At 45.7% G+C, this 131,545-nt stretch overlaps 2 protein-coding genes across 11 annotated transcripts; both read left to right on the top strand.

Annotated features, from left to right (window-relative positions):
* The first annotated feature begins 43,771 nt into the window (after positions 1-43,771).
* Positions 43,772-62,504, top strand: TIAL1 (TIA1 cytotoxic granule associated RNA binding protein like 1). 8 transcript variants are annotated; one of them, XM_027063238.2, is made up of 13 exons: positions 43,819-44,006; positions 46,746-46,807; positions 50,879-50,975; positions 55,999-56,097; positions 56,328-56,382; positions 56,536-56,623; positions 58,519-58,594; positions 59,763-59,871; positions 60,186-60,281; positions 60,382-60,466; positions 60,701-60,824; positions 61,167-61,306; positions 62,127-62,504. In XM_027063238.2, exons 3-13 carry the CDS (start codon positions 50,964-50,966, stop codon positions 62,251-62,253), a joined length of 1,011 nt encoding a protein of 336 aa, XP_026919039.1. In that variant the 5' UTR covers positions 43,819-44,006; positions 46,746-46,807; positions 50,879-50,963; the 3' UTR covers positions 62,254-62,504. The 8 variants fall into 8 exon arrangements, with proteins under 8 accessions (XP_026919036.1, XP_026919035.1, XP_026919039.1 ...); XM_027063236.2 differs by having other exon boundaries at positions 55,948-56,097; XM_027063235.2 differs by lacking the exon at positions 46,746-46,807 and having other exon boundaries at positions 43,772-44,006.
* Positions 62,505-83,728: 21,224 nt separating this feature from the next.
* RGS10 (regulator of G protein signaling 10) lies at positions 83,729-125,045 on the top strand. 3 transcript variants are annotated; one of them, XM_027063233.2, is made up of 5 exons: positions 83,729-83,896; positions 96,411-96,529; positions 97,783-97,869; positions 109,340-109,483; positions 124,575-125,045. In XM_027063233.2, the coding sequence occupies exons 1-5, from the start codon at positions 83,848-83,850 to the stop codon at positions 124,719-124,721; spliced, it is 546 nt and encodes a 181-aa protein (XP_026919034.1). In that variant the 5' UTR covers positions 83,729-83,847; the 3' UTR covers positions 124,722-125,045. The 3 variants fall into 3 exon arrangements, with proteins under 3 accessions (XP_026919034.1, XP_053063008.1, XP_014921367.1); XM_053207033.1 differs by lacking the exons at positions 83,729-83,896; positions 124,575-125,045 and adding exons at positions 89,552-89,943; positions 119,087-123,773; XM_015065881.3 differs by lacking the exon at positions 83,729-83,896 and adding an exon at positions 89,598-89,943.
* Positions 125,046-131,545: the final 6,500 nt, after the last annotated feature.

Raw genomic sequence — 131,545 nt, 5'->3', positions numbered from 1 at the left:
CTTTGAAATCCAAAACCCAGTTTTGTGAAAACTCCGAAGTGAGTAAGGCCCAGGGACTGACTCAAGTCACCAAACACATAAGAGATGAATGTGTAAACCCAAATGCCAGTGCATCAGTTTACCGTACGAAATATCACTATTGAAGGAGCTGGACCCTCAAGTTTACTGGTCAGTGTCTACTTTATCCTTATATTCGAAGCTTTCAGCACAGGGCTGGGCTCAGAGTTTAATAAATATTGATGTTTATTGAAGATTGAATCCAAAGTGAATTTAAAGTGAGTTTGTATTTCTTTTTCCTTGGCTCAATTTGCTTTCCATTACAGTGACAGTTTAAACACTGAGAGCATTATTTACTGGCTTTGTTGTTGTTGTTGTTGTTGTTGTTGTTGTTGTTAAGCAAGAAGCAGAGAGGAAGCAGTTTTCCTCTGGGATTAATTTAGTTGTTTCTTGTACAACTGATGGACTTGTACTCCATCAGGGGCTTCAAATGGGTTTGTCTAAAATGGAGCCATAGGTCTTGGTGAGCCGGCTCAAAGAAGCTCCCAAATCATTCCAAATAGCAAGGAGTTTGTCCATGGTGGCGGTTTTTTCCCCTAGATGTTAGGACATTAGTTCCCCAGTTTCTCTAGACTGAATCTTTGTGTTCCTCCAAAATTCATATGTTGAAACCTATTTCCCAATGTGATGCTATTTGGAGGTGGGCCTTTGGGAAATGATTAGGTCATGAAGGGGAAACTCTCATAGATGGGGTTAGTAGGTTAGTACACTTATAAAGGAGACCCCAGAGGCACACCTTGGTGGCTCAGTCAGTTATGCATCCAACTTTGGCTCAGGTTATGATATCACGGTTTGTGGGTTTGAGCCCCGCATCAGGGTCTGCACTGATGGTATGGAGCCTGCTTGGTATTTCTCTCTCTCTCTCTCTCTCTCTCTCTCTCTCTCTCTGCCCCTCCCCAACTCACGCTTTCTCCCTCTCTCTCTCTCTCTCAAAACAAATAAATAAACTTTAAAGAGAGAGAGAGAAAGACCCTAGAGAGCTCCCTGCTCCTCTGTCAGCACAAAAGGACCGAGTGAGAAGGTGGCTGTCTATGAACCAGGCACCAGCTCTGCTGACGCCTTGATCTTAGACTTCTCATCCTCCAGAACGGTGGGAAATAAATTTTCTGTTCGTTATAAGCCACCCAGTCTCTGGTATTCTGTTATAACAGCCTGAATGGACTAAGACACCAGGGCTTCTGTGGATTGCCCAGGTCAGAAGCTTAAGCAATGTTCCTCTTGCTCTCTTACCACCCGGTCATCACCAAACCTGTAGATTCCACCTCCTCAATATCCCTTGACTCTGTGCAATATTTCCTCAGTACCACCAGTATGGCCCAGGTCACCCTAATCTCTCATCTGGACCCAGGCGGTGGCCTCTCATTTTGTCCAGGCCCAATCCCTTGCCCACATGGCAGCCGGGGTGATCTTGTTCAAGCACGAATGGACCATGTGCTTCCTCTGATTAGCATGATCTCATGGCTCCCATTGCCATCTCTGTATCCACGTCCACATTCCTTGGCCTGGTGCACACAAACCTCTGGCCGAGCTGAACTGTACCAGGCACACGCTTCCCTCATCTGCACACGCTGCTTGCTCCACCTTCTTCCCCACCCCCAGCACCTGCAAGTCCCTTGCCTGGCTGACTCCTCTTCGTCTCCAGGTATCACCTTTGGCATCACTCTTCCTTCCCTCTCCCTGTCTGGGTCACGTGTCCCTTCCACATGCTCTTCTACGAGTCCTGTGCTGCCCTACCAAGCGCACTGTGCCGCAAATGCTTATTTGCTGGTCTGGTATGCCTGTGGATTGAGTTTCTGGAGGGCAGAAGCAGAATCCTAATAGCCACTGTGTCCCAGCCTCTGGTACAGTGCCTGGCAAATAACAGTTACAAAAACAACAGTAAATGTAATGGCTGCCACTTACTAAGTATTTACTGCAGGCCGGTCGTGGCGTTACGAGCTTTGTGTGGGTCATCTCATCTAACGTTTGTTGGGGAGGCTGCGGTCCCCTTTCAGGAATGAAGAACGTATTCCCCCAGATGCTGAGAATACTACAGGAAGACGGATCTCATTTGTCCTTTGGGGACTGGCTTAGCTGACGAAAACTGCATCCAGGGACTGATCTACTGAGGGGCTGTAGGTCCCTGCCCTTTTTGGTTCAACTCAGGGTAGGGCTAACAAGCTCTCCCATTTCCAGAGTGTTCTCTGGGTTTCTTGCCACTTTCCTTGGGACTGCATCAGAGCTCAGCTCTCTCTGCCCATTCCTGCTTCCCGCTCTCGCTTTTACAGGGGTTGCTCTTAAAAGGACTCCCTCAAGAAGCCCTGCTTGCTACCTTCTGTCTCAGTCTGCTTCAGAGGAACCAAACCTGGAACAGGCCTCTCCACAGCCCTACGGGAGGGTATTATTATGATTCTCCCCTTTGCAGATGAAGCAGTTAAGGTTTAGAGCTGCTTATGTAAGTTGCTCAGTGTCACAAAGCTCATGATTTGTAAAGGTGGGGTTTGAATTCAGGCAGTTGATTCTAGAGCCCAAGCTACTAACCAGGCACTCAGTAAATATAAGTGGATCATGGCTTAGACCTACCAGTCACCAAGGAAAACATTTAAAAAGCTACAGTTCAGAAATAAAGTTTTTCTCAGTGCTGAGAAAACAAGAACAGCAACCAGCCTGCTGTGGCAGAGCACAAGTCAGGCCCCTGGATGACCGGGCCGGGCCGGGCCGGGCCTGCCTGACTCACGGCACAGGTCACAGAGGGTAGACTCACGGCTGGCTATAAGGGTGAGTTCCAAATGCAAATGTCACCTAGAAGATTTCAGTGTCTGAACAATTTAATCCATTTCTAATGGAACACATGGGCCGGCATAAGAGAACAGCCAGTTCTCCCTGATCTGTGCAGTGCTGATCATCCCAGATCATTTTTGTTGGCTGTTGGGATGTTATCAGAAATCAACTCATGCAGCCAGGCACAGCTTCACCAGTCAACCCCTCCCAGTGTGACCCTTCTGCTGTGGGCAGCCTAGACGAGGAAAGCCAGGGACACCTGGATGGAAGCTGTGACCTCTCTCAAATGTCCTGATGGCCAAGTGCATCAGGGGAGAGAAGCCACAGGCAGTAGGTGTTAGAGCAGAGAGGGAATAGAAGACGCTATAAAGGCCTTGATGGCAAGCTCTAAAAATATACCTGGGCGGAGGGGGAGGGGAAAAAACGGATACAGTTGGCTCTAGAACAGCGTGGGTTTGAACTGCGTGGGTCTAGTTAGACACAGATTTTTTTCAGTAGACACAGTACAGGATTGTATATGTATTTTCTCTTCCTTACGATTTTCTTAACGTTTTCTTTTCTCTAGCTCACTGCATTGTAAGAATTATAGTATGGAATACATACGACATAAAAAATACGTGTTAATCGACTGTTTAGCTTATCAGTAAGGCTTCCGGTCAACAGTAGGCTATTCGTAGCTACGTTTTGGGGAAGTCAAAAGTTACACACAGTTACATACCGCGCGGGGGCACTACCCTGAACTCCCATGTTGTTCAAGGGCCAACTGTATGGCTTAGCCAGAGAATTTCAAATTTCAGCACTAACCTTGCATCTGTTTGTTATTAAAAGTTAAAGTCCACCTGCTCAAGTCCAGCTGCCCTGTGCCCTCTGACCTCCTGTGGTGAGTACGTTCTGTACCAGGGGTCTGGGCCTTTCATCATAAACTATGCTGTTCTGCTCTTTATCTTCATACTCTCCTGAAAGGATTGGAGAAGCCATGGAAATGGGGACTCGAGCATCAAAAGCTAAACTTTTTAAAAGATGTTATTTTGGGGGTGCCTGGGTGGCTCAGTCAGTTAATCATCTGACTCTTGATTTTGGCTCAGGTCACAATCCCAGGGTCGTGGGACCAAGCCCCACATCAGGCTCTGTGCTGACAATGTGGAACCTGCTTGAGATTCTTTCTCTCCCTCTCTTTCTCTGCCCCTCCCTCTCATGCACACACATTCTCTCTCTCAAAATAAATCAATAAACTTAACAAACAAAAAAAGACTTCATTTTTTAAAAAATAAGCCTGGGTGGCTCAGTCAGTTACATGTCCTATTTCAGCTCAGGTCATGAGCTCGCAGTTCATGAATTCGAGCCCCACATTGGGCTCTCTGCTGACAGCACAGAGCCTGCTTGAGATCCTCTATCCCCTTCTCTCTCTGCCCCTCTCTCACTTGTTCTCTCTCTTTCTCTCTTTCCTTCTCAAATAAATAAACTTTAAAAAATAAATAGATTAAAAATTTTTGAATTTATTTTATTTGCGAGAGAGAGAGAGAGAGAGAGAGAGAGAGAGAGAACATGGGTGGGGGAGGGGGCCAGAAGGAGAGAAAGAATCCCAAGCACGCTGCACGCAGAGTGGAGCCAGAGCTGGGGCTCAATCCCACGACTGTGAGATCATGACCTGAGCCCAAATCAAAAGTCGGACACTTAACTGATTGAGCCACCCAGGAGCCCCCAGATTTTATTTTATTTTATTTTATTTTATTTTATTTTATTTTATTTTATTATTTTATTTTATTTTATTGTTGTAATGTTTTTATTTATTTTTGAAGGAGAGAGGGAGACAGAGCATGAGCGGGAGAGGAGCAGAGAGAGAGGGAGTCACAGAATCCGAAGCAGGCTCCAGGCTCTAAGCTGTCAGCACAGAGCCCAATATGGGGCTTGAACCCACAAACTGTGAGCTCATGACCTGAGCCGAAGCCGGACGCTCAACCGACTGAGCCACCCAGGCGCCCCAGATTTTATTTTTTAGGTACTCTTTACACCCAATGTGGGGCCGAAACTTACAACGCCAAGATCAAGAGTCACGTGATCGGGGCGCTTGTGTGGCTCCGTCAGTTGAGCTTCCTTCTCTGGCTTCAGTTCAGGTCATGATCTCACAGTTTCATGAGTTTAAGCCCTGAGCTTGGGATTCTCTCTCTCTCTCCCTCTCTCTCTCTCTCCCTCTCTCTCTCTGCCCCTCCCCTACTTGCGCTGTCTCTGTCTCTCTCAAAATAAATAAATAAACTTAAAAAAAAAAAAAAAGACTCACATGCTCCACTGACTAAGCCAGCCAGGTACCCCGAAAGCTGAATTTTTAACATATCAGGTGCTGTGCTAAGCAGGTCAGGATCTGATCTTATTTATTTTGCCCAGCAAACCTAACAGCCATTAAACCCATTGCACAGATGAGAAGTAGGCTTAGAGATGTTGACTAACTGGCCCCCATTTACACAGCTGACCAGCAGGGAGAGCCAGGGTTTGAAACCAAGTCTGTCTGATCCCAAGGCCTGTGCATAACCGTAAGGTTAAGCCCTCCTTTACCATTTGCTTCTTCTCCATTCTTGGCGAGCCCAAGCTGAACGGCTGTACTAGGTTGGATAGTGTTCCCCCCAAAATTCATATCCACCAGGAACCTCAGAATGTGACCTTACAGTTTGTAGGTGGGCTCAAGATGACATCATACTGGATTAGGCAGGCCCTAATATGATGACCAGTATCCTTATAAGAGGAAAATTTGGACACAGAGACATATGGGGAGAAGGCCTGGTAAAGATGAAGTCAAGATTGGAGAGCTGTGTCTATGAACCGGGGACTTCCAGCAAACACCAGAAGATGGAAGAGGAAGGGTCCTCCCCTAGAGTCTTCCGGAGGGAGCATGGCCCTCCCCAAACCTCAATTTCCAACTTGTAGCCTCTGGAACATGGTGAGACAATACATTTCTGTTGTTTTAAGCCACCCACTTGGTGGTACTTTGTTTTTTATTTTTTTTTAATGTTTATTTATTTTTGAGAGAGAGAGAGAGAGAGAGTGTGTGAGTGGGGTAGGGGCAGAGAGAGAGGGAGACACAGAATCCGAACGAAGTAAGCCCCAGGCTCTGAGCTCGAACTCACAAACCGTGAGATCATGACCTGAGGTGAAGTCGGACGTTTAACCAACTGAGCCACCCAGGCGCCCCTGTGGTACTTTGTTAAGGCAGCCCTGGAAAACACATACGGCAGCCGTACCATCAGTCTTTGTCACCCAACTCAAAGGTAGCTTCCTCTGGAGAAGCACCCTTTGGAGCGTGACCAAAAAATTGTTTCATTTGCCCCTCATCAAGCACAGTGGTGCAGGGAGGAAGCCTTTCTCGATTGTTCGTCTCCCCACCAAGCAAAAATCAACCCTCTTCCTGTTTGAGGAACTACTATCTCCCCAGAAGGGTATTAAACTCTCAACTCATTGGAAGTGAACTTCTTATATATGGTTTTATTTTTATTTACTTATGTATTTATTTTAAAATTTTAATTTCAGTATAGTTAACATGCAGTGTTATATTTGTTTCAGGTATACAATGTAGTGATTCAATAATTGTATACATATCACTCAGTGTTCATATGATAAGTATACTCTTTTTTTTAAGTTTGTTTGTTTGTTTAGCACAAGCTGGGGAGGGGCAGAGAGAGGGAGAAAGAGAATTCCCAAGCAGTTTCCAGGCCATCAGCGCATAGCCCAATGTGGGGCTCGAACTCACAAACTGTGAGATCATGACCTGAGCTGAGCTCAAGAGTTAGACACTTAACCAACTGAGCCACCCAGGTGCCCCATGATAAGTGTGCTCTGAATGCCCTATACCTATTTCACCCATCCCTCCCACCACCTCACCGCTGGTAACCATCTGCTTGTTCTCTAGAGTTAAGAGTCTGTTTTTAGTTTGTCTCTTTTTTGCTTTTGTTTGTTTTGTTTCTTAAGTTCCACATAGGAGTGAATCATACGGTATTTGTCTTTCTCTGACTGACTTATCTCACTTAGCATAGTGTACTCTAGATCCATCCATGTTGTTGCAAATGGCAAGATTTCATTCTTTTTTATGGCTGAGTGGCTGAGTAATATTCCATTGTGTATATATACCCCATTTTCTTTATCTGTTCATCTATCGATGAACACTTGGTTTGCTGCTATAATTTGGCTACTGTAAATAATGCTGCAATAAACACAGGGGTGCGTATATCTTTTCAAATTTCTTTTCACATTCTTTGAGTAAATACCCAGTAGTAGACTTACTGGACCATATGATAGTCCTATTTAATTTTCTGAGGAACCTCCATACTGTTTTCCACAGTGGCTGTGCCAGTTTGCATTCCTATCAACAGTGCACGAGGATTCCTTTTTCTCCACATCCTCACCAACACTTGTTGTTCTTGTGTTTTTTATTTTAGCCATTCTGACAGGTGCGAGGTGATATCTCATTGTGGTTTGGGCTTGCATTTCCCTGATGATGGGTGATGTTGAGCATCTCTTCATGTGTCTGTTGGCCATCTGGATGTCTTTTTTGGAGAAAAATCTGTTCATGTCTTCTGCACATTTTAAAATTAGATTATTCATTTTTTTGGTGTTGAGTTGTATAAGTTCTTTATGTATTTTGGATACTAACCTTTACTCGGATATGTGATTTGCATATACCTTCTCCCCTTCCATAGGCTGTCTTAGTTTTGTTGATTGTTTCCTTGGCTGTGCAGAGGCTTATATGTTTTTATTTTTTAGTTTTTAATATTTATTTCTTTTTTGGGAGAGTGCAAGCAGGGCAGGGACAGAGAGAGGGGGCAGATGATCTGAAGCAGTCTCTGTGCTGACAGGCTGACAGCAGTGAGCCCGATGTGGGGTTTGAACCCATGAACCGTGAGATCATGACCTAAGTTGAAGTCAGATGCTCAACCGACTGAGCCACCCAGGCGCCCAGAGGCTTATGTGTGTTTTTAAATGATGTGTTTTCCTTCTACCAATCAAAACCCTCCAAATTTCAGGGTCAGGTTTCAGTCACGTCCCCCTGACAAAATATAAATGAATCAGTAGCTTATCAAGCCAAAAATCAATAAATAGTGATGGAAATGTAGGGAGGCAGGGGAAAATGTCTAGTTACCCATTTAGTCATTCACTCCAGTAAACATCTGAGGACCAATCTCTAGGAGTATAATAATGAATAAAATGTAGACTTGGCTCTTTTTGTGGACGTGAGAACCCTGTGAATATTAAATTATATTACAATGTGGTAAATGATGTCGCAGAGATAAAATATTCGTAGAGACCAAAAGACAGAGCAATTGACCCAGCCCAGTGAATCTGGCAAGGTTTCTGGGAGGAACAAACATTTATGTGATGGGGAAAAAAACAGTTTTTTAAATTGGTAACACACGTGCAAGATACAGAACACACAAGGCACCGAAGGATGCTGTACCAGTTTGCCAAGGCTGCTGTAGCAAAGTACTACAAACAGGGTGGTTTAGAACAATGGAAATTTGTTGTCTCACTGTTCTGGAAACTAGAAGTCCAAGACCGAGGTATCCGCGGAGCTTGTAGCTTCTCAGGAGGGGGAAACCTGTTCCATGCTTCTCTCCCGCTTCTCGTGGTTTGCTGAGAATCACTTCAATCTCTGCCTTCATCGTCACACGGTGTCCTCCCTGTGTGCCTGTCTTTGTGCAGATTTCCCCTTTGTATAAGGATACATGTCACATTGGATTAGAGACCCACCCTACTCCTGTACGACCTCATTTTAACTCATTTCATCAGCAGTGCCCCTATTTCCAAAGAAGGTCACATTTTGAGATACTGAGGATTCGGACTTCAACATATCAATTTTATGGGTCACAATTCAACCCATAGCAGGTACAGAGTCAAAAACAAACCTCCTTCCTTCCGATGCCTCCCAGGTTCCTGCCCTAGAAGCAGCCTGTGTTCCCAGGTTCCTGGACATTCTTCCAGGGTTCCTCCATTCATTTACCAACATACATGTGCATATATGCTCTCCCACTCACAAATGTTAGCACACCATGTGCACTGGCACCCTCCTTACTCAAAATTTTCCATGTCAGTCCATACAGACCTTCCTATTCCTTTAAGTGGCTGTATGGTAGTCAATTTATTTAACTGGTCCTCTATTCGTAGACTTTTAGATAGTTCCCGGTCTTCTGCTCTTACTAACAATGCCGCAATGCATATTCTTGGGCACACGTCATTTTGCATGAATGTACAAGTACATCTATCTATTAATACCTGGAAGCGGAAGTGCTTGGTCATCGGACCAGTGCATTTTAAAATTTGAGATGTTTTGCCAAATTGCTCTCCAAGGAGGTCAGAGAAGGTGAGCCTTGTATCAGCAGTGTCCACGGGGTCTGTCTCCCCACGATCTTACCAGACTGCATCATCTAATGTTCTGATCTTCACCAGTCTGATATATTCTCCTTGTACTTTTAATTTGCATTTCTATTATTGTGAGTGTAATTGAGCATCTTCTCATGTGTTTAAGAGACATTTGGAATTTCTTTTCTTTGAACAGTCTGTACCTATCTTTTGCCCATTTTTCTACTGGGACCGAGGAGGAATGAGAAAGATTTTTACACATGCAGAAGGAATTTTAAATGGGAACCAGATAATTGCAAGTATACACAGATGGGGGCTGGCATTAAAAAATGGCTTGAGGACCTACCCACTCCCCAGCTGCTTGAGATTTCTGGCCCAGGCCTCCCTCCTTCTTCCAGCGTAAGCAGCAGCCTGCTTGGGAACCAATGGGAAGCCTGAGAGCTGGTTTCTGGGTTTAGAATTGAACATTTGAGCTTGAACTATGAACTGGCTGGGAAAGCAGTAGCCTTCTTCTGAACCTGGTTGATCTCAGGGGGGCTGATCTAAGCTTTGGGGGAACAGGTAAGAGGTGGAACTTTTGCATAGGATTAGTAATAGGGTCGAGAGAAAGATGAAGCTTGAAACACGTACATATGTCATAAAAAGATGGTCAAGGATGCGGGTCAGAAATTTCTCCTAGGCCACAATAAGCTTTTGTGTTGTTCTTTTGTCTTTCTTTCACTTGCTGGGGCTCTGCTGAGTTCAAATCCAAATGAATAAACGTTTCTTTTTTTTTTTTTTAATGTTTATTTTTGAGAGAGAGAGAGAGAGAGAGAGAGAGAGACAGAGTGTGAGTGAGGGAGGGGAAGAGATAGAGGGAGACACAGAATCCGAAGCAGGCTCCAGGCTCCGAGCTGTCAGCACAGAGCCCGATGCAGCACAAGAACTTACGAACTACAAGATCATGATCTGAGCCGATGTCCGACACCTAACTGACTGAGCCACCCAGGCGCCCCTGAACAGACACTTCTATCTACATCTATTATTATCTTGGAAAGTGTGACTGAGTCTGTCTGAAGAGTCATTTTCAGAGCAGAGAACAGATCAGTGCTGTGCTTTGGGAGGACTGCTGCCCTGTGATTTGCACTCTGGGGATTAAGCAGACGTTGGTCACATATCCTCTGTTGTTCTCAGAAGATGCATGAGGTCTCATGTCAAGTCGCACTTGTTCAAGTGAGTCTCATTGTTCTATCTTCCACTCTTGGGGGATTTATTGAATGCTCCCTGACAATAATCTCTGAAGTAGGTCCTGGGAGGATTCAGACATACAAGAGCTAACCTGTGCCTTCCAAGATGGTAGACTCTAGTTAGGGAAATAACACTACTGTGATGGCTAGTTTCACGTGTCAACTTGGCCATGGTGCCCAGACATTTGGTCAAACATTATTCCAGATGTGTCTGTAAGGATGTTTTCTGGATGAGATTAAGGTTTAACCAGTGGACTTTGAGTAAAGCGGATTCCCCTCTACAATGTGGGTGGGCCTTATCCAATCAGCTGAGGGACTTAAGAAAACAAAGACTTATGTCTCTTGAGCAAGAAGGAGTTCTGCCAGCAGATTGCCTTTGGACTGGGACTGCAACTCTTTTCTGCATCCCCAGACTGCTCCCCTGCAGATTCTGGACTCGCACCTCCATAATCATATGATTATGGAATAAATCTCTCAACACACACATGCACACACACACACACACACACACTCACATACACACACTGTTGGTGCTATTTCTCAGGAGGACTGTGACTAATCCAATGACTAGTGAGTGGCATTAGCTTCAAGGTGGTGTGTGACTCAACACAGGTGGGGGGAGATGCTGAAAGGAGGGAGGAAGTGAGGGCCCCTGCAATCAGGGAGGCCTTGAACAAGAACTGAAGATTTATTTGAGCAGGATTCTAAAGCAAGGTCAAGTTTGAATAGGTAGAAAAAGGAGGAAGGGCCTGTGGGAGGGGAAATGTGTGGAAATAGACCCAAGCAGGGGACCAACCTCAGAGACACAGGTGCTCCTAGCACGGGGTGCCTTCTCCATGGGGCTGTCAAGGGTCACGCTCGTTAGTGGGAGTATGTGTCTAATGCCTGTCTCCCTCTCGGGCCATAAACTGGTGTCTCCCCATGCCCACCTAAATCCATTAACGCAAGCCAATGTTGAGTAAAGATTTGTGGAATGAATGAAATCACCTTGTACTCCTATTGAATTATAACCTAAGGCAGAATTAATTCCCTACCTTGTACTAAAAGGGGTCAAGAAATGGCAATGACTCTTGTAAGAATCACTTTGTTCCCAAGTGGGGAAATTATTTTGTTTATTTCCATTTCAAAATACATACTGATAGGGGCGCCTGGGTGGCTCAGTCCGTTGAGAGCCTGACTTCTGATTTCCACTCAGGTCATGATCTCACAGCTCATGAGATCGAGCCCCACGTCAGGCTCAGCACCGACAGCACAGAGCCTGCTTGGGATTCTCTCTCTCTCTGTCTCTCTCTGCCTCTCCCTCTTGCGTGTGTGCCCACTCTCTAACTAACTAAATAAATGAAAAAAGCACCAAAACAAAAACATACTCATACATAATTCAGACAACGCAGAAAAACAGAAAATAGAACATCTATAGTTCTGTTGCCCAGAGACAAGATGTGAAGGAAATAACATTAAGTCACTGTTCACTGTAAAATGTGACACCTTATTTTTATTGCCACCTTATCAGATCTTTCCTAGCTTTTGAACCAGAACTTTCGTATTAACTGACCATCTACTATTATGTGTTAGGGACTCAAGTACAAAGGTAAAGTAATCAGACACAGGTATCCCTGCCTTCTCAGAGTGTCTAGCTGATTAGAGAAAGTTCTCTAGCTTTTCCCCACTTTAGTGTTTCTTTGCCACCTCTTGGCTACTGACACAAGCTCTTTTGTTGTTGCTGTACTTGAATACATGTTTTTATTTCCCTTTCCAAGGCTGCGGTGAACAAATCTCTGAGAGCATTTCTCTGAAACCATTTCCATTTTCTAAAAAACAAGTTGTTAAGTTGGAAGGGCCTTTTATTTCCTTCCTTAGATCCCTCTGGAAGCTCGGCTTCCTTAGTTTAATGAAGTTTTCCTTTTTTTTTTGGTTGTTATTTGCATTTAAAGATTCCATCCTTCTACTGGGCAGTAACTATTCACTCTGACAGGCCAAACTGGTTTACTTTTTATCACTTTTCACTAACAAAAAGAAGCATTATTCTTGGTAAATAGAGAGAAATAATTACGATCATTCCCTTTATGTTTGATTTTTTCTTAATGTTAGTAATCTTTAAGTATGTGTATTTACATATCCTTGTTTAAACATGTTTTTAATTTAATTTAATTTTTTTAAACATTTCAAACAATTTTTTAATGTTTATTTTTGAGAGAGAGAGAATGAGAGAGAGAGAGAAAGCACGAGCAGGGGAAGGGCAGAGAGAGAGGGAGACACAGAATCCAAAGCAGGCTGCAGGCTCTGAGCTGGGGCTCCAACTCATGAACTGTGAGATCATGACCTGAGCCAAAGTCGGATGCTTAACTGACTGAGCCACCCAGGTGCCCCGAACAAGTTTAAAATTTTAAACTCATGTATAAATGAACATTGCACCCCATAAGCCTTAACCTGGCCTTTCTTTGCATTCTTTAGGGTAGTTCTAATAGGGCATAGGCTAGAGGTTAACCCACTTGACCTGGGCAAAACCTGTTCTGATTTGCCATAATCCCTCTGTGTCTCAGATTAATTTTATTCAGATCCTATGGATTGTCCATGAAGCTATGCCATACTGTTGATGGGCCCCAAGAAGGCAAGATGGACTCGTGAGCAGGTTGGGAAGACTGTGCCCTCTAGGACAGGGGTGGCCCCCTGGGAGTCTGTATGGTATTGCAGGCCCACAGCTCTTGGCTGGTAAAGGTGTCTTGGAAAGTTGGGAAAAGCATTTGCTAATTAATGGCAGCCTGTGGTGCAAACAGCAAGCGGGTCCTAAGACAACAGAAGCCAAGCTTTGCTTGTGCTGGGTTCAGTCACCGACCTAATAATGTGGGAGAGGAGGCCAGCAAGTAGGTTTTCTTCTTTGTTTTGTTTTTTTTTTTAATTTATTTTGAGAGAGACAGATGGAGAATGTGCACAAACAGGGGAGGGACAGAGAGAGAGAAGACAGAGGATCCAAAGTGGGCTCTTTGCTGACAGCAGAGAGCCTGACATGGGGCCCAAACTCATGAACCACAAGATCATGACCTGAGCTGAAGTCAGACGCTTAACCGACTGAGCCACCCAGATGCCCCCAGTTTTCTTGTTAATATAAAGGGCAGAACTAGATTTTGTGGTCAGAATTTTAAAAACTTACTGTTTTCTCCCCAATTACAAAAGCACTTTATATACTCTCTATAAAAGTCGGAAAACACAGAAGTCATAGAAGAAAACAAGAATCTCACGAACGGGTGGGAACTTTTAAGGAAACAGAATTGAGGTTGAAACGGGGAAGAACTTGCTAACAATTAGGAGCAAGCTCCCAGTCACCGGCAGTATTAACAGAGTGGGAGACTAGATGGCCAGCCTCTCAAAGGGCCGTCCTGCTCTGATTTGGGGACAGGACAGCCTGTCCTCAGCCTGCTGGGGTCTCACCGGCATGCCCCATCACCCCACCCTGCCCCCACAGAGCAAGGGAGGGCAGAGGGAAGCGGGACTCTGCAGAGTAGCATTTGCAGAAGAGGGTCAGGTCCTGAGGAAGGAACACCACATCCGTTTGTTCATTTGTTCGTTCATTCATTTGCAATTCTTTAAATATTTATTGAGTGGCTACTGCAGGCTGGGCCCAACATCAAGCTCTGGGGATGTTTTGTGGACAGCCCCAACTCCAGACCAGGTTCCTACATGGGCATTAAAAATATACAAGCAAGACTGTAATCACAGCAGTGAACACCAAGAAGGAACAGCCCTCCTGGTCCAGAAATTGGCTAAGGCGTCTCCGAGGAAGTCACATGCCAGCTGACCCTGGGTGGATGAGTAGGAGTTCTCTGAGCTGAAAGAGCGTGAGGAGGAGGCCTGTGTTGGGGAAACTTGAGGAAGTGAAACAAGACCAGTGTTTTGCGGCAACACGGTGAAGCAGGGCTCTGGCTGATGGAGGAGTCTGGGCCAGATCATGAAGGGCCAGGGAGGCCTGTCTAGGGCCGTGGGATCTTACTCCAAGAGCAACGGGAATTGTTTGCAAATTTTTTTTTTATTAAAAAAAATTTTTTTTAAAGTTTATCCATTTATTTTTGAGAGAGAGAGAGAGAGTGGGAGAGAGAGAGGTGAGGGTCAGAAAGAGAGGGAGAGACAGAGAGAGAGAGAGAGACAGGGAGAGAGAGAGAATCCCAAGCAGCCTCTGCACTGTCAGCATGGAGCGCGACTTGGGGCTTGAACTCTTGAACCGCAAAGTCATGCATGACCTGAGTCGAAATCAAGAGTCAGATGCTTAACCAACTGAACCACCCAGCTGCCCCCAGATTAAAAAAAAAAAAAAGTTTATTCATTTTTGAGAGGGGGTGGGGCATGACAGGGGAGGAGCAGAGAGAGAGAGAGAGAGAGAGAGAGGAGGACAGAGGATCTGAAAAGAGCCTAATGTGGGGCTTGAAGTCCTGAACTGTGAGATCATGACCTGAGCTGAAGGTGGACGCTCAATGGACTGAGCCACCCAGGTGCCCCACATTTGCAGAATTTTTTAAGGAAAGGAGTGAGGTCATCAGGTATGTGTTTTTAGGAAATCATTTGGTTGCCGCGTGGAGAATGCCTTGCAGAAAGGCAAGATTAGAGGCCAGGAGGCTAGTTGAGAGGCTAATAGACATTTAAGTGAGAGATGGTGTAGCTGGGACTAAAACAAGCATAATGGTAATGAAGATTAAATTTGATGGAATTTATAACTAAGCACCAGGCACCTGTGTGATTTCATTCAATTCCCACAAACACCTGTGGAGTAGATATTGTTATTACTATTTTATAGATAACACTAAGGCTCAAAGAGGTTAAGAAACTTGCCTGAGGTCACCCAGTTGGGGAGTGGAGAGCCAGGATTTGAACCTGCTCACTCTGGGTCCAGAGCCTGCGGCTGATTACCATCCATACTGGAGAAAAGCAGATAGATCGAGAGCGTCCTTAGGAGTACGAGGCAGCAGATCTCAGTGACTGATTGGAGGCGTTCTTCCATGACCGCAGCTGGGTGATCGGTGCCATTTATTATGGCTGGAACAGCTGAGTGCAAATGACAATTTGTTATAGGTGCAGCTTAATGGGAGACAAGTCGCAGATCAGCTGATTTGCGCTAAAATAATCCTAATAACAGCAAGCACGTGGAGCTTTCTGTGTGCCAAGTGCTCACAATCTTCTATAAGGATTAATTTGCTTAATCCTCACAAGAACCCTGAAAAGGAGCTGTTAGCGTCATCATCCCTGCTATGGTCTGCTGAATGTTTGTGTCCCCCTAAAATTCATAATATTGAAATCTTAACCCCCAGAGATGATGGTAATAGTAGATGGGGCCTTTGGGATGTGATCAATTCATGAATTGCCCAATAAGAGACTCCAGAGAGCTCCCTAGCCCTCTTCCACGACATGAGGACACGGCTGGAGGGTTCTGGTTGTGAACCAGAAAGAGGCCTTCTACCAGAATGAGACCGCGTGGGCACCTTGGTCTTGGATTTGCAGGCTCCAGAACTGTGAGAAGTAAAATTCTGTTCATTATAAGCAACCCCGTGTGGCTATCTTGTTACAGCAGCTTGAACAGACTAAGACAATCCTTACTTCACAAATGAGAAATAGAGGTGCAGAGAGCACAAGCAAAGTAGCCAAGGTCACACAGTAGAAAGTGTCAGAGCTGGGATACAAGCCCAGGCGGACTGGCTGCAGAGGGACAGGTTCTTAGTCATGAGCCATGCAGCTTCCGGGAATTTCAGCACCATAACAGTCCCCCGACCCAAGGCCAGGCTTCACCAAAGCAACACATTCCTCGGAGTGAAAGCCCAGGAGCTTGCTTTTGCCTCTTAAGTCACACTATGAACGTGGTCCGTGAGACATAAAATTGACCCTAGGCCATTTAAATGATAAAACCTGCAACTCGTGTGCCTGGAGTTTGCTCACTGGTATAGGAATCTTGAGTCCCCTGTAAGCTGCTTATTGGCAGGGCCTGAACTGCTAAAAGGGATTTCTTGTCCAGACATTATTTTCTCAATCGGTTAAGGAGGTTGTTTGTAGGAAGATGAGGAGTTATTTGATGAGGAGCCTACAGGGAGACTTTTCTAGGACTTCTGATGAAATCTTTTTGTTATGCAGATGTAGCCTTCTTGGTGCTGAATAAAGCCTTGCTTAATTGGGATGCCTGCAGAATTATATTCGGAGAGGTTGCTATTAAAGGGAACCAGTTAGGGGCGCCTGGGTGGCTCCATTGGTTAAGTGTCTGACTCTTGGTTTGGGTTCAGGTCATGATCCCATGGTGCGTGGGTTCGAGCCCTGCATCAGGTTTTGTGCTGACAGCATAGAACTTGCTTGGGATTCTCTCTCTGCCCTTCCCTTTCTCTCTCAAATAAACTTTTTTTCTTGTCATTTTGTTTTTGTTTTTTCTTTTCTTTTTTTTCTCTCAAATAAACTTTACAGGGAACCAGTCATCAGGGGGAGAAGTCATTAGTTCTTCATAAACATGGAGGTCTTTTTTAAATGGAGACTACAACCTTCCTCAAATCATACACAGCCCCTGGTGAACTAGAACTTCAAGGGGAGGATGCGTGCATGTTTCAACAAATCTTCAAAGGAAGCCTTGGACCTGGCTTTTCTTCTAAGGTTGCTGCCGGGTGGGCCCTGAGCCACCTGCAGTCCTCACTGTCTCGGTGTCATCCACCTTGCCTGCTTTTCTCCCACCCCACCCTGCCTTCCAATTTCACCCTAGAGTCCCACATTCCCTCCAAATCACCTCTGCGGTTCCTTCCTGCCAGAAATGCCATCCTCCCTTCTCTTCGACTGGATCCTCTCCATCTCATCCTTCAAGACCCTGGCAGGAGTCTTCTTAAGAAGTCTTCCCCAGCTGGGATGACTGGGTGGCTCAATCGATTAAGCGTCTGACCTTGGCTCAGGTCATGATATCACGGTTCATGAGTTCAAGCCCTGCATCAGGCTCTATGCTGACAGCTCAGAGCCTGGAGCCTGCTTCGGATTCTGTGTCTCCCTCTCTCTCTTCCCCTCCCCCACTTGCTCACACACTCACTCTCTCTCAAAAATAAATGAACATTAAAAAATTAAAAAAAAAAGTCTTCCCCACCTGCCCCAGGTACTTCTAGTACAGCCTTATCATAAACGAATTATAAATCTGGTTATGGGCATCTTCCTCTTTAAACAGAGAGGCCAGGGATCAACGCATTTGTCCTCGTTTTTCTTCCTTCTCCCCAGCTGTTGCCCCTCTGTCTGGCACCATGTCTGTGGGGCAATAGTCATGCTGGGCAGACTGGGCTTCCTCTGTCTCCAGCCCCCACCTCACTATGTCATTTTAGAGAGACTGTCCTGGCCACTGTGCTCAAGTGTCCATGTTTTGGGCCATGTGAACCCTGACCCCCTCACCAAAATGTCTGGGGTAGAAGCAGATCCCCAGACTTTAACCCATAGGCTCCATGTAACCTGTGATGACCTGGGTAAAAGATAAACTGAGCCATCAGGCTCTGCTTTTAGGAATGGAGAGCAGAAACATGGAAATAACTGACGGATGACAGGAGGGGTGTGACATGAAGGAGAGAGAACAAGAAGACAGGGATGTCTGCCACTAAAGTGCCACTAAAGTGCCCAGAACTGCCTTGGCTCCGGGGTACCCTCCAGATCCTGTTTCTAAGAAGCCCAACTGTGGCCACTATTCTGGACTCCTGAGCCCCAGATCCCCTTTTGGTAGCCAGCCTCCAAGATGACCCCCCTGGTCAGCACCTCCTGGTACTTCCCATATACAGTCCCCTCCCACATTGCATGAGGCTGACTTGTGAGACCAATAGGATACTGCAGAAGAGAGGGTGTGTGACTCCCAAGATAGAACGTAAAAGACATTGTAGGGGCACCTGGGGATGGCTCAGTCGGTTGAGCATCAGACTCTTGATTTCGGCTCGGGTCATGATCTCGCGGTTTGTGAATTCAAGCCCTGCACTGGGCTCTGTGCTGACAGCGTAAAGCCTACTTGGGATTCTCCTGTCTCCATCTCTCTCTTCCTGTCCCTCTCCCTTTCTCCCTCTCCCTCTCTCTCTCTCTCAAAAATAAATAAACATTAAAAAAACGACATTGTACATTCTGCCTTATTCTCTTGAATCACTCCCTCTGGAGGAAACCACTTGCCATGTTTGAAGACATTGTTTGAAGACAAGTAGCCTTGTAGAGAGGCCCATATGGGGAGCAGCTGAGGCCTCCCGTCAACACCTCGCACCGACTTGTGAGTCACCTGGGAAGTGGCTCCATCCGCCCCAGCCAAGCCTTCCAATGACTGCATGAAACCCTGAGCCAACACCATCCAGCTAAATTGTTCCCAAATTTTTAATCCACAGAAACCATGTGAAATAATAAATGTTTGCTGTTGGTTTGAGCCATTAAATTTGGGGGTAATAAGTTATGCAACAAAAAGCCAACTAATAAACCTTTTTGTTTCTTTACAATAAAAATCCCTTGTGTTGGCTTGTGTGTAAACGCTGGCTATTTACTCACTGCTGCCTTGTGTGGTTGGTGGGTTCCCATCCACATACGAGGGGCAATTTCTGCCCTGAGATGAACATCTGCTCCATGGGAAGTATAGAAGACTCTCTCTCTCTCTCCCCTCTCTCTCTGTCTGCCTCTCTCCTTCTCCTTCTCTCCCTCTCTGTATTATATATCCCAATAACACATTATCAATGTTTGGTGCGTTACAGTTTTCAAAGAGCTTTTCATACACATCTCATTTGATCCTCTTAGCAATTGACATGGATAGGTAATTCTACATCTCAGATACACTTACAGCTCCACATTGACTTCATATTGGGAACTTTCACATTAATCCATGGAGAAAGCATTTTTTGCAATTCTCTCAAGTATGTAGAAGATCAGGAGGTTTGCTTATTCAACAAATGTTTACTGACTTCCTACTGTGTGTGAGGAATAGGAGTTGGAAGACATAGAAAAGAAGCAGAAATTAATTTGCCTTCAGAGAATTTATAATCTAGTAGGAGCATTAAAACGTGTCCATAAATAACTAAAATATGCAGAAACTTGTAAAGCCCTAACAGCTGGAACTGAGTACTGGCTTTGTCCTGAGTGTTGCACTAACCTTTACATGGATAATCTTTCCCTACTAGGATGTGACATCCCTGAGGGCAGGGCTTTGTCCTCAACTCCCACAGTTAGAACTTGGCACACACTAAATATTTATTTAGTGAATCTCACTGAATCCTCACAATCTTATTAAAAAAAAAAAAAAAAGCAGAGGCACAGAGTGGTTACACCATAGGTTCTAGAATAAGTCTTCTGCCATTTGGATCCCGGCGCCATTAGTTGAAGTGATCTAGGCGAAGTTAGTGACCCTCTCAGTGACTCAGTTTCCTGTCATGAAAAGTGAGGATAATAATAGTACCTAGTTACAGTGCCTAATAATGTCTCACAGAGTTATCCTGAGGATCATATGAAATAATTTGGGCAAAACATTTGGGAGATAAGCACTAAAACATCACCTCTCATTACTGTGATGATCCCTATTTTACAGACAAAGAAATGGGCTTAGAGATGCTTAGCAAGCCACGCTCATGCTTTTAACTGTATCCCTCAAATATTTCCCAAAAAGGTGGTAAAGGAAGGCAGACCAAGATTAGTGTCAGAATATTTTCTTGTAAAGATAAGGAAGAATTGGTTCACGTCTAAAGACAAGGATCACATTAGGGGAGAACCACCTCTGAAACTAGTCTGTTCTACACCAAGGGCGATTGGATTCTGGCCGCAGGTTGCTACACTTCCCCTCTTAGTCGGTGGGTTGTTTCTGGCACAGGAGCCCCGCCGGGATGGGAGAGAGGAACTCCTTGGGGCAGCCGTGTTTGCACGACTCACCAGGCGGTTTATAGCACAATTTAGATACACCAGGGATAGCAGGATTACTAATCACGCTGTCGGCTGATGTAAACTCTATTTGGATACAATAATGTTTTTAAATAACCTCAAATACAATTAGCACCCTGAGGATGGGGCCGGTTGAATGACTAGAGGAATATCATTCAGTTAGTTCATTAACTAATTACAGCACTCCACAAACAGCGTATGCAAGGCAGGGGCCGTGGGGATGAGTCACAGGGCTGAGCTCTGGGGCCGGAGAGGGGGGGTTCAGTGCTCTCTCTGGCGCCAGCATCAGGAGGCATTGCTGACTGACACAGAGGGACTCCTCCGTCTCTTGCTGTCTCCCTAAGCGTTAATGGGAAGATGCTTGGGAGGCCCAGAAATGGCCCCACGCCTGGGTGACCCACAGGGCGTCACAAAGCTCTACTCCTCTCCCTGGTTGCTCTCTGCACTTGTAACCCAAGACAGACTCGAAGAGGGCTTGGACTGGGCAGGCAGGTGGCCGGTAACTCATTTAGTTAATGAATCTGTCCTCTTCATCGTCTTGAGTGCTGTGTGGAAGAATGTTGGCTAGGGGCAACAGGGCACCTGCTGTTCCACTGCCTGGGGAACACCTGCTGAGCCTCCAGCTGCAGGAACCAGAATTGCCACTACACAAGACAGGGGCGGCCACCAGAGGCACGGCTAGTTGCGCTGCAACTAGTTTAACAATTGTTGTAAAAGTGTTTGCAAAGAACCATTTGGACCGGTCACCTTCTGAAACTCAGTTTCCCCACCTGTGGATGGGGATAATAACATCGATGTCTGTCTCAAAGAGTTATTGGATGAACTGACATAAAAAGAAAAATGTGAAGATTCCAGGAGAGCCTGGGTGGCGCAGTCAGTTAAGCGTCCAACTCTTGATCTCAGCTCAGGTCACGATCGGGAGCTTCAGGAGTTCAAGCCCTGTATGGGGCTCTGCACCAAGGAGAGGATTCTCTCTCTCCTTCTCTCTGAGCCTCCCCCACTCGTGATTGCGCGCACGCGCTCTCTCTCTCAAAATAAATAAACAAAATTTTTAAAAATTAAAAAAAAAAGAATGAAGTTTTTAGCATAATCCTTGGCAAAAGGCCAAGGGTTCAGTAAATGTGGAGCTAGTATTCATCTTGGCATCGGACCACGTGCACAGTCTTACCTACAGCCCTCGGTGGACAGCAGATTCACATCTCTGCCCCTTTCTCCTGGTGTGCTCCATCTGTCAACGTTCAGCCCTCCTGACACCTGCCAGGCTTTCAACAGAGCTCAAGAACAACCATTCAGAACTCTTTTTTTCTGAACTTTTAAAATCAACGAGAGTTACGCTCCATCTTCCGAATGGCAAAAGGTCCCCAGCAGCTCTGGGTTCGAACTGGCAGGCCATCCCCGACACCCCCGACTTTGTTTTCGATAAACATTCTTTCAGAGAAATATAATGGAGGCTAGCTGGCTGCACTACCCTATTTTCCTATTCTCCTCCAAAGCAAATGCCAGACATTTCTGGGGCCAAAGACAGGATTAACATTTCTCAGCCTAGGAAACACGCCCATCTGGATTCAGCACAGGGAGCATTTAGTGCTCCAACCGCCTCCTGTAATCAGCTTGAACGATCCAGGCCACAAGCTTGGAAATTAAATTCTAGAAGTGATTTTTTCCATCCTGGAAGCTATTTCAATTACAGCTTCTTGCAGATGAACCTCGGATAAGCAGCAAACTTACAAGCCCTGGCGTTATGTAAGGAGGCTGCACCATGGGAATCTTGCCATGCCGTAACAAAGAGGCCACCTGGAGGCTGAGAGCGCAACCAGTGGACAGAGCGGCATACCTGCTCTGAGCGCCCGTCTCATGCCAGATGTCATCTAAGACCCTGAGTGATCGGGGCCCCGTCTTTAGACTTGCAGTCCAAAGTGGGAGCCACAGTTCAGTGTAATAGGCTAGGAACCTGTGATGGGCAGCAAACCCTGGTGGTGTGTGAGCATCAGCCCAGCTTGGGGTTGAGGCTACGATATCCAACCTGAGTCTCCAGTCAGTCGTGTGAAGGAAGGTGGTAAGTGCATTTCAGACAGATCGAAGAGCCAAGACCCGCAGGTCTGAAACAAGGCTTGTGCGCGCGTGCGTGCGCGTGCGTGCGCGTGCGTGTGTGTGCATGTGACTCCAGGCAGCCCAGCGTTCAGACGCAAGCAAGGGAGTGGCGGGAGACGGCCGGGTACACTTTTGCTCGCCACCGTGATTTTTAGCATTAGAAACTCCTTTAAGACCCGCCCCACGATCTTGTCTTCAAGACATCAGATTTCTAGAACGTGAGATGCAGAGCATGATGGGTCTTCTCTCAGCAGAGACCAAGCCCTGGAGGTTTCGGACACCATCTTCAGAAGGCGGTGGGGCTGAGTATTGATTGGAATTAGGGTTTGGTGGGTGGCAGAACAGGGAAGTTTTGGAGGTTGTCAGGCAGGTGGCAACAGGACAATCTGAGAGCAGATGCTGTTTTATCCACGGGCCTCCAGCGTGGGAGACCTGGGAGCAGACAGACTAGCTCACCAGGCAGGAGCCTTGGCTTCTGTATTACTTTGTATCCTACATGATTGGGTGAAAATGCTTGGTAAGGGAGGACTGGACATATGAGACCTGCCCGCCATCAGCTCTCCCGTGGGAACCCCAGTGCGGGAGTTAACAGGGAGTCAGACAGACCCGCATTCAAGTCTTGACCTTGCGGTTTAATGTGGGACTGACATTTTGAGTTTCACAAAGTGCCAGATTCTTTGCTGTTAAAGTGGGGATAACAGAGCTCTGGGTTGTCGTGGGTGTCAGATGAAGTGTTCGTGTGAGGTCTGGCATCACAACGGGTGTTTAACAATGATGGGTTTTATCCAGGTGCCGCTGGATAAAAGGTTGCAGCTGGTGGCTAATCTTGAATTGTTTAGGCTACTTGGGGGACAGTGCTACCCTTCAGTCTGGAGGCCTCCCTTAATGACACCATGGTGAGCAGTGAGATGAGCTCTTCCATAATCACACACGTAGGAAACCAGAGTGGGTTGTTCCTAAAGGGTCTCTGCCTGCCTTTCCTCATCCCTGCGCTCCTGCTTCTGCAGAGCCCTGCCTATGACTCCAGCGGCTTCTCGTCATCTTCTCCCTACAAGGGCACCCGGCCAGGAATGACGCGATCTGGGTTTTCCTTTGCTGTCATTATAGAACTCGTGGAGAACTGAGCGTTTTCACTGTCCCTCCCAGTTTCAGAATCCAAAAGGGAAAGATTTTAAATTATTAATGAGTTTGTTTTTTATGATGGAAAAGTAATAATGCATATTGAAGGTTACAAAAACAAACCACAACCTCAAATAATATAGGACGCTGAAGTTACTTTCCTTCTGGCCCAGCTTCTTCATCTGTAAATGAGAGATAGGGTCACTGTAGAGGAGATTAACGTAGGCATTTGGAAAATGCTTCGTGCAACGTTGGGCGTAGAGCAAGCACCTGTCATATGCTAACGATTATCACTATCCCCATTCTACTTCCAGAGATGACTTAGGGTCTCTTTCTGGAATTATCCTATGCTTACAAGAAAATATATTTACATATTCATGCACACAGAGAGATGTTACGTTTATTGCTCTGCAACTTGCTGTTTTCACTTAATAATCTTGGGCATGCTTCCATTTTAATGCCTACTGATTTCCCACATTCTTTTTAAATAACTGGGCAGTAGGTCATTGAATGGATGTACCATTATGTATATGACCAAAGGAGAAACATTTAAATTACATAATTACATATCTGTTAAGAAGTTTTATTTGGCAATACATGCAAAAAGTCATTGGAATAAGTAAACGCTCTTTTCAACATTTACACATCTTAGAAACTTGACCCACATTGCATGCCAACAGCGTTGCCGAACGACAAAATGGAGCCTCACAGTGAGGGCAGCGTGGACCAGACTGGTCAAGCCTGGTGGAGCAGGTTAAAAACAGTGCAAGTTACTGTACTTATTCCAGATCAATTTGGAACAGAACAGAACATTAAGGGAGGTGTGATAGTTGTGTGTTCCAGCTTTAAACTACAATGTGAAAGGACCAGTGGTTTTACTATTATTTTTTCATTTGGTTTCCTGGCACCTCAAATTCAATCAGTGTCCTGCTGTTCAGAGGTATTTTGAAGTGTGCCAAGTCTTAATTGAAGTGGAAGTGCCTGAAACAAGAGTTAATACCATGAGCAACAGGGAGTCAAATTTATGGAGGTAAACTGTTGTTGGCTCTGCGTTTCAATTACTTTTGGCTCCTGGGGCCGATCTAAATTTTGAGAGTAGACCTGATGGTTGGGAAGAGAGCTGGACTGCACCAAGGTGCAGCTCTGGGCATTCTGCTGGGCTTTGGGTTACCTTGGAGTGTAAGAATTCTGCTACAAGGGTCCAGGGACCCCAGCTGGACAGCACCTAGCACGTGAAGTCTATTGAATGCACCAGCCCTGTGCTGGTGAGATGGCCCTTGTCCCATCAGATTCCAGATAAGGAGACGGATATAAAATAAGCAAGCAGGTCCGCCTGGGTGGCTTAGTCAGTTGAGCTTCCGACTCTTGATTTCGGCTGAGGTCATGATCTCATGGTTGGTGAGATGGAGCCCGTGTTGGGCTCTGTGCTGATGGCTCAGAACCTGCTTGGGATTCTCTCACTTTCTCTCTCTCTCTGTCCCTCCCCTGCTTGTGCTCTCTCTCTCTCTCTTTCTCTTTCATGCTCTTGCTCTCTCTCCCAAAATAACACACTTAAAAAAAAATAAGGAAGCAGGGGCGCCTAGGTGGCTCAGTCGGTTGAGTGTCCGACTTCAGTTCAGGTCATGATCTCACAGTTTGTGGGTTCAAGCCCCATGCCGGCCTCTGTGCTGACAACTCAGAGCCTGGAGCCTCCTTCAGATTCTGTGTCTCTGTCACTGTCTGTCCCTCCCCCACTCATGCTCTGTCTCTCAAAAATAAAGGAACATTAAAAAAAAAATAAGGAAGCAAACAAAATAAATAGAGCTTATTACTGGCACGAAGAAGGAAAGAAACAGGGATGAAATAGAGAGTAACTGGGGGAATCCATTTCCCATAGGAGGTGAGGGAGGGGATATATGAGCTAGGATTTGATAGATGACAAGGGCATGGCACCAGGAAGAGCTGAGAAAGACCATTCGCAGCAAAAGGAAGAAAGAAGGCAAAGGCCCTGGGGTGGGAAAGAGTTGGCTATGTTTGATGAACTGAGGAAAGTCCAGATGGCTGGATCATAGGAGGAGAAAGAGAAGAAACCATACCACCGGGGGCCCATTATCTTGCAGGATCACACAGACCACAGCAAAGAGCTTAGATTTCATTCTTGGTGCCATGAGAGGCCACAGAAGATTTTAAGCAAAACAGTGACGTAGTCTGATTTCTATCTTTTCAAAAAGATTGTTTGCCTGCTATGTGGAGAATCAAGGAGGCCAGTGGAGAAGGCAGAGGCTTTTTGCCACTCGAGAGGGGATAGTGGCGGAGGCAGCGGCCACAGCAGTAGGTGGATGTCTTCGTTCTCAATCCCCTCCAGTAGGTCAGAGTCCGCTGTAGGCTCTGGGAGACCAAGATTCTCCAGGGGTTCCCATCAGCCAGCTCATCAACCATCTCCGATGCACTTGCCTACCATGAAGACAAATGATTGGTGCAATAGAGGGGTTAAGGCTGACACTGTCTCACTGGGAAGACCAAAAACCCCCAAGACAAACTACATCGTAAGATGCCAGGCCTCAGACACTGGTGACCATAAGCACTAGGGTCAGGGGCACCAGGGAACATTTCGCCCGCGCCATAGGGGGATCTTTGGCAAAAATGTGAACTATATACTGTCTATGATGCCTCCTTTTCTTTTTCTTTTTTTTTTTTAATTTTTTTTTAAATTGTTTTAATGTTTATTTTTTGAGAGAAAGAGTGCGTGCTTGCGTGCACGCACGCAAGTGAGCAGGGGAGGGGCAGAGAGAGAAGGAGACACAGAATTCGAAGCAGTCTCCAGGTTCTGAGCTGTCAGCACAGAGCCCTACACAGGGCTTGAACCCATGAACCCTGAGATTATGACCTGAGCCATAGTCGACACTTAACAGACTGAGCCACCCAGGCACCCCCTCTCCCCGCCTTCCTTTTTTCCAACCAGGAATACCAACTGACCCCATCCCCCACACTGACAATTATCCAGACCCCATGTGCCAACTCTAGCTACTCCTACACACACCTGATTTTAAAGCAGTCCTATAACGCAAATGGATTTTTGTTATTTTATTTTTTATATACTTATTTTTGAAAGAGGCAGAGCATGAGTGGGGGAGGGGCAGAGAGAGAGGGAGACACAGAATCAGAAGCAGGCTCCAGGCTCTGAGCTGTCAGCACAGAGCCCAACGCGGGGCTAAAATTCACGGACCGTGAGATCATGACCTGAGCCGACGTCCAACACTTAACCGACTGAGCCACCCAGGTACCCCACCCAAATAGATTTTTAAGTTTTGGACTGTGTGGGAGACAGATTTAAGGTTTGGTTCTAGCAGGTGGCCTTGCCAGCAGCCCTCTGCTGTGGGTGAACAGAACAGCCTCATTACAGACGTGGAATGCTATGGAAGTTCAGAGAAGGCAAACCTCAGGAGGGCAAGACCACTTGAGAGACAGGCCAGGGGCTGAGCTTTAAACAGCTTTTGGAAGCTGGATCTGAGGATGCCTGATGGGGAGCCATCCTCCAGTGTAGCAAGGTGTGGCTTTTCTCTCTGGTTGCTTTTAAGACCTTCTCCTTGTCTTTGACATTCGGCAATTTCCCGATATTGTGTTGGGATGTTGATTTCTTTTCATTTGTCATACCTGGTAGACCCTGTTATTCCTCTTGTTAAGAGCTGAATTGCATCCCTCCCACAAAGCACATGTGTTGAAGAAATCCTCAGCCCCAGTGTCTTAGAATGTGACTGGATTTGGGGATAGGATCTTTAAAGAAGTGATTAAGTTCAATGGGGTCGTTAGGGTGGGTTGTGATATCCTTATGAGAGAGGAGATTAGGACACATGTACACACAGGGAAAGACCATGTGAAAACACAGGGAGAAGCTATCTGCAAGCCAAGGAGTGAGGTTCAGAAGAAACCAATTCTGCTGATTCCTTGGTCTCAGACATCTAGCCTCCAGCATTGTGAGAAGATAAATTTCCTTACTAGGTGTTACATGTGACATCATGTTTTTAAATGACATTTTGTCTAGGGGAAGCCAAGAATACCCTATTCTACCTTGACCTGGTTCCAAAACAGGAGGCAATGACAGGTAGCTGGGAGGCCAAGGACTTAGTCATTGCTCACTGCAGACCTCGGTGCGGGGAGAGGAGGTAAGCTGGGCTGGCCCAGTGCTGCCCCCTTTTCCCAGGTTGGTTGGGCTGTGAGGCCTGCTTACAGGTTTTGGGGTCTAGAATTTATTACCCCAGAGCTCAGACTTGAGTCACAGATTTTGCCACTGTGATGGGAGGAAAGGCTCTGTTCAAAGGACGCATCGCCATCAGGGAGAACATTCCCAGAGAGCGAGAGCGAGGGGACCCCCAGAGTCAAGCACAGAGCTGGTGCAGGTCTGGAGAGGAGGGAGCAGGGAGGAGAGACTGGACAGGCAGAGGCTCCCGGGAGGGAGCAGTCCTGTCCTTTGTTTACTCCTGTTATTTTGCAGGAAGAGACTTAAGAAAGAGTCACATGGGGACCAGGACAAAGTCCCTTTCACTCAGTTACTCTGTCACTGGCAAATGCAGCTGCCCCCAGAGAAAGTCCCCTGAACTCTGGTGTGGAATCAGGCACAGGAGCGAGAACAGGAAGGACCCTGAACTCCTTCTCCTGGAGGACAGTCCTCTGGCAGCCCCAGTTTAATACTGTAGAATTTACATCGACACAGTTCTTGGGGCTTTGTAACTGACACATTGCTTCTTGTCCCTTCCCCTCAAGGAGCCTATAGCCTCCTATGGTGAGGTGCTCCTTCAAACCTTGTGACTGCGACAGGGATGTCCCCCATCTTCCCTGCTGGGTCTGTGGGCAGCTGGCTGGGTCCTTAGGGACAGAGCTCCCTCTGCTGGCTCACGAGCTGGAGCCTTCCGGATGTTTGAACAGTGACACCAACTTCAATTGTCATCGCAATAATCTAAAACAATCTGTTTATTATGCAGTACAATCATCGATAGCTGTAGATGAATAGTATTAACAGGAAGTATTGCAAGGGCTCTGGAGTCAGGCTGGGGCCGCGAGTAGCCTATTTCTTAATTTCCCTGAACCTCAGTTTTCTCATCTGTAAAATGGGTAGAATAGTACTGTGTCATTTGGGGTCCAGGCAGGAAAACAGTAATTAACACTAGTGGAGATCACAGACAGAACACAAGGAAATTGTTAAATGTGTGTGAGAGGGCCAAAAGAATAAGGCAGGTATTTAGAGGTCATGGGGAATAACTGAGAAGGGGAGTGACCATCCCTTTGGTGGAGGGAAGAGGCTTGGATTACCAGAACTGCTTTAGTCGTCTATTTTAAAACATTTTTTTAATGGTTTTTTTTCATACTTTTTAAACAAGATTATTTATTTTGAGAGAGGGAGAGTGAGAGCAGGGGAGGGGCAGAGAGAGAATCCCAAGTAGGTTCTGTGCTATCAGCACAGAGCCCGATGTGGGGCTCGAACTCACAAACCGTGAGACCATCACCTGAAGTGAAATCAAGAGTCAGACGCTTAACTGACGGGGGCCCCCCAGGCGGTCCTGCTTCAGTCACCTGTTGCTGCTCAACAAATCACCCCGAAGCTTAGAGACTTACCGATCCTGGGGTTGACAGTTTTTCCACTGGTCCCACCTGGACTCCTTCCTGCTGCAGTCTTGCGCTGGAAGGTAGGCTGGGACATCTGTGTGGGTTGGCCTCGCTCACTCTGTGTCCTTCACCCTCAAGGAAGCCACCCCGGACTCCCTCATGGGACAGTGGCAGCAACAGTCCGCGAGAGGTCATCTCAGGGCACACGTGCTCATCCACCCTCTGCTTCCTGTCTGCTCCCATCCGCCCAAGCAGATTCCCTGACCTAGCCTGAGTCCCGCTCGGAGGGGCCTCCTCGAAGGCCTGGATTTCAGGAGATAGGATCCATCAGGTGTCACTGGTGTAAAAATGGACCACGAGATTGTGGCGGGGGGGGGGGGGGGGCGTTGGGGAGGGGTTGGGGGGGGTGGTGTAGCCACGACTGCTACCTCGGGATCTTGGAGGAGGGGTCTCATGGAGCTGGGCCCGCCCTGGCTATGCTGGGAATGCGAACGTCGGAAACCGGAACCGTTTGCTGCTTCAGAGGGATCAGCAAGCAAATAGGAAGGAACAAGTCTCTCTTCCTGCCCCTTCCAAACTCCCTCCAAGGCCCCCTTTGGGACAGCGGACAAAAGAGAAATGTGGCTTGCCGACCCCCAGCCCTGGCATCCCAGGGCGCAGGGTAGAGGCTGCGAGCGGAAACGCAACTTCACCGCGTTGCAGGCTCTTTGAAAACTGGTAGTGCGGGCACAGTGCTCAGCCCAGACGCAATGTTCAATAAGGGGGAACTATTTGTATTATTAACTCTTTTCTTTTAAGATTGTATTTTTAAGTCGTCTCTACACCCAGTGTGGGGCTAGAACCCACGACCCTGAGATCAAGATTCACAGGCTCCATCAACTCAGTCAGCCAGGTTTCTCTATTACCTCTTTAAAAATCTTTCTTAAGCACAATGGCGCTGACCTATCACTATACTTGGTACATTGCCCTGGCATAACATTTGTGTTTTTTGTTTTTTAGTTTTTTTTTACATTTATTCATTTTTGAGAGACAGAGAGACAGAGCACAAGTGGGGGAGTGGCAGAGAGAGAGGGAGACACAGAATCTGAAGCAGGCTCCAGGCTCCCAGCTGTCAGCACAGAGCCCAACACAGGGCTCGAACTCACGAGCCGTGAGATCATGACCTGAGCCGAAGTCGGATGCACAAATGACTGAGCCACCAGGTGCCCCAACCTGGCATAACATTTGGAGGTAACTGGTATTTTCTTACTGCCCTGTGGCCATGATCCATAAAGAGAGTAACATTTCTCATCTCAGGGGGAGAATGTGTCAGGGCCTGGCATTGAAGGCCTAGAAGGTCATAGAAGTTCATAGGGCTTCTGAGTGGATTTTTCCAACTTTTAACCAAGAGAGTGGCCTTGAAAGCCACACCTTTGCATTGCAAGATCTGGGTTTATTCAGACAGAAAAGGTTTCTTGAGATCTTAGAGACTGGGGCCCTGGAGAGCTCAGAGTACAGAGCTCATACCAAAGGTGCAAAGAGAGGGTGCCTGGGTGGCTCAATTGGTTAAGCAACTGGCTCTTGATTTCAGCTCAGGTCATGATCCCAGCATTGTGGGGTTGGGCTCCATGCTGAGCGTGGAGCCTGCTTAAGATCCTCTCTCTCTCTCTCTCTCTCTCTCTCTCTCTCTCTCTCTCTTTCCCCCTCCCACCCCCCCCCCCCCGGCTTTGTTGAGCCTGCTTAAGATTCTCTCTCTCTCTGCCCCCTCCCCTGCTCATGGGTGCGCTCTCTCTCAAATAAAATTAGGGGGCACCTGGGTGGCTCAATCAATTAAGTGTCCAACTTTGGCTCATGTCATGGCCTCACGGTTTGTGAGTTCAAGCCCCACATAGAGCTCTCTGCTGTCAGCACAGAGCCTGCTTTGGATCCTCTGTCCCCTTGTCTCTCTGCCCCTCCCCTGCTCATGCTCTCTCTCTCTCTCTCTCTCTCAAAAATCAATAAACATAAAAAGATACATTCTTTTAAAATAAAAATAAAATTTAAAGTTAAAAAAATTTTTTTTTAAGTGCAGAGAGGAAAGGAAGTTTTTTTCTCGACCCCAAAGGAGATAACAGTGACCAGCTAGCAGGGAAGAAAGAATCAGAGGGGGGTAACTGGATCTGGTGTGTTTGGCCCGAGAGAGAGGTCCCATACGCCGATTTCTTCAGGAGTTATACACAAATTGCTGAGGGAGTGCCAAAAAAGGGAAAGATCTGTGTATTCGGTCTCAAAAAGCTAGGAACAGTCTTGTCTACATCCAGCAGGGCACAGACAACATACTCAAAGTGCAGAATTGAAAAGAACTGAATCAGGATCTACTTACAAAAGTGTGGGCAGGATTTAGTAATAGCAAGGAGACATTGGTATAGTATCCTGGTACTAATAATAGCTAGGAGCTATTAACTACCACCCTTAGGCCTGACGAAGCAAGAGGAAGGACCGATTACTAGAACCTGGTGAGCTGTGTGATGAGGGCGGCCAAAGAGTTATGATTTGGGGAATATAGCCAGCCCACTGCAGTGACCCAGCAGGTGGGAAATTTGGGGGGATAAATGCAATTCTCTTTCTCTTTTCCCCTTCCTGCCGGTACAAGGGTTGCCAGATTACATGAGAAATCTTTAGCTAAAAAAGTATTGTTGCTTATCTGAAACTCAAATTATACCTGGCAAGCCTAGCCGGTACCCCCTTTGGCTAAACCCAGACAGAAGCCAGGACCCAGAGCAATCTACCGATGCAGCCACAAAGGTCCCTATTAAGTTTTATTTTGTAGGCAACAGAAATAAAAGATTTTCAGGAAAAGGACAAATATTTTATTAAATAATTCTTTATTTAATATTCATATCAACACTATACATGGTAGCATAAAATGCACATTACAAGAGGAATAAATAAATTGCAATGGTCACACCAGGGAATGTTATACAGCATTAAAAAATCAACGATAATCACACACAACAACAGGGATTTTTGTTGTTTTTATCAGTCTCAGTTTATTGGTGTTTCTTTGTATAGATTTCTTAAATAACAGTGTTTACATTACAAAATCAAAGCATATTTACTTTATGTAGGATACATAATTAAATTTAATGGACATTTTTTAAGATAACTACTATATTGGGAGCACCTGGGTGGCTCAGTCGGTTGGGCGTCTGACTTTAGCTCAGGTCATGATCTCACCGCTCATGGGTTCAAGCACCGTGTCAGGCTCTGTGCTGACAGCTTGGAGCCTAGGGCCTGCTTCAGATTCTGTGTCTCCCTCTCTTTCTCTGCCCCTCCCCCATTTGTGCGTGCGTGCGCTCTCTCTTCAAAAATAAACATTAAAAAAAAAGATAACTACTATATTGTGCACCCAAAACAAATATAACACTCTATGTTAACTGTACTGGAATTAAAATTAAAAAAGTAATAAAAAAAGATAACATTCTATATTGTAGAATTATTCTCAATCTCTATGTATCTTTAATGTAGTTAAGCAGGCAATTTCATGTTGCCATATAGTTTCTTTTCAATAGAATAATTTTCTTTACATGATTGCCTCCTATTCATTCTTTAGCACATTTTTATGAAGGTATAATTTAGTCATGTAACCATCACAGAATCAAGCTATAAAATAATTCAATCACACCTCAAAATCTCCCTGTACTCGTCCACCAGCCCTTCTTGGCCTCTGGCAACCACTGATCTGCTTTTCGTTCCTATAGTTTTGCCTTTTTCAGAATTTCATACAGATGGAGTCATATAGCATATGGCTTTTTGAACCTGGTGTATTTCATTTAGCGAGATGCATTTGAGGTTCCTTCCTGTTGTTGCCTGCCCAGCTAATTCTTCTTCATTGCTAAGCATTATTCCATTGTATCATGCACCAGTTTGTGTATCCATTCAGAAGTTTAAGGACATTTGGGATGGGTATCAGTCAGGGTTCTCCAGAGAAACAAGTTCCATAGGATATACATACACATGTGTACATATACATGCATCTATATCTATCTAGATCCCTATCACCTGTATCTAGAGAAAGGGAATTAGCTCATGTGATGAGAGAGGCGGGCAGGTGAGTCCAGTATCTGCAGGGCTGGCCAGTAGGCTTGGAGACTCAGGCAGGACCTCTATGTTACAGTTTCAAGGCAGAAGTCTTTCTTTAGGAAACCTCAGTTTTTGCTCGTAAGCAACTGATCTGGTGAGGCCCACCCACATTATCAAGGGTAATCATTACTTAAAGCCAACTGACTGTAAATGTTAATCACCTCTATAAAATACTTCCACAGCAACATCTGGGCTAATGTTAGACCAAACAGTTGGGTACCATAGTCTAGTCAAGTTGACACATAACCATCACAAGATATTTCACAAAGTGAATATGACTAAAGCTGCTGTAAACACTCCTGTATGGGTTTTGTGCAGATACAAGTTTTCATTTCAATTGGGTTACTGATTTGGAGTAGGATAGCTAAATCATATAGTAAGAATATGTTTAACTGTGTAATTAATAGCCAAAATGGTTTTCCAAAGTAACTGTTTTCCGTAAGTGGTTATACCATTTTGCATTTTCACCGGCAATAGATGAGTTTCAGTTGCTCCTATCCTATCTACCACTTGGTATTGTCAGGTCTTTTAAAAAATTTTAGCCAAGGTAATAAATATAAAGGAATGAAAACAGCAAGACTACATATGGCATTATATGCTCTTCCATAGTTATAAGAAGGAAAACTAAACAATATATATACACATACATGCATTAAAATTCTAATTTAGAAAATAAAGATAATGGTAAACTCAAACTTTAGGATAGGACTTAACATCTGTGGGAAGAAGGTAGGGGAATGAGAAATAGAAGAAGCCTGTAAGTGCCTATGTTATTATCAATGTAGTAGTTCCCAGGTTAGCTGGTGAGATCATGGCTGCTCGTTAGTTCATTAAAATATGAATAAAATTAAGAAGGGCTACACATGGACCAATGATGACAGTGTGTTGAAAACCAAGGATTGTGATAAATCCAATTCTGTACATTTAAAGTCCAATAAAAAAAAAAAAAAAGAAAGATTAGTGACAAAATGGGTAGTGTACTAGAAGGGAGAGAGAATGATGGCATGAAGAACCAGGAAGGAAAGGAATTCCAATAATCAGTGCAAGTTATAGACCAAAGTGATAAAGAAAAGATGGAGAGGGACAGATTTAAATAAGTCAGAGGGGAAAAGGAATGGACAGGGGACTCTGGGATCAAAGGAACATAGAGAGTAAGAGAAATGGTAAAGTACACGGTTGAGGTTTCTAGCTTGCAGGGATGACATCATTCATCAAGATAGGGAATGCCAGAGTGGAAATTTGAGTGGGGTAAAGAGCCCAGGAGATTATTCAAAATTCAAGTATGGAGCTCAGGAAATGGAGAAAGACTTGGGAATAATTTGCATATAAAATAATTTTTATTCAGCGCCCTGTCTCAGACCCTGGGCCAAATGCTTTCCGTGTGTAATTCCATTGACTTTTTATGGCAATCCTGTGGTGCTGTGTTATACACATTTGACAGAGAAGAAATGGAGGGACAAAAGGAATGCTAAGCGGACTTAAGGGCCCAATTGAGATCAGAAACTGTAAGTCTGTAATGGTGCCCATTGGCAAGGTTATCCACTTTTTCTCTGGCAATCCTTGACAGCCAGTGAAAAGGACCAAATAGAAGAATCTAAGGTTAGGGATTTGGGGTGAAGGACAAGGGGGTGAAGAATTAAGGCAGAGTCTCCTGACTGATGACTGTGTCCAGAGTAGAACCCTGGTCTAGCAGACAGTGAGATCAGGAAGGTGGAGGGCTATGTAGACAAGTACGTCCAGACTTCTGGAAGACTTAACAGATTCCTGGTCCTCAAAGTCACGGACCACAGATTTGAGGACCTCTTACTTTTCATGTAGATCACAGGTTTGTGATTTTTCTAAATTGATTCGAGATGACTTCACACACTGCAGCCTCTGATGGCACTAGGGGCTGAGATTGCTGTGGGCTGTACTTTCCACGTCTCTAGTTCCTCACTTGGACAATTTTGAATTCAGCTTGGCCTTTTACCATTTGTTTTAGTTGCCTGGTTTTATGAGAAGTGGGGCCTTTTGTCATCTACAGGGTACTCACAGGCCTGAAGTCCAGAATTAGGAAGGGGAGGATTGGTTTCCATATCAATTCTTTTCTTTTTTTTTTTTTAAGATTAATTTTTATTTTTTAAATTTATTTAAATTTTTTTTTCAATGTTTACTTATTTTTGAGAGAGAGAGACAGAGCATGAATGGGGCAGGGCAGAGACAGAGGGAGACACAGAATCTGAAACAGGCTTGGCTCTGAGCTGTCAGCACACAGCCCGATGCGGGGCTTGAACCCACGTATTGTGTGATCATGACCTGAGCCAAAGTCGGATGTTCAATGGACTAAGCCACCCAGGTGCCCCTGATTTTTATTTTTTAAATTAGATCTATATAGTTTAAAGAATCAAAGAACTCTATAAGGCTTACTAGGAAATCCAGAAATTCCCCTCCTGGAACCATCCACTTTCAACTCTTAACTGAAATTTTTTAAAATATTTTTTAAAATCTTTTTTTTTAATGTTTATTTTTGAGAGAGAGAGAGAGAGAGAGAGAGAGAGAGCGAGAGCGAGAGCGAGTGGGGGAAGAGCAGAGAGAGAGAGAGAGAGAGAGAGAGAGAATCTGAAGCAGGCTCCAGGCTCTGAGCTGTCAGCACAGAGCCCGACATGGGGCTCAAACTCTCAAACCGAGAGATCATGACCCGAGCCGAAGTTGGACGCCCAACCGACTGAGCCACCCAGGCACCACTTAACTGAATTTTTATTGTTTATCTCCTTGTCTTTAAATAGCCGGACTGTATTCCTACTTCCTGGTTTCCCAATTTTAGGTATTATCTGTTGACTTCCCAACACAGAAGAATTTATCTGTTTTACTCCTCATCTGCCACACAAACCAGTGTGTGCCATATTATATGTGCCATATTAAAATTTAAGTTAAATCAGTATTCAACATTTTTGTTATTATGGCCATGTAAAGCACAGCTCTGCACAGCTAAGCCAATAATAGAATGCAACTAGTTTTCCTTTCCTATACAGCTTTGATAAACGCCTTGTCTGTTTGTTGGGTTTTCCATGTACTTATTATTAACATCTTCTCCAATACTCCCTCATTGTTTGCTCTCCTTTCAAGAAGATCACACAAATTAGGTGTTCAATACATTCATTCTTCTTGAAGAAATCTTTCACAGAGCCTTTTAAAAGATTGTGGTCAAATCCCTATAACATAAAGTTTACCATTTAAAAAATTTTTTTAATGTTTATTTATTTCAGAGACAGAGCATGAGTAGGGGAGGGGCAGAGAGAGAGAGAGGGAGACACAGAATCTGAAGCAGGCTCCAGGCTCTGAGCTGTCAGCACAGAGCCCGACACGGGGCTCGAACTCACAAACCATGAGATCATGACCTGAGCCGAAGTCGGTTGCTCAACCGACTGAGCCACCCAGGCGCCCCTAAAGTTTACCATTTTAACCACTTTTAAGGGTATAGTTTGGTGGCATGAAATACCTTCACATCATGGTGTAGCCATCACCACCAACTGTCTCCAGAACTTGGTCATCACCCCACACTGAAATTCTGCCCATTAAAGTTACCCCCAACTCCCCACTTCCCCACCCTAGCAACCACCATTTTACCTTATGTCTCTGAATGTAAGTGGAATCATTCAATATTTGTCCTTTGTGACTGGCTTATTCTACTTAGCATGATGTCCTCAAGATTCCTCCACATTGTAGCACGTGTCAAAAGTTTGCTCCTTTTTAAGGCTAAATAACATTCCATTGAATATAAAACCACATTTTGTTTACCCATTCATCCATCAATGGATAGTCACTTTCATCTTCTGGCTGTTATGAATAGTGTTGCTATGAACATGGGTGTACAAATATCTCTTCAAGACCCAATTTCAATTCCTTCAGATATATATTCAAAAGTGGAATTGCTGGACCATGTGGTAATTCTATTTTTAATTTTGAAGAACCTCCATACTTTTTCACACAGCACTTGCATCATTTAACATTCACATCAACGGTGTACCAGGTTCCAGTTTTTCTACTTTCTTGCCAACTCTTGTTATTTGCTGTTTGGTTTTTGCTAGTAGCCATCCTAAGGGGTTCTGGATAGTAGCTTTTCCTTTTAATTATTCCTCATCATTTATTTTTTAGCTAGTTCCTCCTCCTCTGACTTCTCTGTCTCTCTCTCTTTTAGTGTTTATTTATCTTTGAGAGAGAGAGAGAGAGAGAGAGAGAGAGATCGATCCAGGGTGGGACAGAAGAGGCAGAGAATCAGAAGCAGGCTCCACACAGGGCCCAACGTGGGGCTCGAACCCATGAGCCATGAGATCAGGAGCCGAGCCAAAGCTGGACACTTAACCAAATTAGCCACCCAGGCGCCCTCATTAGACTTCTCCCTTTATATGTTAGGGTCTCCCCAAGCTTTCAGCCTTCTTATTCCCTCACTTTCCCCAGTATGAAGTCTCATTCTGAGACTTCAAATACACTGTAGACTGGTTATTCCCAAAGCCAGTCTGGGCCTCTACATGAGCTCCAGACTTCTACATCCATTTGTACACTGAGCAGCTTTAAATACATGCCCCATCTGCAGATACAAAACCAAACTAACTTTCCCTGAAACCTGTTCTTCCTCCTGTATTTCCTGACTCAGTGAAAGGCTCCCAATCTGGGCAGACAGCCAAGCCATTAACATGGGAATTATCTCAGTTTTCCCTTTCTCCCACCCTTCTGTCTCCCTATTAGATTGTATCCATCACCTTCTGTCTTTTCTCACTGTTACTGCCTAAATCCACTCAATCTATACCTCCTTATCTCTTACCTGGATTATTGAAATTATGTCCTAGAAGCTCTGTCCACCTGAAATTTTCCATCCCTATAACAACCCACACACCTGCTGGCGTGACCCTGCTACAGTATAGATCTGATATTGATCCTCTGCTTAAAAGCTTTGAAGACATTTGGAAGAGTAAAGGGCCAAGAGTAACAAGGACACTTCTAAAGAAGAGCGGGAAGAAGGAGACTAACCCCACAAGGATTAGAACTTATTAGGAGGATCTATTTTTGTACTGGCACAGGCATAGTGAAGTTGGCCAGTGGAATAGAGAGCCCAGAAACAAACCAGCACATATAGGCCCTACGGAGACTTTCCTCCGAGAGCACCTGCCGCAACAAGTGGAGTCAGTGGACAGCCTCCAGGTCTTCTGAGACCAGGACAGAAACTAGTAACTTTACATCCACCGTGGCATTCATGCAGAAGCCATGCTGTCTGTCTCCCAGCGCTGCTTTCAGCCAGTGACTGAGATTGTGGAATTCCTGAAGCTGGGTCATTTCTGCTCGACATGGGATTTTTCTAAGGGGCATTCTTTGTTCTGGGGCTCCCCAGCTGCCTAGCCAAGACTTTCTTCAGAGTCATGCAGTGTCCGAGGCAATTGCAAGCCAGCCTTCCTTCTTTCCTTCCTCCCTCCCTCCCTTCCCTCCTTCTTTCCTTCTCTCCCTTCCTTCCTTCCTCCCTTCCTTCTCTCCTTTCACAAGGAGAACGAGTTCCCTTCTCCGTCCATCTTTCACATGTTTCCCTCAGTGCATCTCTTGCACATCTAATCCTGTTTTGGTGTCTTCTTAAGAGGACCCAAACTGCACAATGACAAGAGGGAGCATGTCTGAGCAACTGAAAATGGTTAGGAAGCTGTTTGGTAAATACAGTTTAAAAATAATGGTTATTCATATGGAAAAATATGCAATTGGAGCCCTACCCTACATGTATATAAAATTTAATTCCAGGGGGATTAATGACTTAAGTGTTAAAATACAAAGTTTAAAAAGTTTTAGTAGACTCCACTGGTATTTTTTAGAGTCTAAAATTTAGGCTTAAAGTAAGGAAATATTTCTTAAAAGACACACACACACACACACACACACACACACACAGTGGATCTGACCACTTTAAAATGAAGACCTCTTATGGGGTACCTGGGTGGCTCAGTTGGTTAAGTGTCCGACTTCGGCTCAGGTTATGATCTCGCAGTCCGTGAGTTTGAGCCCCGTGCTGGGCTCTGTGCTGACAGCTCAGAGCCTGGAGCCTGCTTCGGATCCTGTGTCTCCCTCTCTCTCTGCCCCTCTCCTGCTCATGCTCGGTCTCTCTCTCAAAAATAAAATAAACATTAAAAAAATTAAAATTAAGACCTTTGGTTCATTAAAGGGATTTATAAAGAGAAAGAAACAACTTACAAACTGGGAGAAGATTTTGCAGTATAAGTAACTGAGAAAAAATTACCATGAGAATTCATAAAAGTCAACGAGAAAAGCACATATAACCTCAGAGAAAAACAGGCAAAAGATATCAACAGGCATTATTCAGAAGAGGAAACACATGTGGCTAATAAAATATGGAGAGATGTTCAATCTTATTGATTAGGTGAGTGCAAATTAAGACCGAATTGAGCTCACACTTAGATTGATAAAAATGTAAAATGTCTGACAAAACCAAGTGTTAAAGAGAATGTGGATCCGGGCCTAAGACCTCCTACACAATGCTAATGGGAGTGCAAGTCAGTACAGCTCCTTCAGAAAAGATATTTGACATTATGTTTGAAAGCTGAATATTCACATACCCCTGTGACAGGACAATTCTACTTTAGGTATAAACCCAAACAGATCAAAGAAAGCTCTTGCACATCTGTAATAGGAGACACATACAGATAAGGTATGTTCATCGCAGCGCTGTCCATAATACTAAAAACCCAAAGGTAATCCAAATGTCCATTTCCATGAAAAATCAGACAAACTGTGGTAGATTCACACACTAGAAATCATACGATAGTGAAAATGAAAGCCAAATACATAAGATACAACTGAATCTTACACATTATACTAGGCAAAAAAGGCCTCGAAAGGATACAAAGGCCTATTTTTCCCTTTGTAACAGACTTCATGTTTTTAGAGTTTCAGGTTTATAGAAAAATGGTGCAGAAAGTACGAAGTTCCAATACACCCTCCCCGCCCCCCCCACCAGGGCATAGTCTCTCATCATTATTACCATCTTGCGTTTATGTGGTACAGTTGTTGCAACTGACGAACACTATTGTTTACTCAAGTCCCCGTAGTTTACGTTAGGATTCACTCTGCCTTGGACAGTTCTATGGGATCCTCCAAACAGTATCAGAATAGTGTTGCCACCGTTAAAAATGCCCCCATGCTCAGGGGTGCCCGGGTGGCTCAGTCGGTTGAGCGGCTGACTTCGGCTCAGATCATGATCTCATGGTCCGTGAGTTCAAGACCCGCGTCGGTCTCTGTGCTGACAGCTTGGAACCTGGAGCTGTTTCAGATTCTGTGTCTCCCTCTCTCTGACCCTCCCCCATTCATGCTCTGTCTCAAGGATGAATAAATGTTAAAAAAATTTTTTTTAAAAAAATGCCCTGTGTTCCACCCATTTGTTGCCCCTCCTTCTCTGCCCCTGGCAACCATTCATCTTTTTAGTGTCCATATTTATGCCTTTTCCGGAATGGCACATAGTTGGAATCATACAGTACGTAGCCCTTTTGGACTGGCTTCTCTCACTTGGCGATACGCATTTAAGATTGCCCCATGGGTTTTTTGGGGGGGCTTGATAGCTCATTTTTTTTCTTTCACTGAATAATATTCCATCGTGTGGATAGACTACAGTTTACCCATTCCCTTATTGCAAGACACCTTAGTTGCTTCCAATATTTTGTAATTATGAATAAAACTGCTATAGATATTCACGTGCAGGTTTTTGTGCGGACATACGTTTTCAACTTATTTGGGTAAATACCTAGAAGCTATGGTTTCGTTTTGTAAAAAACTGCCAAAATGTCTTCCAAGGTGGTTGTACCATTTTGCACTCCCACCAGCAACGAATGTGTCTGTTGCTCTGCATCCTTACCAGCATTTGGTGTTGTCAGTGTTCTGGATTTTAGCCATTCTAATAGGTGTGTAGTGCACACATCCTTTTTTTGGGCGGGGGGGGGGCAATTACATTTTAAACAATTAAAAATACATTGTATACACCCACTTTATATATATATATATGTATTCCATATAAATACATATATGGAATAAAAGTTTATAAAAAAGGAAAACAAGAAATGGTAAAGATTCATGATTATGTTAACCTGGTTTGGGGGGTAAAGAGGATGAGTTAGTGTCTCAGGAACTACATTTAGTTGTACATAAACCATACATTTAGTTGTAAACTGCTGTCCTTATAACTTCCTTTTAGGGTGGAGAGTTCTCAGCTATTGTTAGATGGTTAAAAGTAACTAAATTAATAAAAGTGGGTTATGTGTGGTAAGCTGAATAATGGCCTACCCAAGACTTCTAGGTCCTAATCCCCAAAATCAACACACGTGTTATGGGAAAAGGGGCTTTGCTGATGTGATTAAAGGTGCTGAGATGGGGAGATTACCCTGTCTCAGTGTAATTACAAAGGGTCCTTGTGAGTGAAAGAGGGAGGTAGGAAGATCAGTCAGAAAGAGGTGTAAGGACAGAAGCAGAGGTCAGAAAGGAAAGACGTTGCCATGCTCTTTGAAGATGGTGTATAAGGCCAAAAGTCAAGGAAGGCAGGCAACCTCTGTAAGATGGGAAAAGTAAGGAACCCATTCTCCCCTAAACTTCAGAAAGAACCAACTCTACCAATACCTTGATTTTAGCCTGTTGGAACTGATTTTGGACTTCTGACCTCCAGACTTGTAAGATAATAAATTCCTATTAAGGCACTCAGTTTGCTACGGCCACAATAGGAAACTAATACAGTGGGCTAGGCTAGGCATGGATCAATGATTAATTGGATTATGATAAATCCAGTCCTATACTTAGGTCCAATAAAAACATACAAAAACCCTTGAATAACTCCTTATTTCCAGAAAGACAAAGGTCAACTCCTCAGCCTGGTACAAATCTTGAACACCACAATTCCATAAAGCCCACCTCCCTAAGCTCTCAAGACCCCTACTCCATGCTTTCCCCTCTTCTCCCTCCCTATATACTTCATATATACCTTAACCTTAGATCCTGGCCTCTGTGCCTTTTTGCTATTCCCACTTTTTTTTTTAAGAGAGACAGACCGCACAAGTGAAGGAGAGGAGCAAAGGGAGAGAATCCCAGGCAGGCTCGGGCTTGATCCCATGACCTCAGGATCATGACCTGAGCCAAAATCGAGTGGGCCACTCAACCAACTGAGTCACCCAGGCATCCCATTCCCACTGAATGTTAAGGGGCTCAACTTCCTTCCTCTTTCTATGAAGCCCTCCAGGTTCAAATCCCCCTCCTCCTCACTACAGCTGGCAGAGCCAACTCTTAAGGCACTGTTTAACTGCGACCCCTTAGGCTTGGGCAACAGGCTGAAAAATAAATCTTTACTACCACCCTTCACTAACAGCTGATACAAACTCAGTAACATTCTCCTTAAGATGCTGGGGGGAGAGGATGGAAGCGCACCCATGAACTGTTTTGGGGGGAAAAATTCTACAGGGCTACAGGCAGTTTCCCTCTATCCTCAAGCAAGACTTCACTTTCTGTGTACATGATCGGTATCTGCAAACACCACCTTAAGTCTATACACGTCTCTGCCCAAATATTTCTTTCAACTCCAAGAATTAAATAAGGGGTTGGAGGGCATTATCACTGTACTTTACACTGGCTCGATGAGTCATTTTAATGGAGGACTGCTCTTCTTACCCTCTTATCCGATGAGATAAAGGATGGGGAAATCTTGTAAACTTACAAAGCAATCTACAAACAGCCTACCTAGGCTAGGAATACCTATTTGCGGGAAAACATGCCGAAAAGACACGACCGGACCACGGGAAGCCCGAGGGGACCCAGCGAGCGCGGCTCCCAGCTCAGCTCGGACCCGAGGTCCACCCCGGCCCCTCCAGCCCGTCGCGCGGGTCAGCGGTTGACGTCCACCGATCGGCTGTTTTGATGAGTAGAGCACTGCTAGAAGGGCCCGCCGGCTCACACACCACGCGGAGCCAAAGCACTGCTTCACACGCAGTTGAAGAAACCGCTCTCAGGCTGGACGAAGGCGGAGCAGTCGCGCAAGCTGAGCCAACTGAAGGGCCTTAACATGCTTAGAGCAGTCCTAGGCCAGCCTCCAGCACGAGGCACTCTGGGACTTGTAGTTTACTTCCCGGTCAGCATTTTTTTCCATTCCGTTTCCCCGCCTGTCAACGACGCTTTTTATTCTCTCCCTCTCCTTCCAGCACGTCGACTTCCTGGTCGCCGCACGTCCTCACTTACGACTACACTACCCAGAAGTCTCTTCCCCGCGACCCAGGGCGCTGCGGGCGGTGTCCGTCTCCTGTGGACTACAATTCCCAGAAGTCCTCTGGAGAAGTGCTTCCCTCTTTCTCCAGGACCACAATTCCCAGAACCTTCAGCTTCACGGCGGTTCCCTTTTCACTCGATCTGTTTTTGAGCTGGCTGGGCTTCAGCCGGCCAGCAGGCGCACAGCGACGACGTGATTCGTCGGGACTGGGCACAGGGTTTCCTTAGCGGCCCGTTTTTCTCCCCACTCAGTTATCCCATTTACAGGCCGTCGCGGCTGGCCTGAGCGGTGACCTGGCGGGCCGCGCCTGCGCTCTGCCCCGTTTCCTGCCTGGCTGGTGGCGGTGGCCATTTTGTTCATCCTCCTCCTCCTCCTGCTCCTCCTGGTTGGAGCGCAGTGTCCGGAGCGGGCTGGGGGGAGAGAGCCCGAGAGCAGGGTTTGGTGCCTTCTCCTCTGTCCCCAGCCGGTGCCCGGAGCCCCCCTCCCCTTCCTCCCCACCCCCTCCCCTCCCCAGCCCTGCCCTCCCCCTTGTCCCGGGATCGCTCCGTCGCACCCACCATGATGGAAGACGACGGGCAGCCCCGGACTCTGTGAGTACCCGAGACGGGGGTTGCCAGACGCCGAGAGGCCCGGGCACCGCGGGAGACGCTGAGGGAGGGAGCAAGAGAGCCGGGCCAAAGCTGGGATTCGCGGCGGCTCCTGGGGTGGATTCCGGGGTGGCGCGGACGCGAAGTGCATTCCTCCTCTGTCCCCTTTTCCTTGGGAAGGAAGTCCTCCCTTCCCCCAAACAGTCGCTTCCTGGGGTCTGGGGTTTGTTTCGACCTTTTCCTCTCGCGCCCTTCTTTGCACGCGCTTCCTAGGCCGGGTTTCTGCACGGCAGGGGCTGTCAGGCCAGGGAGGGCTCCTGGTCCCCCTCTGCTGTGGGGGCCCTGGACTGGGCCGGGAGCTGCCGGTCCCCACGGGGGCAGGGCCTGGGTGGGGGTGGGACCGGGGGTGGGACCGCAACCTCGTGCCCGGCGGGCCCCGAGGAATTACCACTCTCGCCCTGCACGTCCCCGGCTACATCGCTCCCAGCTCTTCTCCCAAGCTAAGCTCTCCGAGGGAGCTGGACACTCTTCCTCCACTCAAGTCCCTTCTCTTTTTCTGCCCCACGTGCCCCCGCCCACGCTGTCAGAGACACTCGAAAAGCGCCCGCTACTTTTGAAGTGCAAAAGGGATGCCTCTTGCCACCGGAGCATCTTTCCCTTCTTGGAAGTTTACTTTGAGCGCTACCTACGCTACACTGACAACCAGTTGTTAAACTGCTTTTGCTCTTTTGGTGTTGCCTCCTCCTGATCTGTTTTGTGCTTTGAGACCTTCAGAATTGGATAAAATGATGTCTACCCATTATTCGATGTGTGTCTTCTGAGCGCTTTTTCTTCTATCTTGCTGTTGCTTGTTTACCTGAAGCCCGATCTAATGAATGAATTTCATCTTCCAACTGCTTGTTCCAGTTTTCCTTTCTTTCCTAATGAAGAGTGATGACTCAGCATTTGCATTCCTTTCCGTATAGTGTGGCACTCCTTTCTTTTTTCTACATTTTTTAAAAAGTCTGAGTAATTTCTAAATCAGTGTTTCAGTTGGGCACCTTCGGTTTTCCTAGCCTCTGGAAACTCAGCACACCTACCTCCAGTACAAGGAGTCCGATCACTGCTTTGTTTTCTTTTGCCTCTGCCTAGTATTGATATGATCATAGTCCACTTGGCTCTGCTGTCTGTTGGGGAAATTACTTTTTGGGGAATAGATGAAGGTGGATGGGTACTTAGGAAGTCTGACTAGCTTCTCATCTCTTCTACCAAAGTAGAGAAGATAGTAAAGAAGATAGATATCTATGTACGGTGTTGATACTGGTTTGGGTTTTGTTGTTTCGTTTTTTTGGGGGGGGACCTGCGGGGGGGTGGGCTTGCACTCTTTGTACTCTTATTTTTCTAATGTCTCACCAAAGTATTTGCCATCCTGTTTTGAGAGTTCACAGCCAACTTTAGCCCATCGAATGCTTCAGTGAAAAGCCTGCTTAGGAGAATTTTTATATTTATGTTTTGTGCTGTCTCCCACTTCCAACCTTTTTTTCCCAGAAAAGAGAGAATTGGGACAATTTGAAATTTGCCCTTTAAAATCTATTGAAGCCAAGGCTGGATATTTAGCCATGTGTGCTTTGATGGAAGCATCTGGGAAAGCTGGATTTAGTGCCCAGCCAGCATGTATTTAACAAAGATACAAGTTACATTGAATCTAAACATCTGAAATGTCATCACTGCATCATAATAGCTACTGAATAATTGGTAAATTCTCATAGCACATTTCTCATTAACTGTATCTATCTGTCCCTTGTGAAGAGGAATTCCTGATTTTGTCAGGCTAAATAATATGCCATTTCACTACCTTTAATTCCCATAACTATCTCTGCATTTGCCTTTTCGTCTCCCTCAGACCTTGGACCCTTCTTCAGTTGACTAACGAGCTAACTTTGTCACTTATTTTTTACCTCTGCTTTCTCCAATATCCTCTTCTTTCTCTGAAACACACTTAAGTCATCTTTGTTTAGAGTTGTCTAAGAATATGTGACATGTGTACATGTGAGTAAAGAAACCTCTTGAGCTTAGTTGTACTTGTATGCTAGTACCTGTTTACTATTCTGTCTTCCTTTTTCCTTCTCCCACTCTTCTCTATGGGAAGGGTTTTTTTTTTAGACAAGGACTGCTACATCTTCCTAGGTCTTACCCCTGCAGCACTTAGTTCACTGCCTGGAACACAAGAGGTACTCAAATATTTTACAATGATTATACTTCTTTTCATTAAATTAGTATTAAGTTTGTTTTTTTTAAGTCCTGAGGGATGTAAAATTATGAGCAGACATGACTGTCATACATGGTGTGGTCTGTTGATTTTTATATCTTTTTTTAAAACCTTCATATGTTAAAAAAAAAACCTTCATATGTAGAATTTTGAGATAAAAGCAAAGGTTTCAGAATTGGGATTTTTTTAATCAGATTTTAATAAAAATAATGCATATTATTTTTTCCTAAGTGTTCATTTTACATAATTCCCCTCAAAGTGTTTTAGGTGTACGTAACATAACAGAAACTTTGAACGTGACTTTTAGAGGTTGACATCTAGTAGGATTTCTTTTTGTTTATTTATGGAGATCCTTCTTTTATTTTACATTGTGATCTGTGGGTTAGGTTTTCAAGTGGCTAGTATGTTTTAAAAGAATGTACTCTTAACAAAACTTATCTTAAACTGTTTCCTTAAAATGCCTGTGTGTTACTAGTGAGGTTTTTTTCCTGCAGACACACACAAGCTAAGACATATGGTTCTATCATCAGAAAACAATATGGTGTTTATAGCCTAGGTAGGTCTTTAAATATTCATTACCTACAGTATTACTAATTTATTTGATGGTATTTAAAGTGGTATAGAATTGCTTTGATGATGTTCAGCCTAAAGTTTATTTATCCTTTAAAGGTCTGTTTTCTGATGTTCTTTGTTCTTATTTGACATTTATCTTGGGGTTATATGTATGGGATAACCTGTGATCTAAAAAAATAAATGAGATCATGCTGTGTAATCTGGTGTTGGACCCACGTTTCAGGCTTGTGTTGTGGGTAGCTTTTGAGTGCAGTGATTTGATCCATGGTATATCTGAATATATAATACAACATTAAATTATAATGGTGTTCTATTATAGTTTAATTAACTTTCTTCATTTATTTGATGCACCAAAATGAATCGGAATTGTGGATCTGGGATTACACCATGTTATGCAATGCCATCCTTTAAGGCTGTTCTTTCTTTTTGTTAGAGGCTGTCAAAAAAGGAGGAAATAGAGCAGTGATTTAGAGTATAATCTGCGCATCTGAGGGCAATAGCAGAAGAAACTATTAGATCCTGTTATAAATTTGACTAGCTATACAATGGATTTGGCTATATCGTGACTGTAATTAAGCACCTTGTTCGACTTAATCATATTCTCTGTTTCTTTAAAATGTGTGTGTATGTGTGTTGCTATCCCTTATGTAGTGGTCAGTTCACTTGGACAACCCCCCACCCTCCCTGCCCTGCACCTTTCCTCCCCTGTGCCTCTTCCTCAAATGCAATACTGACAAATTGATCCGTTCATTAGAGGCCCATTGAAGGATATTGTTATAAAATCTTCTCATATAGGAACTTGCTAAGAACAAAAGCAAAAATGTTACTTTCGTGGAAATTTAGCCATGGTAGCCTGTGTAAAAGTGCATGTAATTAATTTCAACCTTGGTAACTCTTCAGAGTGAGAACATGTTCAGTGTTGAAGAAGTTTGATTAGTCTTCTGAAAAGGCATGATCTTAACTTAAAATTCTGCCCAGTTGGACATAGGAAGTAGTTTGGCAATGTGAACTTTTGCCTGCAGTGGAACTGCCAAGTCTCTGGTCTCAAATTGGATTTTAACCCTTATGTTAGGGATAAAAGCATCATTTTCCATTTTTAGTGCTTTAGTGCCTACAGTTCCTGTTCGTAGAAGACAAAATAGATCTAAGGTATGCCTTTTTTTTTTTTTTTCTTGAGTAAAAAATTGTTTTGGAATTTTCTAAGTGTTTACTCTTTGTATTGGCCTCTCAATACAAGAATTTGAGCCGTTTGCCTTTTTCTGCTATTTTGTAAGTTCTTCAAGTAAAAATTATGTATGTATTTAAACACTTGGAACTTTAGAATAACACTGACTACTTCTTAACCAGAACAGAAAGAAAATGAAGTGTAGAAACTATAATTTAGAAAGAGAAAAGATACCATTTCAGTGTATTGCCAAGAGATGATTTTCTTTCCAGGTTAGGTGTTGAACATCTGTCTTAAGTATTTTTGTTAGTATTTATTTTGGGAAAAATTTTACGATAATGCAAGGTACTTAGGCTGTGTACTACAGTATTTTAAAAGCTATAGGAAGTTTCCCTATTGAGTATTAGGAAGGATGAAGGCATCTGCAAATGAATGAATTATAGAACTCGAGTAAAGGAGAAGGCAGTCTGAGATTTGGGTGAAATTTAGGTGAAATTATGTGATGAATTACATCCTTTTTATCCTGGTAAATTAAGGTGTTCTATGTGTTGTCATGGAAGTCCTTTTTTATATTAGTGTTTGGAATTCAGTTTGCTGCTTTACCACTGAACTTTTAGTGGAGATATTTAAAAAGTAGGAAACCTGAACACTGAATTACTGTATTTCATGACCTTCTAAACTTAGATTACCATTTTGCTCTTTGGCATCAGTGCTTGAAATGTAAATTGCTGTATCTAAATGTGCCCCTAGAATTCTTCAAAATGTATAACTCACTCGAAAGATGTTGATGTGGAATAAAAATCCTATTAAGCAGTAACAGCTTTAATTGTGACTGTTAGGTGTGGAAGGTAATTAATGCCCATGCAGTTTTTTCTTAACAAATCAATGTATAAACAGTAACACAAATTTAAAACCGTTTAAGTTATTTAAATTTTATTATATTAAAATGGTGATTCTGTTAACTTCATTATTAGTGTCAGTATGTGAAAATCAGTTTTATCCTTTCTTCTTGTATTCTCTTAGAAACGAACTAGCTAGCACTTTAGGTTAAATGAATATAACATTTAGGAGACCACGGTCACTTGTTCATTTTCTTTATAGATAGTTCTACCTTGTACAAAAAGAAATTATTCCCTGGATACAGGCTCACAAACCCCTATGAGTTAAAAATGAATAGGCAGTTGTCTGACGAGCTTATAATCCTATAACCTTTTGCTACTGCTGGAAAAAGTATGTCACTCCATGGCCTGCCGATGGGTCTGCTCTACTTTAATTATAAGAAAAAGATGGCATAGTAGACCTAAACCAGTTTGTCCCTGGTTTAATTTTCTGTTTAAGTCACATTGGACTTGTGTTTCAGTTTTAGAGCATGTAAGTACCCACTGCAATGAAAATTCTTAGCTGAACTCATTGAATTGCTACTCATTATTATTATTTTTTTTTAATGTTATTTAGTTTGAGAGGGAGAGAGAGAGGAGGGAAGGGGCAGAGAGAGAAAGAGAGAGAATCCCAAGCAGGCTCCTTGCTGTCAGCACAGAGCCCAACACAGGCTCGAACCCATGAACTGTGAGATCATGACCTGAGCTGAAATCAAAAGTCGGACACTTAACTGACTGAGCTACCTTGGCCGGCGCTCTTGCTATTCATTCTTAATCAGATAATTTTTTTACACTTTACATTTCTCAGTTTATTTTTCCTTTTCAAAATGTTCCAGCTTAAAGCAGTTATGTATTTAATATGGTAACCATAGATGCAAGGCTTATTTTGGTCTCAGTACTCAGTTTCCAGATGTTATATATTATTGTTAGGAAAATAAAACTTATGTCTTTTTAATTTCCAGGAGAAACTATGTTAAATTTTATAAGTATTGTTGGGTTTATGAGATTGTTCATAACAGATGTGAGTTTTAGGAATTATACACCAAGTACCAGAAACACTTACAAGTTTGGCAGTTTATTAAGCTAAATTAATATAAATACATGGGACAAGAGAAACCCGGTGGTTTCTGGGTGGTGGTGGTCCTTTCTTTTGAGTTTATCTGTATTCAGAATTTCTTATAAAAAATACATATATTCAATTTGTAATTTTAACAAATAATCCCAAGTCTTTATATAGTATAAGTTTACCTAGATTTGTCTTAATTTTCTCCAAATTTCTGAAGAAATCTTATATTTGCTTTGTTATCTATAGAAAGATGTATTTTATTGCTTCTGATGTATTTTAGATTAGGAAATTTTACGATTTTGCCCTGCTTTCCTACAATAAAACAGTGAAGACATATCAATAAATCTTATTTAGCAAGACAGAACAAAGCCCTCCAATCTCTGTTTTGCTCTAACCTTTATTCTGTTCTTTGTTTGTGTAATTGCTTTAGTTGGGGTTCTAAGATAAACTCACCTTAAGTTTCATATCTCTTTACGATCAGGTGTTATAATCAATTAGTATTTTTGGTATTTTGTGTGTGTGTGACAGAGAGAGACAGAGACACACACACACACACACACACATTTTGAACTGTGTTTTACATCCAGAAATTGTAGTTATTTTGAGCCTGGTTTAAATTTTTATTATTTTTCTTCTAACAAATAAAATGAGAAAATGATACATAGGTTACAGAATAATAGGCTTTTGGGGTATGCAAAGTAACACTGGTTTCTTTTTTATAAACGTGTGAAGTGGTGCTTTACTGGCCTAATTTAGTGCCTGAGAACAATTGCTGCTTTCCTAAATAAGGGTTAGTCTTACTTTCATAGGATCAGGCTTAATTGGAAAAATGTTATTGAAGACAGGAAGTTAAAATGAAATAAAAGGTGTTGAGTTAAATGATAATGCATTAGAGCCAGAGCTGAAAGGAAATTGCTGATAATGTACTCTTTTCTTCTTGAACAGATACGTAGGTAACCTCTCCAGAGATGTGACAGAAGTCCTTATACTTCAGTTATTCAGTCAGATTGGACCCTGTAAAAGCTGTAAAATGATAACAGAGGTAAGATCTTCCCAGTTCCATGTGCTGACAGCATGATGTTTACTGTTTTGAAATACATGAGTTGATTAGTATCATTTAAAAATACCGTTTTAAGCCTCACTTATTCTGATGGAGAGGGTCACGTTTGTTGTGTTGACTTATTACTTTGACTTGGCTGACAGACTAAGTTTAGAAAGGAGTTTTATTTGAGAGGACAAAGTTTGTGTGCTGTTCCTCTCACATGGTCATTCTTCAGGATATAGTTGTCATCAAGTGATTCCGCTTGTAAAAGTTGTTAGAGCTTATCTCAGAGTGTTGAAAAACTAGGTGACATTGCATACGCTTCCAGTAGGAATGTTACGGATTCAGAAAACACACACGTAAAGGTTAGGAACCGGTGTATGTGGGAGCACATTAGCCCCTCACGTGTATGCTGCGGCACCACGCATCTTGAGCATCTTTAATAAATACTAATAACTGAGTAGCTTTGCCCAGATTGGAATTAAACTGTTAGGGCAAGAATTCTCTTTCCCTTTTTGCAAAGAAAACTTTCTTTTCATACTTTCCTGGTTAAGACTGTGTAGCAGTGCCCAAAGATTTGTGTTTCAGTTCGTTCTTGTCTTCCTTTTTGTTATTCACCCACACACTTTTTAGACTGTGTACTACGTACCAGCCATTCCGGTAAGTGCTAGAGATACAGTGATGAATGAGACAGTTCTTAGCCCCGTAGACTCTTACCACCTAATGAGGGAGACAGAGGAGTTAACAGGCACTAATGACAGAGGATGATAAATGCTGTGGAAGTAGGCAGCTTCAAGTGCTGTGGGAGCACCGAGGTCCGGTAATGTCTGGGGTGAGGGGAGGCTTTCTGGGAGGAGTCCATGTCCGGGCTGAAACTGAAGGATAGCAGAGGAAGGGATTCTGGGTGAGAGAAGAACATCGATCGAGCCTGGTGGACAGAGGGAACAGGAGTACTTTGATAGGAAGCGGGAAGGTAGAAACCCTAGCATGGTTGGCTTTCCAAAGGAGATTGGTCAGAAAAAATGCCAGGAGATGAGGCAGGAGTGTTCAGCAGGGGCCAGAAGCTGTGCCCAGGAGTTCGTGTATGCCCTGCAAGGGGAACTCTGAAAAACCAGTAAAGCAAATTGGCCTTTTGGTCTTCTTTCTTAACTAATAATAATCATCATTCTGTTCTGGTGTCTCTTCTTTCCTTCTTGTGTTTGATTATTTATTCCTTCATTCATTCATCCTTTTATTCATCAGAAATTTACTTTGTGCTGGGGATACAGTGGAGAGCCAGATAAAGGCGACTCCCATGAGTTCATATACATTGAGAATATTAACAAAGCAAGTAAACAAGATAATTGCATTTAGAGATAAGAGCTATGAAGAGAATAAAACAGGTCTGTATGGGGATTGGAGGTTTGGTGCTAATATAGGGTAGGTGGTGAGGGAAGAGGTCACGTCTTTGATCTGAGGTGAGAATAACGAGATGGTGCCATCTATGTTAAGAGCCGGAGGCAGAAGGAATGGCAGATACAAAGGCTTTGAGCTGGTAATGAGCTTGGTGAGTTCATGGAACCAAAGACCAGGATGGCTGGAGCCTGGGGAGTGGAGGGAAGTGGTGGTAAATGAGAGTAAAGAGGCAGGCAGGCAGCGTTTGGAGCCACCTGGGGCATTCCAGGCCGTGGCACACAGTTTGGATTTTATTCTGATTATGGTGGAGTCTTAAGAAGGATAAGGAGTTACTCTGATTTGCATTTTTTTTAATGTTTGTTTATTTTTGAAAGAGAGAGAGCATGAGGGTAGGAGAGGCAGAGAGAGAGGGAGACACAGAATTCGAAGCAGGCTTCAGGCTCAGCTGTCAGCACAGAGCCTAATGCAAGGCGTGAACCCACGAACCACAAGATAACACCTGAAGTCGGATGCTTAACGGAGTGAGCCACCCAGGGACCCCCTGATTTGCATTTTTAAAATTATTTGGAGAATGACTGTCGTGGAGAATGGATTGTAGGGGACAGGATTGTAGGGGACAGGGACACCAGCTGGGTTTATTTTACTCACCTAGGTAAGAGATGATGGAGGCTTGTCTGTAAAGTGGTAGGTGTAGAAATAGAAATAGGTAAATTTGGAATATAACTGGAGGTGGAATCAATAGGACTGGATTGGTGGCGGGGACATACGGGGAAGAAAGACATGAAGAAAGACACTAAGATTCTTGTTTGCAGTTGTGTGGATGGTAATGTTTTTATTTGCTCAAATGGGCATGGTCAAGGGAGGCACAGGATGGGTGAGGGGAGTGGTGGGAATCAGGAGTTCTGTTTTGGCAGTGTTAAGTCGAAGGTGTGCATGTTAGACAAATAAATGGACTTTATATGTAGGTAGTTGGAGAAACTGAAAGACCAGTGCTGATGATACGAGCTTGCAGTGGTATTTGAACCTGTGGGACTAGATGCGATCTAGTTGCTGGATGTGCAGAGAGTACTTGCTGATAGAGAAGAGTAGGGTGGCTCAGGTCCAAGTGCTTGGAACATCTCTGCATTTAGGGTGATGTTCAGAGTTTGAGTGAAGGGGGAAAACTACCTTCTCTGAAAGATCCTCCAAGTGAGAAAACCAGAAAACCAAGAGGCTATGTGGAACCTAAACTAGAATATTTAAGGGAGAAAGAGTCGTTAGCTGTTTTGAGTTCTGCTTGAAAGTCAAGATGAGGACAGAAAAAGGATCATAGAGGTGGCAGAAGGGTCGCTGGTGGGCTCAGCACAAAGTTTCATTGGCCTGGTTGGGTAGGAAGCTGACTGGAGTGGGTTCAGGAGAGAATGGGGTATGAGAAAGTGGAAAGAGTCACTAGCAGATTTTGGAGAAACATTTGATAAATATTTAATAGTACTCTTTTTAAAACCTGTGTGCACAATCAGCCATTTGAGGGGAGAGGGATTTGAAATGGCTTTTTATAATTCATCCATATTCTACTACTCCTACATTCAGACTTGTAGATAGTTGTAAAATCTCATTATTTCTCTGTCTTGACATTTACGTCATCCAACAAAAATTGGTGACAATACTAATTAACGTAAGGACATAGTTGATTTTTTTAGAGTATCCCTTGGTGGCATAGGTGGGAAGTTTCCAAAGAGCATGAATTGTACTACTGACTATGTAGGCGTTTATTTTTCTTTTCGTAGATTCCATTTTAGTATATGAAAAATCCTTTTCCTTTAGTTTTATGGTCTTTTACTTTAGATAGTGTTTATCTTAGATTCTAGGTTTCTCCATATACTGTAATGTAATGTTAGTGATTCTAAGGCTAAAAAATTTTAACATCTCTGACAGTTGGGTTGTGACAGATCAGTGGTATCTTAGATGAAAGGCAGTGTGGTGTGTGTGTGTGTGTGTGTGTGTGTGTGTGTACACACATGCATAGTTCATACATTGAATGGGGTTGGCCTGCTACTAGGTAGATAAGCTTGAAGTCAGTCTGCAGAAGTAGGCTAATTTACTAAAGCCTGTTGTTATGGATCTACCATTGGACCCCTGTACGTTTTGCTACAATTACCAGTGTTTTATTTAAAGACCATCAGGGCAGAAGAGATGGGAGTAAAATGAAAAATTGAATAGCATAGTTTTAGCTTGCTGTTTACCTTTAAATCATCTCTACAAATGAATGTTACCGGTAAATGTTAACTCTTTTATAAGAGGAATTTAAATGCATGTTTTTCTTTGGAATCTTTTCCCCATTTCCTTTCTGTACCTCTCAAGAACAGAGTTCACATGGCTACGACAATAGGATTTTGTATGAGAGCCCATAGTTTTCTTGTCAGTATTAATGATCACACTTTTTTTCCCTCAAGGAAATGCCTTCTGGTTGCTTCGCCACTATTGTTTTAGACGTCTTATTTTGGATTTTTCTTCTAAAACTTTCCTGGAATGAAAAACAGTGCTTGTTGAAAAGATCTTTATTTTATCTGGTATTTTGTACCCCTTGTAAGTGCAACTAGAATTCCATGTTTTAAATAGTATTAATCTTTTAGGGCATTTTACATTGAACAGTGATGAATGCTTTAGCCTCATGCAGAAACGTGTTTGTACAGTTTTGCGCCTCTTCAGTGTAGGTTGCAGTTTTATAAAATTCATTTCCGTTTTGGTTGTTAGGTTATAAAGTTGCTATAACTCAGGTAATACTTTCTCATTGCCTTTATAAATGTCTATTTGCCAACTACTTTCAAGCATAATGTTGTAGAACATATTTAATAAAGATTTCTTATTTTCTGTGATTAAAAATTGTAGCTTTGTCTTGGCATATCTTATTAAGACATATTTTCAGAAATTCTTTTCTTGATTACTAGTATATTTTTCTGGTCTTTGAAGACTAAATAGAGTCTCCTGTTCATTAGGATATTTTGAAAGATGGGGAGTTCATTTCAATAGCTGGTTATAAATGTGAAATTTTTCTGTTTTTATTCTCATTCCTTATCCAGAAAAGAAATACATAATCTCATCTCCTCGTATGTAGTACTATAAATCCTAGTTTCAATCAGGAATAAAGTTTGTAAAGTTGGTTCATTTATATATATGTGTATATATATATATATATATTTATTTTTTTTTTTTTTTTTTTTGGCATGGGTATAGTTTATGAAGGATTATGATACATAAATAGAATTCATCCTTTTGGAAATAATGTTGGGAGAGAAGAGCCGTGGTAAGGAGTGGTCCTTATCTCAGATCTAAACTTAAGGTTTTGTTTGGTCTGATACAAACTTCTGTTTTATATTTAACGTATTCCACCAGCATTCTGTATTTTGATTTAACAGAGATAGTCCTGATTCTATAGCGCTCAGTTGGTTCTGTTTGCGTACAACAGTATTCTGAGGTGCAAAGTCAGGTGTAGCTATAAATCTTATTTTTATAAGTGTTAGGCTTTCATAAGCTGATGCAATCTCACCGTGTACATTCCTAGCTGTCAGTAATGTTTTTTCCTGGATTTTCTTCTCAGCAACCCGATAGCAGAAGGGTCAACTCTTCTGTTGGATTTTCTGTTTTGCAGCATACAAGCAATGACCCATATTGCTTTGTGGAATTTTATGAACACAGAGATGCAGCTGCTGCATTAGCTGCTATGAATGGGAGAAAAATTTTGGGAAAGGTAAGATAACAGAATGATGGCACCTCACAAGTGTGTATATTTGCATGGCGAATTAGCTTGTATTCTTTTTTAGCGAGTTCTTAAACAAATATTCAGCTGTGCTGAGTGATGGTTTTGCTTTATTCAGCCTAGTGTTTTTACAAAAATTATCAATGATTTAATAAGTGGTAAGTGTTATAATTCATAATGACGTGCCTAATAATTGTATTAAATATAATCTTTATTTTTAGGAGGTCAAAGTAAACTGGGCAACAACACCAAGTAGCCAGAAAAAAGATACTTCCAGTAAGTACTTCTGCTGCATTTCACTGTGGAAGAGTTCTCAAATTATCCCGGCAGCGCTACCAGCTTAAATAGGGTTTCTCTTCCCTTAGTGTTACCTGAAAAAGGCTTAGGAGCTGACTTTAAGTATTTGATTACCAAATGCTTTGATTTCAGATCACTTCCACGTGTTTGTTGGGGATTTGAGTCCAGAAATTACAACAGAAGATATCAAATCAGCATTTGCCCCCTTTGGTAAAATATCGTAAGTATCACAATCAATACTATATTCAGTAGTGATAGGCACAATTGTATATGATTAACTTGTACCGGAACTAAGATTTTCTTTCCCTAGTTAGTGTGATTTTTTTTGTTTGTTGGTTGATTTGTTTTGTTTTTTTGATTAGTAGATGTTGTTGAAAATGTTAATGTCATTTCAGTGTTTTGGGGTCTTGTTTTCATCTAATCCTGTGTATAATATGTTAAAAAATTTTAAGTGATTCTGTTTGTTATCTTTGAAGCAGATGTTTGGGTGGTAAAGCCTATTATAAAGTCCAACTTTCTGTCAAATGTTTTTAAAGTTTGGTGGTTAACCAAAAGTGAATGTGATGTATGCTGTGTATTAAATTTTTATAGAAGGAATTATAAATTGGGAAAAGTAGGTAAATCCTTGGGTATATTGTGGTTGAATTGGAAATGTACATGTTTAATTATAATGATAAATGTGTTTTAATATTTTAACTCAAAAGTTAGTACTGTTACAATATTAAAATGTTTCATTGTCTGAGCCATAAATGTGGGATTAATTAGTAGATGTTTCTTTGTTAGTGGTATTTGATTCTGCTAGTTAGGGCCCAAATGTGGTTTGATTTTTAGCAAAGTTAACGCTCAAATTTCACTATGTGTTACATGATCAAATATACTGGAAAATTAAAAGTGGTTTTATAAGTTTTATAAAATGTTTATCACAATTTATCTTTCTGATTAAAATTCGTGTAATGTTTATGTACTTCCTGTAGATTTAAATTAAACTTTGTAGTACTACTTTACAGGAATGTGTTTCAACTCAGAACAACAATACTTTTCTGTATACAATTTGTTGTTCTATAGATTTATTTGAAAGAAAGATTTAATTCTTAATTTTCTATTTTGATATTTGCTTTGCTTTTTAATCTTTAAATGTGGTAAGTAGTACTGTTTTAAAAATCAGTATAAAAAATGATACAGGTTGCTGTTTTTCAATCTTTATTTATACCTGAGACCTGCAGTTTTTCTAAAGTCCAAGTCACAATTAAAAGTAATAGCATTCTGGTTATTTTGCAGAATTGCTCATAAGAATGGACAGGATCTTGAAGGCTAACTGCAAGGAACTGTGCACACTGGAACTCAGTTGTAGATTTTTTTCTCATTTCTATTTATTCTTATTATACATTATTTATATATACATATTTTAGTATTTACATTTTAACATTCTATATTCAGTGGAGTTCTATATTTCCAATCATTTTAACTTACTCACTAAAATTTCTGTGTAAATTTGTTGTTTTCGTACTGGTGTGCTTAGCATTGTTGTTAGTTTTTTATTCTCCTTTCTTAAATTTCTGAAAATGTCAATTTTTCAAAATTTACAGCTGCCCAAACTCCAAAATGATGATAGAGAATTGACCAAGAAAAATAAAGAAATCTGTTAACAGGCCATGTATGCCTTTTTAATTCCTATTTTTACCTCTTTTTCAATTTTTTAATATTTCATATATTTTGTATCACTAGGCAGAAGACATTTAACTATTTAGAGATTGCATGGTAAAGTAGTTAGCATTGTTACAGTAATTTATAGAGCCAGTAAACCTTAGAGGACACTAGCCAATAGAATATTAGAAAAGGAAACTATTGTTCCTATTAATCTTCAAATCTGAGCATTTAGTTTAGAAAGTGCAGGCTATTTGATTAGGTTGCATGTTTATTACATGTTTTTGTCTTACTGCTTTTTTCTAACAGGTAAAGAAGCGTTAGGGAGAGTTCAGGAATGGCAGTAGTTAATTAGGGCTAACTGGAATTTTATTTAAAAAAATGCTCACAATACAGTGTGTGTGGTTCCTTTTAGTTTTTATTTTGAGGATGACTCCTACTTCCCTCATTTAGCTGTGCTTCTTTTCGCAGGGATGCCCGAGTAGTTAAAGACATGGCAACTGGAAAATCCAAAGGCTATGGTTTTGTATCTTTTTATAACAAACTGGTATGTTTTTCAACTTAATGTAAATTTAACAAAAAATTTTGTCGTTAATTATTCTGAATCTTGAATGTTTTTAGATGTTGACTGCCATAGGTGTTTTTGGTGTAATTTTGTAGGTTTTAGTAGTAGAGAATAATTTTTTCTTGGAAATAAATACTGGAAAAAGATAGACTGATTTTAAGGAAGAGTATTACTGCAGTTGCATCTGCGTATTGGTAAAGGTAAGACGTGTTGGAAGTCAGGCTCAAGACTAGGACATATGAGCTCATCTCAGAATTGGGAGGGAAGTTCAATTATATATATATAGTCTGAACCATGAAAATCTTCATTTTAACTTTTAAATTATTCATCCTTTTGTAGCTAGGATATTAATGACTATGGCAGATTATGGAAAAGAAAACTAAATTCTTTAAGAAAGAGTTACCAAAATATCTAAGCATTTGCACTAAGTGTAAGATCAAATAATAAAGCAGGCTTTGGTGTTAACGTTTTAGACGTTTCAGCAACTTAAATTACCTACGTTTTATCCAGGTGGCTGAAGCAGCAAGATGGAGAATAGGAGTTGCATTCTTTCTTTGCTTAGATTCATATTCACATTAGTTGTGATAATTAAACTCAGCTTTATTGGCAGCATTCTGAATCATAATGCAGAAATCTTCTGTTTGAAAATGAGTTTTCAGGCTTGTGTCACAGCCATAATCTGTTGTTACTAGAATGTAGATTTTTTGGGGGTAGGTAATTTAGGCCGTAGTATTAGAGTTTCTGTATATTCTTCAGTAAAAGTTACATTTCAGATCAACCACTAAATTAAGATATTTGTGAACAGCTCTGTGTTGTGGGATTCCTGCTTTCTCCTGTTTTGGTAGTCTGTGTGATTATGATTTTTCCTCGTGTATTTGAATTATGATGCTTCAATTATGCTCCCTTAATGCTGAAAAATGCTGTAATTTGAAAGCTGTGAATAAAGATAGTTTTTATGTATTCACCCAAGTTCAGATCATTGTTTTGTGATATTAGTTCAGGTTTGTATACTTAGGATGCTTAGCGAATTCATTTACTGAAAAGATTTATTGGATCAGCAGTGCCAGCATTTTATTTCATCTTACTGAGTCTTATATACCACAGTTTTCTGTGTCTGTAATTACTCTTTCTTTCTGTTCTTTCTCTGTAGGATGCAGAAAATGCAATTGTGCATATGGGAGGTCAGTGGTTGGGTGGTCGTCAGATCAGAACCAACTGGGCCACACGTAAACCACCTGCACCTAAAAGTACACAAGAAAGTAAGTTTTGTCTACTATGTATGTTAAGATTACGGATATGTCACAAAATCATGAATTAGCGTGGTCTTCCATTTCTTAAAATTTAAATTAGTACTGTGAGCCTCATTTCATCTTGAATTTAATTTTCTGATAGTGACTGGGCTTTGGTAATTAGTGTATTTGGAGCAGTGAACCAGCTGATTTTATAGATCAAATCATAGTGTCAAGAAAAAAAATTGTATTTTCTCGCCCAGTGAGGCGTATCTTAACAGTATGTCGTAATCTGTTTTATACTCCATGTACAATCAACATTTTTGTTTCCTTTCTGCATATAGATAACACTAAGCAGTTGAGATTTGAAGATGTAGTAAACCAGTCAAGTCCAAAAAATTGTACTGTGTACTGTGGGGGAATTGCCTCTGGGTTAACAGGTACAGTGTGTGATTGTCGCCTCCCCTTCTCTGCGGGGCTGCATCGTCGTACTGGGGTCCTGAGCCTTAAGTATTTTATTTTTGTGTTTTTGTTTCTCAGATCAGCTTATGAGACAGACTTTTTCGCCATTTGGACAAATTATGGAAATAAGAGTTTTTCCAGAGAAAGGCTATTCGTTTGTCAGGTAAAATCCTACCTACAGGGTACTCTTCTGTTTGACCCGTTCCTTTCAGTTACATGCTTTGATCCCCTCAGGCGTCAGTGTTTGTTACTTTAGTACTTCTTTGCAATGTAGAACTTATTTCAAGTTCTGTCTACACCAAGTGTTGACAGATAGGAACTAATGACTTTCTGTTATTTACTGTGTTAAATAAGTTCTTTAAAAAAAAGACAAAAACCTCATGTCCTCCTCTTTTAGATTTTCAACCCACGAAAGTGCGGCCCACGCCATTGTTTCGGTGAATGGCACTACTATTGAAGGACATGTTGTTAAATGCTATTGGGGTAAAGAATCTCCTGATATGACTAAAAACTTCCAACAGGTAATTCGATTTTTCACAGCACTCTTTAAGGTTTCCGTCTTACATATCTACATAAAAGCTTTAGAAACTCTGTAAAATAAACAAACAGAAAATAAAAGCCTATAGCTGCTTTCAGTTGATTTTATTAATGCTTTTTCAAAAGTGATTATTTTGCGGTATTAACTGAATCTTAATACTTTCTTTCCACAGGTGTCACCACCCCAATAAACTTAGACAATGATAAATAACAGAGTCCTATTCACATAAGGGTGCTTACTTAGTTTTTCTCTTCCTTGTCTCCCACTTTCTTCAAATCCTGTGTTTCTTACTTAGCCCCTGAAACAGTGCTCTGCTTTTTCCTAGGTCGACTATAGCCAGTGGGGCCAGTGGAGCCAGGTTTATGGAAACCCACAGCAGTACGGACAGTATATGGCAAATGGGTGGCAAGTCCCGCCTTACGGAGTATACGGGCAACCATGGAACCAGCAAGGATTCGGAGTAGAGTGAGTTGTTGGGTTTTTCCAGTGTAGAAACAGATCCGGTTTTGACAAAAGAGATAAAAAGTTTTTTTTTTTTAGGGAGAATCTATTTAAAGTAAATTCATCAGACTGTTTGACATTATAAGCCTTATAGGAACCTTACGAGTAGTGATTATGGTGCTAAACATTTGCTTTTTATTGTGTAGGTGAGAGGGAAGGTTGGGGTAACATTTGGCGTGTCCTACCATCTCTATCAGCAGTTGGTAGAACTTCACTGACGTTTCTAATCTATTTGATCTCCTTGTTAATTTTTGCGTGGAAAAGGTCTTTGCCTAGATGTGTTCAGAAATTTAATGATTTATGTCTGTTGGCTTGTGTGAGAAGTCTTAAGAGGTTTATGTGATACAAAGTAGCTTCCTTTTTGTCCCCTGTTTGTTCATAGAGTAGGTTGGTCCTTTGCACCTTTTCCCAGGCCAGCCCAGATCTTTTTTTGACTGGTTCCTTCTTCTCTTTCCGACATGAACTTGTGTTTTTTAAATTTCTTAAATTGATGTCCCATGTTTGCAGTACAGGATAGGTAGATGATATAAATACCAGTTTTGAGGTATTCTTCAGAGAAGTTACTGTGTTAAGTTGTGATTATCTTAACAAAAGTTTAAGACTAATCCTGGGATATGTATTCTATATATGTGGATGCGTGTCACTTTTTCTTTGCTCTTTGTTGTAGGTGTGTTGATTTCCTGTTGTCTATTCTGTGATTAGGCTCTGCTTGACTTTTGTATAAATGTATAGATAAGTTTTTCTTTTGTTTGCTCAAGATGTTTTTGTTTTTGTTTCCCCCAAGTCAATCACCTTCTGCTGCTTGGATGGGTGGATTTGGTGCTCAGCCTCCCCAAGGACAAGCTCCTCCCCCTGTAATACCTCCTCCTAACCAAGCTGGATATGGTATGGCAAGTTACCAAACACAGTGAGCTGGGACTCTAAACAAAATTGTAATTCATGATAGCTTCAGTTTCCTGTGACACTCTGAAGACATGAAAGTAGACATCGGAAAATGAAAATATTTATTTTAAAAATTGAAATGTTTGGAACCTTTAGCACAGCTTTGCTTTGGTGAAGGACACATGTCTTCTAGTTCTGCCTTTTTAAGTTTTTGTTCATGATGGATATGAACATGATTTTTCTTTGTGTACAAAAACTAAAATAAAGTCAATAAAGACAATTCTGACTACAAATTTTGATATAATAGGAGAAATGGGTAATACGTTTTGATTCTTAGATACTATTCCATTTTTATCTTGCTGTTCAGTATTTTAACTCACTGTGTTTTTAAAAGAGCAAAAAAAGGGAGGATCGTGAAAAACTGGGAATCACACATAAGTTCATCCTGAACCTTGATACTCCCCTCCCCTCCCTTGAGGTGGACCACATTTGAAGTCAGCAGGAAAAAAAAGTGTGATATTGGAAGAAATTGCATGATTTTGGAGTCGCTTTGGAGGAAATACTTTATGCCTAAAGAAACCGAAGCCAGACTGATAAAGAAATTTTCAAGCTAAATAAGGAACAGCATTATCTGAGTTACTTGAGCAAATGTTGGTGGTCCACATTTAAGACATATTTTTAAAACTTTAAAAAGTGTTGATTATTAAAATTGTAGTAAATTACATTTCATTTTGGGGGGAAATTCCAAGTATGGTGTTTGTATTAAAATCAGACAGTCATACTTGTGCTTTTACATGAAGTTAAAATGGTATACATTGTAAATATTTGAATAACTACAGTGTTTAAAAAGCATGCTTCAACATAGAAGTAGCAGCAATGTAATTTTTTGAAGTAACACTTCACACTCTCCACTGCATTGAATGCAATGGATTGATAAGAATGTTTAAGACTGACACTTCCAAGGTTGGCTACTATGTAAAATTAAAATTATACAAATTACTATACAGAAAAGGCCTTAATTTTAATTTCATACAAATCTTTGATCTTTGATGCATTAGTACATTTTAAAATGTCATTGGAAATTAGATTTCTTTTTTTTTTTCTTTTTCTTTACATCACTTGGTATGTAAATACCTTGATTAAAACCTTGTAAACCTATTTCAAGGTTCCTATAAGTTGTATAGTACAAGTGTTTTTAAAAAATCTTGGGGTGTTTTTTAAAACTAGATATATTTTGCCCAAGAAGTTTTTTAACAAGATTGCTAAAACATCTTATTTAGACAGTTTGATGTACCAATTTATAATTGGATATTCAGCTTAAGTAGTACACAGAGTTGTGACTTTTATTTTTATTTAACTTGTTTTCCTTGTGGGTCGTGTGCATGGGATGACAAGCCTGAGCAGAGGCTGAGTTGTATGTGTGCAGAGCTTGTAAACGAACCAGTTAGGTAGATATGGAAGACTGAAGTTTGCTTCTGGGGTGTTTTTCAGACTATGTGGATAAAATCAGCCTCAAAGTTCTATCCCAAGGTAAAATCGTATGTATTTGACTTCTGACAGCTAGAGGGTGCAAATGTTTAGGCAGTGTGTTTGAAATGCTGCTTTGAGGCCTGGGCACCAAGATGAGAAAACCCTTACCAGTTACGTGGTAAGATGCAATTAATACCCACAAATGACTATTTTTTAAACTTTTGAAGTCTTACAATTAGCTTTAAGATAACAATGGTTTTATAAATTGGTGACCACAATACTTTTGGTATTATTTTTCTGCTTCCCCCATTTAGGAGAACAGTCAAATGTATTGAACGTGAATATTTGCAGGGTCTGAAGCTCATCGTTGGGCCAGATTTGTTACGGCACTTTAGTGTTAACCACAGGAGTCCTGTGACACTCTTCTGTATAAAATCTACCCTTATTATTTGTTTATGGCTAGTGTCCTTGGGGGATGTTATGGAAAAGTTACTTTATATTTTATAAGGAGAACACTCACATTATATCAATTATGCTTCCTAGTTTAAAGTTTCTTGAATATATGTGAAACTTGAACAACTAAAGACTTTTTTTTATGTACCAATATTCTCAGTTCGCCTTTTTTGGTCTGCCAGTAAATCAAATACCTTTTTGCAATAGCAGCTCCATGTAGCTGCAGTGTGTCCTGGTTGTATATTCTGATTTAATAAAAGTACCCAGACTAGTTACATCGCCATAGTAAACATATTACTGAAGTGTCCTTCGTCTCAATCCAAAAGAGAGAAAGATTTCATGATCAGTTCACTTAATGGAAGTTATTTCATATTAAATGGGTTTTAAAATACAAAGCTACTTAGCCAAATGAAACGCACCATTTTAAAACACAACTGTCAAGCTAACACAGACTCAAGTCTATTTTATAACAAAGTGAAGTCAGTGCTATCTTGATCAGTTTAAGCCTAAGAATCGTTGCCTTTTCCGTGTTCATTAAAATGCAGAGATTCTTTGGCGTGCAAGAAAATGCTTATTTCTTAATGATTCTGAGATTTATTTTGGCGATGTGTCTCTGACTGCCGTCTTCTTTGCTCCGATGAGCTCTCTCCTAGTGCTTCCCCCATGCCATTCCCACTTGAGTTTTTATGTTGCTGGCAGGGAGAGGCTAAAATGACTGGCCAACATAAGCCAAAGCTGGAAACCACAGTTGAAGTAAGTCTTTCAATAAAGACTAGACTCTACGATAAGTGGCTTTTCTTATTGTCGTTTATTACTTAATTATTCCTTCCAGGCTGCCATGAAATAAGCAATTTTGTTTTAAGTTATTAGTAAGGTGTATGGAATGCACATACATGCAGGATCTATTTCTGTGTTCCGTATAAGTGTCAAAAGTCCCATTAGCTTTGTTGAATTAAAATTTAATTTCTGGATATGGAGTCATAGAAACTTGCATTTTTCTAAAAATGTGTGCTCTACTGAATATTAATAAAGTTCCATTAATTTAGAATCCCCAGACAGTGGAAACCATTGTTTTACCACGAGTAAAGGTTGCACTCAACAAACAGAAAAAAATGGGGAAAAAAATGTCTATAGACACTTTTCCAGCAAGTATGCTCAAATTAAATCTTACCTCTTAGTTAAAAATCAGCATTTGGGCTTCCACTGAATACATTTTGCATCTTTTTAGTATGCATTGGAAAGATGCAAAAATGATTTAGACTTTAGCTTATATAAGCCTTCTCTTAAGTGGCCCAAATGAGCAGGTTTTGTTAAATAACGAATTCTATGTGTAGTAGTGAAGCGTCCTCCTTACCGTGTCCAAATAGGTTACTATGAATTAGATTGCCATCTATTCTGTTTTGAAACAAGAAAATTATGTGAATAATTATGACTTCAAAGAAATGTGTTATTTCAGATTGTGGTTAATTAGTACAGGTTAGTATGAAACCCGGGCTCCAGTCTACTTAAATCAGGTCTATTTTGACAATTAATGCAGATAGGCTAGAAAATAATTCACAAGGTACTTTGTGCAAACATCTCATTTGGGGCAAGAATGACTGGTTTTAGAATTGCCTAAATGCGAAGGAAGTTCAATTTATATCTAGGAAATGAAGGGGGCAGGATGTGTAGTTGGGTTTTTTTTTGGTAATCTTGGGCAAAAGAGTGGAGGCACTAATGGGAATTGGCTTTTTGATCTGGTAAGGATTTTATTCGAGGGAAGAGAGCTTAATCCACATGGCATTCACAGTTTGGTTTTTAAACAATGTCAATGAGGGTAATGGCTGACAAAAGGTATGTATGAAATGGTTTCCTCAGTGTTCTCAGCTCTACTGCAGATGCTGAATTTTAACGTTTCCAAATTGTATTCTTGTAATTCACTAACCATTGTTTCTCTGAGTTGTTCCTCTGGGAAAGTGATATCCATCTAATATTTTGCAGTCAGCTGGAAAGTCTGCCAGACAAATGTGACTGGAGTGCTCTGGGCTGGCTGTTTGAGGAAGGCAGGGTAGCTGCTTGTCGGAAAGTAATGGCATGTGGTACAGCCGTCCACTTGATCCTGCACCTGGGCTCCGCTCACCTGCACATCTCCTGTTGGGACTTTGCTTTGTGCTGGTGAACTGGCCAGTATTTGCAGAGAACCTAGTTATCAGGTGATACTGGGAAATTGCTTTTATTGTTTTTTAAATGTTTGTTTATTTTTGAGAGAGAGAGAGTGAACGGGGGAGGGACAGAGAGGGAGACAGAATCTGAAGCAGGTTCCAGGTTCTAAGCTGTCGGCACAGAGCCTGACATGGGGCTTGAACTCACGAACCTCAGGATCATGACCTGAGCCAGACACTTACCTGACTGAGCCACCCAAGCGCCCCAGGAAATTGCATTTTGAGGTAACTCAGGTTTTGATATAAACCGCCAGCTGATACCATAACTTGCCCAGCTGTGAGTTTTTTGTTTGGTTTTGGTTTTGGTTTTCCCTCCTCTATGTGTTTCTCCAATCTTTCTTCCTTGGGTTTTGGTATACCAGTGAAGAAAAGTCCAAAACCATCTGGACACAATGCATGAAATAATGTAGCCATATGCAGCTGACCTTGTTCTGAAAGTTGATACTAACAGTGTGTACATTTTAGATTTTCACAGTTCATTTTACTGGTTAAAGGGTTGTGAGTTGCATTGTTTCATATGTGGCTTTATATGATTACTTTTGCTCATAGAAATAAAGCTAATTCATAAATCTTCACATAGCTAAACAAAATTGAGAATGCCAGTCTAATCTTAGTTTGCTTCTTTTTGAAACAGACTAAACTTGTAAAAACAATTAGTTTCCTTTGGCTAGGTTATATTTTTAGCATATGGTCACACATATTTTTAGCATATGGCATGGCTCATACTTGGTTATCTGTTTACTGAGGATTTGGACTGGGACAGGAGTGGTGACTAGGATAATAAAGGGGGCAGAGGTCCTTGATTGGGAAGAGTATTGACGTGGGAACGGACAGCCCTGGGCAGGAGCAAACCATTGTGATCAGGGCTTCAGTGTTGATACTTAAATCGTTTAAGACCATATGCACATTTTACCAGGAAGACTTAAGAGACTTACCAGGTTTTCAAAAATGACATATTACCAACACCTTTGTCTTATGGGTCCTGATCATTTTTCAGGTCCCTAAGTGCATGTGTATTTATTGATGTATCTACGTGTCCATTAGAATGTTGGGCACACGCTGTGGTGTTGAAATACTGCCTTTGAGCATTTTTAGTAAAATGGGACTAAGATACCATTAAAAACCCACACTTAGTATTACAACTGGGAATCTCTTATTTTTAAAAATGGGTAACTTCCATTTCCGGATTGCCATTTTTGTATCTTTGGTTCTGTCTGTTGTCCTCCATTAGAATGTAAGCTCCGCGGGGGCAGGGATTTTCTGTTGATAACTACCCGAGCCCTGGGGCTTACGAAACAGTGCTTGGCACGTGGTAGATGTTAAGTCAGTGTGGAATGCCGTGAGTGCGATTGAGGAAGTGGAGGTAAACATGTTCTAGTCTCCCTCTTAAAACCAGACGCCAGCTGGTGTTCCACTGGAGTAGAACTTGATCGGAATCAACTGGGAGCTTGTCAAAATGTAGATTCTGCGGCTCCACGGTGGTGGATGAATGTAATCTGAAAGTTAATTGGCATGGGTTCCTTTTTTCCCCTTCTAACTCTTGTCTAGGAAAGAAAACCCTAATGGCCATGGTCACGTATTTTCCTGAAAAACTAGTTTTTTGGGAGTCCATGATCTCTGTAATCACTACCCAGTATAGCTTGCCAAGCATCTTTCCAGGTGATTAGGATGTATTCCCGATGGTAATGTACTTGGGTGCACCAGGCAGGAACCATAGCTGCCCCAGCGTAGCACTCTTCCAAGAATGGTAACTGGGCCGTGGTGCCAGATAATTTAGGGAGGATTACTTTTAGGAAGAGAGGCAACCAGCAGGGCAGAATTGGGTTCCTGGACAGGCAGCATCTGGGTAGAACAGACAACCTGGAAATAACCATAGGAAGTGACACAGTTGGGATTCTGAAAGTGGCAAGTATATATATAGCACATAGACTTCGAAAGTCCGGTGTGCTGCCGCGGACCGACTGATCACACTGGTTAGAGCACGAGGCAATTTCTTAGTCGTTTAAAAACAGGATGAGAAAACAAGTTACGAAAGACTCGTGCAGGAACACAAGCCATCTGAATACCGTTGGCCCTTGATGGCATGGTGTCCACCGAGTGAGTGCACGATTAAACTAGCGTTTTATTTAAAATTTGGTTTGCCCTTCTATCCTGAAGAGTAAATGTTTATCGAAGACCTTATATTCTATGTTCTTGGTTTTTGGCTGGGTCTTAAATGTGCCCTGAATGTAGCTGTGCTGTCAAAGGTTTTAAGTCCTCAAACCTGGAAATTGCTTGCGTTCACCCACAGGTATTTATAACCTTACTCCAACTTATTGCCTCTTTCAAGCAAATGCTTTGTATTGACATTGAATTTGCCGATGATTTTGTTAGACTTAACTAGATCGGTGACAAAATGCAAAAGCGGAAACAACAAAAGCCTGTCATTTATAGGTCTTCACCCACTCCCTGTTCTTCCCCCAGCCCAGCTGCCGTCTTCCCTCTGCTCGTCTGCAGGAGCTTTCTACCTCCTAGACATACGTATGTATCAGAACATTCCACCAGAGAGCTCCGAACTCTCACCAAGCGAACAGTCGAGCGTCACCGAAATTGGGCAACGACGTTGCCAGAGCCAAGAAGCCTGCTTGCCCTTCTGGCTAGCTCCACTCTCCCCCGCACATAACTGGTAGCCTGGTCTGTGTGACCATAGATGACTTTGCTTATTGTCAAGCTATGTAAGCACGGAATTAAGCAGTATGTATCCTTTTGTATCGGATTTCGATCTTAATGCTGTGAGCTGCTGCATGCAGCCGCGTTTTTCAGTGCTGTAGTGTTTGTGCCACAATTTATCCCTTCTACTCTTCATTAAAACACTTGGCTTTCCATCTGGGATTAATGTTTAGTGCTGTAATGAATTTTTATACCTGTCTTGGGGAGACACACATACTTGTTTCTGTTGAGTAGATTCCTGGGGATGGAATTCGGCGTTCTGCCATATGTGTCTGGCGAGTTTCAGGAGGTGCTGCCCCACGGTTTCCCGAAATGGTTGCATCAGTTGCAGCATGTGAAAATTGCACTTACTCCTCACGTTGCCAACGGTAGATAGCATCAGTCTTTTTCCTTTTAACTGTTCTGGTATCTTTCCTAAGTTTTAACCCTTGTAGTCTTTTCGGCACAATAGCCAGAGTGACTTTTTTAATTTTTAATTTAATTTACTGCTCCGTAGGTAATTTTTAGGCGTGATACATAATTCAAAGATGCAAAAAGATACACAGTAAAAACCGTTCCTCCCACTCTCTTCTAGCCATCTAGTTCCCATCTCAAGAGGCGCCTGGAGTGTTACTGGTGCCCTGTTTTTTTCCAGAGATACGCACTTACATATCGTTTATTCTTCCTTTTCCCTAGAAACGATAGCATGTGGAGTACCCTGTACCGCACCTTTCTTTATTCACTGCAAAAAAATCTTAGAGATTATTCTGTAACCGTTGCATTATTTTTTAAAAAACACCTACTAACATGTAGCCTGAAAATGCCTCAATAACTTCCCATTGCACTTAGCATAAAATCCCAAGAGCTTTGCAGTCTCTTTACAGCTCTGCACAACCAGGCGCCTACCTGCCCGTCCAGCCTCTCTCCACCCCCCTGTCTCTGTTAGCAAGCTCTAGTCACCCCTGCTACCTTTCATTTCCTTTATTCACTGAGCCCTCCCACCTCAGGGCCCTTGCAGATGCCTTCTTGACCTAGAAGGCTCTTCTGCCACTGCCTAGGCACCTGGCTGTTTCCATCGGCCAGTCATTGTTCTCAGAAATCTCTGACGGCGCCTCAGCCCTACGCACCTGTCCCTCAGTTGTGCTTTCATTATCCCTGTATTTTTCTTTATGATCCTTGAGACGCTAGGCACGTATTTATGTGATTATTTGCTTAATGATATTCTAGATTATAAATTCCACAGGGGTAGGGATTTTGTCTCTTGTTTAGCACTCGTGGCCTGGTGTTAGGTGCTTAATTAACAGTTGTTGGGTGAATAAATGGGTTTATGTGAGGCAAATTTGCAAACTGTTATTTAAAGGGCTTAATGGCAAGTAATAAAGCAGGACCTGGGACAGAAGGGAAGTAGATTCCTGTGTACAAATGTGGAGCAGTGGTCTAACTGTATCTGTTAGAATCAGGCAAATGTATTGATAAAGGGAGCAGTACTGGCCATTCTGTTTTCCAAGACCTAGTTCCTGCACCTCCCACCATGTCTCTTGGATATGTCCCGACGTCTAGTGTAGGCCCCTGAGCGCTTCCTCTGGCAGCCTGGGTGGTGACCACCGAGGACAGGAGCCGCAGTTCTTAGCGATCCTGGGGAACAGGCAGGTCCACTGCTTCCTAAGAGCTCCTACTGGTGTCCCTGGAGGTGCTGTGGCAGTGGTTGCAAAGGAAATCTCCAGGAGAGGCCAGTCTGGGTGCAGATTCATCCATCCCCTCCACCTCTGTCACACCGGTGCCCTCTCCTCCCCTTCTCTGTCACTGTCAGCCGTTACTGAGTTGACTATTGAATGGTCCTTCTTCATCTTCCCGATGGACTCGAATGAGGCAGGGTGTTCTAAGGAAAGAATAAGTAGAAATCTGAAATTACGAAAAAAGACCTTGAAGTTAAAATGTTTAAAAGATGTGGGAGCAATGAGTTAGTCAACTGCATACATTTTGAAATACTTGAAAAGTTTTGGACAGTTATTTCCAGTTTTTTTCAACATTCAGTAACTTAAATCGAAAACTTTACCATGGATGTAAAAACTGTCTATATATATTTAAAGGGGGAAAAAACCTAACAGGTGTTGGTGCGGCTGTAGAGAAATTAGAACCCTCGTGCACCGTTGGTGGGGATGTAAAATGGTACAGCCGCGGTGAAAAATAGCATGGAACTTCATCAAAAAATTAAAAATAGAATTCCCATAAGATCCAGCAATTCCACTTCTGGGTATATATCCAAAAGAATTGGAAGCAGATTTTCAAAGAGATATTTGTACACCTATGTTCACAGCAGAACTGTTCACAACAGCCAAGAGGTAAAAGCCACTTAAATGCCCATCAGTGGATGAATGGAGAGACAAAATGGATATACAGACAGTGGAATATTATTCAGGCTTAAGTGCAAGGAAATGCTGGCACCTGCTACAACCTGGGTGAACCTTGAAGACATTAGCTAAATGAAATAAGCCAATCACCAAAAAAACAAACGAGAAAAACTGGATGATTCCACTTACATGAAGTTTCTCAGGTAGTCAAATTCATAGAAACAAAATTGAATGGTGGTTACCAGGGGCTGAAGCAAAGGGGGAAAGGAGATTGTTTCACAGGCCTAGTTAACGATTTGCAGGATGAAAATGTTCTGGAGATCTGTTTCACGACAATGTGAATGTAAATAATAACTATATTGAACTGTACATTTAAAAATGGCCACGATGGTGAATTTTGTGTTGTGTATTTACACCAGAGTAAAGTATACGATTTTTAGATTTTATAGATCACATTTAAAAGTAGAAGAGCCATTGCTGCTTCTGTCTAGATACTGTTTACTTTTCAGGTTCGTCCACTGCTCTCCAAATCTGGATCCCCGTGCAAACTTACTCAGCTTTCCTTTTGTTAGGTGAGTGTTCTTAGATCCCTTTCCTCTTGAAAAACGCTACTCTTCCATATCTTTGCTTGTGAAGTGTCCATTTTATATGACAGAACTTAGGTATTTGACATTAGGAGAGTTAAGACCTCAGCTAGTCTCCCAACTTATGAGTGGATATCCTCTTGACTTTTAATCTACCGGTATTTTTAATCTAAATGCATAAAAACATTAGACATGAAGAAATAAGGTGGATCCAATACTACAAAGTTCTAAATGCTTGCAAAAATGTAGCAGATAACGGCCTTTATTCCTCAACTGCTCAGTCTCCATTTAGCCTATAAAGTCAAGAATGGTATGTTTGCACTTGGAGGATTTACCGCTGTTTATGTTAAGGGTGAAAAAACTTCCTGGTGACCATGACTAAAAAAGGTTGAGGATAGTGGTGGCTGAGAACAGACTTGGCCTCAGCTGGAAAAGATTGTTGAAGGTTGTAAGTAGTGCCTGGCAACAAATTTTACCTGTATCTATAAATCTCTTCAAAATATGGACTGGATCCAAAATGGCACTTTATAGCCTGTTTTGTAAATGTGTGGGATTTAGTTATTAAAGAAAGTGTCTTGGTATCTGTGACTGGAAGCATATAAAACTAAGTACCATTAATGGAATCTTCTGTCTTTATCAATAGAGATCATCTAATGATACTGATACCCAGAAATTTGTGGTATTGCCTCCCTATACAGGTATCTCCTTTTTATGGAAAGATCTTTGGGCTTACACTTTGGATCTGACGATTGCCAGATCTCTGTGTGGAATTGATGCCTACTCTTGAAAGATGTAAGCTGTATAGGTTGTCTCTAAAATGCATTTAGCTGTGGGGTGCCTGGCTGGCTCAGTCAGAAGAGCATGCAACTCTTGATCTCAGGGTTGTGAGTTTGATTCCCACTTTGGGTGGGAAAATTACTAAAAAAAAATTACTACAAAAATAAATAAACTTTAAAAAATGCATTTCGCTGCTGTGCCAACTTGTTTTTCAGCTCGCTTACAACCTCATTTAAGTATGTATACATATATATGCATATACATATATATACACGTATCTACATGTGTTCATTTGTGTATACACACCTATACACATATAGACACATGTATTTTTCCACCCTAAGTATATTCACAAAATCTCAGTTATGGGGGCGCCTGGGTGGCTCAGTTGGTTGAGCGTCTGACTCTTGGTTTCAAATCAGGTCATGATCTAATGGTTCTTGAGATTGAGCCCTGCATTGGGTTCTGTGCTATTAGCACAGAGCCTGCTTGGGAATCTCTCTCTCCCTCTCACTGCCCCTCCCCCACTCACACAAACTCTCTCTCAAAATAAATAAACTTAAAAAAAATTTTTTTTAAATCTGAATTATGGCTTTGTATATTATTTCAGCTTTTTTTTTCTTTAGGGTGCAAAAATTCACATGTAATGTGCTTTAACACTGATAAAAATACCAAACTTGTGCACCTAAGAACATGGTCAACATTTCCAGAGAACTTGGCCACTGTATATCTAGGAAGAGGTGATTCAGGGAAGTTTCCATGTGGCTAAAATTTATGAAACAACGACATAGATCTGCAGTCCCTGTGTTTTTGGCAGATGGTTTTCTTATGTGTTTACTACCTTTTCTGACATATTTTCTACAATCACATGTAAAGCAGGCATAAAATAGCTTTTCGGTGAAATTCAATGGCTGATCAAAAGGTACTTGGAAATCAAATGGAAACATTTTAACATCTTTTAGATTGCTTTCTAACAGTATCTCGGGTGGGTTTTATGATTTTAAAAAGCATTTTCAAGAGTTTTAGAGATTAATTTATAAGCATAATGAATAACCAGAAGACTTAATAAAAATCATTAAAACTTTTGCATTTTTCATATCAATTAGGCTTGGGTTGAAAATGATTTTTAATATGATTTTTACTGAACTCTATCTTATGGGGTTGATTAGTTCATAAAGTGTACATTTTTTAAATTAAGTTTAATAAGAAACACTTGTGGGTGTATTACATAATGGCCATAAACTTTACTAATGTAACTTTTTGCTTTTATAAAGTCATTCTCCTTTAACCATGCCTGATTTTATATATCCAAGATGTGAAATATGTGGTTTTGTCTTTAAAAGGAGTCAACTGTAATTTTCTTCCCAAATGCTGATTCTTTTGAAGTCAATCTTGGGCTTGGTTTATAAGCCATACCGGTCAGTTGGCCCAGCGATTCTACAGCTGTGTCTTCTGTCCCCACGCTAACACCTCGCCACCGTATCACTCGCCGCGTTCTTCTGATTTTCATCAAATAGCATTTGGTGGTTTCCCCAAACCAGTTAGGTCCACAAGCTATTGTTCACTATATCCAGGAGAATGTGACACTGCAAAGGGGAAGTTTTTGGAAAGGTCTCAACAGTGGCAGCGACCCAGTTGCCTCCGTAGATGTGTGTTGCAGTGCGATTGTTCAGGAAACCCCAGAATAGTATTATGTATGGCCATGCCTTATATGTATGTGTGAGTGTGTGTGTACCCATGTGCTTCTGGCGGGGGGGGGGGGTTATTTTGCTTTTCAGAGGATGTTTTGTTTTTTGATGTTTATTTTTGAGAGAGAGAGGGTGGGTGGAGGGGCAGAGAGAGGGAGACCCAGAATCGGAAGCAGGCTCCAGGCTCCGAGCCGTCAGCACAGAGCCCGACGCGGGGCTCGACCCCACAAATCTCAAGATCATGACCGGAGCAGAAGTCGGAGGCTTAACTGACTGAGCCACCCAGGTGCCCCTCAGAGGACGTTTTTTGAATCTAGATTTGAAGGTCCAGGTTAAGAATTTTGGAAATGCCAAGCTCTTTTTCCCTTAATATTTAAAAATAACAGGAGGGCACAGTGTTACAAAGTGGACACCTGGAACAGGGATCTCTTAAAATCATTTTTTAGGGGATGGGAGGCAGTCATGGAGAGCACCGGGAGCCAAGAGACATGTAGTCTAGCCCTGCTTTTTCACTTGTACCCGTGACATTGAGCAGTTCTCCAGACCTCTCAGAGATGGTTTCTACATCGATAAGCTCCCATATCACCATGTTAGTGAAGATCGAATGAAAATATGTGTGAACATTATCGAATGAAAATATGTGTGCTTTTTATCCACAAAGAGCCACACTTGTACTTGCAGTTGGTGATCTAACCACCCTTAGAGGCAGTCTAGAATTAAGACCCCTCGAAGGGGTCATTAAATGTAAGCAGTATTTCAAACAGCACTTAGAATGGTGCTGAGCACGTAGTAAGTGCTCAGTGAAATCTAGCTGTTACCGTTATTAGTGATATCACCAAGTCTTTACATTTTAAGTTTATTTGTTAATTTTGAGACAGTGTGTGTGTGTGTGTGTGTGTGTGAGAGAGAGAGAGAGAGAGAGAGAGGGAATCCCAAGCAGGCTCTGCACTGTCAATGTGGAGCCTGATGTGGGGCTCAAACTCATGAACCATGAGATCATGACCTGATCTGAAATCAAGAGTTAGATGCTTAACTGACTGAGCCACCCAGGCACCCTGATATCACCAAGCCTTACCTCTTTCCTTATGTATGAGGCAGGTGGTGATTGCTAGAACTTTTTAAAGCTGATTTTATTTTCATTAAAATGATGTATATGTATGAGTTTAAAAAGTCAAATGGTACTAACAGCCAATGAAAAATAGCACTCCCCTTCATCATCCCTTCCCAGGCTTAGTCCTCAGAGGCTACCCTTTTCTTGAATGGTTTCTTGTGATACTTTACCTCCATATGTTATGAACAATATACAGTGATGCTGTTTTTTTAATACAAAAACCTTAGAATTTTCTACTGACTTCCCCTTAGGGTAGATGAGGATTTAGCCATCTTACTTTTTATTCTCTTCATTTCCCTCCCCCAAATATATAAAAGTCTTCAGAGAATAGTGTTTATTGATTTTTCCCTTTTGTGCTTTTTGGTTTTTTTCTCTGGAGTTAATAATTGCCTGATGTTTCTTTGCTTAGTTTTCAATATACTTGTCACTAATTTTAACCAAATCCAGCAGCAGGTTTACCATATGCATCTCAATACTATTTCTGAACATTCAAACTCATCAAATGAGGCTCCTGGAGTCTTCACTGTGATGCTTCCATCTAGATTGGTTGCCTTGCTCTGCTGCATACCCGATACACCAACAGGGATTTTGCCACTCTCTCATGTTGGGTCCCTTGATCCCAGGAGCCTGTTTTCCTCTGTTTTTGCATTTACCCATTTTTGTTGCAGCACATCTTCCAGTAGCTTTCCAAGAAGGCCAGTGGTGGTTTGAGTTCTGAACTGTTGTATGTTACCCTTCTTTTTGTCTTCATAAATTAAAAAAAGATTAAACATTTTATTGAAATATAATTTGTATACCACAGACTTCACCTATTTAAACATATACTTAAGAGGCGCCTGGGTGGCTCAGTCGGTGAAGCATCCGCCTTCGGCTCAGGTCATGATCTCCCGGTTCGTGGGTTCAAGCCCCACATCAGGCTCTGTGCTGACAGCTCAGAGCCTGGAGCCTGCTTCGGATTCTGTGTCTCCCTCTCTCTCTGCTCCTCCCCAGCTCACACTCATCATCCCCCAAAGCAAGCTTGTACTTATCAACAGTCCCTGCCTACTCTCTCCTTGCCTTGGGTTTAGGTAATCACTAATCTGCTTTCTGTCTCCACTGATTTGCCTATTTTGGACTTTATATAAATGGGATCGTACCCACTTAGGATTTATGAAATGTGTGCTATTCTTTGATGGTTCTTTCACCCAATGTAACATTCTCAAGTGTCATCCATGTTGTAGCATGCATCAGGACATCATTCCCTTTTTATTTTTATTTTTTTTAAATATTTATTTTTGAGGGAGAGAGAGACAGAGTGTGAGCTGGGGAGGAGCAGAGAGAGAGGGAGACACAGAGTCCAAAGCAGGCTCCAGGCTCTGAGCTGTCAGCACAGAGCCCGCTGCGGGGCTCGAACTCACGGACTGCGAGATTGTGACCTGAGCCGAAGTACCTTTGCTTGTGCATTTGTCAGTCGATGCACATTTGGGTTGCTTCCACTTTGAGGCTGTTATCAATAGTGTTGCTATGAACATTCATACACAAGTTTTCGTGTGGACATTTGTTTCCATTTCTCTTGGGCAGATGCTTAAGAAGTGGAATTTCTGAGTTAACAGTTTCTGCATTTCTATCTGTTATCAGATTGACCGAAATCTCTCTTCCCTTATAGCCTCCTTTCCCATGCACCTTGTCCAGGTGAGTTTATACCTTACTATAAAAATATAGCTTCCTGTTTTCAATGGCTTTTCTGTCACCTTAGTGGAATTTTGGGAGGGAGGAGATCAGGATTCTCTTGGTTCATTAACATGTTTCGTTGAGTGCTTATCGTGTGAAAGGCTTATTGTGTGCTGTACGGAGAAACAGACAGCAAACATAATAAGTAAAATGTAGTACACCAGGGGCACCTGGGTGGCTCAGTCGGTTGAGCGTCCGACTCGTGATTTCAGCTCAGTCCGTGATCCCAGGGTCATGGGATTGAGCCCTGTGTTGGGCTCTGTGCTGAGTGTGGACCCTGCTTCAGATTCTCTCTCTCTCTCTCTCTCTCTCTCTCCCTCTCCCCTTGCCCCTCCCCCCCAATACAATAGAATAAAATAAAAATAAAAAATAAAACTCTGCCTCCAAAAAAAACAAACAAACCCGTGGTATGCTAGAAGGTGATACACACCTTGCAGAAACCCATGGCAGGGATGGAGGAAAGGGGGTGTGGAAGTACAGGGGGTAGAGTTGTCATTTGAAACACTGATGAGGCAACATCTGGACATGAGGAAACTGAGGGGGTGTGTGCCACGCACATACCCAGGGCGGTGTATTCCAGACAGAAGGAAACAGCCAATGCAAAGGTCATGCGGTGGGAGTATGCGGAGGCCTTTGAGGGATACGGAGGAGGTTAGGTGGGAGCAGAGGAGTCGGGAGGCAGCCAGGGAGACCTGGAAAGGAGGTCAGGAAGGAATGGAGGTCTTGGTCACGCGGGGCCTTGTCGGTCTTAATAAGGTCTTGGGCTTTCTCTTGGGGCAACAGGAGGGGCCCCAGTGCAGTTTGAGCAGAGGGTCAACGTGGTGAGACTTCCTTTGTTTCAGTGATCCCTCTGGTTGCTGGGTTTATAACAGACGACAGGGAGGCGGAGGCAGGGGGCCCTGTGGCAGCCGCTGCTCTGATCCTGCAGTGGTCCTGCCCCGGACAAGGCGCTTCCATGGAGATGGAAAGGGTGAGAGCATAGACTTCCCGGTGTCTTTGGGAGATAGAATCAGACATCACTCCCACATAGTGTGTCTGAGTAACTGGAAGGATGAAGTTGCCCTGAATTGAGATGAGAAGGCTGTAGGGTGGAGCAGGTGTGGGCTGGAAGAGGAAGATCCATTCTGGACACGCTCAGTTCGAGAGGTCTCACTAGGCATCCAAGGGAAGATGCCACGCAGGCAAGTCCAGGCCAGTGTGGGAGTTCTGTGGTATAAAAATGGGATTTGGGGCGCCTGGCTGGCTCAGTCAGAAGAGCATGCAACTCTTGACCTCGGGTCATGACTTTGAGCCCCATGTTGGATATAGAGATTAAATAAACTTTTTTTTTTTTCAACGTTTATTTATTTTTGGGACAGAGAGAGACAGAGCATGAACGGGGAGGGGCAGAGAGAGAGGGAGACACAGAATCGGAAACAGGCTCCAGGCTCTGAGCCATCCGCCCAGAGCCCGACGCGGGGCTCGAACTCCCGGACCGCGAGATCGTGACCTGGCTGAAGTCGGACGCTTAACCGACTGCACCACCCAGGCGCCCCTAAATAAACTTTTTAGAAAATGGAATTTCCTATGGACTTGGGTGATTATGATGTGTTGCATAGGTTCATCAGTGGTGACAGATGTATCACTCTGGTAGGGGGAGGTGGATAAAGGGGGGCTGTGCACATGGAGGGTCAAGACATATATGGGAACTCTTCTGTATGTCCTGTTCAGTTTTGCTGTCAACCTAAAACTACTCTTAAAAAAAGTCTGTTTAAAACAAAAATGGTATTAAAAGCCATGAGACTCGACGAGATGATCAAGGGAGTAAGTGTGCAAGAGAAGAGCTCCAAAGACTAAGGGTACGGTGCCCACTTGTAAGAAGAAGGGGAGGACGTGGGAGCAGCAAATGTGGCAGAAGGAAAACCAGGAGAGTGGCCCAAGAGGGGCGTAGGGGGGAACAGGCTCCAATCTCTCAGGAGACGTAGCACCACATCCTCGCTGAGGCTCTCTGGGCCTCAGTTTCCTGATCTGCAGGGTAAATACCCTGACCTCCAAGGATCCCTCTGGCTGTGATATGCCATGAACGTGTGACTTAAAATGCAAGGGAGATCAAACATGGGAAAGGCCGTTGGCGTCTGCTTGCTCCTCCGTGGGGAATGCAGAGTTTAAAGACAGCAACACTGACACTGTAAAAATACGGGTTTAAACACTGGTAGATTCAACCCCGTGGAGATTTGGACCAGTTTCCAACTGCTGATTTTTCTCCCTGATTTGAAATTTTGCAAAACTAGAAAATGTAACGTGAAAATTAAAACCACCACTTAGCCTATCTAGAGATAAATGCTAGCAACATTTTCGGGGTGCCTGGGTGGCTCAGTCGGTTGGGCGTCCGAGTTCGGGTCAGGTCATGATCTCGCGGTTGATGAGTTTGAGCCCCGCGTTGGGTCTGTGCTGACGGCTCAGGGCCTGGAGCCTGCTTCTGATTCTGTGTCTCCCTCTCTCTTTCTGCCCCTCCCCCGCTCATGCTCTGTCTCTCTCTGTCTCAAAAATAAATATAACCATTAAAACAATTTTTTTTAAATGCTAGTAACATTTTGGCATAGTTTTCTGCAAGCTTTCAATCCATAACTGGACTGTATTTCCTCCTCTTCCCTGCTGAAAATTTTCTCTATATTTGTATCCTGATTTTTTTCAATGAAAAAAAAAAAAAACTCAAAAGCCAAAAAACCAGTACTTACAACTGTTAAATATCCCATCATAGGAATGTACGAATGTACTGTAACTTAGTCACTCTGTTAATGAGCATTTAGGGCACTACAAATAGCATTGATTAAAAAAAAAAAAGAGTTAGGATGTTCAACTGTACACATAATCTTTGCACCTCTTAGTCTTTCTTTGGCATAAATTATCAGTTGTAGAATTATTCACTGGTCCCGTGGGCATAAACATTTTGAAAGCTTTTGTACATGTTGCCAAATATGCATCTTAACACATCTGCCTCTCTTGCCTTCCAGAGAGGTTGTAACAATTTACTTTCCTCCATTCTCTGTGCCTGTCAGTTGCATGACACTGTTACTAACCCTGCGGATTCCCCATAATTTCTTTAGAAAATGCCACTTTTCACTGTGTATAGGCTAAAGTTTACTAAAGCAGCACTGTAAGGGGGAGCAAGAGTAATTCAGATTCCAGTAAATTCTTGTGCCTACATGCGCTGGGCACTTTGCCAGGTGCTTTCTTGTTTATTGCTAGCGAACGCCACACCCTTAGAGTGTAGGTGGCATCCTTCCCTTGTCCAATCCCATGAGGCCGTGTTTGAAGACACACAGCTGGTTGGCAACATGCCCAGGACTGGTACCCAGGTCTCTTGACTCCAAGTGGGGTACTTATCTATTTATCATACTATGTACCTCACCTGCCTCATATGGCCTAGTATATACTCTTTATGAGAGACTCTAAAATATAATCTGTCTAGTAAAATAGATGAGATGCTACAATACACTCACAGCTTACTACTTTTTTTAAGTTTCTGAGTAGAACAAGAAATCACATTGAACTCTGAAGTCAATGATCACTCTGACATCCTAGGCTCTTCTCCGTGCCTGGACAAAGGAGGATTCAACCAAAGGTGGGACCAGTGGGGGTAGGGAGGGGCCAAACCTCTTGTCCTCTTCTTGGCCAGATTTGAGAAGCCTTGAGATGAGCTACAGACAGTGAGTGATGCTGTCTGGATGGTGGGCCCCTTCAGCCCACATGCAGACCGCAGGCAGAACTTCATCGTGTGTGTGTATGTGTGTGTGTGTGTTTTCTTTTGGTAAGCTTTAGGAATCATGAGGCTCTATACTTGTATTCTTGGTCTTCTATACAGTATGTGCACCTTGAAAACTGGCTTTTGGATCTTTAGACACTTAAAACAGATATTTAAAGCAACTTCACTAAGACAGTCTTTTCATGTCCCCAAACAGAAGTTTTAAACTGTGTACATTAAACCTTGACCATGGTCTTTTTTTTTTTAAGTTTGTTTATTTATTTTGAGACAGAGAACAAGTGAGCATGAGAGGGGGGAGGGACAGAGAGAGAGGGAGAAAGAGAGCATCCCAATAGGGCTCCGTGCTGACGCACAGTGCCACATAGGGCTCGATCTCACAAACTATGAGATCATGACCTGAGCTGAAACCAAGAGTCCGTGCCTTAACCGACTCGGCCACCCAGGCACCCCCATGGTCCCCTGGTCTTTATTTTTGTAGTCATCATTTGATTCGCCAACAGGACAGGGAAAGAGATTTGAAGCTGTGCTATTTTCCCCTTATCTCAGGAAGGCCTGGCTGCCCTCGTAGCTAAGGAGGCATTCATGAGCATGTCCTACGCCACACCAGGGCATTTCAGGACACTGTGGGGCTGGGCCTGGCACCTGGCATATTTAGCTATGCTCACCCATTGTGCCCGTCTCCGTATTTCCTGTGTTACAATGACCTGTTATGTTACCTGTAATTTGGCCTCCGGAGCAGTTTTCTGGGGGACATGTGCTGCACAAATGCCCTTGTCACTGCTGTGAGAATACAGCCGCCTCGTTCAGATCCAGGATTCTGCCAGAGTTCAAAAGTCCTGCTCTTACAAAGAGGGAAGTGGCTGCCTGGGCTTGAAGCATGTTTTTTGTTTTTTGGTTTTTTTTTTAAATGTTTACTTATTTTTGAGAGAGAGAGAGAGCGAGAGAGAGAGAGAGCGCGCGCGCGCGCCTGAATGGGGGAGGGGCAGAGAGAGAGGGAGACACAGAATCCGAAGCAGGCTCCAGGATCCCAGCGGTGAGCACAGAGCCCCACTCGGGGCTGGAACTCACAGACCATGAGATCATGATCCCACGGAACCCACTGAGCCCCCCCCAGGCGTTCCTGGGCTTGAAGTATGTTACCAGGGTCTGGAAGCCTGCTGCGGGGAGGGCAGCCCCCGAGGAGGCCAACAACAGGAGGAGGCGGGTTTTTATAATAAGCTCTTCTGCTGGTTCTGAGCTGGTTCCTGGTCACCATAATCGCCTCCATCCTCCAGCGCAGCTCAAAACCCAAGTCGTCTTCACGATCTCTCCTGGCAGCCGGGGACAGGGGGCGCTCAGAAACACTCCGAGGAAAGTGGCTTTGAGAGGCTTCAAGAGTGAGGACTGACATGAGAAAACAACCACAGGAGGCCCGGGATGGGGTAGAACTGCGACCGAACGGGTGGGTAGAAGGCGGGAGGAAAAATGAGCGCACCGGGCAGCTCAGAATAGAAGATACAAAAGAAAAGTGCCAGCTAGCGAAAACACTGCAAACGGACGGGTGGCAGGGCCCGGCGACTGGGGAGCGGTTTAGAAAAATAGCAATTAGCACAGCTAAAAATAAAGACCAATTTGGAGACAAAGCCAGACACACAAGGAGGAAAATAAGACTCGCCAGAAAGACAGTGCTTCGCAAACGGAACGCTCAAGAAAATGAGGCTAACGACACTCCCTTTGGGGCTGTTTTGCAGGGGAAGGAGACAATAGATAGAGCGGGGGGTGGGGGGGGGGGTGGTGGTGCTGAGCAGGTGATTGGTGGTGGGAGAGGAGAAATCGGAACCGGAGCGCAGCGTGGACCGGAGTGATCCCGAACGCTGAGCGAAAGGCCCTGCCGGAAGCTGCAGCACGTGTCCCCAAAGTTAGAGATGTGTCCCCGGCCGGGGCCGGCCGCGCTGTGGGGGCAGAGGCATCACGCGGCGCTGGAACCCGGAGGGTTCCTGCAGAATTCCGCCGAGGCCCGCTCCTGGAACCTCCAGGCCACGGGCAGAAGGCGCCCAAGTTCCGGCGCCCGCGCAGCGCAGCTCGGCTGGGCTCGCTGCGCGCGCGGCCCGGCGGCCGGGACCCTGGCGACGCGCCACCGGCTTCGCGGCCGTGGGAGGGCCCGGCACCCGCGGAGTCGCGGGGCGGGCAGGCCCGGGCCCTCGGGGATCCTGGATCCCGGGGGCGAGAAGGCGAAGGCCGTGGGCCGCGCCCGGGTTTTGCAGAACCGTGAAGCCGAGGCTTCCGGGTCCGTGTAGCGAGAGGGGACCCCCGACTACCGCCCGGCCAAGGCGCGCGGAGCCGCGGAGCGCTGTGCGCCCGCGGCGCCGTGCCCGTTTCCCGCGGCTGCAGGAAGAGGGCGGGAGACCGGTTTGGACGCGGAGTCGCGAGGCGGGGCCCGGGGCGACCTCCTCGGCGAGCTCCGCTGGGCGGCGGGGGGCCCCGGGGCGCACGGGCGCCAGGACAGAGCTCCTAAGCCACGGGCGGCACGGGCTCCCTTCGGGGCAGTGAGCCCCACCCCGCGCACGGGGTCGGGTCCCGGCGTTTGATCGCCCGGGGGCCGCCCTGGCCCGCCCGAGACCCCGAGGCGGGACCGCGGGGCCCCCACCGGGGCGGGCGGGCAGGGCGCACCGAGCGCGCCACGCGGCGCCTGGCTGGGAGGAGGGCGGCGGGGCGGGGGCGAGGGCGGCGGGGCGGGGGCGGGCGCGCCGGGGCGGTGCCGAGCCGGCTCCTCCTCCTCCTCCTCGGCCTCCACCTCCCCTCCGTCCTCAGGCTCAGCCGCCGCGCCGCCCGGCCGCTCCTCCTTCCTCCCCGGGCGACCGCGGCGATGTTTAACCGCGCCGTGAGCCGGCTCAGCAGGAAGCGGCCGCCGTCAGGTAAGCGGCTCCCGGGCCGGCGGGCTGGGGTTCGGGGCCCCCGAGGAGCCGCCTCGGCCGCCGCTGCCCGCCCGGGGTCCCGGGCATCCTTCCCTCCGTCCTGTGTTCGGGCGCGGCTTGGCGATGCCACCCGACGAGAGTCGCCGCGGACCGCGCCACTTCTCCTCGCTCCTTCCAGCGTCCCTGCGGCCGCCGCCGCCGCTGCGGGAGCGCAAAGTCCCCCCCCCCTTCCACCCCCCCCCCCCCCCAGAGGCGCTGCGGGGAGGAAGTTTGGACAAAAGGGGGAACAACAGCAGTTTTCTTTTTGGTCTGCGAGGAGAAAGGAGATCCCAAACACCCCAAACTTTGGAGGGGGTGTGGGCTCTAGATCCGAAAGCAGAACGTCGCGCGGGGCCCTTCTCCCCTGGAGGGCTCTGCCTCTCTGTCCGCTGCGGGCGTCGTTGCGAATGATGCCCGCGCGGCGCCCAGAGGAGGCACGACCGGACCCCCGGGGCACCGGACTGGCAGCGGGGCCTGGGCTGCCCGGCGCCTTCGGTTCTGCGCTGCGGAGCCCAAATGTGGGCGCGCCGAGGAGGGTGAACAGCAGGGTGGAGAATGCACATCTGTAGTTGGCGCCGCGGAGCGCTGACATTACCGTGCACTGGGCTTGGCTGTCCCAACGGACCAGCCTGAGCCACGATTCGGAGCAATTTGATAGGACAAAGAATCCACGGTGGAGACGGGACCATGCCTTTGATCCCAACCGTCTTACCGTTTTTGTGCAGAATGATAGCTGTGCCCCTCTGAGCTCATCATGTGGGCCCGGGTCTCTGTTCACCCAGTTCTGTGTTGTCTCTCCACCCGTAGGACGACCTCATGAGACAGGTACTGTCTCCTGGTATTGGCCACGTTCCAGAGGAGGGAACGGAAGCCAAGAGTCGTTAGGTAACTCGCCCCAAGTCACCCTTAGGAGGCGATGGAGAATCTGAAACCCAGGTTTGCCTGATTCTGGAGTTGGGAGGCTTTTCTGCAGTGTTCCACTCCCAAACTGACTTCTTCATGGTGCTAAGAGTCTGTGCTGGTTGGTCCGTGTCCTCTTCTCACTGACTATCATATTTTATGAGGGACATTGCAGGTAAGAGGATGAACTGGGACCAGACAGGCTGGGACCAAATCCCACCTCCACTGCTGTGGAAACTTTGTGTCTGTGCAGATAAGGACCTGCAAAATGGGAATAAAATAGCTATCCCTCTTTGAGCACTTACATGGAGCTGGTTTCCCGTCCATTATGCAAATCATTGCATTCATAGTCAGGACAATCCTTATAAAGTAGGACTTCATAGGGTCATGGTAAAGAGCTTGTATTAGTGTTAGTGGTCACGTAAATCTTGCCATGTTGTCTGAGGGTCAGAGGATTCCTTTGTGGGGGTTCATTTCAGCCGATCCCTGTTGTTGAGTATTCACAGGCCTGGGGAGTGGTAGTCAGAGCCTGCACTCTGGAGTTAAACTCCTGGTTCCTGCCCTGACTCTATCATTTAGTGATCTTGGGCAAGTTACTTGACCTCTGAGCTAATTGCTAAATTATCGGGAAATCTGAGAACTGGCTGCTAAGTCATGGATAGCTTGAAATTGGCTGTTGGTGGGTATTTATACCATGGAAATCGACAAATGTTAAAAATCAAGCTTGCCCTCCCCCCCGCAGGAGAGCCGGTTTACTAGCACACCTCTGTGTCTGTTTTCCCGCCTGTAAAGTGGGTTTCATAGAGTTGTGGGATCAAACACACTAAAACATATGAAGTCCCCAGTGCATTGCCTGGCACGTAATAAATGAATAATAATGGTTAGCTTCCCCCTTTCCTACGATAAACAGAGCTGCTCTGAACTTCTCTGCCTGAGTTATTCATTACTTTGCTCTCATTTGGGGGCATACATGGTTTTGGAGAGAGGGTGTTATATGTGTGTAGGTTCACTCCAGAAAGACTGGGGCAGTTTTAGGGATACCAGTGGAGTGTACCTCTTATAGGGCGGCAACTTTTCAGCCTTATGAAATAGGGATCGGTCACAAATACAAAGATTAGTAGCTAAGCATCATGGATGGGTATTTGATGCCTGACCTCTAAGAGCCCAATGTCCTTAGGATTTTTAGGTTGAAAGTATGCCCCACTGATGGGAAAGGGCAAATGAGGCCCTGCCATTTGGGCATCACCATCCAGCAGTGAGAAAAGAAGGAGTCAAGTGAGAAGGGGGGACTGTGGGCCTGGGGTGGAGGTACCGGGAAGCCAGCCAAGTGATCCATGAGACCCTGTGCAACATTTTTATTTGGTCATTTTGAATTGTTTTTCCTAAAGTGGCTCTCCAAATTGTATAAGCTTCCAGCCCCACAAGTGCTGGATCCACTCCTGCAGACCCCTGATATGGACCCGGCTACACTCCTGCCTCCCAGAACCATCTACTATAGACTTTTCCTGCTTTTCAGCAAAACCGTATTGCAGACAGGCTCTTCAAGCTGAGGATTTGGAGTTCCTAACCCCTAATTCCGAGGCTCAAAATGCTGTTCCTTATTCTGCTTTCTGAGATTTCTCAAAGTGTGTTCGTGAGCCACCTGGGGGTGGGGAGGGCATCAATAAAATGCAGCTTCCCAGGCCACACCCTGGGCCCACTGGTTCAGTCTTGGGAACCCAAGGTGGGAGAGAGAGGAGGCTGCATTTTCAACAAGTGCCCCCAGTGATTCTGATGCCACCGAAGTGCAAGGACCCCTTGAGGGACTCTGACCACCCTTTGCCCCTCACAACCCCTTATGCTGTTGATGATGCTACTCACCTGAAAAGCAAAGCCAAAGCCACAGCCTTCTGTCTGCCAGCAGATTGAGGGGTGACCCGTTGAGGGAATCCCCACCCTGCCAGGCAGACCATGGCCCTCCCCAGGGTGGGGGTCCTGTTGTACATGATCCCATTAAACCCTTGGGACCAGTTTCAGATTTATTGCTGGGCTTAAGTTTTCACTTAGAGGTGACAGTCAGCATCACAATTTAATGTCTTTGTTTTAACAACCCAGCAGCCGGGCAGTCTTGGCCCCCCAGGGAAACTTTCCTTGCAGAACATCACTGGCCCAGGACTGTGGGTTCAGGGAGAGCAACGCAGGGACAGAGTGGCGGGGCTGGGCCGCGGAAGGGGTGTTGATTTAAACCAGTGTGGTCAGCCACGTGGTCAGCGCCAGCTCTGAATGCCGCAAAGAGCAGCCTGTAGATGGTGGGGGTCAGGTGCTAATGATGCTCTTTTTTTTTTTTTTTTTTTTTTGTGCCTTCATTGACTTTGTGTGGGACGGATGTCTCCTTTTGTCACTGTTAGGCATTTGGGGAACCTAAGCAGGTGCCTGGGGGGGCCATTTCCTGGGACTTCCTGGATGAACTGAGCCACTTCCCCCGCTGGGCTTGAGTAATGCCCTCCGCCTCAGGCGCTGGGCTCGGAAGCTTGCTGTTTAAATTGTACTAAATTTACTCTCCTTGGTATCTTCTGCTTCCCTCAGATAGCTCTCCACTGCAGCAGGCCCCGGGAGGGACGGTGGGGGCGGAGGGGGCCTGGGCAGGCGACAGCAGCAGCTCCCTGATAAGAGCTGTCAGGAGGCGTCCACTGGGAGGAAACAGCCCCACGCAGGCTCCTGGGGACTCATTTCCCTTCTAAGCCAGTTCGCATCCCTCCAGGCCTTGCCGAGTGCCCGTGGGTCAGCTGTGCTGCCCCCTCTGCGCGGTGCTCAGGGACCCCTCATCTGGCCCGCCTTCTCTCCTGGCCCCGTTTCCCCGTTCTTGCTGTGCCCTTGGGCGGCTGGGCATTCTCACTTCTGCCCCTTTGCTTCCCGAGGGTGTCCTCTGTCCTAAGTCTTCTCCCAAAGCTGGGTCTCCCTGCTCCCTGCCGCTCTCTCCAGCCTCATGCCTCCCTCCCTCTCTGCCCTCGAAATGCAGCCTGTCCACTTTGTCTTTTCCTGGACAGCTGCGGAGGCCACCGAGGGGCAGGGACTTGACAGGAGCAGCCCATTTAGGAGGGGACAGACCAGAGAACTCAGCTCCCTGACCCAAGTCCGGAGCTATCTGCATGGCCTTGCTCAGGATCCACTTGGTCATTTTGTTCAAATATATTTGGGGTGGGGCACCTGGGTGGCTCCATCGGTTAAGCATTGGGCTCAGGTCATGATCTTATAGTTCATGAGTTCGAGCCCTGCATCGGGCTCTGTGCTGACAGTTTGAAGCCTGGAGCCTGCTTCGGATCCTGTGTCTCCCTCTCTCTACCCCTCACCTGCTCACACTCTGTCTCTCTCTCTCTCTCTCAAAAATAAGTAAACATTAAAAAATATATATTTAGAGCTGAAATATGTATGTGTATATGTGTGTGTGTGTGTGTATATATATATATATATATATATATATATATATATATATATGTAATGGGGAGCTGCTAAATTTTCTTTCCTGTCTCCCTTCTTCCTTTTTTCCCTTTCGTCCTTTCTCCAGTCAGGACATTATAAACAAAGCGATCAACAGTCATCTTTATCATCCCATGAACAAAAGGGCATTTCAACACCCTGAATAGTAAAGATATAATCTTGTGTAAAGAAATGTCCTGGGGACGCCTGGGTGACTCAGTCCGGTGAGCATCCGACTCTTGATTTTGGTTCAGGTCATGATCTCACGGTTCATAGGTTCGAGCCCTGCGTTGGGCTGTGTGCACTGATTGCATGGGGCCTGCTTGGGATTCTCCATCTCCTCTCTCTCTCTCTGCCCCTCCCCTGCTCACACTCTCTTTGTCTCTCTCATAATACATACATACATACATGCGTGCATACTTACATACATAAATAAACTTTAAAAAGAAATGTCCTGATACTCAGGAATCTTCTAGAAGTTGTTGCATCTAGGGAGAGGCCCTGGATAGGCAAGGGACAGAGCTGAGAGGAAGCCTTGTTCTACTGTGCTCCCTCTTCGGCCTCTTGAATTTTGTACCATGTAAATAAATATAATGATCTCTTTCCTAAGAATAACCCAGGGCTGTCCTTACTGCATCAAGACAGCTCACTTGGTAAATATTTCCTTATCCTTCTTCTCATTTCTTCACAAACCAGTGAAATAAACTCCGTGCCAGCCTGTGGCATTGTGGGCCGACGGCCATCTGGGAACTCCTGGTCTCACCTTCTCAATTAATTTTAAGTTCCGTGAGAAAGAGGGCCCCGCCTTTTACTTCTTGCGTCTGTCACTGCCCTTCCCTTTCCAGGCTCTGATGCCAACTTGGGGTTGAATCCTACCTCGTCTCCTTCTTCGCTTGCTCCTTGGAGCCGATTTATTGAACCTCGTTGTGCCTCTGTTTCCTTCTCTGTAAAATGGGCCAAAGATGAGCCCGACTTCTACGGGTCACTGGGAAGTTGAGACAGGATATAGTAAGTGCTCAGTCAAGCAGCTATTTTTACAGCTGTCATCCTCACTGTCTCGCCCCCAATCTATCAGAAAACGTTCATCAATGTAAACATGACCATGAGCGCCAGGCACTGCTGACCCTGAGGACGACGCAGCTCTTACTCAAGAAATGCACAGTCTCTCTGATCCTGGAGGGGGGGGATGTCATTTACTTGCCTCTCGATAGGGGCCGGGGGCAGCAGCGGGGGCGGGGGGCGGCGGGGGAGTGAGGGCACATTTATGCATGACTGTCAGGCCCTCAGGGGAAGCACAGGGGCTTCTGGGAAGTGAAGAAAATAATGACAGGGTCTTCATTTTCACCCCCAGGATAGGGCTTCTGGGTAATTTTATTTTTTCTGGGTCTTTGCCTAGAAAGTGAAGATTCTAGGGAGTCTACAAATAACAGTCTGGCGTTCTTATTTCCTTCCCTCTGGTAGAAACTGGAAACCAGTGGCCATCTGTTGTTTAGTCCACTCAAAAGAGGATGTGGAGGCTTGTTTTTCCTCCAGACCCAAGGGTGTTCAGGAGACCCGCAGCCCCCTGGCCTGTCTCCCACGAAGCGTCTCTGAGAAGGCAGTGGGTTTTTGGGCTGTGTGAAGCTCCTCAAGTGGACCCTGGAGCATGGAACGTAAGGAGTGACCCCCACCTCCTTTGGTGATGACCTCAGCTTGTGTGTTGCCCGGGTGACAGCGGGGCAGGGCAGGGGCTGGGGGGAGCGAGGAGTGCAGGCACAGGTGCACAGGTGACCTTTGGAGGCACTGCCTGAGCAGTCAGCTTTCTCTGAGGTCTCTGGCTTCACGTGAAAAATGCCATGATGCCTTTTCTGAGCCCAGCCAACCCTCTGCAGCCCTCTCACCCTCTCTGGTCTTTGATGCTTGCTATTAGTAGGATTATTTTTAAGCTTTTTCATTTTTGTTATTATATTCTGCTAATTGCCATTCATGCAGACCTCCACACCAAGGGAATTGCATGCTTGAAGGATAGTTATTCTCAGAAGTTAGATACTGGAGCCGAAAAACACTTAAGTAATATTTAGATAGAGTGTTTCCATGACCCAGTTTCTCTGGAGCCTTACATAGATCACCAGTTGTAACAAACTGATTCTCTGCTTCTAAGTTTGGAAAAAAGAAAAAGTCTTTTTTTTTTTTTTTAATGTAATATGTTTGATGTGGCATAGTTGATATGAAGTTTTAAATAAGCTTCTTGGGGGTGCACTTTCCTTGAATATTTATGGGAGTATGGCGTGTGAGTGTGCGTGTGTGTGTGTGTGTGTGTGTTGTACCAAACCACTTTAGAATTTTGGAGTGAACATTTCTGCCTCTTCCTAGGCTTGAATATTTGGCTTGTTTTCTTTAATGATGCTGTAAGTTTTGGGGGGTACTTAGGATAGACTCTTTGATGTTGGACGTTGACTCTGCTTTGAGGAAGTTGGTATTGAGATTTTATTAGAACATTATTTGACTGGGGAAAACTGTCTAGGCAGGATAATTACCCAGACCTTCCTGCAGACTAATAGCAGGAATCCAGGCTGCAAGCATTCAGTTTCGATGAGTGTTACGGATGCCTTTTGAGTATGGATTTCCAAGGAGTTAATGTCTGGCGAAAGCCCCTGATAGATATGACATCATAGCATCTATAAATAATGCATTACGAAATACGCTGCAAGCAACCAGCCTCCGCCATCTGTATCTTTGAAATACTGGCTTTTACTGAAGCCAGAAACCACATAGAACCGCATAAATGTAAATGGAGAGTGTATGGACACTGCGTTTGAGTGTTAGATGATGCTGGCCCGGTCTCGTGTGGGTTTTTGTCTATGTAGAATTCCTTCTCAGTTTTCTCAGGCTTTCCCCGCGGTGCAGATGGTATCTTTCTCTTCAAGGCTGCTATGTTCTGGCCTTGGTGAGTGTGAGGACCGGCAGATGTCAAAACCAAAAATGGCACTGGAGTCTCATGGTGAAGGTCGTGCTTGGACCCTGACACCCCCACCCCCCGCCCCTTTCCTAGCTGGGTGACCCTTGCAAGTTACCACGCTTCATCTATGTTTCCTCATCTGTGAAGTGGGGATAATATTAATCACACCACAGGGTCCTTGTGAGAAGTGGATGATTTAACTCACAGAAAAAGCTTGGAACAGTACCTAGCGCACTATAAGCAATTTATAAGTGTTCACTGTTATTATTAGCTGATGATAGATTAGTGTGAAGATAAATTTATTGAGAAATAAGTATTATGCCTACAAAAATTTGATTTAAAATGCTTTAACTTTTTTTTTTTTTTTAAGAGACAGACAGCGAGCAGGGGAGGGGCAGAGAGAGAGGGAGATACAGAATCCGAAGAGGCTTCAGGCTCTGAGCTGTCTGCAGAGAGCCTGATGCAGGGCTTGAACCCACGAACTGTGAGATCATGACCTGAGTGGAAGCCGGATGCTCAACTGACTGAACCACCCAGGCGCCCTGATCTGAAATGCTTTAAAGAGCCCAGGAGATTAAAAATTTTTTTTTCCAGGGGTGCCTGGGTGGCCCAGTCAGTAAAGTGTCTGACCCTTGATTTCAGCTCAGGTCATGATCTCACGGTTTGTGAGTTCAAGCCCCACACTGACGGCCTGGAGCCTGTTTGGGATTCTCTCTCTCTCCCTCTCTCTGTCCCTCCCCTTCTTGCTCTCTGTCTCTCTTTCTAAAAATAAATAAGCTTAAAAAATTAAAAAAATTTTTTTTCCATTGCGAAAATGTTTTATAGGTGAACTAAAAACAATAAGAAAAGATAAACAGATCTGGACAAAATTGAAACAAACAAATGTTATCAGCAATAATTCGTTACTAGCTTGAGTGATCTTAAAGCTGCTAGAAAAATATGTTTGACTGTTTTTTCCCACCTGTGTATTCCAAGCTTGCTTTCTTGTGTAATCCACCCCAACCGGCAACTTTTGTCAATGAAAAAGCAAAGGGGGAATATTACACCTTTATGGCTCCAAGTGCCGGGAGTTGAGAAGCTGGGAACTCTTGATTTTGTTTTATTCTTAAGTTCAGATGTAAACCTGCTTGCTATGGAGAGAGGTTATTTCTTTTTCTTATAATTATTGGACGGATTGTAACATTGAAGGTGAACTTATCTTAGGACGCCTTTACATATGTGCATTGGGAAGTAGTGAAAGTCTCCTGAGCAGGGGACCCTGAGTAGAAATACCCCGAGTTAAGGGGCAATCTCTAGAGTAGTACCAAATGGGGCGGGCCTCTGCTCAGTCTCGCTGGAGGTCAGGATAATGACTTGGAAAAGAGATACATCATTAAATGAATGGAGTATGCAAATGCTGCTCTCTCCAGAGCTATCTATGCATGTTGCTACCAATCAAGAAGGATTAAGAAAAACAGGCGTAGCCAGAAGCCTCCATCAGGCTTTTAAAAGACAATCAGGAAGTCTTGGAAAAATTCAAACCAATATTTCTGGGGAAAGTGAGAAAACATGGCAGACAGTGTGGGTAGAAGATTCCTATGGTCAGGGTGGTGGGGGCAGAAGGTGGGCAGAAAGGCAAGAAGGAACTTGTTTGTTTGTTTTTTAATGCATGTTTGTTATTTTTTTATTTTTTGTTGTTTTTTAAAAATATAATTTATTGTCAAATTGGTTTTCATAGTGTGTGTTTATTTTTGAGAGAGAGACAGAGAGACAGAGAGGGAGATAGCACGAGTTGGGGAGGGGCAGAGAGAGAGAGAGGGAGACACACAGAACCCGAAGCAGGCTCCAGGCTCCGAGCTGTCAGCACAGAGCCCGACGCGGGGCTCGAACCCACAAATCTTGAGATCATGACCTGAGCTGAAGTCTGACACTTAACTGACTGAGCTCCCCGGGTGCCCCAGATTTTGTCTCTGTCCAGGGCAGCAAAGCCAGGCACTAGTAACCACGGCCAAGGAGAGTAGTGAGCTATATCTTGGTGTCCTTTCTGAGCCAGCTCTGGAAATTCCATGCCCTTCTGTAACAGTGTCGTGGGAGATGTATTCCTTTACTCTTGGTGGCACGGAGGTGGTAGCCCCACAGAGAACTGAGAGGAAGGGCCATTTATTTTGCAAAGTCTCCGGGTTCTGGAGCAGTCTGGGGTTCTGTGGAGGTGGTCCTTATAGGGACAGTCGCCTTCACACGTAAGTCCCAATACTGGTTCCATCAGGGAGTTCTAGTTCATTTTACCCCCTGAACCTTTATTTCCCAGTAAGGAAAATAAGGGGACTAGACCAGACTGGTGGGCATTGAATTCTAAGACTTTTTGTTCAAGTGAAAGCTGGCACAGAAGCCTAATATCCCAAATGATTAGAGTATGAAATAAAGGGTAGGGGAGGTACAATTATCTCATGGTGGGGCCAGATATCCTCTCTCTCAGTTAACCAGACAATCTGGTTAACTCTTTTGGCTACATGAGAATCCACCAAGTGTATTTATTTTCAAGACAGTGTGGCAGCGAAAGCCCAAGGGTGGTTTGGTTTATTATTGAAAAGAATGCCAGGAGTCTTGGAATCCTTTCAGACCTAGGTTGAAAACTTATGGGCAAAGTAGGTGTTCTGCGACACGGAGAGGAATTTGTGGCTGCCTAAGACTGTTCCCGGAATAGCCCACTTGTGTCTCTGCATTTATTTACTTAAGAGAAGGTCTGCTGAGGAAATGGAGTAAATTGTCAAGCTGTATTCAAGGACAGGACCGTAAATTGGTGAAATGCTTGGCAGAATGAACCCTCTTGCAGAACTTTCTTATAATAATGACCTTTTAACTTGATTTATACTTTGTGGGGAAGAAACTCGGTGTTTAGAAGCTTGCCATTCTAGCATTTGCAAAGAGAGCAGGGGACTAATTTAATATCCACGAACTGAAGATTCACTTTAGAGAAGCGTCGGGTCCATTTGTGATGTGTTCGAGTGAGTTTGCTTCGCGATTAGAGGAATAGATTTGTCCCAAATAATTCTCTTATGTGCTCCATCACCAATGCGTATTGAAACACAGCGCCCAGCTGGGGTTTCTGGCTTCTGTTTTGTTCAGCCGGAGTCAGCCAGTGAATGTTTAAAATCCAGGTGGTTGGGCGCCTGGGTGGCTTAGTCGTTAAGCATCTGACTCTTGATTTCGGTTCAGGTTATGATCTCACAGTTTGTGAGTTCAAGCCCTGCATCAGGCTCTGCACCGACAGTGAGGAGCCTGCTTGGGGTCTGTCCACCACCCCCCTTTCCCCTGTTTGCTCTCTCTCTCTTAAAATAAATAAAAATAAACTTTAAAAATAAATAAATAAAATAAATCCAGGTAGTTTTCCCAGATGCTGGGAGACAGTGTCAGCTGCTTGAGAAATTAACACGTGTGTTGATCCCCAATAGAACATGAAAGATCATGGAAGCTGAGTTACTATTAAGTACAATGTATCATGATATGACTTCCCTCCAAAAACATTTGAGGGGCACCTGGGTGGCTCAGTTGGTTAAGCATCCAGCTTCCGTTCAGGTCATGATTTCACAGCTCCGTGAGTTCGAGCCCCGCCTCAGGCTCTGTGCTGACAACTTGGAACCTGGGGCCTGCTTCAGATGTGTCTCCCTCTCTCTCGGTCCCTCCCCTGCTTGTGCGCTCTCTGTCTCTCTCTTTCTCAAAATAAATAAATAAACATTAAAAACAACAACAACAACAACAAAAGCAAAAACATTTTAAACTGTATGGCATCCTGGCTATTTGCAGCAATTAATATTCATAAGACTTTTTTTCATTTATCCTTTTCGAATGGTTTGCTTTGCCGATTTTTTAGTTAAAAGCTTATATTCTCCTACGTTCAAACTTTTCTTTATAGATACATGTTTCTACTTTGAAAACAAAAAGGCAATGGAGAAAAAAATATTAGGTATAAAAATAGTTCACTTGATAGATCATTATTTTAGGGAAGAGGAGAGAGGAACTAACGTTTGTTGAGAGTGCAGTGTGAGCTTCTAGATGGCTGGTGTGCTTCCTCTTTTAGTGCTTGGATAATGGGAGAGATAGGAGGATTATCTTTACCTTCCACACAGAATGTTGCCCCTTACCACACAGTTTGAATTGGCTGAACTGGGTTTGGAACCTGGGCCCATCCGAAGTGGCATTCCATGGTTTTTCCTTGACTCCAGGAAGGGGCCAAACTCTGGAGAACGAGGCATGTTTGTGCTGTCACTTCCTCTCAGGCGAGTAGCCACAGTGTGTTAGCTGGAGTTCCCCTGTCCCCTTTCCTTCAGTCAAGGGACTTTGCAGGTGTCTTGAGGAAGAGAATGCATCAGATGTGCAGGTGCAGTCATTCATTCATTCAGTCTACACACAGAGGAACAGTGTGATGCTGAGCCATATTGGAGCCTGAGGCAAAACGAAAAATCAGTAATACCCATCCTGTCTTTATTTAAAATTTTGATATTTTGCTCATGATGGAATTCTTTCCATTAATTTTGATTTTTCAAAATCATGCATGAAAATACCATTTATGTTCATGCCTGAGGTTTTTTTTTTGGGGGGGGCAACCCCCTGAAATTTTGCACCTGCAGCCAGTGCTCCCTTTTCCCACTCCATCCCAGCCCTGGTACATACTTTTATTTATGTGTCAGGCAACGAGCCACATGTTGCAGATTCAAGGTAAAGATATACAGAAGCTTTCAGACGATTGAGTCAGTCGTACAAATAATCACAACACAGCACGATAATTACAAGACTGTGCACAAAGTGTAATGGGGAAGGAGTAGCCATTGAGTTGGGGTCCCTGGGAAGATGGCTTGAATGAGACTTGAGGGCTGCCTGAGGGTTGGCCAGTGGTCATGTGGATGGAGGAAGGATGGATGGAGAGTGGTAGAAAATGGCAAGGCCCTTTTGTCGTTGCTCTGAGCCTCAGTTTCCCTAACCTGTAACATGGAGAAAATGGCAGTGCCTACTTCATAAGGTCATTATCAGGACTGGAATGATTTCCCTGGGTTAAGTGCCTAGAATATAATTATCCTGGCACATAATATATATTTGATGATGATGATCTTGATGATGATGATGATTTTGATGACCATTATATGCAGGTATTTTAAAATGAAAGTATCTTTGAGCCACAAACACATCCTGAACTTTGCTTTGCAGACATCCACAGCAGTGATGGGAGTCCCAGCAGCAGCCACCAGAACCCCAAGAGCACAGCCAAATGGGCAGCCTCTCTGGAGAATCTGCTTGAAGACCCAGAAGGCGTGAAAAGATTTAGGGTTTGCCTTTTTCATTGTTGACCGGGATTGATGCAACCCACGAAGAAGTTTAGATGTCTGTGGGGGAAACGCAGGATGGTTTTTTTTTTTTGTTGTTTTTTGTTTTTAACACTGAAAATGTTAAACACTGTTTAACACTGAGAATAAGGACTTCTCAGTTGTCATGGCCAAGATGGCTTTCCTGGATGGCCATGGACCAGAACTGAGGGGCATACACAGACTGTTTCTGGTTTTCATCTGGCTGGATGGGAGCGGGTAGGGGTGATGGGGACGAGGTACCGTGCTCGCTGGCAGAATCTACAAAGAATTTCCAGCTCTGTGACACCTGGGAGGGGGTGGTCTGGGTCTCTCTGATGTGAAGGTTTGTTCCCTTGTGCATTGGGGATTCCCAGGACTCATTATTAATAGAGTGAGAGGGGTGGATACCAGCTAGAAAAGTGAGGTTGAACCCAGAGAGGAGGGTGGATGGATGGGAAGTATCAGTCCTGCTGACAAAGAGCTGCTCTGGCTCGCAGAAACCCCAGGTGTCAGAAGAACCGCGTGTGACTTCTGAGAATGCCCGGTATCTGCCTGAGTCCCACCAACTCCTGTCTTTAAGTCATGGGCCAGGTCAGGGCAAGCCCTGATGCTGTCGGTCCCTGTTTTGGTGCCGAGGGAGGGGTGACGGGCTGGCCTACTGCCATTCCCGGACACCAGGCCATTGCGAGCCCTGTCTGGATCTCACGGAGGACGCTTTCCTGCGCACAGCGGGACAACAGGGTGTACTGCTAACTCCCCAGCGTCTGCCAAACGAAAACTCACCTCCAACTTAAAATCGTTTTCGTCGTGGCATTTTCAGACATGCTTAATAGGTTTTCTTTCCTTTTGTTTAAAAAAATGGGGCTGATTTTAGAGGAATGTACTTTGTTTAAACACTGTCTGGAAGGAACTAATATATCTCCCACTTTAATTTACTCTTTGGTAATTTATTGCCAGCTTAGCCTTAGTGAGTAGATTCTTGCTTCATTTTTACTCTTCCTCACAATGTCAAAGTCATTAAGTTCAAATGCGTATGAAATTCTAGCTTTAACATTAAACATGCACTTTGTTTTTCAGGATGGAGTTTTTCGCAGGGTGACTGCACCATAGTCATTTGTTGAATTTTGCCAAACCAAACCAGTCCTTGGAGAGAAACACATTATTTGTTTGCTTGTTTGTTTGTTTGTTGTTAAAGTGGAATACTGCTTGATGTTGTTTCTTCTTTTTATTCACAGGAATTTTTAAAAAAGGAATTCAGTGAAGAAAATGTTTTATTTTGGCTAGCGTGTGAAGATTTTAAGAAAACACAGGATAAGAAGCAGGTATTTCTTCCAGTCTGTAATCACATTCTTGGTAATTTTTTTCTCCTTATAAAGTTCAGCTGCCTTGGGGTGCCTGGGTGGCTCAGTCAGTTAAGCGTTCGACTTTGGCTCAGGTCATGATCTCATGGTTCATGGGTTCAAACCGTGCGTCGGGCTCTGTGCTGATAGTTCAGAGCCTGGAGTCTGCTTCAGGTTCTGTGTCTGCTTCTCTCTCTGCCCCTCCCCTGCTTGCGCTCTGTTTCCCTCTGTCTCTCAAAAATGAATAAACGTTAAAAAAGAATAAAAAAAAAAATAGTTCAGCTGCCTTGCCAATAGGCTTTGAAATTGCCTAAAGAGGGGTGCCTGCCTGGGTGGCTCAGTCGGTTAAGTGTCCAACTTCAGCTCAGGTCATGATCTTAATGGTTCGTGAGTTCCAGCCCCGTGTTGGGCTCTGTGCTGACATCTCAGAGCTCGGAGCCTGGAGTCTGCTTCGGATTCTGCCTCTCTCTCTGCCCCTCCCCAACTCGAGCGCACACATGCGCGCACAACATGCTCTCTCTCTCAAAAATAATAAACATTAAAAAATTGTTTAAAAAGAAAAGAAATTGCCTAAAGAAATCAGATCTATATTGGATTTGGGGAAAGACTGAAGCTTCAGATTAGGTCTTTTGGGTGGATCAAATATTAATAGTTTTAAAAAGTGTGTTAAGTTTTAAATGGAGCAGTTCAGATGGACAAATATTTAAAGCAAAAATGACAATTTATGTCGTTTCAAGTTCATCATCGCACACGATTTTTTTCTTCATGAATAAGTTACGAGGATGCTTCCCCAGAGTTTGACGTGTTGGCATTTTGTACGGATGTAGTAAAAGGATAAGCAGATGTGTGGCAATAAAAGTGCTACTCAAATCAGATAGATTGTCAATTATTCAACGTATCTTTACAAAACATCCTGCCATTGGCAGGGGTCCCACAGAGAAAGTTTCTGACTGTCCTCCTGGGTATATGTGTGCTCTTTGCAGGAGGTCGCCTTTAATTCTGACGTCAGTGGATTTCCTGTCCTTGAAGGTTGAGTGCGAGGGGAGGTGGAGGAGATTACGGGGAAGGAGGCCTGTGGATCGGGTGTGTTTGTGAAGCCTGTGCCTGTGTATGTCTAAGAGGCTCCCAGCTAAATGCCTACAGGGCTGGTGAGGAACATGCATCCGCAAGGCTTTTGGTGTGAGGCTATAGGGAGTAGTGGGGACTGGGGCCACTGTGGGCAGCCAGCATTGCCTCCAGCGGCTGAGGCTGAGTGTAGCTGACTTTGGCAGTGAGCGCTTGGGGGTCTGTGGCTCTCTGGGCTTCCCCATGCTTTGAGTTCTGCCCACCTACGTTTTCACTTGCCCACCCTTGCCCCCAGAACCCTGAGGGGCGGGCCTTTCTTCCTGAGGCCCCTTCTACCTTCTTCAGCCCGGTACTGCCTGGTTTTCCAGAGAAATTGGGCGTTCGGATTCTTATGAAACCACTCGATTCTATAAATGTTGGAACTGATTTTCAAAAGATGGAAAACCTTGCCTGCCAAATGAAACACATCCCTGGGCAGATGCAGCCTGTGGGCTGCCGGTCTTGAGCCTCTGTCTCCAAAAGCCGGACTCCACGAGGCCGGCAGCCGTTATGTGTTTGTAGACAACAACTTGGAAAGTGTTCATCATTGGTTTATTCAAAGCCTTTTCCTGACTCAGACACACTTCTCCCAAGATGGAGCAAAGGGGCCTTCTTTCTGCTGCTTTCCTCTCAGTGGGGGCAAGGACGGATGCTAAGATTTGTTCTCTTTAGCTCACATTTCTTAGGTCAGCCTAGAAAGCCTTCCCAGGCAGGACTCTTGGCATTTGCTTCTTTCAAGCTTCTTCTCCTCCTTGGATGACTTTGTCTGAGCCTCCCGGGTGGTGAATGGCCTCTGGGGAAAAGGGAGCAGATGGCCTGGCCTGCCTTGGAAAGCTAGGATGCCACCCTGGAGACAGAAGCACTCAGTTTCCCTTTGGCCCCATATCCAGGACAGGGCCCAGGTACCACTGTTCATAAATGCTGCACCGTGTAATTGATTTGCCCAGCCTCAGTCTAAAACCCGGGGTGACAGTCAAGCAGGCAAACAGATGATGTTCATTTTTTCTGCCGTATTCTTTGTGTGTTGAGGGTGAGGGGGGCCTACAGATCAGCCAGCCCTCTCCCCTGGCCCCCCTGCCACGTTGTCCTCATCAGGAGGCTGAGATCCCCCTGCAGCTGAGCTGGGACTTGGACCAGCATTCTGAGGTCCCCCAAGCCTATCTCCCTGCACACCGGGCTGGTCTGTCCTTTGGTTCAGCCGAGTTGACCTGATCTTTGTGGAATGCCTGCTCAGGGCCAGGCCTTGTGAAGAGACACCCAGGGACAAGACAGATGAGCTACTTTAGGGAACAGGCATCGATTGGCGAAGCAACTTGTTAAATAAGCCTTGCCAAGTGTGCTGAGCAGAGAAATGGGAAGTGTGGGTTCTGTGGGAACACAGGTGGGGGTCGGTGGGGAAGGTAACACCGAAGTAGACTTTGGGGGTGGGGGTAGTGTTCCTGGAAGAGGGGCCAGCATGTGAGGAGGAAGGCCTGGCGAGAAGGGCGAAGGAAGAATGGGTGGCGGGACAGTGGTGCTTGAGGGGCAGGGTGGTTCTGCTGTGTGTGAGGCTGGGGAGGGAGGGGAGCCCACACCTGGAGAGCCTGGGGCCAAGGTGGACACTGGAAAGCCCCGGTGTCGGGTTGCACATCCACACCCTACGGACAGAGCTTCCAGAATCTGGGAGCCCCTCGCCACACTCCCTCTCCTGGTGCCCAGCCTAAAACCCCTTGGAGGTTTAGTGTCCTTAAGCCTGGAACGTGCCTGGCGATTGGTCTGGGGCAGTGAATGCAGATGGTGTTGGGAAGGAAGGGAGGAAGGAAGGAAGGGAGGGAGGGAGAGAGGAAGCATCGGTGAGGCCCGTGTGGCTCAGTCGTCAGTCTGGGTTATCACACTGAGCCTCATGACTGGCCCCATCCTTCCAGATGTGTGGGCTGTGGTTTGGGAGGTTACACAGAAGTTGCCGAGGCTGCCCAGCTTGGTGCAGACCCAGGTCTCCGGCTGCAGGGCCTGGGTATTCTCTAGTGCGTCTGGCTACAGGGGAAGTAAAACCAGGAGTCAACTCTAAATCCCTAATTTTAAAAAGTGGAGGGTGGGAAGTGGGCCCAAGCGAATTTCACAAGACTTGTCACGTCTGGTCCAGCGGGGAGTCTGTGGCGGGGGCAACTCTACAGTGAGCCAAGGTGGTGGCAGGATGGATGAGAATCTTACTTTGCCTCTGTTATTTTATTTATTTTTTTTAATGCGTATTTATTTTGAGAGAGAGCACAAGTTGGAGTGAGGGGCAGGAGGAGAGAGAAAGAGAGGGAGGGAGAATCCCAAGCAGGCTCCACGTTCAGCCCAATGCGGGGCTTGATCTCATGCCCCTAGGATCGTGGCCTGAGCCGAAATCAAGAATTAGACGTTCAAGTGACTGAGCCGCCCGGGCGCCCCTGCCCCATTATTTTAAATAGGACCCGTGCTGGCTTGTTTTTTCATGCTTTTACTAGGATTATCCAGCTAGAACTCTCCAGAGCAGTTACCAACTTATTTGGCATCTTTATTTCTTTATTTCCTTTCGATACTGTCTTCTCGTCCCTCTATCATGCAGGCTCTGTGGGTCTGAGATGGTTGTCTGTTTTCTCCCCACTGTCTCCAAGTACCCAGAGCAGCCTGGTGCAGTGTGGACTTCTGGTTCTCCCCACTCAGGTCAGCTGGCACCTGAGGACCCACCAGGGATGGGAGCCCACCCCCCTCCCCTCCCCTCACACTGCAGTTACAGCCTTAGGGACGGACATGTATTCTCAGAACTCCAAACAGTGGAACAGTGCTGTGCTCCCGCTGTCTTCCCTGGCCTGTGCTTCGCCTCCTGGCAGGCCCCTTAGATCGGGACGGTCTTGACACTGTGCATGTGTGCCAGGGATGCTGGGCTTTAGGAAGTTGGGAGGGTGACGCCCCACACCGCTGCCCTCCTTGGGGTTCCTGGGGTGGTTGTACCTTTTGGGGTGTTCATACTCAGGCAGCGTTTAAAGCACTTCTCTCCCTTCTCAATGTCTTTATGGCTTGAAATTTTTCTATCAAGTGCCTCTTCCCCATGGATTATCATGAGAGATGGGTCTGTCTTCTAAGACCAAGCAGCACTGGGGCGCCTGGGTGGCTCAGTCGGTTAAGCGTCCGATTTTGGCTCAGGTCATGATCTTGCAGTTCGTGAGTTCGAGCCCCGCGTCGGGCTCTGTGCGGACAGCTCAGAGCCTGGAGCCTGTTTCGGATTCTGTGTCTCCCTCTCTCTCTGACCCTCCCCTGCTCACACTCTGTGTCTTTCTCTCTCTCTCAAAAATAAATGAACATTAAAAAGAAATTAAAAAAAAACAGGCAGCATTTATGAGCTCCAACCAAGTGTTCATTCTTTGGGTATCCCTGAATTCCTTTCTTCCTTCACTCATTCCTTCACTCATTCATTCATCTGGCAGCATGTGCATACTGGGCTTGTTCACTGACAGAGATTGAGATGGATATGGCGGTTTGTACAGATTTGTAAAAGCCATTGCTCCAAGAGCAACTTGCACTGGCAATTAAGTATAATGATACCTTGCATTTTTACAGTGTTTTAGAATTACAGAGTTATGGGGAGAGGGGTCTATGGTATTTATGATTTTTATCGTATATTATTTAACACTAAAATTTGATCCAGGGTTCAGAGTGTTTGAGCTTCTTATTTAAAGTACCAGTGAAGGTTTTTCTAAAAGGCTAAATGCCATATTCTTTATTAAAAAAGAAATTATTGGGGGCGCCTGGGTGGCTCCGTCGTTGGGCGTCCGACTTCGGCTCAGGGCATGATCTCACGGCTCGTGAGTTTGAGCCCCGCATCAGGCTCTGTGCTGACAGCTCAGAGCCTGGAGCCTGCTTCAGATTCTGTATCTCCCTCTCTCTCTGCCCCTCCCCTGTTCATGCTCTGTCTCTCTCTTTCTCTCAAAAATAAATAAACATTAAAAAAATTTAAAAAAAATATTTAAAAATCCAAAAGTGGGGACGCCTGGCTGGCTCGGGCAGTTGAGCATCCGACTCTTGGTTTCAGCTCAGGTCATGGCCTCATGATTCATGGGATCAAGCCCCAAGTTGGGCTCCGAGCTGACAGCACGGAGCCTGCTTGGGATTCTCTTTCTCCCTCTGTCTCTCTCCCCTCCCCGCTCTTGCTTGCTCTCTCTCTCTCTCAAAATAAATAAACAGACTTAAAAAAAAAAACTAAATAAAAATTCAAAAGTGACCCGTGTTCCTTCAGGAGTAAGATGGGCTGATTCCCTTTACCCCACAGCATCCCCCCAGATTTCATTCTCCCTGTGGTTCGGGCTGTGCCTTTCAGCATGAACTTGGCTGGGTCCAGGCTGGTCTGACCGGAGCTCAGCTGCTCCCGGTGTGGTTTAGGTCTGGTGTTGGCCTGCCCTGTGCCCCTGTTCCTTCTGAGCTAACTCAGCACTTTTAGATGCTATCTACCAGCTTCCTCTTGCTATAGCTAAGCTTTCACTTACTCACATCGCTGTTGACTGTATTTTCACGGTTAAGACTATTCTTTCTTGTCTGCTGCCCAGCTGAAGGGCTCAGGTCATGATCTCACGGTTCGTGGGTTTGAGCCCTGCGTGGGGCTCTGTGCTGACAGCTCAGAGCCTAGAGCCTGGAGCCTGCTTCGGGTTCTGTCCCTCCCCTCTCTGCCCCTCCCCTGTTCATGCTCTCGCTCTCTCTCTCTCTCTCTCTCAAAAATAAATAAACGTGAAAAACATCATAGTCTCCAGTAGCCCTCTGAAACACTTCTCAACAGTGTTGCATGGGCTCGGGCCTCTTGGTTTATCTCTGCAGCTGGAGTTCACCCAGGGCCATCCTCTTCTGACCACAGCTCCCACCCAGGCATCCCTGGCTCTTCCTCAGCCGCCACCAGCATCCCCTGGCCCCTCGTCTGCTTTGGGGACCCAGACCCTCCTCCATCCTGAGTCACTCCCTCATGCTGGTGCAGCACGGCCAGCAGTAGCTTCTTGAGACAGGGGACGTGACAGGTGGACATTTATAGATCCGGTTGAGTGAATTTTTTTCTACTTTCCCCATTCACTGATAATGTGATAGAACACAGCATTGAATTCTAGGTTGAAAGTCCCTCAGAACTTCGAAAACACTGTCCCTTTGTCTTCCGTTTTTGTCAGGAATTAGAATTTTATATGTAACCTGTTTGCTTTCTTTTGCTTTTCTCTCCTCAGGAATAGTATAGGTTCTTTTCATCACTGATATTCTTTTTTTTTTTTTTTTTTTTTAAGATTTTATTTTTAAGTAATCTCCACACCCAACGTGGGGCTCAAACTCAGAACCCTGAAATCAAGAGTCACGTGCTCCACCAACTGAGCCAGTCAGGCACTCCCGTCACCAATATTCTAAAACTGTACAGTCAGAGGCTTGGGGGTGGGGTGGGGTTCCTTTACCGTGTGGGTACTTGGTGGAGCCTTTTAATCTGGCAGTGTGCAGTTCTGGGGAATGCTGTGTTATTATGTTTATCGTTACCTTTTGTGACTCCTTTCCCTCCACTTTCTTTGGCCTCTTTCCCAGTGATGGTTCTCCCCCGCCTGGACTGAGCCCTTCATTTTATCTTTTTTCCCCCTCCTATTTTTTTTTTTTTTTTAATCTCTTTGGCTCTTTGTTCCTACTTCTCTTTTGGAGATTTCAACTTCATTTCCACATCCTTCTGTAGAATTTTTTTTCTACTTTTATTTTCTCTAGACTGGGGCCCCGTAGTCTCTTCCTGGTGGCCACAAGCCTGATATGCTTACAAACCATATGTATCTCCAATGCATTGGGTTGGGACGATTTTGCTGGTAGGCCTATGGTAGAATTCCATTTAACTGTTTGGTGTCTCATCTTCGTCCTCTTCATGCCTCTGTTCTGCAGCTTCCCTGAGTCCATATTTTTCTTTCTTCCTTTCTTCCTCCCTCCTTTCCTTCCTTCCTTCCTTCCTTCCTTCCTTCCTTCCTTCCTTCCTTCCCTCCTCCCTTCCTTCCTTCTTTCCAGTAGGTTCCATGCTGGATGTGGAGCCCAGTGGGGGGGCTTGAACACACAACCCTGAGATCAAGACCTGAGCTGATATCAAGAGTCAGACACTCAACTGACTGAGCCACCCAGGCAACCCCCCCCAACCCCCACCCACCCTGAGTCAATTTCTGTAGAGGAGCAAAGTCTAGCCTCCCATGGAGAAGGGACGGGGATAACAGCTCAGGGTTGGGGGCTCAGAGACTCGGGAGTTTAGTGGCTTCTTTTCTGCTGTCCTCCTCATCCCTCCCGTCTGGGTTACCTGATGCCCTGAGTTCCTGCCATTTTCAGACCTTCCTTGCCAGCACTCCCTCCCCACGCCTGCAGGTAAAGATTTGTTCTTGTTGCTTTCTGCAGAGTCATCTGCTGTCCCTCCAACTGCTTTCCATTTCCTGAGCCAGTTCTCGGAAATATTCTCGAATCATCTGCTTGATATTTTCTTCGCCTCATTCTTTGTCTGAAGCTGCTATGACTGAAGGTAGTGGCTCGACCCTTTATTTCTCTCGGGTGGCCTCTCCCGTCGTCTGCATCTCTGGCAGAGCAGCGGGAGTGGAGAACGGGCCAGGTGGATATGTGCATGAGGCAGAGCGAATAGATCTTGGTGACAGGTGTTGGGGACCGTGGGTCCCAGCTTCTGGGAATAGAGACTGCAGGACCCGCTGGCCAGGATGGGCCACTTCATTCCTTGCTGTTAAGCTGGAGGTGTCTGCGGGACATCCAGCCCCACGTTTCTAGAGGTCAGTTGGCTCTATATGGTCAGGAGGTTGAGGGGAGAGGGTGGGCTGAAATCTTGGGAGAGCATGTGGTTAGGAAAGCAGTCTTCCTAGGGCAGAAGTCCGGGAACCCTGGAATTTATGGGGGAACAGAGAGACAGGAGCCTACAAAGGAGACAGATAGAAACACGAAGGTGTTAGAGGATCCCGAGAGGGTGGCCAGTGGCCAGAGAGCGAACCAGAAGAAGGTCTGAGGGGCTTAGGCACCGGTGCCATCAGTGAGCTGCTGGGAGGCCCAGCTGGCAGGTGGGAGGAAGCCAGGCTGAGTGGGCTGAGGAGGGAGGGGCGGCACAGAGAAAATGGAGACACAAAATGCACGCTCTTCCTTGGAGACGTTTCAACCAGAAGTCATGAGTGGGGAAGTCATCGACTCCAGGGGCACGTGGAGTAGAAGGAGGTTTTGTTTTATTTTCCCAATGGAAAAAGTTTCAGCTCACTTAATGGATGAGGACGAGGAGCCAGACCATACGAAGCAACAATCTTCTGAGCTTCGCAGTGCTGCTGCCTTGTCCTTCTTCTGGGTAGATTTCTGGGGCTGACGTTAAAGCGAACTGGCTTCTCCTAACCATGCATTTGTGGGGAGTGGCGTTTGACTGCTGACTTCTGCCCGAGCACTGTTATGGCTGACGCATTGCCAGGCAGGAAGAAGGGCCCCAGACTCTCGGGGTGGCTGGAAGAAGCTCCTGTGAGTATTGACGTGCCCACAGGCAGTCCTCAGGTTGATGCCAGGAGTCATCAGAGGGGCCCAGGTGGGGCAGGGCCAGATGCTGGGCAGGGGTGCTGTCTGCAGGGCAGGTGCTGTGGCGGAGGCCGTAAAGTCTGGAGAAGAGAAGCTGGCCATCACAACCAGAGCCGTAGGCCCGGGCAGCTCCCCAGGGGTGGATGTTCTGTTCCTGTTCCAACAGGAGCTAGGATAGGGTTAACAAAGCTATGGAACATCTACCAGAATAACTCGAGAGACCTGGTTCTTCTTTTTTGTTAAGATTCTCAGCATGGACACCAGGCCTTCCCGTGACTGGCTTGTGGTCTGCAGTCTGAGGGTTTCCCTTTTCAGTCACGCTTCCTATCCTGGCCCAGATAAGCTCTGCTACTGCAGCCGGTCCCCTGTATGTGTTCAGTCGGAGGTGGGGGCAGCCATGGGCCGGGTCAGCCCTGGTCTGGGTGCCTCGGGGACCCCACATCATTCCCAGCCAGACTCAGGAGGGGTGGCTGGGGACCTCAGGGTGGTGCTGAGCCACCCAGAGGCTTGGATACCTGCAGGCCCCCCAACCCGCCTCCTCTCCCAATTCCACCACCTGTCCCGCCCCCCCCCCCCCCCCCCCAAGCCTCAGGCTACTCATGGCACTGCTCCTTTGCAGAAGACCCAGGATAGCCTGGACTCATCTGGAAAATGTGTGTGTGTATATGTGTGAATGTTCAAGGGGGAGGGGAGACCCAAAGAGATTTCTATTTCCAGAGCTCTGCATGGAGTTCACCAGACTAGCTGAAATTTCGTGTACTTTCGCAAAGTATTGTTCAAGCAGGAAGTGGTTTTCCAAGAATGTTCCTCCCTGACAGAATGTGGGGTGGGAGTGAAGCTCACGACTTTGTGGAGTGGGGGGTCTTTGAAAGGCAAGCAACTCCAAAGTGCTGCCCTATCTGGGTCTCTGATCATCTCCAGGCCTGTCCCTCGGAATAGCCATGGTTAACTTAAGCTGCGTCATTGAGTTTGGCATCAATTTATTGTTCACAGTAATAGTTGATCGAGAAATGACACCATGGCCTTGGGCGTTGGCCCCCACATGGGTAGTCTTCCTGCATATACGGTCCAGACTTTCTTTCTGGAGGACAGGATGGTCAGGCCTCGGTCCCATGGCGTCTTCTGTCAACTAGTGCCTGGAACCAAAATAGGTTACAGAACTGCCTTCCCCCTCCTTTCAAGCACCAGGCAGTGAAGCCTTCTGGTGGTTTCTATAAGGCCAAAGGTTTCCAGAGCCTGGGCTTTCTGATCCAAGCTCTGCAGCCTATGTGGGATCCCAGATGGGCTCTCTGGAGAGAATGGCAGTTTTTTAGGCCCCACGAAGCCCCCGTGGCCCCTCCTCCCCCGCCCCCATCATGGCTCCTTGGCTGCATGTCCGAAGCATTTGTTTCCAGCTCTGGGGGATGAAGTACTAGTCAGGCTGTAATGTTCAGAGAACCAAGCCCCATCTTTGCTGCCAGCAAGGTGCCTCCTTTCTTTGGGAGAAAATAGAACCCTCCGGGGATGCCCTGCTGTTTTCAAGACAGAGCACTTACCGTGAGTGTTTTTGTTTGCTCCAGCCACATAGGTTTTCATTGCAATGTGAGTGCCGATGGGTGCCCCTCGTCCAGCTGTGCTCACAAGCCTTTTAAGGGCCTGCATCTACTTAGGACTGATGCTTTCCAGCGGGACTGCTCTCAGTGTGAGCAGCGAGCATTCTCCCCTTTGCTTATGCCCACATCCCAGTACCAAAGAATCCGTGTCCTGGAATGTAACAGACTGTATACCTGGAGGGGGTGATATATCTCACCAGGCGTGGAATTGGGGGGATGCAAGGCTTTGGAGCCAAATAGCCCCCAGTCTCCCTGCAGGCTCCTCAAATAAGCCACATAACCTCCCCTCTGTGTGAATAAGCCACATAACCTCTCCTCTGTGTCCTCATCATGGAAGTGGCTCCAACAGGAAATGACACTCTGCTGGATGCTCAGGGATGTAAAACCCCTAGCATGTGTCTGGGGCATAGTAGGTGCTAGATAACCGATTGGTATCTGTGTGCATGGTTTAACTTGCTTTTAAATTGTGGTAAAATATACACAGCATAAATCTTACCACTTAATCGCTTTTTAGGGCTCTCGTTTTTGCTGTTTTAATCATCTTAAAGTATACCATTCAGCAGCATTAAGTACATTCTCAGTGTGGTAGAGCCGTCACCACCATCCAGTTCCAGAACTTTTTTATCACCCTAAAGAGAAACCTCTTACCCATTTGCAGTCACTTCCCATCTCCCCCTTCCCCCAGCCCTGGACAACCACTCATCTTTCTGTCCCTATGGATTTGCCTGTTCTGGCTATTTAATACACATGGAACCGTGTAGTATATGGCCTTTAGTCACTGGCTTCTTTCACTCGGCATGATGTTTCCAAGGTTATTCCGTGCTGTATCCTGTATCAGAACTTCATTTCTTTTTATGATTGAACAAAATATGAATGATTGAGTCCTTCATTTGGAGACTTCATAGGACGGTCCTGAATGGTGTAGAATTGTCATTCACTCTGAGCCAGGATTCTTTCTGTCTTCATTTCCGAATGGATAGTGTAGCAATTTCCGGACAGGAGGTGTGGGTACAGATGCATGGAAGGAGGGAGGGAAGGGGCTAGGCCAAGCATGAGCCCTCCCAGGTAGAGCTTAGCCCCGAGGCAGCAGCCAGAGCCCCCAGGGGCTACGAAGCTGCTTCTCTTGCAGCAACGGCAACTTCTGGGCCTGGCCACAGTAGAGAACCGGGCTCAGGTGGGAAGGGCTGGGCTCTCAGATAACAGGCTCCCTGTGTCTCCTCCAGATGCAGGAAAAGGCAAAAGAGATCTACATGACCTTTCTGTCCAGTAAGGCCTCATCGCAAGTCAACGTTGAGGGGCAGTCCCGGCTCAATGAGAAGATACTGGAAGAACCACACCCACTGATGTTCCAGAAACTCCAGGACCAGGTAACCTAACTTTCCTACCTGCATCTTGATTTGACATTTATTCCCAGGCTGGAAGAGTTCAGTTAAAACTAAATGTTAGACACCCCAGAAGCTGCCCCCTCCAGCTGGGTAAACTGAGGCACGCTGAAGGGCCATGGTCAGTGAACAAGAGGGGACTAGAATGCCAGGCTCAGAATCTGATCCGTAGGAACCTCCCTCAGGCCTGCTTATTTTTGGTCTACACACAGTTTGAACCAACAGGGTTATCTGTCTTCTCAACCCAGATTAGAAGGGAGGTTGAGCTATCTGAGGAGCCCACACTGAGGAAGCAGCATGTAACTGCTGAAGGTAGGAACAGACAGAAAAATCTAGAAAGCAACACTCAAAGCAGTAGGGGACCTGAGGCTGTTTTTATGCAAATATCTACACATTGCCGCCTATTTCTGGTGGCCCAAGACCATAAGCTAGTTCATAATGAGTTGTAATGAAAAGGTTAATGTTTGGCACGTTATTCCATTTAAAGCAGGAAAAATTGAGTTTAAAAAATGGACCTCTGAGGGCTAAATTAGTTTCCTGGCAAGCTTTTTTTATGAGATACGCCAGTGGTAATAGGAAAAGGGGTGAAAATACACTCCGGAGATTTCTTAGACGGGAATTTGCAGATGTGACTATTCAGAGGGTGCTCTGTTCTTATAAAATGTTATCTGCACACTTGTAGATGATGGAACGCAGACGAACATCCAACTTCTGCTGACCCTAGCCTTACTGAGGGGGCCAAGGCCTTCCTTGGCACACAGCTGGAAATTAGCTTTTAGCTTAATTCAGCAGCCCTCAAAGGTGAGCAAGCCCGTCTGGAGGGCCTGCTAAAACAGACCCTGGGCCTCACCCCCAGAGGTAATCTTCAACTTTCGTGGTTCCCAGGTGGCCTGAGACTTTGCCTTCCTAACAAGGTCTCTGATGCTCCAGGTCCTGGGCCTGCAATCTAAGAACCGTGCAATGCATTGGTTGGCCCTTTTGTGATCGCCTGGAGTGTGCACAAGCCCAGAGCATGTCCCAGCACCCAGGACGTCCCATCTTTCCTCAGCATCAGATTAGGAAACAAGTATACAGGTAGAAAATACAAATATGACAAGTGGTTTGACAATGTTTTCCAACCGACACAGTGGCAGGTGCAAATTCCGCGTGAATCCTGAATCAAATTTTGGCATTGAAGGAATTCCAGTGAGTGTGGTAGCCATGCTGAGGGCTTCCTGGAGGTGGTGGTTTGGAACCAATGGGAAGGATGCCACGGACATGGATTTATGGAGGGAAAGGAAGCAGAGTATATAGTGAAAAGGCAATTTGTGGCTGTAGCTGTCTAAGGATATCTATCCTACCTGGACCTCAGAGTCTTTTAAAGCTCCCTAGGGTACTTTAAAGTACAGCTAAAGGGGCGCCTGGGTGGCTCAGTCGGTTGAGCACCCGACTCTTGCTTTTGGCTCGGGTCATGATCTCACGGTTGATGAGTTCAAGCCTCGAATTGGGCTCCGTGCTTACAGACCCTGCTTGGGATTCTCTCTCTCACCTTCTCTCTCTCTGCCCTGCCCCTGCCCGCACTTTCTTTCTCTGTCTCTCAAAATAAATAAATAAACCTTAAAGTACAGCCAGGGTTGAGAACCTGTGCTGAACGCCCCATGTTCTAGGTATTGTCAGTACTAACAGTATCTACTGTTCAGGGGTGCCTGTCAGTGCCTGATGCCCACTTGGCATGTATTCTCTCGTTAATCTCCAGTGAGGATTATTATTATTCCCATTTTGATGATGCGAAAAGCGAGGTTCAGGGAGACTGAGTGGTTTGTTATTCCAAAGTCGCGCAGGTAGCAGGAAGTGCTGGAGGCCAGATTCATTCTGGTCCACCTGCCTTCAAAGACCGCACTCTCTGTGGCGGGCTCACAGCCTGGAGGGCTCTCCCAGCTCCTCAAAGCCCCAACAGACCAACTGATGCAGACAGATTGGAGGCTGTGTGAATAGACAATCCCATTTCCTGGGACTGCAGGAGCCAAGGTAGCAGTGAGGAATGCACCAGGCTGACGTCCTTCCACACGGTGGGACCTCGGGCTCCCAAGGACCCAGACCTCCTACAGTTAGGTCTGCAGCACGTCTCAAAATGGGGCTGGGCTTCTGCGAACCGGGCATACGTTGGGAGGAGCCACAAGGGACAGAGGCAGATTTTTTTAAGTGACAAAAAGATGTTTTAAGGTTACTTTTATTTACTTAACTATAAAAGGCATACATGCTTAACCAAAGAAGCTTGGGAAATCAAAATATAAAGATGAAAAAAACTCATAATTCCATACCTGGAAAAAAACCCACAAATAACATCTGATCTCTAGATTTTTCCCTCCTTTTCTTTCCTATAAGTACGTACATGCACGTGCATGTAACTGTTGTGCCACAATGCAGTTCAGAGTTCTTAATGTAAAGAAAGTATTTTTGTATGCTGTTGTTAAAATTCATTTATTTGAGGGGCGTCTGGGTGGCTCAGTTGGTTAAGCGTCCCACTTCGGCTCAGGTCATGATCTCTCAGTCTGTGAGTTCGAGCCCTGCGTCGGGCTCCGTGCTGACGGCTCAGAGCCTGGATCCTGCTTTGGATTCTGTGTCTCCCTCTCTCTCTGCCCCTCCCCCACTCGTGCTCACTCACGCGCTCTCTCTCTCTCTCTCTCTCTCTCTCTCTCAAAAATAAACATTAGGGGCGCCTGGGTGGCGCAGTCGGTTAAGCATCCGACTTCAGCCAGGTCACGATCTCGCGGTCCGTGAGTTCGAGCCCCGCGTCAGGCTCTGGGCTGATGGCTCAGAGCCTGGAGCCTGTTTCCGATTCTGTGTCTCCCTCTCTCTCTGCCCCTTCCCCGTTCATGCTCTGTCTCTCTCTGTCCCAAAAACAAATAAACGTTGAAAAATAAACATTAAAAAATTTTATTTATTTGAGAGGGAGAAAGAGGCATTAACTATCTTCCAAAGGTACAACGGGGTGAAAACAAAGTATTTGGACTCTGAGCTGATTCCACAGTGAGTCCCTGGGAAGGGCTTTGGGTTCTGTTTCACTTCAGAAAACTGCCTCTCAGGGGCCTTGCTGGTAACCCTCAACATGTGTGCTCAGCATGGCCTGTGGTTCTCTGCTCCTAGAAGGCCCCCAGGAAGGCCCTGTTTTTCCGAGTGAAGGAGTTGGAAGCTGGGAGGAGCGCATTCGGAACCACAAGATTTCACCTAACTTAACCCCCGCTCCCCCCATCCCCTCAGCGGCTCTGGCTTCCTTCCACGCTGTTGGCTTCATTGCAGTGCCGTCTGAGCAGCCTGCCTTGTGCCCCCGGGCACCCCGTTCACCAGGAAGACTCCAGGGAACCTCAGCCCCTTGTCACGGCAGCAGCACTCCAGCCCTGGAGGTGCTGATAGGGCAGCGTGGGCTTTAGGGTGCAGCTGGAACCTGGAAGGGGGGCAAATCCTCCCTGAGCAGACCTGACATCCGTGCATCTTCTCGGGTCTTCATTCAAGTCCTATTTACTCTTGGTTTACTTACACACAGTTCTAGTGGGCTCTGGTCCTCAGGTCACAGCGGATTGGACAGCAAGAGGCGACAGCTGACAGGCAGGGAGGAGACAGAAAAGCGAAAGTCAGCATAAAACCACAGCACAGCGATATCTGGAGCCACCAAGCGCGGGGGCCCTCAGCCCCACGCACCGCCCCGGGGGCATCCCTGTGCTACGGGATGGTGACACCATGAGTGATCCTGATACCCCAGAGCGTCAGGCAAAACTTAAATTGTGGTCAGCGTATTCTGTGAAGAATGGGTTAGACATTTTAATGTCTTAAGTTTGAGATCTTAAGAGAAGTTTGGGGCATAAAACTCTTACTCTGAGGGGCACGTGGGTGGCTCAAGCAGTTGAATGTCCAGCTTTGGCTTAGGTCATGATCTCGAGATTTGTGGTTTTGAGCCCCACATCGTGCTCCGCGCTGGCACTGCAGAGCCTGCTTGGGATTCTCTCCCTCTGTCTTTTTCTCTACCCTCCCCCACTTGCTCGCGAATGTGCTCTCTCTTTCTCAAATAATTAAACTTTAAATGGTTACTTTGAAAACCTATGGAAGTGGAGAGATCCTTCTCTGATTTATTTTATTTATTTTCAATGTTTATTAATTTATTTTTTGAGAGAGAGAGAGCAAACCAGGGAGGGGCAGAGGGAGAGAGAAATCCCAAGCAGACTGCATGCCGTCAGCGAGGAGCCTGACATGGGGCTCGAACTCACAGACTGTGAGATCATGACCTGAGCCGGAACCAGGAGTCGGACATTCAACCTACTGAGCCACCCAGGTGTCCCTCCTTCTCTGATTTAACTCAGTTCTGCAAACATGGCCCAGTCGTGTACTCAGCACATGCTGGTAAGGCCAGGAGAGATGGGGGTAGTTCTGTGGCTGTTTCCTTGGAACCTCAGCCTAGAATCAAAGGCTGCTGTTGGACAAATTTAAGTTGTGGGAAGCAGGAAGGAGGGGGCGACCTTACAAAGAGTTGGTTTTTTTCAATGAAGTGCTATTTCCTGCAGTGTCTTTTTTTTTTTTTTTTTTTCTCTCTTCAAAATGCACTACTAGCAGGTCTATTTCAGTTGTGGTTGGTTTGCTGGTTATTTGTTCTTTCCTTCACTCCCTTATGCTGCAATATTGAGGGAGAGCCCCGCTATGTGCCAGGCACCGTGTTAGGAACTGTGTGTGCAGCAAGGAAATCGGCACCCGTCTGACCGTGAAGACAGAGAACAGGTGCTATGAAGGAAAGACTACAGGTGATGGGCTAAGAGTGACTGGGAGGGGCCTACTTTGGAGCTAGTGGAGGGCTCCCTGAAGAGGTGACTGAGACCTGAGTGGTCAGGGGAAGACAGGTGAAAAGGCGGCAGGACCTTCCAAGGAGAGGCAACAGCAAGTACAAAGGCCCTGGGGTGGGGATCCACTAGGTGTGTTGGAGGAGGTCAGTGTGGCTGGAAGTAAGTCAGGAGCGACTGGCAGGGGTTAGGCCCCGAGGCTGCGGTAACCAGTTTACTCCCAAGGATTTTGAATGGTAACTATTTATTTATTTATTTATTTATTTATTTATTTAAAAAAATTATTTACAAAATTTTTTAAGTTTAATCATTTTTGGAGAGAGAGAGAGAGAGAGACAGAGTGTGAGCAGGGGAGGGGCAGAGAGGGAGAGGGAGACACAGAATGTGAAGCAGGCTCCAGGCTCCGAGCTGTTAGCACAGAACCCGATGCAGGACTCGAACCCACAAACTGTGAGATCATGACCTGAGCTGATCGGATGCCTAACTGACTGAGCCACCCAGGCACCCCTCAAAAAAATTTTTTTTTATGTTTATTTATTTTTGAGAGAGAGAGAGAGACAGACAGGCAGAGCATGAGCCCAGGGAGGGGAAGAGGGAGAGGGAGACACAGAGTCCGAAGCAGGCTCCCGGCTCTTAGCCGTCAGTACAGAGCCTGACATGGGGCTCGAACCCACAAACCGTGAGATCATGAACTGAGCCAAAGTTGAAGGCTTAACCGACTGAGCCAACCATTCAAGCTGCCTCTTGAATGGTCACTATTTATAGAATGTGCCAGTTAGGCTAATAAGATTTGGGCCTCTTAAAAGCTGGGCACCTTGGCTGTGATCTCCGGCTCCAGCTGTACCCGTCCCTCACCAGCCCGTGCAAGAGAGCGATGGTACCTCGGTGCAGGGCCATCTCTACCAGCTGTGAACCTGCAGCCTCCTCACCGAGACTCATCATCTGTACCCCGATGGCCTGACACCTGCCGTCTTCCCCTCCCCCACTGCCCATCGCTTCCTGGGTGCTGAGCTCAGATTTACTGTCATTGTCACTGTATGTTGGGTTAGCCAGGATGGGGAAGGGGGAGCTCATGTTCCAGTCTGGCCTCCGTCTGGCCCCTGGTGAGTCCCTTTCTTAGTGTGGCCTCTGTGTCCTCATCTGTAACATGGGGTTTTGGCAAGCTCTGTTCCTTCTCGGAGCTGCACAGCGAAGCAGTCTACAAACCTTCAATGTCCATAAACCTTTTTAACCTGATGTTAAAAAGTGGCTGCCTGCTAGCCACCACCTGATTTCCTTAGACCTGATTTTGTCCGCCTTTTCTTCGACTTTAGAATTTAGTAGCTGTGAAACACTGGGCAAGATGCAATCCCTCTGTATGCCTCAGTTTCCTCATTTGTTTTGAAACAGAGGTTATGATAAGGCAGTTGTGAGGATGAAACGCAGTCGTATCCGTGAAGTGCTTACTTAGTGCTTACTTACTCCGTAAGTATTAACTGCGTGTGTCCTTTAGAACGTCACATGAAGATAACTTTAATTTCAGGCAGTTCTTTTTTTTTTTTAAGTCTATTTATTTATTTATTTAGAGAGAGAGAGAGCGCGCGCGCATGGGAGCAACAGAGAGAGGGAGAGAGAATCCCAAGCAGGCTCCACATAGCACGGAGCCCGACGTGGGGCTCAAACTCACAAACCATGAGATCATGACCTGGGCCGAAACCAAGAGCTGGACACTTACCCGACTGAGCCACCCAGGCGCCTCTAATTTCATGCAGTCGTTCTTAACTGGGGATGATTTTGCCCCCTAGGGATACTGGGTAGTGTGTGGAGACCTTTCTGGCTGTCACAACTGGGGTGGGGGCTCCATTGGCACCTAGCGGGTAGAGGCCAGGATGCTGCTAAATATGCGCACAGGACAGCCCCACACAGGACACAGAGTTCTCTGGCCCAAGGTATCAGTGGTGCTGAGGTGGAAAAATCCTGATATAATGTGACTTCCAGAACCATAGCAGAGTTCACGCAACCTTCCCTTCAACGTGCCTCAGGTCCCCAACTAAAAAGCAGCAAATAATGTATATGTCTGGTTTCTACACTGGAATTCTGGGAAAACATTAAGTTTACACAGTTTACACAGTGCTTTCGTGGGTACCTCTCATTTGACTCTGGAGGAGTCTTGGGGAAGGTGGCACCCGGCACCTCAGTTTACCAGTGAGAGAGTTTGCTCCATGAGAAGGTGATGTGACTAGCCTGAGGTCACAGTGTTGGGAGAGGGGGAAACAGCTTGGGCTCAGGGCTTCTGGCTCAGCCGGACTCTTCCCACCTCCCCATCACCCCATGGGAACCTGCCTCGCGCAAAGCAGTGGTATTTGTTCTTAGCTCCTCCTGGTCTGGGCCGCCATTTTCCTTTCACACTTGCTTTACAGAGTCACTGCCTTTGGCATTGAAAGACCTGCCAGGGCTCTCACCTTCTCCATTCCCACTTTGTCTCCCTGGCTCAGTTGTGCTCTTTTGCACCTCCAGCCTGGCTGATTCTAGAACCTCCCTAGTAACCTCAGTTACTCAGGTACCCAGAGCCAGTTACAACATGAAGGGATCAAACCGGTCACAGCAGCCTAGCAAGCGTATCTCTGTACAAGAAGTGACAACGTCCGTCTGTGCTGGCCTTGTCAGCTCAGTGGGCTGGATGCACGTGTCCTGCCCGCCTGCAGGGCTAGGAACTCCAGGGAGCAAGGCCAGCCCAGGGGCCCACTGAGCCAGCACTAGCTGTGAGCATACCCTGTTACCGTGTCACTCACGATGCTGAGCAGGTTAATCTTAAAAATTATTTTTAACTGTTAAATAACTGCATGTTCACTGCTGAGAAGAAAAGAAAATTCACGTAACCCAGAGGGTCTGAAGTAAGAAGCTAAAACCCCCCAGGGCGTGCCTTCCCTCTCACTCCCTGGTGGGAACTCTTGCATGTTTCGGATCCTTCCAGACCCTTCCCCGAACGTGTAAGAATGGAACGCTTTGAAATCTGCTCAGTGACTTGAGATTGCGCCATGTCAGTGATTTAAAACAAAACTCTGCTCCTGTAAGTTTCTCAGCGCCACCTTATTTATATACCTGTCTTGCTCTGAAGCCTCTTGTTTGAATTCCACAGAAGAGCATGACTGGAGATGATGGAAGGGCCAAGGTCATTGCACATGGCAACTTGAGACCATGGCTTTCTTGGACCATGAAGGAGGTTGGGGGGGGGAGTGGGGAGCAAGGCTGCTCATTCTTCTTCCTTAAATCTCGCCCAGGCTTGGTGCTAAGTCTGTCTGGGGAAGGCACAATGGAGGCAGCCTCCTCCACGGAAAAGGAAGCCCTCAGCCTCTGATGTTTAAAAACAATGTAGAAAAGGCTTCATCGAGATGTCAGTGCTCCCGGCCACATCCTTGACAGAGAAAGGAACCGTGTGCGTCTGGCGCCTTTTTAGCAGTGTCGTTTCTTTGAGTTTCCCCAGAACCCAAGTAGAGAGAAACACTTCCTTTTTAGACATCAAGAAGAAGGGGTGGACCGGCTGGTGGGGACCCAGCAGTGAGGGAGGGGCCGCCATGCCTCCGGGGTCATAGGGGGTCCGCTCCCTCCCCCACCCCCCTGCGGCTCCAAGTCTGCGGTGGTGGCTGGAGCCGGGGATTCTGGGCGCCTCCGTCTTGTGGGTGCCAGCTGACCTCTGCCCCCAAAGATTAAGATTTGTCCACTCCCGAAATCGGCATTTTCCAGTGTGCAAAGCCAGAGAGGGCAGGTCGTGGGTTTTCATTCAAATGGAAGAAAAGTTGGCTCCCTGTGTCCACCACAGCCGTTTGCCTTATGAGGGGCGGGGCAGGGGCAGGAAGGGTAGTATTTAAATACTTTGAGATTTAAAAAAAAATTTTTTTTAGTAACTTTAAAAAGGTATTTAGGGGAAGAAGGTGGGTGGGTGCTAGAATAGCTTTTAACTCTCTTCCTTATGGCAAAAGGCAAAAGTGAAATACTTTCACCTCATGTAGAAAGCATGTCATTTGGGCCTGGGATTTGAGCATTTGACCAATTGTCCCCTGCTCAGTGAGACAGCACAGCCCCGTGGGCCTGTGAGGGCAGGCCTCCCTCCTTTTCCGTCCATGTCCACCCTCTTTCTGGAGTTCTGATCCCACCCAGCATGGCATCCGTCTTTGGAAGCCTGTCCGGGAAGCACTGTCCAGGGTGACAAGAAACTTCCATGGCCCAGCCTGGCACATTGGGACGAGGGCTGACCTGAGCTGCTGTCTGCAGGCTGCCCTCAGACCTTCTCTTGATTTCACCCCATTCCCACTCAGAAGATGGGGAGATGGTCTTGAACTTGGGGGGTGGGACATCTCTGTGTGTGCCCTGCCTGACAGCATCTGCAATGCCCAGCTGATTCTGCATCGTTTCATGGCTTGAGGGCTGGAGGGAGGGGGCTTGCTTTTTTCACACTTTGTACGTGTAGGTATGAAGGCATGTCTGAGGGTCTGGGTGTGGGGGGAGACAGCACATTCTAGAAGTGCTGCTCAGAGACCGTAGCACTGGCCACCTTCTTGAACCCAGCTCCTGAAGCAAACATGAAAACTCATTACTAAAACTCTCTGCTGCATTAAAGGACCCAGTTGAAATAACACAGCAGAGCGGTTTGAAAAGGAGGGAGGATGCTTGTTTTGGTCTTTTAATGTTCCTATCGTCTGAGAAGCGTTAAAAGATTAGGCTTGAAACCCACTTAATCGACACAGGGACGTAATCTTCACCGAGAAGCCTTCAAGCCTAGTTAAGCGTCCCATTTTCTGCACAGATGAGGGTGCCTCGGGGAACGTGTCCTTTCCTGGAGCCGCAGATTCGGCACAACCTCCAGTTGGAGCACCGCGTGGATATTTTCCCTTGCAGAAAGGCAAATCCTAATCAGTCATTGCCCTGGGATCTGGAGGGGGGGGCGTGGCTGTGTAGTTGGACCTTGTACAAGGATGCCCACGGGTGGGAAGCCTCCCTTGCCTTTCTCACCGAGAGTTCCACCTCCAGTTGCCTGCAGGAATGGATCCCAAGACGACGACGCTAAATAGTTTACAGTCCAGGCATGCCACTTACAGATGTGGGGCAGCCAAAACCTGAAACCTGCTGAGCCACAGCTGCCTTGGCCAAAAAAAAAAAAAAAAAAGGACGGAATGCAGTTTAGCTGCCAACTCAAGTTTTCTGCTTCATCGGCCGCCTGTCTCTCAGAAGGACCGTCTGTCTGCTGTCCAGCTCTGCTCTGATGCCGTCCGCCTACCTGGAGCCCTCCCCACCCCCCCTGCTCGATTTGTCTCCACCTTCTTCCTTTCTCTTCCCTGTAGACAACTTGAGGTGTGCTGTCAGTTCAGGCCCGGTGAGGCCGGTTCTCCCCATCTGAGAGTCCTTGTTTTGTAGAACCTTCTGGAACACCTCGGGCCATCTCCTTTTCCGTGCTCAAGTAGGAGTGAGCTGCAATCAGTAAGCCAACTGTTAGTTTCCAAGGGCCATCTTAACAAGCTATCTCGAACTGAGTCACTTAAAACAACAGAAATCTATTTTCTAAGTTCAGGAGGTCAGAAATCCAAAATCAAGGTGTCGGCAAGGCTGTGCCCCTCTGGAAGGTTCTACGGAGGAATCTTTTCCTGCCTCCTCCTGGCGGGGGCTAGCATTCCTTGGTGTTCCTGGCTTATAGCAGCATCACTCAGATCTATGCTTCTGTCTTCAGACCTATGGTCTCTTCCCTCTGTGTCCCTCCGTGGTGTCCTTCCTTCTCATGAAGATACCACTCCTTGAATGATGATGTCATCTCAAGATCCTCAACTAACCTTATTCCAAATAAGGTCACATTCTGAGGTTCCAGGTGGATGCACACTTTGGGGGTACACCATTCAACCCACCGCACTGACTTTTAGGGATATTTGTTTCCCGTTCATATACACAAATACATGTCTTTTTTTAAACATTTTTAATTTTTTTAAAGTAATCTCTACACCCAGCATAGGGCTTGGACTCATAACCCTGAGATTAAGAGTCACATGCTCTTCTGACTGAGCCAGTCAGGTGCCCCCACAAATACTCTTTTTTAAAAAATGTTTATTTTTTGACAGAGACAGAGAGAGAGCGAGCACGAGCTGGGGATAGGCAGAGAGAGAGGGAGACAGAGGATCTGAAGTGGGCTTTGTGCTGAGGACAGAGAGCCTGACGTGGGGTTTGAACTCACGCGCCGTGAGACCGTGACCTGAGCCAAAGTTGGATGCTTAACTGACAGAGCCACCCATGTGCCTCCCACTCGCCCACAAATTCACTCTTGAAGAACATATTTGGGGTCACTGTGTTTTGTTTTATTGAATTTTTAAAATTCAGCGTTCAGTCACATAACATTCACATATTATTACATTTTTTTCATGTTTAACTCTTTACAGACTTCATTTTCAGTGACTGTCCTATTGGTCTGCCAGGTGAGTGGTGGGACAGCCTAGTGGTTAGGAGTGCGGGCTGGAGATTGAGGTGGCCAGCGTTTGCATCCCCCATGTCTGTCTTGGGCTGTGAAGGGCTACGGCCCCCTCCAGAATCCGACATTGGAGTCCTAAGCCCCAGTACCTCAGAATGTGACTGTGTTTAACGATGGGGAGGCAATTAATGTGAAATGAGGTCATTGGGTGGGCCCTAATCCAATATGACTGGTGTCCTTCTAAGAAGAGGTGACGAGGACACAGCCACACAGAGAGAAGGCTGTGTGGGGACACAGGGGAGAGACGGCCGTGTACAGAGCTTCCTCGACTCGATATGGAGGTACCTCCTGACAGTAAGTTGAAAATATTGCAAGTTGAAGATGGCATTTAGTACATCTAACGTACCGAACCTCGTAGCTTGGCCCAGCCTCCCTTGAACGTGCTCTGAACACTTACAGGAGCCGACAGCTGGGCAAAATCATGGAACACAAAGCCTATTTTACAATGCGGTGTTAGATATCACATGTTGTGCATCGAAGACTGTGCCGAAAGTGAAAACAGGACAGCTGCACGGCTGTAGGATGGTTGTCGGCATAGGAGCTGTCGGCTCTCGTGGTCCCGGGCATGACTGCAAGCTGTGGTGGCCACTGCCCAGCGTGTGAAGTCAAAAAATCATTGAGTTGAGGCCATCTAGAGAAGTCGTCTAAACTCCTGGCCTCCAGAACCGTGAGGAGAGAAAATTCTGTTGTTTCAGCCCCACGGTCTGCGTCACAGCCCCGGCAGATGGGTACCCTGACTGCTGGGGCAAAGCCCCGAACCTCTGAGGCCTCTTTCCTTCTCTCTACAGTCAGGTCCTCCTAGGGGCTCGTGAGGAGTAAATGAGAGAATACTCTGCGTGCTCCCTGGGGCTGGTTGGAAGGTGCTCCAGGCAGAGTTGGTACCGCCCTGGTCGATTTTGCCCGCCCTCTGTGGTTGCACGTTGGGTGCTGTCTGTCCATGCACGGGGCGAATATTTACTGGACCCCGGTCATGGCCATTTGCCCTGTGATAAATGAGGCTGTGGCCTGTGGTCAGCAGCTGAGCACACTGTTTTTGGCTACTTTCTTGGGAAGGATTTTTTTTTTAATGTTTATTTATTTATTTTGAGAGAGACAGAGAGAGTGTGAGCAGGGGAGGGGCAGAGGGAGAGACAGAGAGAGTCCCAAGCAGGCTCTGTGTGCCATGCGGAGCCCGACGTGGGGCTCGATCTCAAAGACCTTGAGATCATGACCTGAGATGAAACCAAGAGACGCTCCACTGACTGAGCCACCCAGGTGCCCCTGGAAGGGATTTTTAGGTGCTTGCTCTATCCTCCAAGCTATTTTCACTGAGCACCTCCCATGGGGGGCCCTGTGATGGGAGCAGCCTGTTGCCATGCGCTCCTAGGCCAGTGCCCAGGGGACCCATTTGCCGGTGGCAGTGATGAACCATTAGGCAGCTCACACGCCCGGAAAATGTTGTCATTGGGAGCGACGTCCCTTTCCTTTTTCAAACCCGTCCAGGGTCTGATGGCCGCAGCCGCCACCTGGTGACTTTACGGCACCCGGAGCGGCACCAGGAGGCAGGCGGAGGCTCTTGGCAGAGGAAGCCCTCACCCGAGAGCCTTCAGGGGCATTTCACACCTGCCCGTGTCAGGGAGTGGCCATTATGCTCCTGTTAAATAGTTTGCGGCCTCCCCTCCCCTCGAGCTTGTGGGCACCGGTGGAATGCCAGGAGCCCGCAGCCTGTCCTGGAGGCTGAGTCCTGCCAGCCCCTGAGCACTCCCCTCAGCTGCAGCGACCTCCTGCCCTCTGCCCCCGCCTCCTCCATCCCTGGGTGCCTCCAGCCTTGGCCTTTTTTCTTCTCTTCTTTGAAGTGTGAGCCTCAGAGGCACGACAGGCAAACAGGATGCTCCCCTCCCACACGCAGAGACTTCAGACGAGACACTTGGGTCGAACCGCATCCTGCTGGCAGTGGTGGGTCCCATCTGCCGCGGACCTGGTGTGGGAGGGGGTGCAGGGCTGGGTGCCAGGAGAGGTACTCACGAAGGGGTTCTCGCTAGTCACTCTGAGCCTCATTCCAGAATTCCAGCAAGGTGGGCATGACAGGGTTCCCTCTGGGAGCTCCGTGCCTGGAAAAGCTGAATAATGCTGGTGGTGAGGGATGGTAACACCTGCTTGGCGCCTTTGTGAGAGGCCACGAATAGATAGCGGCATTCCTCATCCCCTGCCTTGCCCTTGGCTATGATTTTTATGTTTTCTGGGAGCTATTTTGTTGTCGTTGTTGTTTTAAAACGAGTAATTTCTCCAAACCTTGGCAAAATCAGTCCAGGGTTGCAAGATTGCTCTAAAATAGGTGACGGCTATGGAGAGGCACCAGGTGGGGACCTACGGGAGGCGTGCTCTTCCTCAACAGCTGCAGATCCGAGGCAAGACCAGAGGGGACACCCAGGGAAGGGCAGGCAATAGTGTAAGAGTTTCAGGAAAACACAAAGTCCTAAATCTTGCCCGAGTCGTGGCCTCTGAGGATAGCAAAAATGATTTAGGTGCTTCTCCTGTGAGCGAAGCCATCTTGGGAAAACGAACGTGTAAAGGTGGAAGGGTCCAGTTCTCCCATCCCCAGGCAGATGTTCTGAGTCCTGAGACTCCATCAGACACTTAGTTTTCAGAATAGTTTGTGTGTGTGTGTGTGTGTGTGTGTGTGCGTGTGTGTGTGTGTGTGTTGGGGGAGGTCGAATTTAAAAGATGTCAGGGTTTTACCACCCACTTTATAACCCCGCCTGGCAGTGAGCGACATTCTAGACGCCTCTGGAACTTTCCACTTGTTGAGCCCATGGTAGTGCAGTCAGTGAAGACACCAGGGTACGTGGTGTGGATTTTTCATCGGCAGAATGTCCTGAAAATTCGGTTGAAAGGTTTGAGAGAGAGATGATGAGGGAGATTTCTGAAGAGACTGTACTCCTCGACAGCCGGAAAATGCTTTTGTGTTTGCTTCTCTCTTCCCCACCGTTTTTTGTAGGGCAAGGGTGGAGGATGGGGAAAGATCAGGTGGGCGGGTGGGAGAGCGGATACCAGGAGTAGGGGCCGTGGCTAAGAAGAGGGGGCAACTTTCTGCCCTGGGGTGCAGGAGGCAGCACTCTAATCTGAGGACTTAGGCTCTATCGGGGGTCCTGAGAATTGTTTCTTTCCCAGAGACAGGCTCCTGGGCCTGTGTGAGTGTGCAGGTGGCCGCAGGGTGCAGCCAGCTGTTGCTTTTTTAAATTAGAGCCTGTTCCCAGAGCCTCTCCTTGCTAGGGCTGTGGTTTCACTCCCCTGCTTGCATTAAACAAGCCCCATTTTGCTTCTTGGCACAATAATAGGTTTGTTTGAGATCCTGGATTCCAGACTTCTGGGGGTCTTGCCATATGGGCATCATCTGACAGGACAGCGGCCTTTACAATGTGACCATCTCTACAGAAACGGTTGGTGCTCTGCCATCTCAGGTTTCTGGAAAAAGGCATCCCTGTGTTACCTATCCAAATAAAGTGGAAGTTCTTAATGGACCTCCTGCTACGAGGGTGTGAGTCAATGCTGTGTGCATTTACACTTCCGTGGAAAGTAAGGGTAGATTTGTTCGTGTGGTTATTTAAGCGTCCATTGAGACTATTTGAAAATGACCGAAACCACCCCGGAAATCCTTCTGGTCTAGGACACGACTTATTTGCTTTATGCGTCTTGTACGAATGTGTCTTCTTTGGCACCCGATAGGTATGAAATAAACACTTGATAGGATGATTCGCGGCCCGATTGGCCTCCTCCTTTAGACTCTTTTTCATTTTCCCCTTAGATCTTCAACCTCATGAAGTATGACAGCTACAGCCGCTTCTTGAAGTCTGACTTGTTTTTAAAACACAAGCGAACCGAGGAAGAGGAAGAAGATCCGCCCGATGCCCAAACTGCAGCTAAAAGGGCTTCGAGAATTTATAACACATGAGTCCCCAAAGAGCTGGCAGGACTGGCTTTCAGAAGCGAAGGAACTTGCTCTCAGGACCATGCAGGGTTTATAATTGCTTTGTTATCTGTAAGGACTGAAATGCGCAAAACCCCTCCGTGGGATATGTGTATTTTATTAACTGCTTGACCAGTAAGTTTTGCATGATGGCTAATCTTACATAAAAAAACAAATAGCTTTGAAGTTTTAGTTCACACACACACACACACACACACACACACACACACACACACGCAGAAGAATCCTTAAACACCGGACACCTTGAGCATCTTGATTAAACGTCCTGCGAGGCCACCAGGTGAACTTGGAGCCACCTCTTACATTTTAAGTCATTGCCCAGCCTCTGTGGGAAGGGTCATGCATGTCCACAGATTCAATTGGGCAAATCAGCTCAAGAAGGAATTGATCTGACAAACTCAGGCCCCCGGGGGTGTTGGTGGTCAGGTACCTTTGTGGTTAAATACTTCTCGGGAACGAGTTCAGTGCTGGGAAAAGAAAATTCATCACTGACAGCCTATACAGATTTGGGGAGCTGTATGTGAGCATCCTCAGAGGGTTCTTGCTCCTTGTGTGGGGATTTGTCCCGGTTTTGCCTATACTCCGTGACATTTCATGCCACGCAGATAAATAGTTCATCTTGACAGAAACAAGATCTCGACCAGGAAGAAAGACAAATGGGAAATTGTTCAGGGTCCCCGTGACATCACAAGGTGGTGTTGAATGGGCTCGTGGCCCATGGCCCGTGCCGATGATGGAGTTGGTGGGATATGGATATTCTGTTCTCCCATAGCCCATCTGAGGACACATTGGAACCCTTGCTTCTCTGTGCCTACCCTTTTGCTGGACTTGTTGACTCTGGGCTTGACACTTCAACGAGAGGAAAGAAGTCCTCTTTGAAAGTTTCTTCTTGGGTAGAGAAGCTTGAGTGAAATCTTGCTTGGCTGGGGCTGTCCCAGTGAGCCAGGTTCCCCTCCTACCCCCCCCCCCCCAACCCCCGCTTTTGCAAGCAGAGCCCACAAAGCCCAAGGTCAGACACAGTTCCTTTCTGCTACTTGCTCCCGCCATCTGCTGCTGTCAGGCTTCTCCAGCATGTTTGCCAAACCTTAAACTCATGTTTGTACAAACAGAGCGACCAGACACTGTTACTTGTGAGCTTTCCGACTCAGACTTTTCCATTTGCAAAATTCCCTGATGTCGAGGGTGGCTGTGTAGTTTATTAAGCAAACCAGGAAACTTTTGAGAGAGAAGGGAAGTCAGTTTAGCAATTGCCTGGGATAATAGACATAGACTGGTTCTCTTCTGATTGAACCAGTTTGCAATGGTGACCCTCCCCTAGTGTGACCTCTCTGCTCTTCCCCAGATTCCCTCATATCATTGTCCATTCACTGTGGTCGGAAAGTTTCCTGTCCTTCCATCTCAGGCCTGGGGAAGGGATGCCTTCAGGGAGTCATTCACTGCTGAGAACGAAGTCCGAGCATTCAGCGTTCATCAGAAACAGCAAATGCTTGATCCCCTTACATGGGGTTCTCTGCCTTCCCCGGGACATCGCAGACAGGCCTTCTCTCTGTCTGGGACGAGGTAGTGACACTGAGATAGACACCCAAGGGACAGGCCATCCTCAACGAGCAGTTTCTTAACCAGAAAGCTGCAGGGACGCGAGCCCACCCCACCCCACCGTTGCTGATGTAAGGTAATTGGGGAGCATCGGAGAGCTGAGCAACCAGCTCGGTGCTCCCTTCAGAGCTGGTCCTAGGCACTGCAGGTGGGCTGGGAACCCTCTTTCTGGCTTTTTACCCTTTTACCACTGGGCTCAGAACCCCTTAAGAGTGGTGGTCTCTTTGTAAGTGCTTGACTAAAGGAAACAGCTCGAGTTAGCCAGAAGATTATCTACCAAAAGAAAAGCCTATCACGTAGGAGTTGCCCGGAAAACTGAGCGCCAGTGGGATGTGAGCCACGTACGTTTAACCACAGATCACTCCTACCAGCATGAACTCACGCCACTTCCTCTGGCTTTGCTCCTGCCCGGCTGCCCGCGTCTCTGCCAGCTGCAAAACTGAGGCGCATACAGCATTCAGCTTCCTGAAGCCCCTGCACAAGCGAGCCGGAACTTCCGGGGAAACCAGGTAGCCAGAAAGATGCTTCTGCCCAGCTTTCACTCTCACCCCGTCTATCTGACCATCCCTCCATTTGTTGATGAGTATTTCAACCGTGTCTGCAACGTGCTAGGGACTGTGTTAGATGCCGAGATTCAATGGGGCTGGGGGTGGGGTGAATAGAGCAGCCACGAGGATTCGTGCTCTCGTGGCATTCACAAGCGTTATAAAATGTAGGTTTTGTTGTTATCCAGGTATGGGGAGGAGATCAGGAGATGATGAACACTGCAGAGTTTGTTTCAGGTCCTAAGAGCTGGGGCAGGCCAGGGTGACGTGGAGAACCACCGGGGGCCAGTCAGGAGACAGAGGGAGAAAGTGGAAACTGTGGACCGGGGCACTTACTACGGTTTCCTTGGGAAAAGCAAAGCAAGGTAAGCAGGCATGGGATTGGCCAGTTTGAATAACCCCCGCAGGCTCTGGGGCCCAGGGGCTGTCCCTAGCTGCCTGATTCCTGGGCCTAGGTGATGAGGGCAGGTGGCCCAGAGTGTGAGAGCCCTGTGACAACCTGATAAAGGAGGTGGTTGGAGTATGAGCTCTGGGTTGGTGAGTTAGCCCCGGTTGTTTGCTAGGTCTAGGAATTGGTGAGCCCTGGGAAGGACATCCCTCCGGGGCCAGCAGGGCCCTGGATGTCAAGACATCAGAACAAAACAAAACCATGCTTAACACAACGGTCTGTGGGGTCTCAAACTCCCAACCTGCAGGCCATAGATGTGTCTGGGGGCACGTGTATTAAATCTTCCAATGCAAATGCCTGAGGCAGAGCATGAGAGTCCCCTCCAGTTGGCTGTAGGACCCGTCGCTCCTTGTTGCCTATGACAGGCCACTCACGTATTCTCTGGTCACTCCATGGTTTGGGCCCCGAACTCTACTTCCCTTGTGCAGAGAGCATTGTCTCGGTGACTTCTTAGGCCTTAATGAGATACTTCAGATCCACTCTCCAAACTGCCTGGCTGTCTTTCTTTTTCTTTCTTTCTTTCTTTTGTTCTTTCTTTCTTTCTTTCTTTCTTTCTTTCTTTCTTTCTTTTCATCCTTCCTTTCTCCCTTCCTTCCTCCCTTCCTTCTTTCCATTCTTTTCTTTCTTTTCTCTCTCTCTTTCCTTCCTTTCTTTCCTCCTTTTCTTTTCTTTTCTTTCTCCTTCCCTTCCCTTCCCTTCCTTTTCCTTCCTTCTTTCTTTTCTTTCTTTTTTTCTTGTTAAAGTTTATTTTGAGAGAGAGAAAAGAGAGAAGGAGAGGGAGGGGAAGAGAGAGAGAGAAGGAATCCCAGGTATGCTCCACACTGTCAGTGCAGAGCCCAATGCGGGGTTCGATCTCACAAACCATGAGAACATGAGCCAAAATCACGAGTTAGACGCTTAACTGACTGAGCCACCCACTTGCCCCTGACCTATGTGGCTTTCTAAGAGTAGACCGTGGTCTGTGTGTCCCCCGCACCCCGTCCTGCCTACCTTGCCTTCTGAATGGCAGCTCTCCCTCTCAGGCAGGGGTGGGGGCAGGGGGCGGGCGCTTTGCTTCTTTTCCCACTGCTTCATCCACCAAAGCTTAAAAAGTGGGGGAACAGTTATGTCTCCCAGTTTAGAGATGGGAAAACCAAAACCAATGACGTGACTCAAACAGGCACGTGCTCCCTGCCCCCAGCTCCCTTTCAGGCCCACCCTGTGCCTGGACAGAGACTTAATGACCACCCACTATGCCCCAGACCAAATACGAGACACAGGAACGTAGGAGAGGAAAGAATGAGGCGCAAACCCTGCCTTCAGGGAACAGCTGGTCACGAGATGAGGTGGAGTCTTTTCCCAAAAACCCCGCTACAAGGAAGTGACTGGAGAAGGGCCACTGGCACGTGATTGGCTGCTTGTGTTCATCTTTTAAGGTTGCAAACCCAGTTGTTTTGTCTTTCCCCGAAATATCAGGACATCCAGTGTTCTGTTCACGCGGGTGAAATGATCTCTTTCAGAAACGTGAGAACGGTTGCTCTGTCCTTGTGAGCGTAAGCTTTCCCTCAGTGTCAGGTGAATTCTGGGAAATGAAGAATTAGTTGGTGCAGTTTCCCCTTGTGGTTTTGCTCACGGGGACACATGTCCCTTCCTGTGTGACAGAGTCGGGGCCTGATGAATTGGCGCCAACTGCCAGGTCCCAGCTCTGAATTTGGGAGCGCGCTTTGTTTACAAGCTTTGTAAACTGCTATGCAGGCGGTCACGACCCGCATTCTCTCATTATTTACCTTCATTTGCACGTGTTCTAGAACTTGCATTTATTTAAGTGCTAAATGGGCTTGTGATACCATTAGCGTCCAGGTTTTTTAAAATTTGTGTTTCTTCTCAAGGTTAGTTGCACACAAGGCAGCGGGCACAGTAAGAGGGGCTGGTCCCCGGGCAGAGCAGCCAAAATGGTTCCCAAACCCTGGGCAGAGGAGCTGGGCTCTGCTCGGATTCCCATAGGCTGTGCAAGTTTTGCAAGTCCAAAGTTGCTCGAGCACAAACCTGGGGGGGGGGGGGCACCCTCCTGGGGCCTGTGAGTGAGGGGCTTGCGGGTCGTGCCCTCCCTGGGTGCTTGGGTGGAGGGTATTCACGGTGCTGCATCCGTCTGGGGATGGGGGGGAGCTTTGCCAATTCCCACAAAGCCACTGAGTAGGGCACCTGGCAGTGGCCTAAGCGCCTCCCCCTTCCTGCACTTCTCTGTCTGATTCATCAGTTGGTTCTCTAGATTTTCTTCAAAAGCTAGCACGAAGGTGCCCACGCCCCCTCATCTCTACAGCCCGGGGCCCAGCCACACTGCCTTCTTCATCTGCAGTCCCCACACCAGCCTCCCCGATGGTCCGGCCTCCTCACTGCACTCCCCTGCCCGTCACCCTGTCACCGTGTCACCATTCATCCTGTAGAAGCACAGACCTCCCCGTGTCAGTGCTGCTCACCTGCATAAGCCCCCGCTGTTCCTCTCCTTGCCCTCAGAATAAACATTCGAGCCCAGCCCCACCTCACCTTCTGCCCCTCCGAGGATCTCCGTTCCAGGACTTGGCTCGGATTTGCGAGCAGGGCACACACGCTGCTTTCCACAGCCTCTCACGCGTTGACCTTGGTGTGGATGGTTCCTTCCCTGGTCTCGGGCCACATTTAGCTCCCGGGAGAGGTCTTTCCCGGGGACCTCGCTAAGCAGCCCCGCCCCCCCCCCCTTAAGTCCATTCCTGGTCCCTGGAGAGCCCTGGCACACGACTGTTCATCTGTTGCCCATGTGTGTCCCCCTGTCCCCAAGGACCAGGACCCGGCGTGTTTCACTGTGTTCCTGGAGTGCCTGGCCCGGAGCAGCCTCACAGCAGGCCCTCTGTAAATGTTTCCAGTGTGAGCGCATGAATGCCAAACGGGTCAATGTCTTGAATTTTGGTTGATTTCATGCATAGTCTGGCACCTTGCTGTTGCCCCTTGCCAATGGCCAACGCTTGTGATTGTCATCAAAACGCAGAATCGGGAGGGACAGGAGAGACCTACCATTTCCTGAGTGTCTCCCACATGTTGGGCTTATGTGAAGCCCACTGCAGACCGTGGCGCACTTCCCTGGGATCCCTCCGGAAATGATCTGCAGAGGAACCCATCCTGTACCAGGTGGCCACAGTTCACGGCTGGCCTCGGCAAGATTAGAACACAGGTCTTTCAGACCCCACAGGGCACCACCTTTCGCTCTACCGAGTGGGGCCAGATTTCAGCTCAGGGAAATCTTTGGCCATTCCAACTAGAAAATAGAATTTCTTCTCGGTTCTCCCAGGGAAAAGGCCACCGTCCAGCCACGCCTGACCCGTTCTTTCTTTTCTTCTCTAGGACATGCAGAGGGGGCTTCACCCAGCTGGGGAGGTAGAGTCAAAATGCTCCTTTAAATAGACTGGTTTTGTGTTTACAACCAGTTTTTTTTTCCTTTAGCAATGTATCATGACCATCTTTCTGTGCCAGTAAACATAATTATACACCATCCTCCAAAAAAGTCCAGTTTCAAGATTATCTAGGGAAGATAAATGTTTCCCTTGTGCTAATTCCAGTACAGTTTATATGCTGTTTTGCAACACGGGCAAACTGTTTTCTTCTTATTTAAGCATTTAAACTCTGCTTTTTAAACTGTTATGGCATACAGATCGCCTAAGAGTAACAGATGTCTGCTTGATAGAGATGTTCCCAGGAAAAGAATCTGCTGCTTCTCGGTCTCCAGAGGAAGGATGCCTTTGCAAATATGTGGCTTTTGGTCCACAAGCCGCCCCCCCCCCCCAAACCCTCCTAAGAAGAAGGGGGAAGAGATATAGTGTTGCAGGCTGCTTGGTGAATATCTGTGTTCACAGATCCTGGTGATGGTAGAGGGGAGACCCTGGTCCCCCAGGAAGTTTGACCCTGCTGCTCCTGGAGGGAGTATTTCTCTGAATCTTTCTAGATGGGTGAGGTCACTGTCCATGATCTGGAGATGTGAAATGTAGGCCCATTTTTACTAAATGTGTAGCTCTCCCCAGAATCTTAGCAGTGGAAGAAACTCTCTCAATTATCTCTAATTATTATTATTATTTTTTTTACTATTGGTTAGCATGAGAATTTTGGTTTAGATCATGTCATGAAGGGGCACCTGGCTGGTGCAGTCTGTAGAGAATGGTATTCTCAATCTCAGGGTCATGAGTTCATGCCCC

The sequence above is a fragment of the Acinonyx jubatus genome, chromosome D2 (assembly GCF_027475565.1).
Source record: "Acinonyx jubatus isolate Ajub_Pintada_27869175 chromosome D2, VMU_Ajub_asm_v1.0, whole genome shotgun sequence".
In the NCBI taxonomy this organism is placed as follows: Eukaryota; Metazoa; Chordata; class Mammalia; order Carnivora; family Felidae; genus Acinonyx; species Acinonyx jubatus.
The sequence above is the reverse complement of the archived record's forward strand: the minus strand, read 5'-3'. Positions and strand labels throughout refer to the sequence as shown.

Coding starts and splice junctions, on each gene's coding strand:
- TIAL1 (XM_027063234.2), top strand. CDS start 43,975: ATGATGGAAGACGACGGGCAGCCCCGGACTCT. Junction 59,872..60,185: donor ACCTAAAAGTACACAAGAAA/GTAAGTTTTGTC, acceptor TTCTGCATATAG/ATAACACTAAGCAGTTGAGA. Junction 61,307..62,126: donor CAGCAAGGATTCGGAGTAGA/GTGAGTTGTTGG, acceptor GTTTCCCCCAAG/TCAATCACCTTCTGCTGCTT.
- RGS10 (XM_053207033.1), top strand. Junction 96,530..97,782: donor AAGGCGTGAAAAGATTTAGG/GTTTGCCTTTTT, acceptor TTTTATTCACAG/GAATTTTTAAAAAAGGAATT. Junction 97,870..109,339: donor AAACACAGGATAAGAAGCAG/GTATTTCTTCCA, acceptor TGTCTCCTCCAG/ATGCAGGAAAAGGCAAAAGA.